The following is a 144,179-nucleotide window of genomic DNA, read 5'->3' on the forward strand; positions in this document are numbered from 1 at the left end:
CCTCTGGCCCAACCTCAACCCAATGTCTGGCCAGCCACCAAAACAGCCAACACACCCTGCCCAGAGGAAGAGGAAAAGCGAGAGGTTTTCACTCTGGACAAAATCTGGCGTTTCTATGGGCTTATTTTGGACCTAAACTTGTCGCATACCTTCCCACCATTGGACAACATCTCCCATTGTTAGGATAGAGACATTGGCATCTCGTCATTACATACAGATATCTGCCACCTGCCAGCCAAGACGAAAAATCGGCGGCCATTTTGGATCAAACAGTTTTACGTTCCACCAGTCAAATGAACTGAGAGTCTGAGCCTTGAAAGATCCGGAATGGCCATGCAAAAAAAAACATTTTCCGTCCTTACGCCCCTTGACAGTTGACAATCTGACCAATCGGTTTCAGCGGTATATTTGACAAGCAGTTCCCAGAGCCAATCACCGAGCGGATTTTGGACCATAGCGGTTGGAAGTAGGCGTGTATGTAAACTAGGGTGTCGCCGAGGTGGCTGTATTCGAAGGCGACAGTCTGTTTCGGCTAATCATTGACAAAACAAATAATGTGATAAGATCGGTAATTTGACCTCCACATTTTTTTTATAATTGTTCTTGATCGAGAGTCACAAAATGTTTGGAATGACGGGGTATGCCGATCATTTAATGAGCTCGGTGGTAGTTTGAAGAAAGAGTAAGTCGGGGGAGCCATTTTGTCTCGGCCGGGTGAGAGAAAGAAAGTGGAAAAAGGGGAATCACACGGGAGAATATATGTTGTTTTTTTATTTTTTAAATTCAGAGAAACGGTTCTGTTTTGGAAATAACATTAGCTACTCGTCGGATACTGTTGCGACACTCTACCCCTCCCTTGCGATATTTAGTTAACTAACAAACTAACTTGGACATCTACATATCAACATTACACGGAGATAATACAGCAGATATACGGGCTGGCTCTAGACCTGAGGTAGATCTCTTCTCGTCTGTCTGGCGAACACATCTTGCTTTCTCAATGGCGAAGAAGACCTACGACCTGCTCTTCAAACTCCTCCTGATCGGAGACTCTGGTGTGGGGAAGACCTGCGTGTTGTTCCGATTCTCAGACGATGCCTTCAACACCACCTTTATCTCCACCATAGGTGAGTTACCGGGACATGGGGGTGTCAACACTCCCGGGGAACAGCTGTTTTCAACCACCGGTAGCTAGTTAGGTAAGTTAGCTAACTTTAGCCACGTAAAGTGTGAAGATGCTAGTTAGCTAGGTAAGTTAGCTAACTTTAGCCACGTAAAGTGTGAAGATGCTAGCTAAGTTAGCTAACTTTAGCCACGTAAAGTGTGAAGATGCTAGCTAAGTTAGCTAACTTTAGCCACGTAAAGTGTGAAGATGCTAGCTAAGTTAGCTAACTTTAGCCACGTAAAGTGTGAAGATGCTAGCTAAGTTAGCTAACTTTAGCCACGTAAAGTGTGAAGATGCTAGCAAGCTAACGTTACATAGCTTGTTAGCTACCTAACTGCTAACAAAAAAGGCACAGGCAAGTTTGCTAAACTCAAGTGATTGCCACCAATAACTACCTAGCTAACTTTAGTGTACTAAATGGTTAGTTTAAACGTTACAATTACACAATGCCAGTCAAGCTAGCCCGTTTGTTCGGGTGTATTATCCCTGAAGTAGTTATTGCTAAAGTTTCACTTAACGCCATTTGTTTGTCTACATACTTGGTATAGCCATGCTAACGACTGCCAACTAACTAGTCTCGTTTTAAAGAAATGAGCTGCCTTTGACTATTGTAAACCTCTTTGTTTTTCCTACCAAGTAGCTAACTGGTGTAACTATGCATCTAGAAATGCTGGCATGCCAGGCCGGCATCAGGGTTGTCACTAATTACCACAGCCACAAAGTCAAAATTGCCTATGTTGTAAAAAAAAAATGTCATGCAAACATCATTTATTTTTGGAATTAATTTAAGGTTGGGGTTTGGCATAAGGTTAACCGTGTGGTTAAGATTATGGTGAGGTTTTAAAATCAGATTTTAAGAGGAGAAATTGCAGAGATGGGCGGGGTTTAGCCGAGGTGATTCGATTAATGTGGCCTGTGAGCCCGGGTTGACGTGTTTTGGAACCGGGTTGCCAATCGGACAGTGAGCCAGGTGCCCGTTAGAAGCCCACACCAATGTCAGCTCAAAACAAAAGTGATGTAATTTAAGCACGTGGAGTAATGAGTAGGATTCTGTGTTTTCACATGCAAAAGTGACTGCCTTCCCAATGAAAACTAGTTTGAAAATTCAAACATATACACTACACGGCCAAAAGTATGTGGACACCCCTGTTGCTGATGAGTGTATAAAATTGAGCACGCAGCCATGCAATCTCCATAGAAAACGGCAGTAGAATGGCCTTACTGAAGAGCTCAGTGACTTATAACGCGGCACCTGAATAGGATGCCATCTTTCCAACAAGTCAGTTCGTAAAATTTCTGCCCTGCTTTAGCTGCCCCCCCCGGTCAATTGTAAGGGCTCTTATTGTGAAGTGGAAACGTCTAGGAGCAACAGCACCGGCTCAGCCGTGAAGTGGTAAACCACACAAGAGCACAGAATGGGACCGCCGAGTGCTGAAGCATATACATCGTAAAAAATCTTCTGTCCTCGGTTGCAACACTCACTACCGACTTCCAAATTGCCTTTGGAAGAAACGTCAGCACAAGAACTGTTTGTCGGGAGCTTAATTAAATGGGTTTCCATGGCCGAACAGCCGCACACAAGCCTAAGATCACCATGCAATCGGCTGGAGTGGTGTAAAGCTCGCCGCCATTGGACTCTAGAGCAGTGGAAACGTGTTCTCTGAAGTGATGAATCACGCTTCACCATTTAGCACTCCGAAGGACGAATCTGGGTTTGGTGGTGCCAGGAGAACTCTGCCTGCCCGACTGCATAGTGCCAACTGTAAAGTTTGGTGGAGGAGGATTAATGGTCAAGGCTGTTTTTCATGGTTTGGTCTAGGCCCCTTAGTTTCAGTGAAGGGACATCTTCACGCAGACTTGCCTTTTTAAATAAAATAACTAAATAAAATATAGCATACAATGACATTCTAGACGATTCTGTACCTCCAACTTTGTGGCAACTGTTTGGGGAAGGTCTTATCGTTATTCAACATGACAATGTCCCTGTGCACAAAGCAAGGTCAATACAGAAATGGTTTGTCGTGATTGGTGTGGAAGAACCCCATGGAACACATTTGGGATAAATTGGAACGCCGACTGTGAGCCAGGCCTAATCTCCCAACATCAGTGCCCGACCTCACTAATGCTCTTGTGGCTGAATGGAAGCAAGTCCCCGCAGCAATGTTCCAATATCTCGTGGAAATCCTTCCCAGAAGAGTGGAGGCTGTTGTAGCACCGAAGGGGCGACCAACTCAGTGTTAATGCCCATGATCTTGGAATTGAGATGTTTGAGCAGGTGTCCACATACTTTTGGTTGTGTGTATGTATATACAGGACCAGTCAAAAGTTTGGACACACCTACTCATTCCAGGGTTTTTCTTTATTTTTACTATTTTCTACATTGTACAGTCGTGGCCAAAATTTGAGAATGACAGAAATATTAATTTCCATAAAGTTTGCTGCTTCAGTGTCTTTAGATATTTTTGTCAGATGTTACTATGGAATACTGAAGTATAATTATAAGCATTTCATAAAGTGTCAAAGGCTTTTATTGACAATTACATGAAGTTGATGCAAAGAGTCAATATTTGCAGTGTTGACCCTTCTATTTCAAGACCTCTGCAATCCGCCCTGGCATGCTGTCAATTAACTTCTGGGCCACATCCTGACTGATGGCAGCCCATTCTTGCATAATCAATGCTTGGAGTTTGTCAGAATGTGTGTTTTTTTTTTTGTCCACCCACCTCTTGAGGATTGACCACAAGTTCTCAATGGGATTAAGATCTGGGGAGTTTCCTGGCCATGGCACCAAAATATTGATGTTTTGATCCCCGAGCCACTTAGTCATCACTTTTGCCTTATGGCAAGGTGCTCCATCATGCTGGAAAAGGCATTGTTCGTCACCAAACTCTTCCTGGATGGTTGGGAGAAGTTGCTCTCGGAGGATGTGTTGGTACCATTCTTTATTCATGGCTGTGTTCTTAGGCAAAATTGTGAGTGAGCCCACTCCCTTGGCTGAGAAGCAACCCCACACATGAATGGTCTCAGGATGCTTTACTGTTGGCATGACACAGGACTGATGGTAGCACTCACCTTGTCTTCTCCGGACAAGCTTTTTTCCCGGATGCCCCAAACAATCGGAAAGGGGCTTCATCAGAGAAAATGACTTTACCCCAGTCCTCAGCAGTCCAATCCCTGTACCTTTTGCAGAATATCAGTCTGTCCCTGATACTTTTCCTGGAGAGAAGTGGCTTCTTTGCTGCCCTTCTTGACACCAGGCCATCCTCCAAAAGTCTTCACCTCACTGTGCGTGCAGATGCACTCACACCTGCCTGCTGCCATTCCTGAGCAAGCTCTGTACTGGTGGTGCCCTGATCCCTCAGCTGAATCAACTTTAGGAGACGGTCCTGGCGCTTGCCCAACTTTCTTGGGCGCCCTGAAGCCTTCTTCACAACAATTGAACCGCTCTCCTTGAAGTTCTTGATGATCCGATAAATGGTTGATTTAGGTGCAATCTTACTGGCAGCAATATCCTTGCCTGTGAAGCCCTTTTTGTGCAAAGCAATGATGACGGCACGTGTTTCCTTGCAGGTAACCATGGTTGACAGAGGAAGAACAATGATTCCAAGCACCACCCTCCTTTTGAAACTTCCAGTCTGTTATTCGAACTCAATCAGCATGACAGAGTGATCTCCAGCCTTGTCCTCGTCAACACTCACACCTGTGTTAACGAGAGAATCACTGACATGTCAGCTGGTCCTTTTGTGGCGGGGCTTAAATGCAGCGGAAATGTTTTTTTGGGGATTCAGTTCATTTGCATGGCAAAGAGGGACTTTGCAATTAATTGCAATTCATCTGATCACTCTTCATAACATTCTGGAGTATATGCAAATTGCCATCATACAAACTGAGGCAGCAGACTTTGTGAAAATTAATATTTGAGTCATTCTCAAAACCTTTGGCCACGACTGTAGAATAATAGTGAAGACATCAACTATGAAATAACACATATGGAATCATGTAGTAACCAAGAAAGTGTTAAACAAATCTATATTATATATATATATATATATATAAGGTTGCACATTTTGGGGAATATTAAGAGGTGGAAAATTTCCGTGGGAATATTTGGGAATTAACGGAGATAAACTCAGCAAAAAAACTAACGTCCCTTTTTCAGGACCCTGTCTTTAAAAGATAATTTGTAAAAATCCAAATAACTTTGCAGATCTTCATTGTAAAGGGTTTAAACACTGTTTTCCTTGTTCAATGAACCATAAACAATTAATGAACATGCACCTGAGGATCCGCTTCGGGAAAGTCGTATTCCTGGTCGTAGTGTTGGTGGGTTGACGTTGCTCTTATATCCAATAGTTCCTCCCGGCTGTACGTAATAAGACTTAAGATGTCCTGGGGTAACAGTGTAAGAAATAATACACAAATACTGCAATAGGAAGCCGATTCTAGATTTAATTTTGGATTGGAGATGCTTAATGTGTGTCTGGAAGGAGAGTTTACAGTCTAACCAGACACCCAGGTATTTGTAGTTGTCCACATATTCTAAGTCAGAACCGTCCAGAGTAGTGATGCTGGAAAGGCGGGCAGGTGCAGGCAGCGATCGGTTGAAGAGCATGCACTTAGTTTTACTTGCATTTAAGAGCAGTTGGAGGCCACGGAAGGAGAGTTGTATGGCATTGAAGCTTGTCTGGAGGTTAGTTAACACAGTGTCCAAAGAAGGGCCAGAAGTATACAGAATGGTGTCGTCTGCGTAGAGGTGGATCAGAGAATCACCAGCAGCGAGAGCGACATCATTGATGTATACAGAGAAAAGAGTCGGCCCGAGAATTGAACCCTGTGGTACCCCCATAGAGACTGCCAGAGGTCCGGACAACAGGCCCTCCGATTTGACACACTGAACTCTATCAGAGAAGTAGTTGGTGAACCAGGCGAGGCAGTCATTTGAGAAACCAAGGCTGTTGAGTCTGCCGATAAGAATGCGATGATTGACAGAGTCGAAAGCCTTGCCCAGGTCGATGAAGACTGAACAAATTCTTATTTACAATGACAGCCTACCCCAGCCAAACTCGGACGACACTGGGCCAATTGTGCACCGCCCTATGGGACGGCCAGATGTGATACAGGCTGGATTCGAACCAGGGACTGTAGTGACGCCTCTTGCACTGGGATGCAGTGCCTTAGACCACTGCACCACTCGGGAGCATGGAAGGCTAAATGCTTTTCATGCTTGCTTCGAGGCAAGCAACACTTAACCATGCATGAGAGCACCAGCGCTTCCGGATGACTGTGTGATCACACTCTCTGTAGCCGATGTGAGCAAAACCTTTTTTAAACGGGTCATTCACAAGGCCGAGGGACCAGACGGATTACTAGGGCATGTACTCAGAGCATGTGCTGACCAACTGTCAAGTGTCTACACAGATATTTTCAACCTCTCCCTGACCGAGTCTGTAATGCCTACATGTTTCAAGCAGACCAACATAGTCCCTGTGCCCAAGAATGTGAAGGTAACCTGCCTAAATGACTACCTCCCTGTAGCACTCAGGTTGATAACCATAAAGTGCTTTGAAAGGCTGGCAATGGCTCTCACAAACACCATCATCCCGGAAACCTTTATACCCTCTCCAATTCGCATACCGCCCCCACAACAGATCTAAATGTGATTTATAGCATATTTTATTTTCATCAGGATATTTTCGACTTGCAGGCTGCAATGTTTTTATTCGTTTGCTTTATTGTAGGCTGTTTTTACAGAGTTGGCAATAGAAGTTTTATATATTTGTTTAATTCTCATTTAGAATATTTTATTAACCACATAACAATGATTTTTGAGATACGAAGACGTTATTATAAATGAAATGAAACTGTTCGACGAAAACATCCATATGAAAACCCTAACTGGCATGCAGATCAGTAGAAATGGTTAGACTGACAGAATCAGTTTGCAGACCCCTGGTTGTAGCTTATCACTGGCAACTTCAGGAGGTAGGAGGCTGGTCGGTAGCTTATCACTGGCAACTTCAGGAGGTAGGAGGCTGGTCGTAGCTTATTACTGGCACTCTTCAGGATGTAGGAGGCTGGTCATAGCTTATCACTGGCAACTTCAGGAGGTAGGAGGCTGGTTGTAGCTTATCACTGGCAACTTCAGGAGGTAGGAGGCTGGTTGTAGCTTATTACTGGCACTCTTCAGGAGGTAGGAGGCTGGTCGTAGCTTATTACTGGCACTCTTCAGGAGGTAGGAGGCTGGTCGTAGCTTATTACTGGCACTCTTCAGGAGGTAGGAGGCTGGTCATAGCTTATCACTGGCAACTTCAGGAGGTAGGAGGCTGGTCGTAGCTTATTACTGGCACTCTTCAGGAGGTAGGAGGCTGGTCGGTAGCTTATCACTGGCAACTTCAGGAGGTAGGAGGCTGGTCATAGCTTATTACTGGCACTCTTCAGGAGGTAGGAGGCTGGTCATAGCTTATCACTGGCACTCTTCAGGAGGTAGGAGGCTGGTCGTAGCTTATTACTGGCACTCTTCAGGAGGTAGGAGGCTGGTCATAGCTTATTACTGGCAACTTCAGGAGGTAGGAGGCAGGTCGTAGCTTATTACTGGCACTCTTCAGGAGGTAGGAGGCTGGTCATAGCTTATTACTGGCACTCTTCAGGAGGTAGGAGGCTGGTCGTAGCTTATTACTGGCACTCTTCAGGAGGTAGGAGGCTGGTCGTAGCTTATTACTGGCACTCTTCAGGAGGTAGGAGGCTGGTCGTAGCTTATTACTGGCAACTTCAGGAGGTAGGAGGCTGGTCGTAGCTTATCACTGGCAACTTCAGGAGGTAGGAGGCTGGTCGTAGCTTATTACTGGCACTCTTCAGGAGGTAGGAGGCTGGTCGTAGCTTATTACTGGCACTCTTCAGGAGGTAGGAGGCTGGTCGTAGCTTATTACTGGCACTCTTCAGGAGGTAGGAGGCTGGTCGTAGCTTATTACTGGCAACTTCAGAAGGTAGGAGGCTGGTCGTAGCTTATTACTGGCACTCTTCAGGAGGTAGGAGGCTGGTCGGTAGCAGGTCTCTGGCTCCCTCCCTTGAGTCATTTGGGTCTGAATTATTTTGTCAAACAATCTCGGTGCATATAATTGATTTGAATTAAAACACATAGGTCTATATATGAAAAATACACTTAAACATTTTGCGCTTGCTCAAAAGACTACTTTCCATCTGCCAATGTTTTGTGTTTTGAGTTGGACAGCCCTACTGTTGAAATTCCTGCTTTTAAAGGATGCCTGTATTAAAGACTACATTTCCTGGTTTCTAAAATTGTAAAACATTTTCACCTGATGTACAAAACTGAAAGTAAAAAAAAAAAAACCAAAATGAAACTTCTGGGGAAGCATAGAAAAATTGCACATAGAATGGATAATGCTTATCAGACTTGTTTGCGTTGAGTGACAGATCTATTATTTCCATTTTTCTTTCTGAGATGAGTTGGGTCTATAACGTGCGTTGTGTTTCGTTTCTGTGTGTTTTCCAGGAATAGACTTCAAGATCAAAACTGTTGAACTCCAAGGAAAGAAGATCAAACTACAGATATGGTGAGTGGAGGAGGTTTAACAGGGATCGGCGCGGGTCAACGCCATCGCCACCTGCTACACTGAGTAAAAAATTAAGGACATCTGCTCTTTCCATGACACAGACTGACCAGGTGAATCCAGGTGAAAGATATGATCCCTTATTGATGTCACTTGTTAAAATCCACTTCAATCAGTGTCGATGAAGGGGAGGAGACGGGTTAAAGAAGGCTTTTTAAACCTTGAGACATGGATTGTGTATTTGTGTCATTCAGAGGGTGAATGGGCAAGGTGAGATTTAGGTGCCTTTGAATGGGGTATGGTAGTAGGTGCCAGGCGCACAGGATTGTGCGCCTGGAACTGCAACGCTGCTGGGTTTTTCGTGCTCAAGAATGGTCCACCACCCAAAGGACATCCAACCAACTTGACACAACTGTGGGATGCATTGGGGTCAACATGGGTCAGCATCCCTGTTTAAACGCTTTCAACACCTTGATAAGTCCATGCCCTGATGAATTGAGGTTGTTCTGAGGGCAAAATCAAAAATTTTAATATCACATTTACATAAGTATTCAGACCTTTTACTCAGTACTTTAACCTTTGGTAGCGATTACAGCTTCGAGTCTTTTTATATATGACGCTGCAAGCTTGGCACACCTGTATTTGGGGAGTTTCTCCCATTCTTCTCTGCAGATCCTCTCAACCTCTGTCAGGTTGGATGGGGAGCGTCGCTGCACAGCTATTTTCAGGTCTCTCCAGAGATCGGGTTCAAGTCCGGGCTCTGGCTGGGCCACTCAAGGACATTCAGAGACTTACCGAAGCCGCTCCTGCGTTGTCGTGGCTGTGTGCTTGGGGTCGTTGTCCTGTTGGAAGGTGAAGATTCCCCCCCAGTCTGAGGTCCCGAGTGCTCTGGAGCAGGTTTTCATCAAGGATCTCTCTGTACTTCGCTCCGTTCATCTTTGTCTCGATCCTGACTAGTCTCCCAGTCCCTGCTGCTGAAAAACATCCCCACAGCATGATTCTGCCACCACCATGCTTCACCGTAGGGATGGTGCCAGGTTTCCTCCAGACGTGACGCTTGTCATTCAGTGTTTAACAGGGGGACAGCTGGTCAGGAGAGGTTTATATATAATGTGTTTAACAGGGGGACAGCTGGACAGGAGAGGTTTATATATAATGTGTTTAACAGGGGGACAGCTGGCCAGGAGAGGTTTATATATAATGTGTTTAACAGGGGGACAGCTGGCCAGGAGAGGTTTATATATAATGTGTTTAACAGGGACACAGCTGGACAGGAGAGGTTTATATATAATGTGTTTAACAGGGACAGCTGGTCAGGAGAGGTTTATATATAATGTGTTTAACAGGGACACAGCTGGTCAGGAGAGGTTCATATATAATGTGTTTAACAGGGACACAGCTGGCCAGGAGAGGTTATATATAATGTGTTTAACAGGGGGACAGCTGGTCAGGGGAGGTTTATATATAATGTGTTTAACAGGGGGACAGCTGGACAGGAGAGGTTATATATAATGTGTTTAACAGGGACAGCTGGTCAGGAGAGGTTTATATATAATGTGTTTAACAGGGGGACAGCTGGTCAGGAGAGGTTTATATATAATGTGTTTAACAGGGGGACAGCTGGTCAGGAGAGGTTTATATATAATGTGTTTAACAGGGGGACAGCTGGTCAGGAGAGGTTTATATATAATGTGTTTAACAGGGACACAGCTGGTCAGGAGAGGTTTATATATAATGTGTTTAACAGGGACACAGCTGGTCAGGAGAGGTTTATATATAATGTGTTTAACAGGGACACAGCTGGCCAGGAGAGGTTTATATATAATGTGTTTAACAGGGACACAGCTGGACAGGGGAGGTTTATATATAATGTGTTTAACAGGGACACAGCTGGTCAGGAGAGGTTTATATATAATGTGTTTAACAGGGACACAGCTGGTCAGGAGAGGTTTATATATAATGTGTTTAACAGGGACACAGCTGGACAGGGGAGGTTTATATATAATGTGTTTAACAGGGACACAGCTGGCCAGGAGAGGTTTCATACCATCACCACTTCCTACTATCGAGGCGCCATGGGCATCATGCTGGTCTATGACATCACCAACGCCAAGAGCTTCGAGAACATCAGCAAGTGGCTCCGCAACATCGACGAGGTACACACACACACTTACACACACTTACACACATTACACACATTACACACACACACACACACACACATTACACACATTACACACACACACACACACACATTACACACACACATTACACACACATTACACACACACACACACACATTACACACACACACATTACACACACACATTACACACACACACACACACATTACACACACACACATTACACACACACACACACACACACATTATACACACACACACACACATTATACACACACACACACACATTATACACACACACACACACACACATTATACACACACACACACACATTATACACACACACACACACACACACACACACACACACACATTATACACACACATTATACACACACACATTATACACACACACACACACACATACATTATACACACACATTATACACACACACACATTATACACACACATATAGATCGATAGATATACATTTGAAGTCGGAAGTTTACATACACCTCAGCCAAATACATTTAAATTCAGTTTTTCACAATTCCTGACATTTAATCCTAGTAAAAATTCCCTGTTTTAGGTCAGTTAGGATCACCACTTTATTTTAAGAATGTGAAATGTCAGAATAATAGTAGAGAGAATGATTTATTTCAGCTTTTATTTCTTTCATCACATTCCCAGTGGGTCAGAAGTTTACATACACTCAATTAGTGTTTGGTAGCATTGCCTTTAAATTGTTTAACTTGGGACAAACGTTTCGGGTAGCCTTCCACAAGCTTCCCACAATAAGTTGGGTGAATTTTGGCCCATTCCTCCTGACAGAGCTGGTGTAACTGAGTCAGGTTTGTAGGCCTCCTTGCTCGCACACACTTTTCCAGTTCTGCCCACAAATCTTCTATAGGATTGAGGTCAGGGCTTTATGATGGCCACTCCAATACCTTGACTTTGTTGTCCTTAAGCCATTTTGCCACAACTTTGGAAGTATGCTTGGGGTCATTGTCCATTTGGAAGACCCATTTGCGACCACGCTTTAACTTCCTGACTGATGTCTTGAGATGTTGCTTCAATATATCCACATAATGTTCCTCCCTCACGATGCCATCTATTTTGTGAAGTGCACCAGTCCCTCCTGCAGCAAAGCACCCCCACAACATGATGCTGCCACCCCCGTGCTTCACGGTTGGGATGGTGTTCTTCAGCTTCCAAGCCTCCCCCTTTTTCCTCCAATCATAACGATGGTCATTATGACCAAACAGTTCTATTTTTATTTAATCAGACCAGAGGACATTTCTCCAAAAAGTACAATCTTTGTCCCGATGTGCAGTTGCAAACCGTAGTCTGTCTTTGTGGCAGTTTTGGAGCAGTGGCTTCTTCCTTGCTGAGCGGCCTTTCAGGTTATGTTGACATAGGACTCATTTTACTGTGGATGTAGATACTTTTGTACCCGTTTCCTCCAGCATCTTCACAAGGTCCTTTGCTGTTGTTCTGGGATTGATTTGCACTTTTCGCACCAAAGTATGTTCATCTCTAGGAGACAGAACGCCTCTCCTTCTTGAGCGGTATGACGGCTGCGTAGTCCCATGGTGTTTATACTTGCGTACTATTGTTTGTACAGATGAACATGGTACCTTCAGGCGTTTGGAAATTGCTCCCAAGGATGAACCAGTCTTGTGGAGGTCTACAATTATTTTTCTGAGGTCTTGGCTGATTTCTTTTGATTTTCACATGATGTCAAGCAAAGAGGCACTGAGTTTGAAGGTAGGCCTTGAAATACATCCACAGGTACACCTCCAATTGACTCAAATGATGTCAATTAGCCTATCAGAAGCTTCTAAAGCCATGACATCATTTTCTGGAATTTTCCAAGCTGTTTAAAGGCGGAGTCAATTTAGTGTATGTTAACTTCTGACCCACTGGAATTCTGATACAGTGAATTATAAATGAAATAATCTGTCTGTAAACAATTGTTGGAAAAATGTCTTGTCATGGACCAAGTAGATGTCCTGACCGACTTACCAAAAGTAAAGTTTGTTAACAAGAAATGTGTGGAATGTTTGAAATACAAGTTTTAGTTTCTCCAACCTAAGTGGACGTAAACCTCTGACTTAAAGTGTGTGTATATATATGTGTGTGTGTGTGTGTGTGTGTGTGTGTGTGTGTGTGTGTGTGTGTGTGTGTGTGTGTGTGTGTGTGTGTGTGTGTGTGTGTGTGTGTGTGTGTGTGTGTGTGTGTGTGTGTGTGTGTGTGTGTGTGTGTGTGTGTGTGTGTGTGTGTGAACAGGGATGTTGTCTTGAGATGAACAGGGATGTTGTCTTGATAAGTGTGTGAATTGGACCATTTTCCTGTCCTGCTAAGCATTGAAAATGTAACGAGTACTTTTAGGTGTCAGGGGAAATGTATGGAGTAAAAAGTACAGTATTTTCTTTAGGAATGTAGTAAAGTAAAAGTAAGTTGTCAAAAATAAAAATAGTAAAGTACAGATAGTAAAAATACTTTCAGGTACTACTTAAGTACTTTACACCACTGCTCAATGAAGAGAATTTCCACACTGCCACGATATGGGCAAATAATCTAGGATTTCTTTTTAACCAAATGTTGCAATTGCGTTTTCACTTCCGAATTAAAACCAAACTGTTGGAATCATGGAAATAGAATGACTATTCTATAGTACGAATATATTAGTGGGCACTTTGAATACAGTGTTTGAGATGATAACGGATTAAAATGCCAGCGAGGAGTAATTAGTTCCTACCATGTCACAAAGTGTTTAAGTCTTTCCTAGGGGACTCTGTAAACGTTGACTACATTGCATGTTTTCTCTTAGCTACTTCATGTAGCTAACATATTCTTGCATTGCATATTCCCCTTTGATTTAGTAGATACTGTTGCACAAACAACATGCTTATTTAGGTCTACACCATCACTGGTATTATCAGGCTGAATTAGCTAGCTACGTTTGCTCTTATTCAGTGCATTTATTAGCATTAGCGGCTAACAATTAGCATCTCACCATATTTAGGGCGACTTGCTAAGAAAAGACAAACTAGCTGTTTGCTGATGTAAGAAACACAAACTAATAGTGTCATTTATATTAAGAAGCTAAGTGAAAATAGCACTGTTATCAACATGGTTGCATGTCATTAAATAGTACCCACAAAACACCAGTCTTAACGTCAACAGTCAAGAGGTGACTCTGGGATGCTGGTCTTCTAGGCAGAGTTGCAAAGAAAAAGCCATATCTCAGACTGGCCAATAAAAAGAAAAGATTTAAGATGGGCAGGAGAACACAGACACTGGACAGAGGAACTCTGCCTAGAAGGGCAGCATCCCGGAGTCGCCTCTTCACTGTTGACGTTGAGACTGGTGCTTTGCGGGTTCTATTTAATGAAGCTGTCAGTAGAGGACTTGTGAGGCGTCTGTTTCTCAAACTACCCGCTCTAATGTACTTGTCCTCTTGCTCAGTTGTGCACCGTGGCCTCCCATTCCTCTTTCTATTCTGGTTAGAGCCAGTTTGCGCTGTTCTGTGAAGGGAGTAGTACACAGCGTTGTACGAGATCTTCAGTTTCTTGGCAACTTCTCGCATGGAATAGCTTTCATTTCTCAGAACAAGAATAGACTGATGAGTTTCAGGTGAAAGTTCTTTTGTTTCTGGCCATTTTGAGCCTCTAATCAAACCGACAAATGCTGATGCTCCAGATACTCAACTAGTCTAAAGGCGGCCAGTTTTATTGCTTCTTTAATCAGAACAACAGTTTTCAGCTGTGCTAACATACTTGCAAAAGGGTTTTCTAATGATCAATTAGCCTTTTAAAATGATAAACTTGGATTAGCTAACACAACGTGCCATTGGAACACAGGAGTGATGGTTGCTGATAATGGGCCTCTGTAGATATTCCATGTAAAATCTGCTGTTTCCAGCTACAATAGTAATTTACAGTTTTAGTACAGACTGACGCGTTGTGGTCAGTGTGCGATGTGATGTGTTGGGGTAAGTTTGTCTGTAATATGTGTTTCAGCACGCCAACGAGGACGTGGAGCGAATGCTGCTAGGCAACAAGTGTGACATGGAGGACAAGAGGGTGGTACCGAAAGCCAAGGGAGAGCAGGTGAGACAAACGATCGTTTCCACAGCCTCCATGTTGTATTCCCAGTAGACACGCCTGGCCTTCAGCCTGCCAGCCTGCCTGGCCTTCAGCGTCTGATGCATGTCAACCTGCAATGTGCAGCAAACGTAAGCTCCAACGCTTTATATATGTATATGATAAATGGTGCTGTAACTATTATCTAGGATTCATTGCATGAAGAAATATTCATGGAAATATATATACACTGCTCAAAAAAATAAAGGGAACACTTAAACAACACAATGTAACTCCAAGTCAATCACACTTCTGTGAAATCAAACTGTCCACTTAGGAAGCAACACTGATTGACAATAAATTTCACATGCTGTTGTGCAAATGGAATAGACAACAGGTGGAAATTATAGGCAATTAGCAAGACACCCTCAATAAAGGAGTGGTTCTGCAGGTGGAGACCACAGACCACTTCTCAGTTCTTATGCTTCCTGGCTGATGTTTTGGTCACTTTTGAATGCTGGCGGTGCTTTCACTCTAGTGGTAGCATGAGACGGAGTCTACAACCCACACAAGTGGCTCAGGTAGTGCAGCTCATCCAGGATGGCACATCAATGCGAGCTGTGGCAAGAAGGTTTGCTGTGTCTGTCAGCGTAGTGTCCAGAGCATGGAGGCGCTACCAGGAGACAGGCCAGTACATCAGGAGACGTGGAGGAGGCCGTAGGAGGGCAACAACCCAGCAGCAGGACCGCTACCTCCGCCTTTGTGCAAGGAGGAGCAGGAGAAGCACTGCCAGAGCCCTGCAAAATGACCTCCAGCAGGCTACAAATGTGCATGTGTCTGCTCAAACGGTCAGAAACAGACTCCATGAAGGTGGTATGAGGGCCCGATGTCCACAGGTGGGGGTTGTGCTTACAGCCCAACACCGTGCAGGATGTTTGGCATTTGCCAGAGAACACCAAGATTGGCAAATTCGGCACTGGCGCCCTGTGCTCTTCACAGATGAAAGCAGGTTCACACTGAGTACGTGACAGACGTGACAGAGTCTGGAGACGCCGTGGAGAACGTTCTGCCTGCAACATCCTCCAGCATGACCGGTTTGGCAGTGGGTCAGTCATGGTGTGGGGTGGCATTTCTTTGGGGGGCCGCACAGCCCTCCATGTGCCCGCCAGAGGTAGCCTGACTGCCAATTGGTACCGAGATGAGATCCTCAGACCCCTTGTGAGACCATATGCTGGTGCGGTTGGCCCTGGGTTCCTCCTAATGCAAGACAATGCTAGACCTCATGTGGCTGGAGTGTGTCAGCAGTTCCTGCAAGAGGAAGGCATTGATGCTATGGACTGGCCCGCCCGTTCCCCAGACCTGAATCCAATTGAGCACATCTGGGACATCATGTCTCGCTCCATCCACCAACGCCACGTTGCACCACAGACTGTCCAGGAGTTGGCGGATGCTTTAGTCCAGGTCTGGGAGGAGATCCCTCAGGAGACCATCCGCCACCTCATCAGGAGCATGCTCAGGCGTTGTAGGGAGGTCATACAGGCACGTGGAGGCCACACACACTACTGAGCCTCATTTTGACTTGTTTTAAGGACATTACATCAAAGTTGGATCAGCCTGTAGTGTGGTTTTCCACTTTAATTTTGAGTGTGACTCCAAATCCAGACCTCTATGGGTTGGTAAATTGAATTTCCATTGATTATTTTTGTGTGATTTTGTTGTCAGCACATTCAACTATGTAAAGAAAAAAGTATTTAATAAGATTATTTCTTTCATTCAGATCTAGGATGTGTTGTTTAAGTGTTCCCTTTATTTTTTTGAGCAGTATATTTAAACAAAATAACCACAATAGTCATTTGTTTAGATAGTCAATTATATGTTTTGTATAATTCTATCTAAACAAATGTATTTATATAGCCCTTCTTACATCAGCTGATGTCACAAAGTGCTGTACAGAAACCCAGCCTAAAACCCCTAAACAGCAAGCAATGCAGGTGTAGAAGCACGGTGGCTAGGAAAAACTCCCTAGAAAGGCCACAACCTAGGAAGAAACCTAGAGAGGAACCAGGCTATGAGGGGTGGCCAGTCCTCTTCTGGCTGTACTGGGTAGAGAGGAACCAGGCTATGAGGGGTGGCCAGTCCTCTTCTGGCTGTGCCGGGTGGAGATTATAACAGCACATGGCCAAGATGTTCATAAATGACCAGCAGGGTCAAATAATAATCACAATGGTTGTCGAGGGTGCAACAGGTCAGCACCTCAGGAGTAAATATCACTTGGCTTTTCATAGCCGATCATTCAGAGTATCTCTACCACTCGTGCTGTCTCCAGAGAGTTGAAAACAGCAGGTCTGGGACAAGTTAGCACGTCCGGTGAACAGGTCAGGGTTTCCTAGCCGCAGGCAGAACAGTTGAAACTGGAGCAGCAGCACGACCAGGTGGACTGGGGACAGCAAGGAGTCATCAGGCCAGGTAGTCCTGAGGCATGGTCCTAGGGCTCAGGTCCTCCGAGAGAGAGGGAGAGAGAGAATTAGAGAGAGCCGTCTTAAATTCACACAGGACACCAGATAAGACAGGAGAAATACTCCAGATATAACAGACTGACCCTAGCCCCCCGACACATAAACTACTGCAGCATAAATACTGGAGGCTGAGACAGGGGTCAGGAGACACTGTGGCCCCATCCGATGATACCCCCGGACAGGGCCAAACAGACAGGATATAACCCCATCCACTTTGCAAAAACACAGCCCCCCACACCACTAGAGGGATATCTTCAACCACCAACTTACTATCCTGAGACAAAGCCGAGTATAGCCCATAAAGATCTCCGCCACGGCACAAACCCAGGGGGGCAACCCAGACAGGAAGACCACGTCAGTGACTCAACCCACTCAAGTGACTCACCCCTTCTAGGGACGGCATGGAAGATCACCAGTAAGCCAGTGACTCAGCCCCTGTAAAAGGGTTAGAGGCAAAGAATCCCAGTGGAGAGAGGGGAACCGGCCAGGCAGAGACAGCAAGGGCGGTTCGTTGCTCCAGAGCCTTTCCGTTCACATTCACAGTCCTGGGCCAGACTACACTTAATCATAGGACCTACTGAAGAGATAAGTCTTCAGTGAAGACTTAAAGGTTGAGACTGAGTCTGCATCTCTCACATGGGTAGGCAGACTATTCCATAAAAATGGAGCTCTATAGGAGAAAGCCCTGCCTCCAGCTGTTTGCTTAGAAATTCTAGGGACAGTAAGGAGGCCTGCGTCTTGTGAACGTAGCGTACATGTAGGTATGTCCGTCCAAACTGGAAAGATAGGTAGGAGCAAGCCCATGTAATGCTTTGTAGGTTAGCAGTAAAACCTTGAAATCAGCCCTTGCCTAAACGGGAAGCCAGTGTAGGGAGGCTAGCACTGGAGTAATATGATCACATTTTTTGGTTCTAGTCAAGATTCTAGCAGCCGTATTTAGCACTAACTGACGTTTTAGCGCTTTATCCGGGTAGCCGGAAAGTAGAGCATTGCAGTAGTCTAACCTAGAAGTGACAAAAGCATGTATGCATTTTTCTGCATTATTTTTGGACAGAAAGTTTCAGATTTTTGCAATGTTACGTAGATGGGGAAAAAAGCTGTCCTTGAAACAGTCTTGATATGTCCGTCAAAAGAGAGATCAGGGTCCAGAGTAACGCCGAGGTCCTTCACAGTTTTATTTGAGACGACTGTACAACCATCAAGATTAAAAGTCAGGTCCAACAGCAAATCTCTTTGTTTCTTTGGACCTAGAACAAGCATCTCTGTTTTGTCCGAGTTTAAAAGTAGAACATTTGCAGCCATCCACTTCCTTATGTCTGAAACACAGGCTTCTAGCGAGGGCAATTTTGGGGCTTCACCATGTTTCATCGAAATTTACATTTTAGTCATTTAGCAGACGCTCTTATCCAGAGCGACTTACAGTAGTGAATCCATACATTTCATTTCATGCATTTTTTTTTTTGTTTCCTGGCCCCCCGTGGGAATCGAACCCACAACCCTGGCGTTGCACACACCATGCTGGCGTTGCAAACACCATGCTCTACCAACTGAGCCACAGGGAAGGCCTACTACCTTCACACTATGTACAGCTGTGTGTCGTCGGCATAGCAGTGAAAGTTAACATTATGTTTCCGAATGACATCACAAAGAGGTAAAATATATAGTGAAAACAATAGTGGTCCTAAAACTGAGCCCTGAGGAACACCAAAATTTACAGTTGATTTGTCAGAGGACAAACCATTCACAGAGACAAACTGATATCTTTCCGACAGATAAGATCTAAACCAGGCCAGAACTTGTCCATGTAGACCAATTTGGGTTTCCAATCTCTCCAAAAGAATGTGGTGATCGATGGTATCAAAAGCGGCACTAAGATCTAGGAGCACGAGGACAGATGCAGAGCCTCGGTCTGACGTCATTAAAAGGTCATTTACCACCTTCACAAGTGCAGTCTCAGTGCTGTGATGGGGTCTAAAACCAGACTGAAGCGTTTCGTATACATTGTTTGTCTTCAGGAAGGCAGTGAGTTGCTGCACAACAGCTTTTTCTAAAAATGTTGTTAGGAATGGAAGATTTGATATAGGCCAGTAGTTTAAATATTTTCTGGGTCAAGGTTTGGCTTTTTCAAGAGAGGCTTTATTACTGCCACTTTTAGTGAGCTTGGTACACATCCGGTGGATAGAGAGCCGTTTTATTATGTTCAACATAGGAGGGCCAAGCACAGGAAGCAGCTCTTTCAGTAGTTTAGTTGAAATAGGGTCCAGTATGCAGCTTGAAGGTTTAGAGGCCATGATTATTTTCATCAGTGTGTCAAGAGATATAGTATTAAAAATACTTTAGTGTCTCCCTTGATCCTAGGTCCTGGCCGTGTTGTGCAGACTCAGGACAACGGAGCTTTGGAGAAATACGCAGATTTAAAGAGGAGTCCGTAATTTGCTTTCTAGTGATCATTATCTTTTCGTCAAAGAAGTTTAGGAATTTATCTCTGCTGAAGTTAAAGCCATCCTCTCTTGGGGAATGCTGCTGCTGCTTTTTAGTCAGCTTTGCGACAGTATCAAAAATACATTTTGGATCGTTCTTATTTTCCTCAATTCATTTGAAAAAATAGGATGATCGAGCAGCAGTGAGGGCTCTTCGATTCTGCACGGTACTGTCTTTCCAAGCTAATCGGAGGACTTCCAGTTTGGCGTAGCACTATTTCTGTTCCAATTTTCTGGAAGCTTGCTTCAGGGCTCGGGTATTTTCTGTATACCAGGGAGCTAGTTTCTTATGACTAATGTTTATAGGGTTGCGAAGGCATCTAGGGTGTTACGCAAGGTTAAATTGAGTTCCTCGGTTAGGTGGTTAACTGATTTTGGTACTCTGACGTCCTTGGGATAGTAGAGGGAGTCTGGAAGGGCATCTAGGAATCTTTGGGTTGTCAGAGAATTTATAGCACGACTTTTAATGCTCCTTGGTTGGGGTCTGAGCAGATTATTTGTTGCGATTGCGAACGTAATAAAATCGTGGTCCGATAATCCAGCATAATGAGGAAAAACATTAAGATCCACAACATTTATTCCACGGGACAAAACTAGGTCCAGAGTATGACTGTGGCAGTGAGTAGGTCCAGAGACATGTTGGACAAAACCCACTGAGTCGATGATTGCTCCAAAAGCCTTTTGGAGTGGGTCTGTGGACTTTTCCATGTGAATGTTAAAGTCACCAAAAATTAGAATATTATCTGCTATGACTACAAGATCCGATAGGAATTCAGGGAACTACTTTCGTTTGACAAAGTAGAAATGAAAAATATTATATTATAACCGTCCAGTTTGGTGAAATGTTTTGCTGAAATCCTAAACAAAAGCACCATTGCATGAACAACTGTAAAGAATGAATTGCATATAGAAATAGCATATTTTACGTCTATTATGTTACAAATGTTTGCTTAGTAGCCAATGCAATGCTGCTGCGGGAGTGGCAATGTGCTGAATGCAGGGATATTCTTGGGAAAAGTGACATTTGGAAATAGAGCTGCACCTATTGAATTATGAGTTTTTTCACGAAGGTAAGTGTCATAGAAAAGGCAGAATATGCTCTTTCAGATTCTATATAGAAATCACAATGGTTTATCTGCATGTGACTTTGAAGGAGGATTCGATAAAGCGATGCTCCTTTCTCTGCATCTGTCAATTATTCAGATGCACCCATCTCTTCGTGTACAATTTGACAACTGACAATATTGTCACTCATCAGATTATTGTCCATTTTTAATCTTGTCTATAGGCTAACTAACTATAGGCTAACTCTTTATGTGTGAAATTGGTTTCGGTGCAGTTTTGATTGGCTGGGTGTGTAGTTTTGATTGGCTGGGTGTGTAGTTTTGATTGGCTGGGTGTGTAGTTTTGATTATTACATTATATCAACCTCATCACCCTGTTGTTCTATATTATATCAACCTCATCACCCTGTTGTTCTATATTATATCAACCTCATCACCCTGTTGTTCTACATTATATCAACCTCATCACCCTGTTGTTCTACATTATATCAACCTCATCACCCTGTTGTTCTACATTATATCAACCTCATCACCCTGTTGTTCTACATTATATCAACCTCATCACCCTGTTGTTCTACATTATATCAACCTCATCACCCTGTTGCTCTACATTATATCAACCTCATCACCCTGTTGCTCTACATTATATCAACCTCATCACCCTGTTGCTCTACATTATATCAACCTCATCACCCTGTTGCTCTACATTATATCAACCTCATCACCCTGTTGCTCTACATTATATCAACCTCATCACCCTGTTGCTCTACATTATATCAACCTCATCACCCTGTTGTTCTACATTATATCAACCTCATCACCCTGTTGTTCTACATTATATCAACCTCATCACCCTGCTGTTCTACATTATATCAACCTCATCACCCTGCTGTTCTACATTATATCAACCTCATCACCCTGCTGTTCTACATTATATCAACCTCATCACCCTGCTGTTCTACATTATATCAACCTCATCACCCTGTTGTTCTACATTATATCAACCTCATCACCCTGTTGTTCTACATTATATCAACCTCATCACCCTGTTGCTCTACATTGTTCTACAACCTCATCATTCAGTTAGGCCTCGTTTTAAATGCGATTGTGAAGCAAACTTGCACATTTATCGGCCATTCCGTCCATTTGTCATTCATTCAGTGGGCTGGCATCGTTTGCTTCGCTGGATCGGCTAAGAAATATGTTTTGCATTATTCTATTATTCTGAAGGTCTACTGCAACATGCAGCACATGTTTGTTTCCAGTTATAGTAAATAAAACAGTCCTGTCGTCCTCTCTCTCTCTCTCTCTCTCAGATTGCCAGGGAACATGGTATTAGGTTTTTTGAGACGAGTGCCAAGGCCAACGTCAGCATTGAGAAGGCTTTCCTCACGCTAGCAGAAGACATCCTCAGAAAGGTTGGTGGTGTGTGTATCTGCAGCACGTGTGTGTGTGTGTGTGTGTGTGTGTGTGTGTGTGTGTGTGTGTGTGTGTACACCTTCCAGTCAAAAGTTTGGACACACCTACTCATTCCCGGGTTTTTCTTTATTTCTACTATTTTCTACATTGTAGAATAATAGTGAAGACATCAAAACGATGAAATAACACATATGGAATCATGTAGTAACCAAAAAAAGTATTAAAACAAATCAAAATATATTTTAGATTCTTCAAAGTAGCCACCCTTTGCTTTGATGACAGCTTTGCACACTCTTGGCATTCTCTCAACCAGCTTCATGAGGTAGTCACCTGGAATAGGTGCTCCTTGTTAAAAGTTAATTTGTGGATTTGCAGCCCAAATAAATGCTTCACAAAGTTCAAGTTCAAAGAGACTGCATGAATCAGGCCTTCATGGTCAAATTGCTCCATTGAAACCACTACTAAAGGACACCAATAAGAAGAGACGACTTGCTTGGGCCAAGAAACACGAGCATTGGACATTAGACCGGTGGAAATCTGTCCTTTGGTCTGATGAGTCCAAATTTGTTATTTTTCGTTCCAACCGCCGTGTTTGTGAGACGCAGCATAGGTAAAAGGATGATCTCCGCATGTGTGGTTCCCACCGTGAAGCATGGAGGAGGAGGTGTGATGGTGCTTTGCTGGTGACCCTGTCAGTGATATATTTAGAATTCAAGGCACAGTTAACCAGCATGGCGACCACAGCATTCTGCAGCGATACGCCATCACACCTGGTTTGGGCTTAGTGGGACTGTCATTTGTTTTTCAACAGGACAATGACCCAACACACCTCCAGAATGTGTAAGGGGCTATTTGACCAAGAAGAAGAGTGATGGATCAGATGACCTACCCTTCACAATCACCCAACATCGACTCAATTTGGATGGTTTGGGATGAGTTGGACCACAGAGTGAAGGAAAAGCAGCCAACAAGTGCTCAGCACATGTGGGAACTCCTTCAAGACTGTTGGAAAAGCATTCCTCATGAAGCTGGTTGAGAGAATGCCAAGAGTGTGCGACGTTGTCAAGGCAAAGGGTGGCTACTTTCAACAATCTCAAATATTTTTGGGGGGGATTTGTTTAACACTTTTTGTTTGGTTACTACATGATTCCATAAGTGTTATTTCATAGTTTTGATGTCTTCACTATTATTCAACAATGTAAGAAAATAGTCCAAATGAATCAGTAGGTGTGTCCAAACCTTTGACTGGTAATGTATATGTGATGATGGTGGTGTAAGTAATGTTTTGTATGTATAATGTGTGTGTAACGTGGGTGTGTGTATAATGTGTGTGTAACGTGTGTGTGTGTATAATGTGTGTATAATGTGTGTGTAACGTGTGTGTGTGTGTGTGTGTGTGGTGTTGCAGACGCCCGTCAAAGAGCCCAACAGTGAGAATGTGGACATCAGCGGTGGGAGTGGAGTCACAGGATGGAAGAGCAAGTGCTGCAGTTAGAACGGCCCTCTTGTCCCTCCCTCTCACACACTGACCTCTATATCTCTAATAGCAAACTCTCTAACACTCATCCCCTCTCTGTTGTCATAACACCTGCCTCTCTCTCTCTCTCTCTCTCTCTCTCTCTCTCTCTCTCTCTCTCTCTCTCTCCTCCCCTGCTCTCTCTCTCTCTCTCTCTCTCTCTCTCTCTCTCTCTCTCTCTCTCTCTCTCTCTCTCTCCTCCCCTGCTCTCTCTCTCTCTCTCTCTCTCTCTCTCTCTCCTCCTCCCCTCTCTCTCTCTCTCTCTCTCTCTCTCTCTCTCTCTCTCTCTCTCTCTCTCTCTCTTCCCCCCCCCCCCCTTCACTTGTCTGGTCCCCCCCCCACACATTCTCTATGTTCTTAGCTTTCTAAAGATCAGTTTGTTTCTGATAAAAAGATAAATCATGTTTCCTGTTTATTTGCAAAATGAGAGTGAAAGTCAGTCAACTTTTTAATCTTTCCATTGGCTGAGGCCGCCTGGTCCCCTCACCATTGGTGGGGGGGGAATAAAATAAAAAAGATTTAAAAAAAATGTAGGATTAACATTTTGTACACTAGTGGGTTATATTGTCAAGGTGCCGTATTTGGTCATTTTGACATTTGTAAACAAGGCGATGGGGTTTATTTAGTCTTGTGCCTTATATGGAAGACGGCTGGAACCTCACCCACCCAATTAAATTAAACGTTTGGTATTCTGGCTCCTCCCACGACGAGGCGAAGCAGAAAGGTTTGAATTTCCCCACCAACCAGATCTTGTTAGGATGTCTGCTTAACGATTGTTTTACATTTTCATTTATTGTCCTTTTTTTGGGGGGGGGTAAAAATAAAAAAATGTCTGCATGTTTGGGTTGGGAGCATCTGTGACGTTGTGTTTCTGTGACGTTGTGTTTTCATTTAGCAGACGCTCGTACCCAGAGTGACTTACAGGAGCAATGAGGGTTAAGTGCCTTGCTCAATGGCACATTGACTGATTTTTATTTTTTTTCTTCACCTAGTCAATTCGGAGATTTGAACCAGCGACCATTTCGGTTACTGGCCCAACGCTCTTAACCGCTAGGCTACCTGCTGCCCCTGTATGTAAGAGAACGTTCTCAAGGAAATTCAAACAGTTTTGCAGCTCCATTAAAAATACGCTTGTTTAAGTTATATCCCTTGTCTTCTATTCTTTACCAGCAGAGAGAGTCCTTTACCATGCTCCTTAGTGTGTGGTCAGCAGAGAGAGTCCTTTACCATGCTCCTTAGTGTGTGGTCAGCAGAGAGGGTCCTTTACCATGCTCCTTAGTGTGTGGTCAGCAGAGAGAGTCCTTTACCATGCTCCTTAGTGTGTGGTCAGCAGAGAGAGTCCTTTACCATGCTCCTTAGTGTGTGGTCAGCAGAGAGAGTCCTTTACCATGCTCCTTAGTGTGTGGTCAGCAGAGAGAGTCCTTTACCATGCTCCTTAGTGTGTGGTCAGCAGAGAGAGTCCTTTACCATGCTCCTTAGTGTGTGGTCAGCAGAGAGAGTCCTTTACCATGCTCCTTAGTGTGTGGTCAGCAGAGAGAGTCCTTTACCATGCTCCTTAGTGTGTGGTCAGCAGAGAGAGTCCTTTACCATGCTCCTTAGTGTGTGGTCAGCAGAGAGAGTCCTTTACCATGCTCCTTAGTGTGTGGTCAGCAGAGAGAGTCCTTTACCATGCTCCTTAGTGTGTGGTCAGCAGAGAGGGTCCTTTACCATGCTCCTTAGTGTGTGGTCAGCAGAGAGAGTCCTTTACCATGCTCCTTAGTGTGTGGTCAGCAGAGAGAGTCCTTTACCATGCTCCTTAGTGTGTGGTCAGCAGAGAGTGTCCTTTACCATGCTCCTTAGTGTGTGGTCAGCAGAGAGAGTCCTTTACCATGCTCCTTAGTGTGTGGTCAGCAGAGAGGGTCCTTTACCATGCTCCTTAGTGTGTGGTCAGCAGAGAGAGTCCTTTACCATGCTCCTTAGTGTGTGGTCAGCAGAGAGAGTCCTTTACCATGCTCCTTAGTGTGTGGTCAGCAGAGAGAGTCCTTTACCATGCTCCTTAGTGTGTGGTCAGCAGAGAGAGTCCTTTACCATGCTCCTTAGTGTGTGGTCAGCAGAGAGAGTCCTTTACCATGCTCCTTAGTGTGTGGTCAGCAGAGAGAGTCCTTTACCATGCTCCTTAGTGTGTGGTCAGCAGAGAGAGTCCTTTACCATGCTCCTTAGTGTGTGGTCAGCAGAGAGAGTCCTTTACCATGCTCCTTAGTGTGTGGTCAGCAGAGAGAGTCCTTTACCATGCTCCTTAGTGTGTGGTCAGCAGAGAGAGTCCTTTACCATGCTCCTTAGTGTGTGGTCAGCAGAGAGAGTCCTTTACCATGCTCCTTAGTGTGTGGTCAGCAGAGAGAGTCCTTTACCATGCTCCTTAGTGTGTGGTCAGCAGAGAGAGTCCTTTACCATGCTCCTTAGTGTGTGGTCAGCAGAGAGGGTCCTTTACCATGCTCCTTAGTGTGTGGCCAGCAGAGGGAGTCCTTTATGTATTCAGTTCATACAAGGAAATCAGTCAATTGAAATAAATAAATTAGACCCTAATCTATAGATTTCTAATGACTGGGCAGGGGTGCAGCTATGGGTGGACATAGGCCCACTCACTTCGGAGCCAGGCTCAGCCAATCAGAATGAGGTTTCCCCCCCCCACAGGGGGCTTTATAACAGACAACCCCCCCCCCCCCCCTTCCACCAGAGCCGATTATCCTGCAGATGAAGAAACTGGATGTGTAGGTCCTGGGTTGGCGTGGTTACACGTGGTCTGTGCTTCTGAGGCCAAGTTGGACTTACTGCCAAATTCTCTAAAACGACTTGAGGTGGTTTATAGTAGAGAAATTAACATGACTTTCTCTGACAACAGCTCTGGTGGACATTACTGAGATCAGAAATGCCAATTGCACGCTCCCTCAAAACATCTGTGGCAAGTGCCGCTGTGTAATCAGCCACACCTATCAGGTGGATCATCCTGTAAAAAGGAGAAATGCTCACTAATAGTGAGAAATGAGCTTTTCGTACGTATGGAACATTCCTGTGGTTTTTAATTTCAGCTCATGAAACATGGGACCAACACTTTTCATGTTGTCACTTTTCTCCTCCCTGCAACATCTAATGAATGTTCATACCAAGCCATCACTATGTCGTGAGACAAAAATGAAGACGTCTTGGAAATACTGTTTTTAATGTTTTATTCATTAGTAATACTAATCAATGTCTACAACTCATGCACATTCATAGCACACAGTACGGTACAGCGCTTCAAACAACCATCTTCGTTCTTTAGAGGCATTCAGAGACCGGTCATCTCTTGTTGGGATCTCCCGAGCTGTTACACAATCTGCTGGACAATAAAATGTCACTAGTTATCATATATATATATATATTTATATATATATTTATATATACAGCAATAACAACATAAATAAATTACGAATTTGTTCTTAACTCACTTGCCGAGTAAAATAAGGGTTACATTTAAAAACTAAAAAACATACCTTGCTAATTTCATGTGCTTTAATTCTGAATAGCTCAGCTGAAGTAGATATCCCACCGTCGATGAGGGGGTACTGTTTGGCACCAGATAGGACCCAGCTGTATTCTATGTTGAAGTAGATATCCCACCGTCCATGAGGGCGTACTGTTTGGCACCAGATAGGACCCAGCTGTATTCTATGTTGAAGTAGATATCCCACCGTCCATGAGGGCGTACTGTTTGGCACCAGCTGTATTCTATGCTGAAGTAGATATCCCACCGTCCATGAGGGCGTACTGTTTGGCACCAGATAGGACCCAGCTGTATTCTATGTTGAAGTAGATATCCCACCGTCCATGAGGGCGTACTGTTTGGCACCAGATAGGACCCAGCTGTATTCTATGTTGAAGTAGATATCCCACCGTCCATGAGGGCGTACTGTTTGGCACCAGCTGTATTCTATGCTGAAGTAGATATCCCACCGTCCATGAGGGCGTACTGTTTGGCACCAGATAGGACCCAGCTGTATTCTATGTTGAAGTAGATATCCCACCGTCCATGAGGGCGTACTGTTTGGCACCAGATAGGACCCAGCTGTATTCTATGCTGAAGTAGATATCCCACCGTCCATGAGGGCGTACTGTTTGGCACCAGCTGTATTCTATGTTGAAGTAGATATCCCACCGTCCATGAGGGCGTACTGTTTGGCACCAGCTGTATTCTATGCTGAAGTAGATATCCCACCGTCGATGAGGGCGTACTGTTTGGCACTAGCTGTATTCTATGCTGAAGTAGATATCCCACCGTCCATGAGGGCGTACTGTTTGGCACCAGATAGGACCCAGCTGTATTCTATGTTGAAGTAGATATCCCACCGTCGATGAGGGCGTACTGTTTGGCACCAGCTGTATTCTATGTTGAAGTAGATATCCCACCGTCCATGAGGGCGTACTGTTTGGCACCAGATAGGACCCAGCTGTATTCTATGTTGAAGTAGATATCCCACCGTCCATGAGGGCGTACTGTTTGGCACCAGCTGTATTCTATGCTGAAGTAGATATCCCACCGTCCATGAGGGCGTACTGTTTGGCACCAGATAGGACCCAGCTGTATTCTATGTTGAAGTAGATATCCCACCGTCCATGAGGGCGTACTGTTTGGCACCAGATAGGACCCAGCTGTATTCTATGCTGAAGTAGATATCCCACCGTCCATGAGGGCGTACTGTTTGGCACCAGCTGTATTCTATGTTGAAGTAGATATCCCACCGTCCATGAGGGCGTACTGTTTGGCACCAGCTGTATTCTATGCTGAAGTAGATATCCCACCGTCGATGAGGGCGTACTGTTTGGCACTAGCTGTATTCTATGCTGAAGTAGATATCCCACCGTCCATGAGGGCGTACTGTTTGGCACCAGATAGGACCCAGCTGTATTCTATGTTGAAGTAGATATCCCACCGTCGATGAGGGCGTACTGTTTGGCACCAGCTGTATTCTATGTTGAAGTAGATATCCCACCGTCCATGAGGGCGTACTGTTTGGCACCAGATAGGACCCAGCTGTATTCTATGTTGAAGTAGATATCCCACCGTCCATGAGGGCGTACTGTTTGGCACCAGCTGTATTCTATGTTGAAGTAGATATCCCACCGTCCATGAGGGCGTACTGTTTGGCACCAGATAGGACCCAGCTGTATTCTATGTTGAAGTAGATATCCCACCGTCCATGAGGGCGTACTGTTTGGCACCAGCTGTATTCTATGCTGAAGTAGATATCCCACCGTCCATGAGGGCATACTGTTTGGCACCAGCTGTATTCTATGCTGAAGTAGATATCCCACCGTCGATGAGGATGTACTGTTTGGCACCAGATAGGACCCAGCTGTATTCTATGCTGAAGTAGATATCCCACCGTCGATGAGGATGTACTGTTTGGCACCAGATAGGACCCAGCTGTATTCTATGTTGAAGTAGATATCCCACCGTCCATGAGGGCGTACTGTTTGGCACCAGCTGTATTCTATGTTGAGTCTGAAAATACAATGAATCAGTTAAGCACTTTGTCTGTTCTCACGGGAAGAAAGGATCTTGGCAGGTGTTATGTTTTTAACAATGCCTGAGTTACTTTGAGTTGAGTCGCTAACATGTCTTCCATTCTCGTATATCCTGACAAAAGGGAGCAGTAGCACATGTAAAAACAAACAGCTATAATCATCCAGTCAATAACGTCCCTCATCAGACTACCATAAAGGCCTGATTGGTGGAGTGCTGCAGAGATGGTTGTCCTTCTGGAAGGTTCTCCCATCTCCACAGAGGAACTCTAAAGTTCTGTCAGAGTGACCATCGGGTTCTTGGTCACCTCCCTGACCAAGGCCCTTCTCCCCCGATTGCTCAGTTTGGCCGGGCGGCCAGCTCTAGGAAGAGTCTTGGTGGTTCCAAACTTCTTCCATTTAATAATGATGGAGGCCACTGTGTTCTTGAGGACCTTCAATGCTGCAGAAATATTTTGGTACCCTTCCCCAGATCTGTGCCTCGAAACAATCCTGTCTCGGAGCTCTACGGACAATTCCTTCGACCTCATGGCTTGGTTTTTGCTCTGACATGCACTGTCAACTGTGGGACCTTATATAGACAGGTGTGTGCCTTTCCAAATCATGTCTAATCAATTGAATTTACCACAGGTGGACTCCAATCAAGTTGTAGAAATATCTCAAGGATGATCAATGGAAACAGGAAGCACCTGAGCTCAATTTTGAGTCTCATAGCAAAGGGTCTGAATATTTATGTAAATAAGGTATTTCTGTTTTAATTTGTAATACATTTTCAAAAATGTCTAAACCTGTTTTCACTTTGTCATGGGGCATTGTGTGTAGATTGATGAAGGTAAAATAATATTGAATCCATTTTAGAATAAGGCTGTAACGTAACAAAAGGTGGGAAAAATCAAGGGGGGGGGGGGGGGGGGGGGGTCTGAATACTTTCTGAATGCACTGTACATAAAATGTCTCTAGACATGGCATTAGTGTCTTGAGACAGGCTGTCTCTGGAAATCTCTTCAAAATGTGTTTTGAGACATGTCTTGGACATAAGTATCTTGAGACGTCTCAAGACAAAGGTAATGGCTGGGTAATTTACTTTGTGATTGGCTGGAGTGAAATCAACATTACTTCTCTGTAGTGTAGTAGAACTCAGTAGAAACAGGTCTGCAGTAGAAACAGGTCTGCAGTAGAACTCAGTAGAAACAGGTCTGCAGTAGAACTCAGTAGAAACAGGTCTGCAGTAGAACTCAGTAGAAACAGGTCTGCAGTAGAACTCAGTAGAAACAGGTCTGCAGTAGAACTCAGTAGAAACAGGTCTGCAGTAGAAACAGGTCTGCAGTAGAAACAGGTCTGTAGTAGAAACAGGTCTGCAGTAGAAACAGGTCTGCAGTAGAAACAGGTCTGCAGTAGAAACAGGTCTGCAGTAGAAACAGGTCTGCAGTAGAACTCAGTAGAAACAGGTCTGTAGTAGAACTCAGTAGAAACAGGTCTGTAGTAGAAACAGGTCTGCAGTAGAACTCAGTAGAAACAGTAGAACTCAGTAGAAACAGGTCTGCAGTAGAACTCAGTAGAAACAGGTCTGTAGTAGAACTCAGTAGAAACAGGTCTGTAGTAGAACTCAGTAGAAACAGGTCTGCAGTAGAACTCAGTAGAAACAGGTCTGCAGTAGAACTCAGTAGAAACAGGTCTGCAGTAGAACTCAGTAGAAACAGGTCTGCAGTAGAACTCAGTAGAAACAGGTCTGCAGTAGAAACAGGTCTGTAGTAGAAACAGGTCTGCAGTAGAACTCAGTAGAAACAGGTCTATAGTAGAACTCAGTAGAAACAGGTCTGCAGTAGAAACAGGTCTGCAGTAGAACTCAGTAGAAACAGGTCTGTAGTAGAACTCAGTAGAAACAGGTCTGCAGTAGAAACAGGTCTGCAGTAGAAACAGGTCTATAGTAGAACTCAGAAACCAATGATCTATATAAACCCTGGATTGCTATGTATTGGCCATTGAGAGACTTTTTTAGCCACCGGTCGGCCATATTGTCTCTCCCCAGTAGGAGCAGTCCTCCATAGGAATGAATGGAATTCTACAGTTTTTCAATAAAATGTTTCAAGGAGAAAATTACCTGTATTTAAGTATTTTTTTTTGTTGTAATAGGGGACAGGACAATTAGCAATCTTGAAAAATTCAACTTGAAGAAAAATGTAATTTTTGTTTAGCTCACATACTGTATAATTTCTAAGTATTCATTAAGGTGTATAATAGGAACCAGGGTTGATATCACTGGTTTCAGACCGCTTCCTCGCGAGGCAGTCTGTTTCAGCCTGTCACTTCTCCCGGCGGAGCTCATTCAGTAAACAGCCGGCCTGGAGGATCTGCCGGAGTCAGTGATTGGCTGTTCGAGGGGGAGGGAGTGACGCTTAGAGAGAGAGATGGGGGGAGGAGGAGTAGATGTCCACAAGAAGAACAGGAACAGAGCTCCCTAGTTTCCCCCAGCCCACACCTTCCGTACACTTTCTCTCAATTCAACTTTCTGTCTCTCTCTCTCTCTCCAAAAAAATTGTGAGACTGAGCAGAGAGCTGCACCATCCCAGTGTGGGGTGTCATGACGTAGTGTCAGTATGAGATATGATGGAGAAGCTTTGGACCAGCCTGTCGGAGGTGTCTTGGAGCTCTGTGTCGGTACCGTTAGATGCTGTGGTCAGTAAGGTCCGTCTGCCCTGTCTGGTCCGCCTGGCGCCTGGTAAGACCTTCGAGGACACACCTCACTGACTCCTCTATCCTCCCTCTATCCATCCTTCTCTTAGCCTGCTACACCATCTTCTCTATCTTAACACAATATTCCTTCCTTAAACACTAAACTGGCTCTATAAACAGTATTATCCTTGTGGAGAATAATAATAATGATTGAATTCGGAGAGTTTGGAACGGGAACTGGACACTGAAGAAGAATCAGCACTGGATGAAAATAGTTTGTAAACGTTTGGGCAGGTCTACTGGTATGTAGACGACTCGGTCTGTAATAAAGATGACTTGCAGGTCTACTGGTATGTAGACGACTCGGTCTGTAATAAAGATGACTTGCAGGTCTACTGGTATGTAGACGACTCGGTCTGTAATAAAGATGACTTGTTGCAGCAGCTTCAAATTAACCCATCGCGGGTAGCAAGTCAGTTATTTAACAGTTTGGCCAAACCACCACAAAGTGTCTGTTGTGTTGCTAAAGTCCTGCTCTGCTTTTCATATGTAAATTGTGTAATCTGCCTGTGAGTGTTCTGAATACTAACGAGCGGCGCAAGGAAACCGACCACCAGGTTCGAGGCATTTCACACTGGACAGAAACCGTCCCCACCTCGCTATGATGACACCCCCCATGGACCATAGATCTGACTACACCCCCCCATGGACCATAGATCTGACTACACCCCCAACGTACCATAGATCTGACTACACCCCCCATGGACCATAGATCTGACTACACCCCCCACGGACCATAGATCTGACTACACCCCCCCATGGACCATAGATCTGACTACACCCCCCATGGACCATAGATCTGACTACACCCCCCATGGACCATAGATCTGACTACACCCCCCATGGACCATAGATCTGACTACACCCCCCACGGACCATAGATCTGACTACACCCCCCATGGACCATAGATCTGACTACACCCCCCATGGACCATAGATCTGACTACACCCCCCATGGACCATAGATCTGACTACACCCCCCATGGACCATAGATCTGACTACACCCCCCACGGACCATAGATCTGACTACACCCCCCACGGACCATAGATCTGACTACACCCCCCATGGACCATAGATCTGACTACACCCCCCATGGACCATAGATCTGACTACACCCCCCATGGACCATAGATCTGACTACAGCCCCCCCATGGACCATAGATCTGACTACACCCCCCATGGACCATAGATCTGACTACAGCCCCCCCATGGACCATATATCTGACTACAGCCCCTATGGACCATAGATCTGACTACACCCCCCATGGACCATAGATCTGACTACAGCCCCCCCATGGACCATATATCTGACTACAGCCCCCCATGGACCATAGATCTGACTACACCCCCCATGGACCATATATCTGACTACAGCCCCCCATGGACCATAGATCTGACTACACCCCCCATGGACCATAGATCTGACTACAGCCCCCATGGACCATAGATCTGACTACACCCCCCCATGGACCATATATCTGACTACAGCCCCCCCATGGACCATAGATCTGACTACACCCCCCATGGACCATAGATCTGACTACACCCCCCATGGACCATAGATCTGACTACACCCCCCCACGGACCATAGATCTGACTACACCCCCCATGGACCATAGATCTGACTACAGCCCCCCCATGGACCATAGATCTGACTACACCCCCCATGGACCATAGATCTGACTACACCCCCCATGGACCATAGATCTGACTACAGCCCCCCCATGGACCATAGATCTGACTACACCCCCCATGGACCATAGATCTGACTACAGCCCCCCCATGGACCATAGATCTGACTACACCCCCCCATGGACCATATATCTGACTACACCCTCCTAGGTACCATATATCTGACTACAGCCCCCCATGGACCATATATCTGACTACACCCCCTAGGTACCATAGATCTGACTACACCCCCCATGGACCATATATCTGACTACAGCCCTCCATGGACCATATATCTGACTACACCCCCTAGGTACCATAGATCTGACTACACCCCCCATGGACCATAGATCTGACTACAGCCCCCCCATGGACCATAGATCTGACTACAGCCCCCCCATGGACCATATATCTGACTACAGCCCTCCATGGACCATAGATCTGACTACACCCCCCATGGACCATAGATCTGACTACAGCCCCCATGGACCATAGATCTGACTATACCCCCCCATGGACCATATATCTGACTACAGCCCCCCCATGGACCATAGATCTGACTACACCCCCCATGGACCATAGATCTGACTACACCCCCCATGGACCATAGATCTGACTACACCCCCCCACGGACCATAGATCTGACTACACCCCCCATGGACCATAGATCTGACTACAGCCCCCCCATGGACCATAGATCTGACTACACCCCCCATGGACCATAGATCTGACTACACCCCCCATGGACCATAGATCTGACTACACCCCCCATGGACCATAGATCTGACTACAGCCCCCCCATGGACCATAGATCTGACTACAGCCCCCCCATGGACCATAGATCTGACTACAGCCCCCCCATGGACCATAGATCTGACTACAGCCCCCCCATGGACCATAGATCTGACTACACCCTCCTAGGTACCATATATCTGACTACAGCCCCCCATGGACCATATATCTGACTACAGCCCCCCATGGACCATATATCTGACTACACCCCCTAGGTACCATAGATCTGACTACACCCCCCATGGACCATATATCTGACTACACCCCCCATGGACCATAGATCTGACTACACCCCCCCATGGACCATAGATCTGACTACACCCCCCATGGACCATAGATCTGACTACAGCCGCCCCATGGACCATAGATCTGACTACAGCCCCCCCCATGGACCATAGATCTGACTACACCCCCCCATGGACCATATATCTGACTACACCCCCCCAAGGTACCATAGATCTGACTACACCCCCCCATGGACCATAGATCTGACTACACCCCCCATGGACCATAGATCTGACCACACCCCCCATGGACCATAGATCTGACTACACCCCCCATGGACCATAGATCTGACTACACCCCCCCATGGACCATATATCTGACTACACCCTCCTAGGTACCATATATCTGACTACAGCCCCCCATGGACCATAGATCTGACTACACCCCCTAGGTACCATAGATCTGACTACACCCCCCCATGGACCATATATCTGACTACACCCCCCCATGGACCATAGATCTGACTACACCCCCATGGACCATAGATCTGACTACACCCCCCCAAGGTACCATAGATCTGACTACACCCCCCCATGGACCAATATATCTGACTACACCCCCAAGGTACCATATATCTGACTACACCCCCCCATGGACCATAGATCTGACCACACCCCATGGACCATAGATCTGACTACATCCCCCCATGGACCATAGATCTGACTACACCCCCCATGGACCATAGATCTGACTACACCCCCCCATGGACCATAGATCTGACTACACCCCCTAGGTACCATAGATCTGACTACACCCCCAACGTACCATAGATCTGACTACACCCCCCATGGACCATAGATCTGACTACACCCCCAAGGTACCATAGATCTGACTACACCCCCCATGGACCATAGATCTGACTACACCCCCAAGGTACCATAGATCTGACTACACCCCCCATGGACCATAGATCTGACTACACCCCCCCCATGGACCATAGATCTGACTACACCCCCCATGGACCATAGATCTGACTACACCCCCCATGGACCATATATCTGACTACACCCCCCCATGGACCATAGATCTGACTACACCCCCCCATGGACCATAGATCTGACTACACCCCCCTATGGACCATAGATCTGACTACACCCCCTAGGTACCATAGATCTGACTACACCCCCCATGGACCATAGATATGACTACACCCCCATGGACCATAGATCTGACTACACCCTCCTAGGTACCATAGATCTGACTACACCCTCCTAGGTACCATAGATCTGACTACACCCCCCCCATGGACCATAGATCTGACTACACCCCCCATGGACCATAGATCTGACTACACCCCCCCCATGGACCATAGATCTGACTACACCCCCTAGGTACCATAGATCTGACTACACCCCCCATGGACCATAGATCTGACTACACCCCCCATGGACCATAGATCTGACTACACCCTCCTAGGTACCATAGATCTGACTACACCCCCCATGGACCATAGATCTGACTACACCCTCCTAGGTACCATAGATCTGACTACAGCCCCCTAGGTACCATAGATCTGACTACACCCCCACTAGGTTTACATAGATCTGACTACCCCCCTTGGTTTACATAGATCTGACTACACCCCCCACTAGGTTTACATAGATCTGACTACACACCCCTAGGTTTACATAGATCTGACTACACCCCCCACTAGGTTTACATAGATCTGACTACACACCCCTAGGTTTACATAGATCTGACTACACACCCCACTAGGTTTACATAGATCTGACTACACCCCCCTTGGTTTACATAGATCTGACTACCCCCCCACTAGGTTTACATAGATCTGACTACACCCCCACTAGGTTTACATAGATCTGACTACACCCCACTAGGTTTACATAGATCTGACTACACCCCACTAGGTTTACATAGATCTGACTACCCCCCCACTAGGTTTACATAGATCTGACTACCCCCCCACTAGGTTTACATAGATCTGACTACACCCCACTAGGTTTACATAGATCTGACTACACCCCACTAGGTTTACATAGATCTGACTACACCCCACTAGGTTTACATAGATCTGACTACCCCCCCACTAGGTTTACATAGATCTGACTACACCCCCTTAGGTTTACATAGATCTGACTACACCCCACTAGGTTTACATAGATCTGACTACACCCCCTTAGGTTTACATAGATCTGACTACACCCCACTAGGTTTACATAGATCTGACTACACCCCCTAGGTTTACATAGATCTGACTACACCCCACTAGGTTTACATAGATCTGACTACACCCCACTAGGTTTACATATGACCACAGCCACACCTCTCACCTGTACCTTCCCCTGGGCAGCCACACCTCTCCCCTGTACCTTCCCCTGGGCAGCCACACCTCTCACCTGTACCTTCCCCTGGGCAGCCACACCTCTCACCTGTACCTTCCCCTGGGCAGCCACACCTCTCACCTGTACCTTCCCCTGGGCAGCCACACCTCTCACCTGTACCTTCCCCTGGGCAGCCACACCTCTCACCTGGACCTTCCCCTGGGCAGCCACACCTCAAACAAAGAAAACATATAATATAAAGGTTATAAAGAGAAAAACAGGAAGCCAATCTGTTAATTAATCAATCCGTTAACAAACTCTCAATGAATCAATCCGTTAACAAACTCTCAATGAATCAATCCGTTAACAAACTCTCAATGAATCAATCCGTTAACAAACTCTCAATGAATCAATCCGTTAACAAACTCTCAATGAATCAATCCGTTAACAAACTCTCAATGAATCAATCCGTTAACAAGCTCTCAATGAATCAATCCCGTAACAAGCTCTCAATGAATCAATCCGTTAACAAGCTCTCAATGAATCAGTCCGTTAACAAACTCTCAATGAATCAGTCCGTTAACAAACTCTCAATGAATCAATCCCGTAACAAGCTCTCAATGAATCAGTCCCGTAACAAGCTCTCAATGAATCAATCCCGTAACAAGCTCTGAATGAATCAGTCCCGTAACAAGCTCTCAATGAATCAATCCCGTAACAAGCTCTCAATGAATCAGTCCCGTAACAAGCTCTCAATGAATCAATCCCGTAACAAGCTCTGAATGAATCAGTCCCGTAACAAGCTCTCAATGAATCAATCCCGTAACAAGCTCTCAATGAATCAGTCCCGTAACAAGCTCTCAATGAATCAGTCCGTTAACAAGCTCTCAATGAATCAGTCCCGTAACAAGCTTTCAATGAATCAGTCCCGTAACAAGCTCTCAATGAATCAGTCCCGTAACAAGCTCTCAATGAATCAATCCCGTAACAAGCTCTCAATGAATCAGTCCGTTAACAAACTCTCAATCAGTAAACAAGCTCTCAATGAATCAGTCCGTTAACAAACTCTCAATCAGTAAACAAGCTCTCAATGAATCAATCAGTTAACAAGCTCTCAATGAATCAATCAGTTAACAAGCTCTCAATGAATCAGTCCTTTAACAAGCTCTCAATGAATCAGTCCGTTAACAAACTCTCAATCAGTAAACAAGCTCTCAATGAATCAATCAGTAAACAAGCTCTCAATGAATCAATCCGTTAACAAGCTCTCAATGAATCAATCCGTTAACAAGCTCTCAATGAATCAATCCGTTAACAAGTTCTCAATGAATCAATCCGTTAACAAACTCTCAATCAGTAAACAAGCTCTCAATGAATCAATCAGTAAACAAGCTCTCAATGAATCAATCCGTTAACAAGCTCTCAATGAATCAATCCGTTAACAAGCTCTCAATGAATCAATCCGTTAACAAGTTCTCAATGAATCAATCCGTTTACAAGCTCTCAATGAATCAATCCGTTAACAAGCTCTCAATGAATCAATCCGCGAACAAGCTCTCAATGAATCAATCCGTTAACAAGCTCTCAATGAATCAATCCGTTTACAAACTCTCAATGAATCAATCAGTCCCGTAACAAGCTCTCAATGAATCAGTCCGCGAACAAACTCTCAATGAATCAATCAGTCCCGTAACAAGCTCTCAATGAATCAATCAGTCCCGTAACAAGCTCTCAATGAATCAATCAGTCCCGTAACAAGCTCTCAATGAATCAGTCCGCGAACAAACTCTCAATGAATCAATCAGTCCCGTAACAAGCTCTCAATGAATCAATCAGTCCCGTAACAAGCTCTCAATGAATCAATCAGTCCCGTAACAAGCTCTCAATGAATCAATCAGTCCCGTAACAAGCTCTCAATGAATCAATCAGTCCCGTAACAAGCTCTCAATGAATCAATCAGTCCCGTAACAAGCTCTCAATGAATCAATCAGTCCCGTAACAAGCTCTCAATGAATCAATCAGTCCCGTAACAAGCTCTCAATGAATCAATCAGTCCCGTAACAAGCTCTCAATGAATCAATCAGTCCCGTAACAAGCTCTCTCTCAATCAGTAAACAGTATCTGAATTAAGAGCTCGGTAATTAGGGAATGATGTGTGCTGTTTAACGTGTGTACTTGTGCGTCTTCAGGGGAGAGCGTCGAGGGTCTGTGTGAGGACGATATGGTGTTGCTCCACTCGTGTCGTCAGTGGACAACAATCACCGCTCTCTCTCTGGAAGAAGGACACTACGTCATCGGACCCAAGATAGACATTCCTCTGCAGTACCAGGGTGAGACACACACACACACACACACACACACACACACACACACACACACACACACACACACACACACACACACACACACACCTCTGCAGTACCACTCCCTTGTGTCCTCCTCCCAGAGTGCTAAGAGCCTCGGCGTGACCCTGGACAACACCCTATCGTTCTCCACTAACATCAAGGCGGTGACCCGATCCTGTAGGTTCATGCTCTACAACATTCGCAGAGTACGACCCTGCCTCACACAGGAAGCGGCGCAGGTCCTAATCCAGGCACTTGTCATCTCCCGTCTGGATTACTGCAACTCGTTGTTGGCGGGGCTCCCTGCCTGTGCAATTAAACCCCTCCAACTCATCCAGAACGCCGCAGCCCGTCTGTTGTTCAACCTTCCCAAGTTCTCTCACGTCACCCCGCTCCTCCGTTCTCTCCACTGGCTTCCAGTCGAAGCTCGCATCCGCTACAAGACCATGGTGCTTGCCTACGGAGCTGTGAGGGGAACGGCACCTCCGTACCTTCAGGCTCTGATCAGGCCCTACACCCAAAACAAGGGCACTGCGTTCATCCACCTCTGGCCTGCTGGCCCCCCTACCTCTGAGGAAGCACAGTTCCCGCTCAGCCCAGTCAAAACTGTTCGCTGCTCTGGCACCCCAATGGTGGAACAAGCTCCCTCACGACGCCAGGACAGCGGAGTCAATCACCACCTTCCGGAGACACCTGAAACCCCACCTCTTTAAGGAATACCTGGGATAGGATAAAGTAATCCTTCTAACCCCCCCCTTAAAAGATTTAGATGCACTATTGTAAAGTGGTTGTTCCACTGGATATCATAAGGTGAATGCACCATTTTGTAAGTCGCTCTGGATAAGAGCGTCTGCTAAATGACTTAAATGTAAATGTTAATTGTACCAGGGTGAGAACACACACACACACACACACCTCTACAGTACCAGGTGCTGTCTGTCATCTGTGGATCAGTGTTCTGTCTGTAGTTCTTCTCTGATTGGTCCGTGTGTTTCCTGTGTTAGCTCATCTAGTCCTCTGGAGTTGGGGGCGTGTTATGGAATTTATGTAATTATTTAACCTTTATTCAAATCAAATTGTATTTGTCACATGCTGAATACAACAGGTGTAGTAGACCTCACAGTGAAATGCTGAATACAACAGGTGTAGTAGACCTCACAGTGAAATGCTGAATACAACAGGTGTAGTAGACCTTACAGTGAAATGCTGAATACAACAGGTGTAGTAGACCTTACAGTGAAATGCTGAATACAACAGGTGTAGTAGACCTTACAGTGAAATGCTGAATACAACAGGTGTAGTAGACCTCACAGTGAAATGCTGAATACAACAGGTGTAGTAGACCTCACAGTGAAATGCTGAATACAACAGGTGTAGTAGATCTCACAGTGAAATGCTGAATACAACAGGTGTAGTAGACCTCACAGTGAAATGCTGAATACAACAGGTGTAGTAGACCTCACAGTGAAATGCTGAATACAACAGGTGTAGTAGACCTCACAGTGAAATGCTGAATACAACAGGTGTAGTAGATCTCACAGTGAAATGCTGAATACAACAGGTGTAGTAGACCTTACAGTGAAATGCTTACAAGCCCTTAACTAACAATGCAGTTTTAAGAAAATACCTAGAAAAAAATATTTTAAAAAAATAAGTCCGAGATAAGAATAACAAATAATTAAAGAGCAGCCGTAAATAACAACAGCGGGGCTATATACAGGGTATTACGGTACAGAGTCAATGTGGAGGCTATATACAGGGTATTACGGTACAGAGTCAATGTGGAGGCTATATACAGGGGGTACCGGTACAGAGTCAATGTGGAGGCTATATACAGGGGGTACCGGTACAGAGTCAATGTGGAGGCTATATACAGGGGGTACCGGTACAGAGTCAATGTGGAGGCTATATACAGGGGGTACCGGTACAGAGTCAATGTGGAGGCTATATACAGGGGGTACCGGTACAGAGTCAATGTGGAGGCTATATACAGGGGAGTACCGGTACAGAGTCAATGTGGAGGCTATATACAGGGGGTACCGGTACAGAGTCAATGTGGAGGCTATATACAGGGGGTACCGGTACAGAGTCAATGTGGAGGCTATATACAGGGGGTACCGGTACAGAGTCAATGTGGAGGCTATATACAGGGGGTACTGGTACAGAGTCAATGTGGAGGCTATATACAGGGTATTACGGTACAGAGTCAATGTGGAGGCTATATACAGGGGGTACCGGTACAGAGTCAATGTGGAGACTATATACAGGGGGTACCGGTACAGAGTCAATGTGGAGGCTATATACAGGGGGTACCGGTACAGAGTCAATGTGGAGGCTATATACAGGGGGTACCGGTACAGAGTCAATGTGGAGGCTATATACAGGGTATTACGGTACAGAGTCAATGTGGAGGCTATATACAGGGGGTACCGGTACAGAGTCAATGTGGAGGCTATATACAGGGGGTACTGGTACAGAGTCAATGTGGAGGCTATATACAGGGGGTACCGGTACAGAGTCAATGTGGAGACTATATACAGGGGGTACCGGTACAGAGTCAATGTGGAGGCTATATACAGGGGGGTACCGGTACAGAGTCAATGTGGAGACTATATACAGGGTATTACGGTACAGAGTCAATGTGGAGGCTATATACAGGGGTATTACGGTACAGAGTCAATGTGGAGGCTATATACAGGGGGTACCGGTACAGAGTCAATGTGGAGACTATATACAGGGTAGTACCGGTACAGAGTCAATGTGGAGGCTATATACAGGGGGTACCGGTACAGAGTCAATGTGGAGACTATATACAGGGGGTACCGGTACAGAGTCAATGTGGAGGCTATATACAGGGGGTACCGGTACAGAGTCAATGTGGAGGCTATATACAGGGGGTACTGGTACAGAGTCAATGTGGAGGCTATATACAGGGGGTACCGGTACAGAGTCAATGTGGAGGCTATATACAGGGGGTACCGGTACAGAGTCAATGTGGAGGCTATATACAGGGGATACCGGTACAGAGTCAATGTGGAGGCTATATACAGGGGGTACCGGTACAGAGTCAATGTGGAGGCTATATACAGGGGGTACCGGTACAGAGTCAATGTGGAGGCTATATACAGGGGGTACCGGTACAGAGTCAATGTGGAGGCTATATACAGGGGGTACCGGTACAGAGTCAATGTGGAGGCTATATACAGGGGGTACCGGTACAGAGTCAATGTGGAGGCTATATACAGGGGGTACCGGTACAGAGTCAATGTGGAGGCTATATACAGGGGGTACCGGTACAGAGTCAATGTGGAGGCTATATACAGGGGGTACCGGTACAGAGTCAATGTGGAGGCTATATACAGGGGGTACCGGTACAGAGTCAATGTGGAGGCTATATACAGGGGGTACTGGTACAGAGTCAATGTGGAGGCTATATACAGGGTATTACGGTACAGAGTCAATGTGGAGGCTATATACAGGGGGTACCGGTACAGAGTCAATGTGGGGGCTATATACAGGGGGTACAGGTACAGAGTCAATGTGGAGGCTATATACAGGGGGTACCGGTACAGAGTCAATGTGGAGGCTATATACAGGGGGTACCGGTACAGAGTCAATGTGGAGGCTATATACAGGGGAGTACCGGTACAGAGTCAATGTGGAGGCTATATACAGGGGGTACCAGTACAGAGTCAATGTGGAGGCTATATACAGGGGGTACCGGTACAGAGTCAATGTGGAGGCTATATACAGGGGGTACCGGTACAGAGTCAATGTGGAGGCTATATACAGGGGGTACCGGTACAGAGTCAATGTGGAGGCTATATACAGGGGGTACCGGTACAGAGTCAATGTGGAGGCTATATACAGGGGGTACCGGTACAGAGTCAATGTGGAGGCTATATACAGGGGGTACCGGTACAGAGTCAATGTGGAGGCTATATACAGGGGGTACAGGTACAGAGTCAATGTGGAGGCTATATACAGGGTATTACGGTACAGAGTCAATGTGGAGGCTATATACAGGGGGTACCGGTACAGAGTCAATGTGGAGGCTATATACAGGGGGTACCGGTACAGAGTCAATGTGGAGGCTATATACAGGGTATTACGGTACAGAGTCAATGTGGAGGCTATATACAGGGGGTAACGGTACAGAGTCAATGTGGAGGCTATATACAGCGGGTACCGGTACAGAGTCAATGTGGAGGCTATATACAGGGGGTACCGGTACAGAGTCAATGTGGAGGCTATATACAGGGGGTACCGGTACAGAGTCAATGTGGAGGCTATATACAGGGGGTACCGGTACAGAGTCAATGTGGAGGCTATATACAGGGGGTACTGGTACAGAGTCAATGTGGAGGCTATATACAGGGTATTACAGTACAGAGTCAATGTGGAGGCTATATACAGGGGGTACCGGTACAGAGTCAATGTGGAGGCTATATACAGGGGGTACTGGTACAGAGTCAATGTGGAGGCTATATACAGGGTATTACGGTACAGAGTCAATGTGGAGGCTATATACAGGGGGTACCGGTACAGAGTCAATGTGGAGGCTATATACAGGGGGTACCGGTACAGAGTCAATGTGGAGGCTATATACAGGGGGTACTGGTACAGAGTCAATGTGGAGGCTATATACAGGGGGTACCGGTACAGAGTCAATGTGGAGGCTATATACAGGGTATTACGGTACAGAGTCAATGTGGAGGCTATATACAGGGGGTACCGGTACAGAGTCAATGTGGAGGCTATATACAGGGGGTACCGGTACAGAGTCAATGTGGAGGCTATATACAGGGGGTACCGGTACAGAGTCAATGTGGAGGCTATATACAGGGTATTACGGTACAGAGTCAATGTGGAGGCTATATACAGGGGGTACTGGTACAGAGTCAATGTGGAGGCTATATACAGGGTATTACGGTACAGAGTCAATGTGGAGGCTATATACAGGGGGTACCGGTACAGAGTCAATGTGGAGGCTATATACAGGGTATTACGGTACAGAGTCAATGTGGAGGCTATATACAGGGGGTACCGGTACAGAGTCAATGTGGAGGCTATATACAGGGGGTACCGGTACAGAGTCAATGTGGAGGCTATATACAGGGAGTACCGGTACAGAGTCAATGTGGAGGCTATATACAGGGGGTACTGGTACAGAGTCAATGTGGAGGCTATATACAGGGTATTACGGTACAGAGTCAATGTGGAGGCTATATACAGGGGGTACCGGTACAGAGTCAATGTGGAGGCTATATACAGGGGGTACCGGTACAGAGTCAATGTGGAGGCTATATACAGGGGGTACCGGTACAGAGTCAATGTGGAGGCTATATACAGGGGGTACCGGTACAGAGTCAATGTGGAGGCTATATACAGGGGGTACCGGTACAGAGTCAATGTGGAGGCTATATACAGGGTATTACGGTACAGAGTCAATGTGGAGGCTATATACAGGGGGTACCGGTACAGAGTCAATGTGGAGGCTATATACAGGGGGTACCGGTACAGAGTCAATGTGGAGGCTATATACAGGGGGTACCGGTACAGAGTCAATGTGGAGGCTATATACAGGGGGTACCGGTACAGAGTCAATGTGGAGGCTATATACAGGGGGTACCGGTACAGAGTCAATGTGGAGGCTATATACAGGGGGTACCGGTACAGAGTCAATGTGGAGGCTATATACAGGGGGTACTGGTACAGAGTCAATGTGGAGGCTATATACAGGGTATTACAGTACAGAGTCAATGTGGAGGCTATATACAGGGGGTACCGGTACAGAGTCAATGTGGAGGCTATATACAGGGGATTACCGGTACAGAGTCAATGTGGAGGCTATATACAGGGGGTACCGGTACAGAGTCAATGTGGAGGCTATATACAGGGGGTACCGGTACAGAGTCAATGTGGAGGCTATATACAGGGGGTACCGGTACAGAGTCAATGTGGAGGCTATATACAGGGGGTACCGGTACAGAGTCAATGTGGAGGCTATATACAGGGGAGTACCGGTACAGAGTCAATGTGGAGGCTATATACAGGGGGTACCGGTACAGAGTCAATGTGGAGGCTATATACAGGGGGTACCGGTACAGAGTCAATGTGGAGGCTATATACAGGGGGTACCGGTACAGAGTCAATGTGGAGGCTATATACAGGGGGTACCGGTACAGAGTCAATGTGGAGGCTATATACAGGGGGTACTGGTACAGAGTCAATGTGGAGGCTATATACAGGGGGTACCGGTACAGAGTCAATGTGGAGGCTATATACAGGGGGTACTGGTACAGAGTCAATGTGGAGGCTATATACAGGGTATTACAGTACAGAGTCAATGTGGAGGCTATATACAGGGGGTACTGGTACAGAGTCAATGTGGAGGCTATATACAGGGTATTACGGTACAGAGTCAATGTGGAGGCTATATACAGGGGGTACCGGTACAGAGTCAATGTGGAGGCTATATACAGGGGGTACCGGTACAGAGTCAATGTGGAGGCTATATACAGGGGGTACTGGTACAGAGTCAATGTGGAGGCTATATACAGGGGGTACCGGTACAGAGTCAATGTGGAGGCTATATACAGGGTATTACGGTACAGAGTCAATGTGGAGGCTATATACAGGGGGTACCGGTACAGAGTCAATGTGGAGGCTATATACAGGGGGTACCGGTACAGAGTCAATGTGGAGGCTATATACAGGGTATTACGGTACAGAGTCAATGTGGAGGCTATATACAGGGGGTACCGGTACAGAGTCAATGTGGAGGCTATATACAGGGGGTACCGGTACAGAGTCAATGTGGAGGCTATATACAGGGGGTACCGGTACAGAGTCAATGTGGAGGCTATATACAGGGGGTACCGGTACAGAGTCAATGTGGAGGCTATATACAGGGGGTACCGGTACAGAGTCAATGTGGAGGCTATATACAGGGGGTACTGGTACAGAGTCAATGTGGAGGCTATATACAGGGTATTACAGGTACAGAGTCAATGTGGAGGCTATATACAGGGGGTACCGGTACAGAGTCAATGTGGAGGCTATATACAGGGGGTACTGGTACAGAGTCAATGTGGAGGCTATATACAGGGTATTACGGTACAGAGTCAATGTGGAGGCTATATACAGGGGGTACCGGTACTGAGTCAATGTGGAGGCTATATACAGGGGGTACCGGTACAGAGTCAATGTGGAGGCTATATACAGGGGGTACTGGTACAGAGTCAATGTGGAGGCTATATACAGGGGGTACCGGTACAGAGTCAATGTGGAGACTATATACAGGGTATTACGGTACAGAGTCAATGTGGAGGCTATATACAGGGGGTACCGGTACAGAGTCAATGTGGAGGCTATATAAAGGGGGTACCAGTACAGAGTCAATGTGGAGGCTATATACAGGGGGTACCATTACAGAGTCAATGTGGAGACTATATACAGGGTATTACGGTACAGAGTCAATGTGGAGGCTATATACAGGGGGTACTGGTACAGAGTCAATGTGGAGGCTATATACAGGGTATTACGGTACAGAGTCAATGTGGAGGCTATATACAGGGGGTACCGGTACAGAGTCAATGTGGAGGCTATATACAGGGTATTACGGTACAGAGTCACTGTGGAGGCTATATACAGGGGGTACCGGTACAGAGTCAATGTGGAGGCTATATACAGGGGGTACCGGTACAGAGTCAATGTGGAGGCTATATACAGGGGGTACCGGTACAGAGTCAATGTGGAGGCTATATACAGGGGGTACCGGTACAGAGTCAATGTGGAGGCTATATACAGGGGGTACCGGTACAGAGTCAATGTGGAGGCTATATACAGGGGGTACTGGTACAGAGTCAAGGTGGAGGCTATATACAGGGTATTACGGTACAGAGTCAATGTGGAGGCTATATACAGGGGGTACCGGTACAGAGTCAATGTGGAGGCTATATACAGGGTATTACGGTACAGAGTCAATGTGGAGGCTATATACAGGGGGTACCGGTACAGAGTCAATGTGGAGGCTATATACAGGGGGTACCGGTACAGAGTCAATGTGGAGGCTATATACAGGGGGTACCGGTACAGAGTCAATGTGGAGGCTATATACAGGGGGTACCGGTACAGAGTCAATGTAGAGGCTATATACAGGGGGTACTGGTACAGAGTCAATGTGGAGGCTATATACAGGGGGTACCGGTACAGAGTCAATGTGGAGGCTATATACAGGGGGTACTGGTACAGAGTCAATGTGGAGGCTATATACAGGGTATTACAGTACAGAGTCAATGTGGAAGCTATATACAGGGGGTACTGGTACAGAGTCAATGTGGAGGCTATATACAGGGTATTACGGTACAGAGTCAATGTGGAGGCTATATACAGGGGGTACCGGTACTGAGTCAATGTGGAGACTATATACAGGGGGTACCGGTACAGAGTCAATGTGGAGGCTATATACAGGGGGTACTGGTACAGAGTCAATGTGGAGGCTATATACAGGGGGTTCCGGTACAGAGTCAATGTGGAGACTATATACAGGGTATTACGGTACAGAGTCAATGTGGAGGCTATATACAGGGGGTACCGGTACAGAGTCAATGTGGAGGCTATATACAGGGGGTACCGGTACAGAGTCAATGTGGAGGCTATATACAGGGGGTACCGGTACAGAGTCAATGTGGAGGCTATATACAGGGGGTACTGGTACAGAGTCAATGTGGAGGCTATATACAGGGTTTTACGGTACAGAGTCAATGTGGAGGCTATATACAGGGGGTACCGGTACAGAGTCAATGTGGAGGCTATATACAGGGTATTATGGTACAGAGTCAATGTGGAGGCTATATACAGGGGGTACCGGTACAGAGTCAATGTGGAGGCTATATACAGGGGGTACCGGTACAGAGTCAATGTGGAGGCTATAGACAGGTGGTACCAGTACAGAGTCAACGTGGAGGCTATATACAGGGTATTACGGTACAGAGTCAATGTGGAGGCTATATACAGGGGGCACCGGTACAGAGTCAATGTGGAGGCTATATACAGGGGGTACCGGTACAGAGTCAATGTGGAGGCTATATACAGGGGGTACCGGTACAGAGTCAGTGTGGAGGCTATATACAGGGGGTACCGGTACAGAGTCAATGTGGAGACTATATACAGGTGGTACCAGTACAGAGTCAATGTGGAGACTATATACAGGGGGTACTGGTACAGAGTCAATGTGGAGGCTATATACAGGGGGTACCGGTACAGAGTCAATGTGGAGGCTATATACAGGGTATTACGGTACAGAGTCAATGTGGAGGCTATATACAGGGGGTACCAGTACAGAGTCAATGTGGAGGCTATATACAGGGTATTACGGTACAGAGTCAATGTGGAGGCTATATACAGGGTGTACCAGTACAGAGTCAATGTGGAGACTATATACAGGGGGTACCGGTACAGAGTCAATGTGGAGGCTATATACAGGGGGTACCAGTACAGAGTCAATGTGGAGGCTATATACAGAGTATTACAGTACAGAGTCAATGTGGAGGCTATATACAGGGGGTACCGGTACAGAGTCAATGTGGAGGCTATATACAGGGGGCACCGGTACAGAGTCAATGTGGAGGCTATATACAGGGGGTACCGGTACAGAGTCAATGTGGAGACTATATACAGGGGGTACCGGTACAGAGTCAATGTGGAGGCTATATACAGGGGTACCGGTACAGAGTCAATGTGGAGGCTATATACAGGGGGTACCGGTACAGAGTCAATGTGGAGGCTATATACAGGGTATTACAGTACAGAGTCAATGTGGAGGCTATATACAGGGGGTACCGGTACAGAGTCAATGTGGAGGCTATATACAGGGGGTACTGGTACAGAGTCAATGTGGAGGCTATATACAGGGTATTACGGTACAGAGTCAATGTGGAGGCTATATACAGGGGGTACCGGTACTGAGTCAATGTGGAGGCTATATACAGGGGGTACCGGTACAGAGTCAATGTGGAGGCTATATACAGGGGGTACTGGTACAGAGTCAATGTGGAGGCTATATACAGGGGGTACCGGTACAGAGTCAATGTGGAGACTATATACAGGGTATTACGGTACAGAGTCAATGTGGAGGCTATATACAGGGGGTACCGGTACAGAGTCAATGTGGAGGCTATATACAGGGTATTACGGTACAGAGTCAATGTGGAGGCTATATACAGGGGGTACCGGTACAGAGTCAATGTGGAGGCTATATACAGGGGGTACTGGTACAGAGTCAATGTGGAGGCTATATACAGGGTATTACAGTACAGAGTCAATGTGGAAGCTATATACAGGGGGTACTGGTACAGAGTCAATGTGGAGGCTATATACAGGGTATTACGGTACAGAGTCAATGTGGAGGCTATATACAGGGGGTACCGGTACTGAGTCAATGTGGAGACTATATACAGGGGGTACCGGTACAGAGTCAATGTGGAGGCTATATACAGGGGGTACTGGTACAGAGTCAATGTGGAGGCTATATACAGGGGGTTCCGGTACAGAGTCAATGTGGAGACTATATACAGGGTATTACGGTACAGAGTCAATGTGGAGGCTATATACAGGGGGTACCGGTACAGAGTCAATGTGGAGGCTATATACAGGGGGTACCGGTACAGAGTCAATGTGGAGGCTATATACAGGGGGTACCGGTACAGAGTCAATGTGGAGGCTATATACAGGGGGTACTGGTACAGAGTCAATGTGGAGGCTATATACAGGGTTTTACGGTACAGAGTCAATGTGGAGGCTATATACAGGGGGTACCGGTACAGAGTCAATGTGGAGGCTATATACAGGGTATTATGGTACAGAGTCAATGTGGAGGCTATATACAGGGGGTACCGGTACAGAGTCAATGTGGAGGCTATATACAGGGGGTACCGGTACAGAGTCAATGTGGAGGCTATAGACAGGTGGTACCAGTACAGAGTCAACGTGGAGGCTATATACAGGGTATTACGGTACAGAGTCAATGTGGAGGCTATATACAGGGGGCACCGGTACAGAGTCAATGTGGAGGCTATATACAGGGGGTACCGGTACAGAGTCAATGTGGAGGCTATATACAGGGGGTACCGGTACAGAGTCAGTGTGGAGGCTATATACAGGGGGTACCGGTACAGAGTCAATGTGGAGACTATATACAGGTGGTACCAGTACAGAGTCAATGTGGAGACTATATACAGGGGGTACTGGTACAGAGTCAATGTGGAGGCTATATACAGGGGGTACCGGTACAGAGTCAATGTGGAGGCTATATACAGGGTATTACGGTACAGAGTCAATGTGGAGGCTATATACAGGGGGTACCAGTACAGAGTCAATGTGGAGGCTATATACAGGGTATTACGGTACAGAGTCAATGTGGAGGCTATATACAGGGTGTACCAGTACAGAGTCAATGTGGAGACTATATACAGGGGGTACCGGTACAGAGTCAATGTGGAGGCTATATACAGGGGGTACCAGTACAGAGTCAATGTGGAGGCTATATACAGAGTATTACAGTACAGAGTCAATGTGGAGGCTATATACAGGGGGTACCGGTACAGAGTCAATGTGGAGGCTATATACAGGGGGCACCGGTACAGAGTCAATGTGGAGGCTATATACAGGGGGTACCGGTACAGAGTCAATGTGGAGACTATATACAGGGGGTACCGGTACAGAGTCAATGTGGAGGCTATATACAGGGGTACCGGTACAGAGTCAATGTGGAGGCTATATACAGGGGGTACCGGTACAGAGTCAATGTGGAGGCTATATACAGGGTATTACAGTACAGAGTCAATGTGGAGGCTATATACAGGGGGTACCGGTACAGAGTCAATGTGGAGGCTATATACAGGGGGTACTGGTACAGAGTCAATGTGGAGGCTATATACAGGGTATTACGGTACAGAGTCAATGTGGAGGCTATATACAGGGGGTACCGGTACTGAGTCAATGTGGAGGCTATATACAGGGGGTACCGGTACAGAGTCAATGTGGAGGCTATATACAGGGGGTACTGGTACAGAGTCAATGTGGAGGCTATATACAGGGGGTACCGGTACAGAGTCAATGTGGAGACTATATACAGGGTATTACGGTACAGAGTCAATGTGGAGGCTATATACAGGGGGTACCGGTACAGAGTCAATGTGGAGGCTATATACAGGGTATTACGGTACAGAGTCAATGTGGAGGCTATATACAGGGGGTACCGGTACAGAGTCAATGTGGAGGCTATATACAGGGGGTACCGGTACAGAGTCAATGTGGAGGCTATATACAGGGGGTACCGGTACAGAGTCAATGTGGAGGCTATATACAGGGGGTACCGGTACAGAGTCAATGTAGAGGCTATATACAGGGGGTACCGGTACTGAGTCAATGTGGAGGCTATATACAGGGGGTACCGGTACAGAGTCAATGTGGAGGCTATATACAGGGGGTACTGGTACAGAGTCAATGTGGAGGCTATATACAGGGGGTACCGGTACAGAGTCAATGTGGAGACTATATACAGGGTATTACGGTACAGAGTCAATGTGGAGACTATATACAGGGGGTACCGGTACAGAGTCAATGTGGAGGCTATATACAGGGGGTACCGGTACAGAGTCAATGTGGAGGCTATATACAGGGTATTACGGTACAGAGTCAATGTGGAGGCTATATACAGGGGGTACCGGTACAGAGTCAATGTGGAGGCTATATACAGGGGGTACCGGTACAGAGTCAATGTGGAGGCTATATACAGGGGGTACCGGTACAGAGTCAATGTGGAGGCTATATACAGGGGTACCGGTACAGAGTCAATGTGGAGGCTATATACAGGGGGTACCGGTACAGAGTCAATGTGGAGGCTATATACAGGGGGTACTGGTACAGAGTCAATGTGGAGGCTATATACAGGGTATTACAGTACAGAGTCAATGTGGAGGCTATATACAGGGGGTACCGGTACAGAGTCAATGTGGAGGCTATATACAGGGGGTACTGGTACAGAGTCAATGTGGAGGCTATATACAGGGTATTACGGTACAGAGTCAATGTGGAGGCTATATACAGGGGGTACCGGTACTGAGTCAATGTGGAGGCTATATACAGGGGGTACCGGTACAGAGTCAATGTGGAGGCTATATACAGGGGGTACTGGTACAGAGTCAATGTGGAGGCTATATACAGGGGGTACCGGTACAGAGTCAATGTGGAGACTATATACAGGGTATTACGGTACAGAGTCAATGTGGAGGCTATATACAGGGGGTACCGGTACAGAGTCAATGTGGAGGCTATATACAGGGGGTACCAGTACAGAGTCAATGTGGAGGCTATATACAGGGGGTACCATTACAGAGTCAATGTGGAGACTATATACAGGGTATTACGGTACAGAGTCAATGTGGAGGCTATATACAGGGGGTACTGGTACAGAGTCAATGTGGAGGCTATATACAGGGTATTACGGTACAGAGTCAATGTGGAGGCTATATACAGGGGGTACCGGTACAGAGTCAATGTGGAGGCTATATACAGGGTATTACGGTACAGAGTCACTGTGGAGGCTATATACAGGGGGTACCGGTACAGAGTCAATGTGGAGGCTATATACAGGGGGTACCGGTACAGAGTCAATGTGGAGGCTATATACAGGGGGTACCGGTACAGAGTCAATGTGGAGGCTATATACAGGGGGTACCGGTACAGAGTCAATGTGGAGGCTATATACAGGGGGTACCGGTACAGAGTCAATGTGGAGGCTATATACAGGGGGTACTGGTACAGAGTCAAGGTGGAGGCTATATACAGGGTATTACGGTACAGAGTCAATGTGGAGGCTATATACAGGGGGTACCGGTACAGAGTCAATGTGGAGGCTATATACAGGGTATTACGGTACAGAGTCAATGTGGAGGCTATATACAGGGGGTACCGGTACAGAGTCAATGTGGAGGCTATATACAGGGGGTACCGGTACAGAGTCAATGTGGAGGCTATATACAGGGGGTACCGGTACAGAGTCAATGTGGAGGCTATATACAGGGGGTACCGGTACAGAGTCAATGTAGAGGCTATATACAGGGGGTACTGGTACAGAGTCAATGTGGAGGCTATATACAGGGGGTACCGGTACAGAGTCAATGTGGAGGCTATATACAGGGGGTACCGGTACAGAGTCAATGTGGAGGCTATATACAGGGGGTACTGGTACAGAGTCAATGTGGAGGCTATATACAGGGGGTACCGGTACAGAGTCAATGTGGAGACTATATACAGGGTATTACGGTACAGAGTCAATGTGGAGACTATATACAGGGGGTACCGGTACAGAGTCAATGTGGAGGCTATATACAGGGGGTACCGGTACAGAGTCAATGTGGAGGCTATATACAGGGTATTACGGTACAGAGTCAATGTGGAGGCTATATACAGGGGGTACCGGTACAGAGTCAATGTGGAGGCTATATACAGGGGGTACCGGTACAGAGTCAATGTGGAGGCTATATACAGGGGGTACCGGTACAGAGTCAATGTGGAGGCTATATACAGGGGTACCGGTACAGAGTCAATGTGGAGGCTATATACAGGGGGTACCGGTACAGAGTCAATGTGGAGGCTATATACAGGGGGTACTGGTACAGAGTCAATGTGGAGGCTATATACAGGGTATTACAGTACAGAGTCAATGTGGAGGCTATATACAGGGGGTACCGGTACAGAGTCAATGTGGAGGCTATATACAGGGGGTACTGGTACAGAGTCAATGTGGAGGCTATATACAGGGTATTACGGTACAGAGTCAATGTGGAGGCTATATACAGGGGGTACCGGTACTGAGTCAATGTGGAGGCTATATACAGGGGGTACCGGTACAGAGTCAATGTGGAGGCTATATACAGGGGGTACTGGTACAGAGTCAATGTGGAGGCTATATACAGGGGGTACCGGTACAGAGTCAATGTGGAGACTATATACAGGGTATTACGGTACAGAGTCAATGTGGAGGCTATATACAGGGGGTACCGGTACAGAGTCAATGTGGAGGCTATATACAGGGGGTACCGGTACAGAGTCAATGTGGAGGCTATATACAGGGGGTACTGGTACAGAGTCAATGTGGAGGCTATATACAGGGTTTTACGGTACAGAGTCAATGTGGAGGCTATATACAGGGGGTACCGGTACAGAGTCAATGTGGAGGCTATATACAGGGTATTACGGTACAGAGTCAATGTGGAGGCTATATACAGGGGGTACCGGTACAGAGTCAATGTGGAGGCTATATACAGGGGGTACCGGTACAGAGTCAATGTGGAGGCTATAGACAGGTGGTACCAGTACAGAGTCAACGTGGAGGCTATATACAGGGTATTACGGTACAGAGTCAATGTGGAGGCTATATACAGGGGGCACCGGTACAGAGTCAATGTGGAGGCTATATACAGGGGGTACCGGTACAGAGTCAATGTGGAGGCTATATACAGGGGGTACCGGTACAGAGTCAGTGTGGAGGCTATATACAGGGGGTACCGGTTACAGAGTCAATGTGGAGACTATATACAGGTGGTACCAGTACAGAGTCAATGTGGAGACTATATACAGGGGGTACTGGTACAGAGTCAATGTGGAGACTATATACAGGGGGTACCGGTACAGAGTCAATGTGGAGGCTATATACAGGGTATTACGGTACAGAGTCAATGTGGAGGCTATATACAGGGGGTACCAGTACAGAGTCAATGTGGAGGCTATATACAGGGTATTACGGTACAGAGTCAATGTGGAGGCTATATACAGGGGGTACCAGTACAGAGTCAATGTGGAGACTATATACAGGGGGTACCGGTACAGAGTCAATGTGGAGGCTATATACAGGGGGTACCAGTACAGAGTCAATGTGGAGACTATATACAGGGGGTACCGGTACAGAGTCAATGTGGAGGCTATATACAGGGGGTACCGGTACAGAGTCAATGTGGAGGCTATATACAGGGGGCACCGGTACAGAGTCAATGTGGAGGCTATATACAGGGGGTACCGGTACAGAGTCAATGTGGAGACTATATACAGGGGGTACCGGTACAGAGTCAATGTGGAGGCTATATACAGGGGTACCGGTACAGAGTCAATGTGGAGGCTATATACAGGGGGTACCGGTACAGAGTCAATGTGGAGGCTATATACAGGGTATTACAGTACAGAGTCAATGTGGAGGCTATATACAGGGGGTACCGGTACAGAGTCAATGTGGAGGCTATATACAGGGGGTACTGGTACAGAGTCAATGTGGAGGCTATATACAGGGTATTACGGTACAGAGTCAATGTGGAGGCTATATACAGGGGGTACCGGTACTGAGTCAATGTGGAGGCTATATACAGGGGGTACCGGTACAGAGTCAATGTGGAGGCTATATACAGGGGGTACTGGTACAGAGTCAATGTGGAGGCTATATACAGGGGGTACCGGTACAGAGTCAATGTGGAGACTATATACAGGGTATTACGGTACAGAGTCAATGTGGAGGCTATATACAGGGGGTACCGGTACAGAGTCAATGTGGAGGCTATATACAGGGGGTACCAGTACAGAGTCAATGTGGAGGCTATATACAGGGGGTACCATTACAGAGTCAATGTGGAGACTATATACAGGGTATTACGGTACAGAGTTAATGTGGAGGTTATATACAGGTGGTACTGGTACAGAGTCAATGTGGAGGCTATATACAGGGTATTACGGTACAGAGTCAATGTGGAGGCTATATACAGGGGGTACCGGTACAGAGTCAATGTGGAGGCTATATACAGGGTATTACGGTACAGAGTCACTGTGGAGGCTATATACAGGGGGTACCGGTACAGAGTCAATGTGGAGGCTATATACAGGGGGTACCGGTACAGAGTCAATGTGGAGGCTATATACAGGGGGTACCGGTACAGAGTCAATGTGGAGGCTATATACAGGGGGTACCGGTACAGAGTCAATGTGGAGGCTATATACAGGTGGTACCGGTACAGAGTCAATGTGGAGGCTATATACAGGGGGTACTGGTACAGAGTCAAGGTGGAGGCTATATACAGGGTATTACGGTACAGAGTCAATGTGGAGGCTATATACAGGGGGTACCGGTACAGAGTCAATGTGGAGGCTATATACAGGGTATTACGGTACAGAGTCAATGTGGAGGCTATATACAGGGGGTACCGGTACAGAGTCAATGTGGAGGCTATATACAGGGGGTACCGGTACAGAGTCAATGTGGAGGCTATATACAGGGGGTACCGGTACAGAGTCAATGTGGAGGCTATATACAGGGGGTACCGGTACAGAGTCAATGTAGAGGCTATATACAGGGGGTACCGGTACTGAGTCAATGTGGAGGCTATATACAGGGGGTACCGGTACAGAGTCAATGTGGAGGCTATATACAGGGGGTACTGGTACAGAGTCAATGTGGAGGCTATATACAGGGGGTACCGGTACAGAGTCAATGTGGAGACTATATACAGGGTATTACGGTACAGAGTCAATGTGGAGACTATATACAGGGGGTACCGGTACAGAGTCAATGTGGAGGCTATATACAGGGGGTACCGGTACAGAGTCAATGTGGAGGCTATATACAGGGTATTACGGTACAGAGTCAATGTGGAGGCTATATACAGGGGGTACCGGTACAGAGTCAATGTGGAGGCTATATACAGGGGGTACCGGTACAGAGTCAATGTGGAGGCTATATACAGGGGGTACCGGTACAGAGTCAATGTGGAGGCTATATACAGGGGTACCGGTACAGAGTCAATGTGGAGGCTATATACAGGGGGTACCGGTACAGAGTCAATGTGGAGGCTATATACAGGGGGTACTGGTACAGAGTCAATGTGGAGGCTATATACAGGGTATTACAGTACAGAGTCAATGTGGAGGCTATATACAGGGGGTACCGGTACAGAGTCAATGTGGAGGCTATATACAGGGGGTACTGGTACAGAGTCAATGTGGAGGCTATATACAGGGTATTACGGTACAGAGTCAATGTGGAGGCTATATACAGGGGGTACCGGTACTGAGTCAATGTGGAGGCTATATACAGGGGGTACCGGTACAGAGTCAATGTGGAGGCTATATACAGGGGGTACTGGTACAGAGTCAATGTGGAGGCTATATACAGGGGGTACCGGTACAGAGTCAATGTGGAGACTATATACAGGGTATTACGGTACAGAGTCAATGTGGAGGCTATATACAGGGGGTACCGGTACAGAGTCAATGTGGAGGCTATATACAGGGGGTACCAGTACAGAGTCAATGTGGAGGCTATATACAGGGGGTACCATTACAGAGTCAATGTGGAGACTATATACAGGGTATTACGGTACAGAGTCAATGTGGAGGCTATATACAGGGGGTACTGGTACAGAGTCAATGTGGAGGCTATATACAGGGTATTACGGTACAGAGTCAATGTGGAGGCTATATACAGGGGGTACCGGTACAGAGTCAATGTGGAGGCTATATACAGGGTATTACGGTACAGAGTCACTGTGGAGGCTATATACAGGGGGTACCGGTACAGAGTCAATGTGGAGGCTATATACAGGGGGTACCGGTACAGAGTCAATGTGGAGGCTATATACAGGGGGTACCGGTACAGAGTCAATGTGGAGGCTATATACAGGGGGTACCGGTACAGAGTCAATGTGGAGGCTATATACAGGGGGTACCGGTACAGAGTCAATGTGGAGGCTATATACAGGGGGTACTGGTACAGAGTCAAGGTGGAGGCTATATACAGGGTATTACGGTACAGAGTCAATGTGGAGGCTATATACAGGGGGTACCGGTACAGAGTCAATGTGGAGGCTATATACAGGGTATTACGGTACAGAGTCAATGTGGAGGCTATATACAGGGGGTACCGGTACAGAGTCAATGTGGAGGCTATATACAGGGGGTACCGGTACAGAGTCAATGTGGAGGCTATATACAGGGGGTACCGGTACAGAGTCAATGTGGAGGCTATATACAGGGGGTACCGGTACAGAGTCAATGTAGAGGCTATATACAGGGGGTACTGGTACAGAGTCAATGTGGAGGCTATATACAGGGGGTACCGGTACAGAGTCAATGTGGAGGCTATATACAGGGGGTACCGGTACAGAGTCAATGTGGAGGCTATATACAGGGGGTACTGGTACAGAGTCAATGTGGAGGCTATATACAGGGGGTACCGGTACAGAGTCAATGTGGAGACTATATACAGGGTATTACGGTACAGAGTCAATGTGGAGACTATATACAGGGGGTACCGGTACAGAGTCAATGTGGAGGCTATATACAGGGGGTACCGGTACAGAGTCAATGTGGAGGCTATATACAGGGTATTACGGTACAGAGTCAATGTGGAGGCTATATACAGGGGGTACCGGTACAGAGTCAATGTGGAGGCTATATACAGGGGGTACCGGTACAGAGTCAATGTGGAGGCTATATACAGGGGGTACCGGTACAGAGTCAATGTGGAGGCTATATACAGGGGTACCGGTACAGAGTCAATGTGGAGGCTATATACAGGGGGTACCGGTACAGAGTCAATGTGGAGGCTATATACAGGGGGTACTGGTACAGAGTCAATGTGGAGGCTATATACAGGGTATTACAGTACAGAGTCAATGTGGAGGCTATATACAGGGGGTACCGGTACAGAGTCAATGTGGAGGCTATATACAGGGGGTACTGGTACAGAGTCAATGTGGAGGCTATATACAGGGTATTACGGTACAGAGTCAATGTGGAGGCTATATACAGGGGGTACCGGTACTGAGTCAATGTGGAGGCTATATACAGGGGGTACCGGTACAGAGTCAATGTGGAGGCTATATACAGGGGGTACTGGTACAGAGTCAATGTGGAGGCTATATACAGGGGGTACCGGTACAGAGTCAATGTGGAGACTATATACAGGGTATTACGGTACAGAGTCAATGTGGAGGCTATATACAGGGGGTACCGGTACAGAGTCAATGTGGAGGCTATATACAGGGGGTACCGGTACAGAGTCAATGTGGAGGCTATATACAGGGGGTACTGGTACAGAGTCAATGTGGAGGCTATATACAGGGTTTTACGGTACAGAGTCAATGTGGAGGCTATATACAGGGGGTACCGGTACAGAGTCAATGTGGAGGCTATATACAGGGTATTACGGTACAGAGTCAATGTGGAGGCTATATACAGGGGGTACCGGTACAGAGTCAATGTGGAGGCTATATACAGGGGGTACCGGTACAGAGTCAATGTGGAGGCTATATACAGGGGGTACCGGTACAGAGTCAATGTGGAGGCTATATACAGGGTATTACGGTACAGAGTCAATGTGGAGGCTATATACAGGGGGTACCGGTACAGAGTCAATGTGGAGGCTATATACAGGGGGTACCGGTACAGAGTCAATGTGGAGGCTATATACAGGGGGTACCGGTACAGAGTCAATGTGGAGGCTATATACAGGGGTACCGGTACAGAGTCAATGTGGAGGCTATATACAGGGGGTACCGGTACAGAGTCAATGTGGAGGCTATATACAGGGGGTACTGGTACAGAGTCAATGTGGAGGCTATATACAGGGTATTACAGTACAGAGTCAATGTGGAGGCTATATACAGGGGGTACCGGTACAGAGTCAATGTGGAGGCTATATACAGGGGGTACTGGTACAGAGTCAATGTGGAGGCTATATACAGGGTATTACGGTACAGAGTCAATGTGGAGGCTATATACAGGGGGTACCGGTACTGAGTCAATGTGGAGGCTATATACAGGGGGTACCGGTACAGAGTCAATGTGGAGGCTATATACAGGGGGTACTGGTACAGAGTCAATGTGGAGGCTATATACAGGGGGTACCGGTACAGAGTCAATGTGGAGACTATATACAGGGTATTACGGTACAGAGTCAATGTGGAGGCTATATACAGGGGGTACCGGTACAGAGTCAATGTGGAGGCTATATACAGGGGGTACCAGTACAGAGTCAATGTGGAGGCTATATACAGGGGGTACCATTACAGAGTCAATGTGGAGACTATATACAGGGTATTACGGTACAGAGTCAATGTGGAGGCTATATACAGGGGGTACTGGTACAGAGTCAATGTGGAGGCTATATACAGGGTATTACGGTACAGAGTCAATGTGGAGGCTATATACAGGGGGTACCGGTACAGAGTCAATGTGGAGGCTATATACAGGGTATTACGGTACAGAGTCACTGTGGAGGCTATATACAGGGGGTACCGGTACAGAGTCAATGTGGAGGCTATATACAGGGGGTACCGGTACAGAGTCAATGTGGAGGCTATATACAGGGGGTACCGGTACAGAGTCAATGTGGAGGCTATATACAGGGGGTACCGGTACAGAGTCAATGTGGAGGCTATATACAGGGGGTACCGGTACAGAGTCAATGTGGAGGCTATATACAGGGGGTACTGGTACAGAGTCAAGGTGGAGGCTATATACAGGGTATTACGGTACAGAGTCAATGTGGAGGCTATATACAGGGGGTACCGGTACAGAGTCAATGTGGAGGCTATATACAGGGTATTACGGTACAGAGTCAATGTGGAGGCTATATACAGGGGGTACCGGTACAGAGTCAATGTGGAGGCTATATACAGGGGGTACCGGTACAGAGTCAATGTGGAGGCTATATACAGGGGGTACCGGTACAGAGTCAATGTGGAGGCTATATACAGGGGGTACCGGTACAGAGTCAATGTAGAGGCTATATACAGGGGGTACTGGTACAGAGTCAATGTGGAGGCTATATACAGGGGGTACCGGTACAGAGTCAATGTGGAGGCTATATACAGGGGGTACCGGTACAGAGTCAATGTGGAGGCTATATACAGGGGGTACTGGTACAGAGTCAATGTGGAGGCTATATACAGGGGGTACCGGTACAGAGTCAATGTGGAGACTATATACAGGGTATTACGGTACAGAGTCAATGTGGAGACTATATACAGGGGGTACCGGTACAGAGTCAATGTGGAGGCTATATACAGGGGGTACCGGTACAGAGTCAATGTGGAGGCTATATACAGGGTATTACGGTACAGAGTCAATGTGGAGGCTATATACAGGGGGTACCGGTACAGAGTCAATGTGGAGGCTATATACAGGGGGTACCGGTACAGAGTCAATGTGGAGGCTATATACAGGGGGTACCGGTACAGAGTCAATGTGGAGGCTATATACAGGGGTACCGGTACAGAGTCAATGTGGAGGCTATATACAGGGGGTACCGGTACAGAGTCAATGTGGAGGCTATATACAGGGGGTACTGGTACAGAGTCAATGTGGAGGCTATATACAGGGTATTACAGTACAGAGTCAATGTGGAGGCTATATACAGGGGGTACCGGTACAGAGTCAATGTGGAGGCTATATACAGGGGGTACTGGTACAGAGTCAATGTGGAGGCTATATACAGGGTATTACGGTACAGAGTCAATGTGGAGGCTATATACAGGGGGTACCGGTACTGAGTCAATGTGGAGGCTATATACAGGGGGTACCGGTACAGAGTCAATGTGGAGGCTATATACAGGGGGTACTGGTACAGAGTCAATGTGGAGGCTATATACAGGGGGTACCGGTACAGAGTCAATGTGGAGACTATATACAGGGTATTACGGTACAGAGTCAATGTGGAGGCTATATACAGGGGGTACCGGTACAGAGTCAATGTGGAGGCTATATACAGGGGGTACCGGTACAGAGTCAATGTGGAGGCTATATACAGGGGGTACTGGTACAGAGTCAATGTGGAGGCTATATACAGGGTTTTACGGTACAGAGTCAATGTGGAGGCTATATACAGGGGGTACCGGTACAGAGTCAATGTGGAGGCTATATACAGGGTATTACGGTACAGAGTCAATGTGGAGGCTATATACAGGGGGTACCGGTACAGAGTCAATGTGGAGGCTATATACAGGGGGTACCGGTACAGAGTCAATGTGGAGGCTATAGACAGGTGGTACCAGTACAGAGTCAACGTGGAGGCTATATACAGGGTATTACGGTACAGAGTCAATGTGGAGGCTATATACAGGGGGCACCGGTACAGAGTCAATGTGGAGGCTATATACTGGGGGTACCGGTACAGAGTCAATGTGGAGGCTATATACAGGGGGTACCGGTACAGAGTCAGTGTGGAGGCTATATACAGGGGGTACCGGTTACAGAGTCAATGTGGAGACTATATACAGGTGGTACCAGTACAGAGTCAATGTGGAGACTATATACAGGGGGTACTGGTACAGAGTCAATGTGGAGACTATATACAGGGGGTACCGGTACAGAGTCAATGTGGAGGCTATATACAGGGTATTACGGTACAGAGTCAATGTGGAGGCTATATACAGGGGGTACCAGTGCAGAGTCAATGTGGAGGCTATATACAGGGTATTACGGTACAGAGTCAATGTGGAGGCTATATACAGGGGGTACCAGTACAGAGTCAATGTGGAGACTATATACAGGGGGTACCGGTACAGAGTCAATGTGGAGGCTATATACAGGGGGTACCAGTACAGAGTCAATGTGGAGGCTATATACAGAGTATTACGGTACAGAGTCAATGTGGAGGCTATATACAGGGGGTACCGGTACAGAGTCAATGTGGAGGCTATATACAGGGGCACCGGTACAGAGTCAATGTGGAGGCTATATACAGGGGGTACCGGTACAGAGTCAATGTGGAGGCTATATACAGGGGGTACCGGTACAGAGTCAATGTGGAGGCTATATACAGGGGTACCGGTACAGAGTCAATGTGGAGGCTATATACAGGGGGTACCGGTACAGAGTCAATGTGGAGGCTATATACAGGGTATTACAGTACAGAGTCAATGTGGAGGCTATATACAGGGGGTACCGGTACAGAGTCAATGTGGAGGCTATATACAGGGGGTACTGGTACAGAGTCAATGTGGAGGCTATATACAGGGTATTACGGTACAGAGTCAATGTGGAGGCTATATACAGGGGGTACCGGTACTGAGTCAATGTGGAGGCTATATACAGGGGGTACCGGTACAGAGTCAATGTGGAGGCTATATACAGGGGGTACTGGTACAGAGTCAATGTGGAGGCTATATACAGGGGGTACCGGTACAGAGTCAATGTGGAGACTATATACAGGGTATTACGGTACAGAGTCAATGTGGAGGCTATATACAGGGGGTACCGGTACAGAGTCAATGTGGAGGCTATATACAGGGGGTACCAGTACAGAGTCAATGTGGAGGCTATATACAGGGGGTACCATTACAGAGTCAATGTGGAGACTATATACAGGGTATTACGGTACAGAGTCAATGTGGAGGCTATATACAGGGGGTACTGGTACAGAGTCAATGTGGAGGCTATATACAGGGTATTACGGTACAGAGTCAATGTGGAGGCTATATACAGGGGGTACCGGTACAGAGTCAATGTGGAGGCTATATACAGGGTATTACGGTACAGAGTCACTGTGGAGGCTATATACAGGGGGTACCGGTACAGAGTCAATGTGGAGGCTATATACAGGGGGTACCGGTACAGAGTCAATGTGGAGGCTATATACAGGGGGTACCGGTACAGAGTCAATGTGGAGGCTATATACAGGGGGTACCGGTACAGAGTCAATGTGGAGGCTATATACAGGTGGTACCGGTACAGAGTCAATGTGGAGGCTATATACAGGGGGTACTGGTACAGAGTCAAGGTGGAGGCTATATACAGGGTATTACGGTACAGAGTCAATGTGGAGGCTATATACAGGGGGTACCGGTACAGAGTCAATGTGGAGGCTATATACAGGGTATTACGGTACAGAGTCAATGTGGAGGCTATATACAGGGGGTACCGGTACAGAGTCAATGTGGAGGCTATATACAGGGGGTACCGGTACAGAGTCAATGTGGAGGCTATATACAGGGGGTACCGGTACAGAGTCAATGTGGAGGCTATATACAGGGGGTACCGGTACAGAGTCAATGTAGAGGCTATATACAGGGGGTACTGGTACAGAGTCAATGTGGAGGCTATATACAGGGGGTACCGGTACAGAGTCAATGTGGAGGCTATATACAGGGGGTACTGGTACAGAGTCAATGTGGAGGCTATATACAGGGTATTACAGTACAGAGTCAATGTGGAAGCTATATACAGGGGGTACTGGTACAGAGTCAATGTGGAGGCTATATACAGGGTATTACGGTACAGAGTCAATGTGGAGGCTATATACAGGGGGTACCGGTACAGAGTCAATGTGGAGGCTATATACAGGGTATTACGGTACAGAGTCAATGTGGAGGCTATATACAGGGGGTACCGGTACAGAGTCAATGTGGAGGCTATATACAGGGGGTACCAGTACAGAGTCAATGTGGAGGCTATATACAGAGTATTACGGTACAGAGTCAATGTGGAGGCTATATACAGGGGGTACCGGTACAGAGTCAATGTGGAGGCTATATACAGGGGGCACCGGTACAGAGTCAATGTGGAGGCTATATACAGGGGGTACCGGTACAGAGTCAATGTGGAGGCTATATACAGGGGGTACCGGTACAGAGTCAATGTGGAGGCTATATACAGGGGTACCGGTACAGAGTCAATGTGGAGGCTATATACAGGGGGTACCGGTACAGAGTCAATGTGGAGGCTATATACAGGGTATTACAGTACAGAGTCAATGTGGAGGCTATATACAGGGGGTACCGGTACAGAGTCAATGTGGAGGCTATATACAGGGGGTACTGGTACAGAGTCAATGTGGAGGCTATATACAGGGTATTACGGTACAGAGTCAATGTGGAGGCTATATACAGGGGGTACCGGTACTGAGTCAATGTGGAGGCTATATACAGGGGGTACCGGTACAGAGTCAATGTGGAGGCTATATACAGGGGGTACTGGTACAGAGTCAATGTGGAGGCTATATACAGGGGGTACCGGTACAGAGTCAATGTGGAGACTATATACAGGGTATTACGGTACAGAGTCAATGTGGAGGCTATATACAGGGGGTACCGGTACAGAGTCAATGTGGAGGCTATATACAGGGGGTACCAGTACAGAGTCAATGTGGAGGCTATATACAGGGGGTACCATTACAGAGTCAATGTGGAGACTATATACAGGGTATTACGGTACAGAGTCAATGTGGAGGCTATATACAGGGGGTACTGGTACAGAGTCAATGTGGAGGCTATATACAGGGTATTACGGTACAGAGTCAATGTGGAGGCTATATACAGGGGGTACCGGTACAGAGTCAATGTGGAGGCTATATACAGGGTATTACGGTACAGAGTCACTGTGGAGGCTATATACAGGGGGTACCGGTACAGAGTCAATGTGGAGGCTATATACAGGGGGTACCGGTACAGAGTCAATGTGGAGGCTATATACAGGGGGTACCGGTACAGAGTCAATGTGGAGGCTATATACAGGGGGTACCGGTACAGAGTCAATGTGGAGGCTATATACAGGTGGTACCGGTACAGAGTCAATGTGGAGGCTATATACAGGGGGTACTGGTACAGAGTCAAGGTGGAGGCTATATACAGGGTATTACGGTACAGAGTCAATGTGGAGGCTATATACAGGGGGTACCGGTACAGAGTCAATGTGGAGGCTATATACAGGGTATTACGGTACAGAGTCAATGTGGAGGCTATATACAGGGGGTACCGGTACAGAGTCAATGTGGAGGCTATATACAGGGGGTACCGGTACAGAGTCAATGTGGAGGCTATATACAGGGGGTACCGGTACAGAGTCAATGTGGAGGCTATATACAGGGGGTACCGGTACAGAGTCAATGTAGAGGCTATATACAGGGGGTACTGGTACAGAGTCAATGTGGAGGCTATATACAGGGGGTACCGGTACAGAGTCAATGTGGAGGCTATATACAGGGGGTACTGGTACAGAGTCAATGTGGAGGCTATATACAGGGTATTACAGTACAGAGTCAATGTGGAAGCTATATACAGGGGGTACTGGTACAGAGTCAATGTGGAGGCTATATACAGGGTATTACGGTACAGAGTCAATGTGGAGGCTATATACAGGGGGTACCGGTACAGAGTCAATGTGGAGGCTATATACAGGGGGTACCGGTACAGAGTCAATGTGGAGGCTATATACAGGGGGTACCGGTACAGAGTCAATGTGGAGGCTATATACAGGGGGTACCGGTACAGAGTCAATGTGGAGGCTATAGACAGGTGGTACCAGTACAGAGTCAACGTGGAGGCTATATACAGGGTATTACGGTACAGAGTCAATGTGGAGGCTATATACAGGGGGCACCGGTACAGAGTCAATGTGGAGGCTATATACAGGGGGTACCGGTACAGAGTCAATGTGGAGGCTATATACAGGGGGTACCGGTACAGAGTCAGTGTGGAGGCTATATACAGGGGGTACCGGTACAGAGTCAATGTGGAGACTATATACAGGTGGTACCAGTACAGAGTCAATGTGGAGACTATATACAGGGGGTACTGGTACAGAGTCAATGTGGAGACTATATACAGGGGGTACCGGTACAGAGTCAATGTGGAGGCTATATACAGGGTATTACGGTACAGAGTCAATGTGGAGGCTATATACAGGGGGTACCAGTACAGAGTCAATGTGGAGGCTATATACAGGGTATTACGGTACAGAGTCAATGTGGAGGCTATATACAGGGGGTACCAGTACAGAGTCAATGTGGAGACTATATACAGGGGGTACCAGTACAGAGTCAATGTGGAGGCTATATACAGGGTATTACGGTACAGAGTCAATGTGGAGGCTATATACAGGGGGTACCGGTACAGAGTCAATGTGGAGGCTATATACAGGGGGCACCGGTACAGAGTCAATGTGGAGGCTATATACAGGGGGTACCGGTACAGAGTCAATGTGGAGGCTATATACAGGGGGTACCGGTACAGAGTCAATGTGGAGGCTATATACAGGGGGTACCGGTACAGAGTCAATGTGGAGGCTATATACAGGGGGTACCGGTACAGAGTCAATGTGGAGGCTATATACAGGGGGTACTGGTACAGAGTCAATGTGGAGGCTATATACAGGGGGTACCGGTACAGAGTCAATGTGGAGGCTATATACAGGGTATTACGGTACAGAGTCAATGTGGAGGCTATATACAGGGGGTACCGGTACTGAGTCAATGTGGAGGCTATATACAGGGGGTACCGGTACAGAGTCAATGTGGAGGCTATATACAGGGGGTACTGGTACAGAGTCAATGTGGAGGCTATATACAGGGGGTACCGGTACAGAGTCAATGTGGAGACTATATACAGGGTATTACGGTACAGAGTCAATGTGGAGGCTATATACAGGGGGTACCGGTACAGAGTCAATGTGGAGGCTATATACAGGGGGTACCGGTACAGAGTCAATGTGGAGGCTATATACAGGGGGTACCGGTACAGAGTCAATGTGGAGGCTATATACAGGGGGTACTGGTACAGAGTCAATGTGGAGGCTATATACAGGGGGTACCGGTACAGAGTCAATGTGGAGGCTATATACAGGGTATTACGGTACAGAGTCAATGTGGAGGCTATATACAGGGGGTACCGGTACAGAGTCAATGTGGAGGCTATATACAGGGGGTACCGGTACAGAGTCAATGTGGAGGCTATAGACAGGTGGTACCAGTACAGAGTCAACGTGGAGGCTATATACAGGGTATTACGGTACAGAGTCAATGTGGAGGCTATATACAGGGGGCACCGGTACAGAGTCAATGTGGAGGCTATATACAGGGGGTACCGGTACAGAGTCAATGTGGAGGCTATATACAGGGGGTACCGGTACAGAGTCAGTGTGGAGGCTATATACAGGGGGTACCGGTACAGAGTCAATGTGGAGACTATATACAGGTGGTACTGGTACAGAGTCAATGTGGAGGCTATATACAGGGTATTACAGTACAGAGTCAATGTGGAAGCTATATACAGGGGGTACTGGTACAGAGTCAATGTGGAGGCTATATACAGGGTATTACGGTACAGAGTCAATGTGGAGGCTATATACAGGGGGTACCGGTACTGAGTCAATGTGGAGGCTATATACAGGGGGTACCGGTACAGAGTCAATGTGGAGGCTATATACAGGGGGTACTGGTACAGAGTCAATGTGGAGGCTATATACAGGGGGTTCCGGTACAGAGTCAATGTGGAGACTATATACAGGGTATTACGGTACAGAGTCAATGTGGAGGCTATATACAGGGGGTACCGGTACAGAGTCAATGTGGAGGCTATATACAGGGGGTACCGGTACAGAGTCAATGTGGAGGCTATATACAGGGGGTACCGGTACAGAGTCAATGTGGAGGCTATATACAGGGGGTACTGGTACAGAGTCAATGTGGAGGCTATATACAGGGTTTTACGGTACAGAGTCAATGTGGAGGCTATATACAGGGGGTACCGGTACAGAGTCAATGTGGAGGCTATATACAGGGTATTACGGTACAGAGTCAATGTGGAGGCTATATACAGGGGGTACCGGTACAGAGTCAATGTGGAGGCTATATACAGGGGGTACCGGTACAGAGTCAATGTGGAGGCTATAGACAGGTGGTACCAGTACAGAGTCAACGTGGAGGCTATATACAGGGTATTACGGTACAGAGTCAATGTGGAGGCTATATACAGGGGGCACCGGTACAGAGTCAATGTGGAGGCTATATACAGGGGGTACCGGTACAGAGTCAATGTGGAGGCTATATACAGGGGGTACCGGTACAGAGTCAGTGTGGAGGCTATATACAGGGGGTACCGGTACAGAGTCAATGTGGAGACTATATACAGGTGGTACCAGTACAGAGTCAATGTGGAGACTATATACAGGGGGTACTGGTACAGAGTCAATGTGGAGACTATATACAGGGGGTACCGGTACAGAGTCAATGTGGAGGCTATATACAGGGTATTACGGTACAGAGTCAATGTGGAGGCTATATACAGGGGGTACCAGTACAGAGTCAATGTGGAGGCTATATACAGGGTATTACGGTACAGAGTCAATGTGGAGGCTATATACAGGGGGTACCAGTACAGAGTCAATGTGGAGACTATATACAGGGGGTACCGGTACAGAGTCAATGTGGAGGCTATATACAGGGGGTACCAGTACAGAGTCAATGTGGAGGCTATATACAGAGTATTACGGTACAGAGTCAATGTGGAGGCTATATACAGGGGGTACCGGTACAGAGTCAATGTGGAGGCTATATACAGGGGGCACCGGTACAGAGTCAATGTGGAGGCTATATACAGGGGGTACCGGTACAGAGTCAATGTGGAGGCTATATACAGGGGGTACCGGTACAGAGTCAATGTGGAGGCTATATACAGGGGTACCGGTACAGAGTCAATGTGGAGGCTATATACAGGGGGTACCGGTACAGAGTCAATGTGGAGGCTATATACAGGGTATTACAGTACAGAGTCAATGTGGAGGCTATATACAGGGGGTACCGGTACAGAGTCAATGTGGAGGCTATATACAGGGGGTACTGGTACAGAGTCAATGTGGAGGCTATATACAGGGTATTACGGTACAGAGTCAATGTGGAGGCTATATACAGGGGGTACCGGTACTGAGTCAATGTGGAGGCTATATACAGGGGGTACCGGTACAGAGTCAATGTGGAGGCTATATACAGGGGGTACTGGTACAGAGTCAATGTGGAGGCTATATACAGGGGGTACCGGTACAGAGTCAATGTGGAGACTATATACAGGGTATTACGGTACAGAGTCAATGTGGAGGCTATATACAGGGGGTACCGGTACAGAGTCAATGTGGAGGCTATATACAGGGGGTACCAGTACAGAGTCAATGTGGAGGCTATATACAGGGGGTACCATTACAGAGTCAATGTGGAGACTATATACAGGGTATTACGGTACAGAGTCAATGTGGAGGCTATATACAGGGGGTACTGGTACAGAGTCAATGTGGAGGCTATATACAGGGTATTACGGTACAGAGTCAATGTGGAGGCTATATACAGGGGGTACCGGTACAGAGTCAATGTGGAGGCTATATACAGGGTATTACGGTACAGAGTCACTGTGGAGGCTATATACAGGGGGTACCGGTACAGAGTCAATGTGGAGGCTATATACAGGGGGTACCGGTACAGAGTCAATGTGGAGGCTATATACAGGGGGTACCGGTACAGAGTCAATGTGGAGGCTATATACAGGGGGTACCGGTACAGAGTCAATGTGGAGGCTATATACAGGTGGTACCGGTACAGAGTCAATGTGGAGGCTATATACAGGGGGTACTGGTACAGAGTCAAGGTGGAGGCTATATACAGGGTATTACGGTACAGAGTCAATGTGGAGGCTATATACAGGGGGTACCGGTACAGAGTCAATGTGGAGGCTATATACAGGGTATTACGGTACAGAGTCAATGTGGAGGCTATATACAGGGGGTACCGGTACAGAGTCAATGTGGAGGCTATATACAGGGGGTACCGGTACAGAGTCAATGTGGAGGCTATATACAGGGGGTACCGGTACAGAGTCAATGTGGAGGCTATATACAGGGGGTACCGGTACAGAGTCAATGTAGAGGCTATATACAGGGGGTACTGGTACAGAGTCAATGTGGAGGCTATATACAGGGGGTACCGGTACAGAGTCAATGTGGAGGCTATATACAGGGGGTACTGGTACAGAGTCAATGTGGAGGCTATATACAGGGTATTACAGTACAGAGTCAATGTGGAAGCTATATACAGGGGGTACTGGTACAGAGTCAATGTGGAGGCTATATACAGGGTATTACGGTACAGAGTCAATGTGGAGGCTATATACAGGGGGTACCGGTACAGAGTCAATGTGGAGGCTATATACAGGGTATTACGGTACAGAGTCAATGTGGAGGCTATATACAGGGGGTACCGGTACAGAGTCAATGTGGAGGCTATATACAGGGGGTACCAGTACAGAGTCAATGTGGAGGCTATATACAGAGTATTACGGTACAGAGTCAATGTGGAGGCTATATACAGGGGGTACCGGTACAGAGTCAATGTGGAGGCTATATACAGGGGGCACCGGTACAGAGTCAATGTGGAGGCTATATACAGGGGGTACCGGTACAGAGTCAATGTGGAGGCTATATACAGGGGGTACCGGTACAGAGTCAATGTGGAGGCTATATACAGGGGTACCGGTACAGAGTCAATGTGGAGGCTATATACAGGGGGTACCGGTACAGAGTCAATGTGGAGGCTATATACAGGGTATTACAGTACAGAGTCAATGTGGAGGCTATATACAGGGGGTACCGGTACAGAGTCAATGTGGAGGCTATATACAGGGGGTACTGGTACAGAGTCAATGTGGAGGCTATATACAGGGTATTACGGTACAGAGTCAATGTGGAGGCTATATACAGGGGGTACCGGTACTGAGTCAATGTGGAGGCTATATACAGGGGGTACCGGTACAGAGTCAATGTGGAGGCTATATACAGGGGGTACTGGTACAGAGTCAATGTGGAGGCTATATACAGGGGGTACCGGTACAGAGTCAATGTGGAGGCTATATACAGGGTATTACGGTACAGAGTCAATGTGGAGGCTATATACAGGGGGTACCGGTACAGAGTCAATGTGGAGGCTATATACAGGGGGTACCGGTACAGAGTCAATGTGGAGGCTATATACAGGGGGTACCGGTACAGAGTCAATGTGGAGGCTATATACAGGGTATTACGGTACAGAGTCAATGTGGAGGCTATATACAGGGGGTACTGGTACAGAGTCAATGTGGAGGCTATATACAGGGTGTTACGGTACAGAGTCAATGTGGAGGCTATATACAGGGGGTACCGGTACAGAGTCAATGTGGAGGCTATATACAGGGTGTTACCGGTACAGAGTCACTGTGGAGGCTATATACAGGGGGTACCGGTACAGAGTCAATGTGGAGGCTATATACAGGGGGTACCGGTACAGAGTCAATGTGGAGGCTATATACAGGGGGTACCGGTACAGAGTCAATGTGGAGGCTATATACAGGGGGTACCGGTACAGAGTCAATGTGGAGGCTATATACAGGTGGTACCGGTACAGAGTCAATGTGGAGGCTATATACAGGGGGTACTGGTACAGAGTCAAGGTGGAGGCTATATACAGGGTATTACGGTACAGAGTCAATGTGGAGGCTATATACAGGGGGTACCGGTACAGAGTCAATGTGGAGGCTATATACAGGGTATTACGGTACAGAGTCAATGTGGAGGCTATATACAGGGGGTACCGGTACAGAGTCAATGTGGAGGCTATATACAGGGGGTACCGGTACAGAGTCAATGTGGAGGCTATATACAGGGGGTACCGGTACAGAGTCAATGTGGAGGCTATATACAGGGGGTACCGGTACAGAGTCAATGTGGAGGCTATATACAGGGGGTACCGGTACAGAGTCAATGTAGAGGCTATATACAGGGGGTACTGGTACAGAGTCAATGTGGAGGCTATATACAGGGGGTACCGGTACAGAGTCAATGTGGAGGCTATATACAGGGGGTACTGGTACAGAGTCAATGTGGAGGCTATATACAGGGTATTACCAGTACAGAGTCAATGTGGAAGCTATATACAGGGGGTACTGGTACAGAGTCAATGTGGAGGCTATATACAGGGTATTACGGTACAGAGTCAATGTGGAGGCTATATACAGGGGGTACCGGTACAGAGTCAATGTGGAGGCTATATACAGGGTATTACCGGTACAGAGTCAATGTGGATGCTATATACAGGGGGTACCGGTACAGAGTCAATGTGGAGGCTATATACAGGGGGTACCGGTACAGAGTCAATGTGGAGGCTATAGACAGGTGGTACCAGTACAGAGTCAACGTGGAGGCTATATACAGGGTATTACCGGTACAGAGTCAATGTGGAGGCTATATACAGGGGGCACCGGTACAGAGTCAATGTGGAGGCTATATACAGGGGGTACCGGTACAGAGTCAATGTGGAGGCTATATACAGGGGGTACCGGTACAGAGTCAGTGTGGAGGCTATATACAGGGGGTACCGGTACAGAGTCAATGTGGAGACTATATACAGGGTGGTACCAGTACAGAGTCAATGTGGAGGCTATATACAGGGGGTACTGGTACAGAGTCAATGTGGAGGCTATATACAGGGGGTACCGGTACAGAGTCAATGTGGAGGCTATATACAGGGTATTACGGTACAGAGTCAATGTGGAGGCTATATACAGGGGGTACCGGTACAGAGTCAATGTGGAGGCTATATACAGGGGAGTACCGGTACAGAGTCAATGTGGAGGCTATATACAGGGGGTACCGGTACAGAGTCAATGTGGAGGCTATATACAGGGGGTACCGGTACAGAGTCAATGTGGAGGCTATATACAGGGTATTACCGGTACAGAGTCAATGTGGAGGCTATATACAGGGGGTACCGGTACAGAGTCAATGTGGAGGCTATATACAGGGGGTACCGGTACAGAGTCAATGTGGAGGCTATATACAGGGGGTACCGGTACAGAGTCAATGTGGAGGCTATATACAGGGGGTACCGGTACAGAGTCAATGTGGAGGCTATATACAGGGGGTACCGGTACAGAGTCAATGTGGAGGCTATATACAGGGGAGTACCGGTACAGAGTCAATGTGGAGGCTATATACAGGGGGTACCGGTACAGAGTCAATGTGGAGGCTATATACAGGGGGTACCGGTACAGAGTCAATGTGGAGGCTATATACAGGGTATTACGGTACAGAGTCAATGTGGAGGCTATATACAGGGGGTACCGGTACTGAGTCAATGTGGAGGCTATATACAGGGGGTACTGGTACAGAGTCAATGTGGAGGCTATATACAGGGGGTACTGGTACAGAGTCAATGTGGAGGCTATATACAGGGGGTACCGGTACAGTGTCAATGTGGAGACTATATACAGGGTATTACGGTACAGAGTCAATGTGGAGGCTATATACAGGGGGTACCGGTACAGAGTCAATGTGGAGGCTATATACAGGGGGTACCGGTACAGAGTCAATGTGGAGGCTATATACAGGGGGTACTGGTACAGAGTCAATGTGGAGGCTATATACAGGGTATTATGGTACAGAGTCAATGTGGAGGCTATATACAGGGGGTACCGGTACAGAGTCAATGTGGAGGCTATATACAGGGTATTACGGTACAGAGTCAATGTGGAGGCTATATACAGGGGGTACCGGTACAGAGTCAATGTGGAGGCTATATACAGGGGGTACCGGTACAGAGTCAATGTGGAGGCTATATACAGGGGGTACCGGTACAGAGTCAATGTGGAGGCTATATACAGGGGGTACCAGTACAGAGTCAATGTGGAGGCTATATACAGGGGGTACCGGTACAGAGTCAATGTGGAGGCTATATACAGGGGGTACTGGTACAGAGTCAATGTGGAGGCTATATACAGGGTATTACAGTACAGAGTCAATGTGGAGGCTATATACAGGGGGTACCGGTACAGAGTCAATGTGGAGGCTATATACAGGGGGTACCGGTACAGAGTCAATGTGGAGGCTATATACAGGGGGTACCGGTACAGAGTCAATGTGGAGGCTATATACAGGGGGTACCGGTACAGAGTCAATGTGGAGGCTATATACAGGGGGTACCGGTACAGAGTCAATGTGGAGGCTATATACAGGGGGTACTGGTACAGAGTCAATGTGGAGGCTATATACAGGGTATTACGGTACAGAGTCAATGTGGAGGCTATATACAGGGGGTACCGGTACAGAGTCAATGTGGAGGCTATATACAGGGGGTACTGGTACAGAGTCAATGTGGAGGCTATATACAGGGTATTACGGTACAGAGTCAATGTGGAGGCTATATACAGGGGGTACCGGTACTGAGTCAATGTGGAGGCTATATACAGGGGGTACTGGTACAGAGTCAATGTGGAGGCTATATACAGGGGGTACTGGTACAGAGTCAATGTGGAGGCTATATACAGGGGGTACCGGTACAGTGTCAATGTGGAGACTATATACAGGGTATTACGGTACAGTTTCAATGTGGAGGCTATATACAGGGGGTACCGGTACAGAGTCAATGTGGAGGCTATATACAGGGGGTACCGGTACAGAGTCAATGTGGAGGCTATATACAGGGGGTACTGGTACAAAGTCAATGTGGAGGCTATATACAGGGTATTATGGTACAGAGTCAATGTGGAGGCTATATACAGGGGGTACCGGTACAGATTCAATGTGGAGGCTATATACAGGGTATTACGGTACAGAGTCAATGTGGAGGCTATATACAGGGGGTACCGGTACAGAGTCAATGTGGAGGCTATATACAGGGGGTACCAGTACAGAGTCAATGTGGAGGCTATATACAGGGGGTACCAGTACAGAGTCAATGTGGAGGCTATATACAGGGGGTACCGGTACAGAGTCAATGTGGAGGCTATGTGGAGGCTATATACAGGGGGGTACCGGTACAGAGTCAATGTGGAGGCTATATACAGGGGGTACCGGTACAGAGTCAATGTGGAGGCTATATACAGGGGGTACCGGTACAGAGTCAATGTGGAGGCTATATACAGGGGGTACCGGTACAGAGTCAATGTGGAGGCTATATACAGGGGGTACCGGTACATAGTCAATGTGGAGGCTATATACAGGGGGTACCGGTACAGAGTCAATGTGGAGGCTATATACAGGGGGTACCGGTACAGAGTCAATGTGGAGGCTATATACAGGGGGTACCGGTACAGAGTCAATGTGGAGGCTATATACAGGGGGTACCAGTACAGAGTCAATGTGGAGGCTATATACAGGGTATTACAGTACAGAGTCAATGTGGAGGCTATATACAGGGGGTACCAGTACAGAGTCAATGTGGAGGCTATATACAGGGGGTACCGGTACAGAGTCAATGTGGAGGCTATATACAGGGGGTACCGGTACAGAGTCAATGTGGAGGCTATATACAGGGGGTACCGGTACAGAGTCAATGTGGAGGCTATATACAGGGGGTACCGGTACAGAGTCAATGTGGAGGCTATATATAGGGGGTACCGGTACAGAGTCAATGTGGAGGCTATATACAGGGGGTACCGGTACAGAGTCAATGTGGAGGCTATATACAGGGGGTACCGGTACAGAGTCAATGTGGAGGCTATATACAGGGGGTACCGGTACAGAGTCAATGTGGAGGCTATATACAGGGGGTACTGGTACAGAGTCAATGTGGAGGCTATATACAGGGTATTACGGTACAGAGTCAATGTGGAGGCTATATACAGGGGGTACTGGTACAGAGTCAATGTGGAGGCTATATACAGGGTATTACAGTACAGAGTCAATGTGGAGGCTATATACAGGGGGTACCGGTACAGAGTCAATGTGGAGGCTATATACAGGGGGTACTGGTACAGAGTCAATGTGGAGGCTATATACAGGGTATTACGGTACAGAGTCAATGTGGAGGCTATATACAGGGGGTACCGGTACAGAGTCAATGTGGAGGCTATATACAGGGGGTACCGGTACAGAGTCAATGTGGAGGCTATATACAGGGGGTACCGGTACAGAGTCAATGTGGAGGCTATATACAGGGGGTACCGGTACAGAGTCAATGTGGAGGCTATATACAGGGGGTACTGGTACAGAGTCAATGTGGAGGCTATATACAGGGTATTACGGTACAGAGTCAATGTGGAGACTATATACAGGGGGTACCGGTACATAGTCAATGTGGAGGCTATATACAGGGTATTACGGTACAGAGTCAATGTGGAGGCTATATACAGGGGGTACCGGTACAGAGTCAATGTGGAGGCTATATACAGGGGGTACCGGTACAGAGTCAATGTGGAGGCTATATACAGGGGGTACCGGTACAGAGTCAATGTGGAGGCTATATACAGGGGGTACTGGTACAGAGTCAATGTGGAGGCTATATACAGGGGGTACCGGTACAGAGTCAATGTGGAGACTATATACAGGGTATTACGGTACAGAGTCAATGTGGAGGCTATATACAGGGGGTACCGGTACAGAGTCAATGTGGAGGCTATATACAGGGGGTACCGGTACAGAGTCAATGTGGAGGCTATATACAGGGGGTACTGGTACAGAGTCAATGTGGAGGCTATATACAGGGTATTACGGTACAGAGTCAATGTGGAGGCTATATACAGGGGGTACCGGTACAGATTCAATGTGGAGGCTATATACAGGGTATTACGGTACAGAGTCAATGTGGAGGCTATATACAGGGGGTACCGGTACAGAGTCAATGTGGAGGCTATATACAGGGGGTACCGGTACAGAGTCAATGTGGAGGCTATAGACGGGGTACCAGTACAGAGTCAACGTGGAGGCTATATACAGGGTATTACGGTACAGAGTCAATGTGGAGGCTATATACAGGGGGCACCGGTACAGAGTCAATGTGGAGGCTATATACAGGGGGTACCGGTACAGAGTCAATGTGGAGGCTATATACAGGGGCTACCGGTACAGAGTCAGTGTGGAGGCTATATACAGGGGGTACCGGTACAGAGTCAATGTGGAGACTATATACAGGTGGTACCAGTACAGAGTCAATGTGGAGACTATATACAGGGGGTACTGGTACAGAGTCAATGTGGAGACTATATACAGGGGGTACCGGTACAGAGTCAATGTGGAGGCTATATACAGGGTATTACGGTACAGAGTCAATGTTGAGGCTATATACAGGGGGTACCGGTACAGAGTCAATGTGGAGGTTATATACAGGGGGTACCAGTACAGAGTCATTGTGGAGGCTATATACAGGGTATTACGGTACAGAGTCAATGTGGAGGCTATATACAGGGGGTACCGGTACAGAGTCAATTTGGAGACTATATACAAGGGGTACCGGTACAGAGTCAATGTGGAGGCTATATACAGGGGGTACCGGTACAGAGTCAGTGTGCGTGAGCACCGGTTAGTTGAGGTAATATGTACATGTAGAGTTATTGAAGTGACTATGGATAGATAATAACAGAGTAGCAGTATTTAACTAGGCAAGTCAGTTAAGAACAAATTCTTATTTACAATGACGGCCCACCAAAAGGCAAAGGGCCTCCTTTGGGGACAGGGGCTGAGGATACAAATAAATGTTATTAAAATATAGGACAAAACACACATCATGACAAGAGAGACAACACAACACTACATAAATAGAGACCTAATACAACAACATAGCAAGGCAGCAACACAACATGGCAACAGCACAAAACAGGGTACAAACATTATTGGGAACAGACAACAGCACAAAGGCCAAGAAGGTAGAGACAACAATACATCACGCGAAGCAGCCACAACTGTCAGTAAGAGTGTCCATGATTGAGTCTTTGAATGAAGAGATTGAGATAAAACTGTCCAGTTTGTGTGTTTGTTGCAGCTCGTTCCAGTCACTAGCTGCAGCGAACTGAAAAGAGGAGCGACCCAGGGATGTTTGTGCTTTGGGGACCTTTAAAACCTGTTGGGGCTAGGGGGCAGTATTTTCACGGCCGGATGAAAAACGTACCCAATTTAAACAGGTTACTACTCTGGCCCAGAAAATAGAATATGCATATTATTAGTAGATTTGGATAGAAAACACTCTGAAGTTTCTAAAACTGTTTGAATGGTGTCTGTAAGTATAACAGAACTCAAATGGCAGGCAAAAAAAACGGAGAAAAATTGAATCAGGAAGTGGGAGAAATTAGAAATGTAGTTTTTCCTTTTGAATCCCTTGAAAAACTACAGTGACATAGGATATATGATGCACCTCCTAACTCTTCCATTGGCTGTCAACAATCTTTAGGAACTGGTTTTATCCGTCACCTGTTACCGGGCAGAAAATTATGGCTCAGTCAATCACTGGCCAGTCTGAGGACAGGTGTCTTATGACGCGCGTGCACGTGACTTTGTTGTTTTTTTATTTTTCTTCTGGGATGAATAACTATTGCCCGGTTGTAAAATTATCGCAATTTTACATTAAAAAATACCATAAAGGATTGATTGTAAACATTGTTTGACGTGTTTCTACAAACGGTAATGGAACTTTGAACATTTCGTCTATGGATTTGCGTCCACGCCACATGGCATTGTAAAGTGTTCTGGATGGGTCAACAAAACGGACGTATTTGGACATAAATGATGGACTTGGCAGAACAAATTAACATTTCTTGTGGAAGTGGGTGCCCATCCGAGTGCATTCCACCGAAGATCAGCAAAGGTAAGTAAATATTTTGAACATATTTTTAGAGATTTGTCGACGTCGTGGTTGTAGGCTAACTGTATAGCTTAGCATTGAAGGCTAAGTTCTGTACTCAGAATTTTGAACAATGTGCTTTTTCCATAAAGTTATTTTGAAATCTGACAAAGTGATTGCATAAAGGAGTAGATTATCTCTAATTCTTTAAATAATTGTTATAAATTTTGTCAACGTTTATGAGTTCTTCTGTAAATTAAATGTGCCTATTCACCGGATGTTATGGGGAGAAAACATTTTCTGAACGTCACGCGCCAATGTAAAAATTGGGTTTTTGGATATAAATATAAACTTGATCGAACAAAAAATGCATGTATTGTCTAACATGATGTCCTAGGAGTGTCATCTGATGAAGATTGTCAAAGGTTAGTGCTTAATTTTAGCTGTATATCTGGTTTTGTGATGGCTATCCGTGCTTGGAAAATTGCTTTTTTTGTTTGTTGCTAAGGTGCTATGCTAAAATAATCTAATGTTTTGCTTTCACCGTAAAGCCTTTTTGAAATCGAACAATGTGATTGGATTAACCTGTTATGGCTAGGGGGCAGTATTTTCACGGCTGGATAAAAAACGTACCCGATTTAATCTGATTATTACTCCTGCCCAGAAACTAGAATATGCATATAATTATTAGCTTTGGATAGAAAACACTCCAAAGTTTCTAAAACTGTTTGAATGGTGTCTGTGAGTATAACAGAACTCATTTGGCAGGCCAAAACCTGAGAAGATTCTGTACAGGAAGTACCCTGTCTGACCATTTCTTGGCCTTCTTTGTCATCTCTATCCATTACAAAGGATCTCTGCTGTTACGTGACACTTCCTACGGCTCCAATGGGCTCTCAGAGCCCGGGAAAAAGCTGAATGACGTATTTCAAAGCCCTGGCTGAAACACATTATCGCGTTTGTCAAGTGGCCGATCAGGGGACAGTGGGCTTAGGCGCATGTACTGGCCACCCCCGTCTTTCAGTTTTTCCCTCTATTTACCGAAACGCAGATTCCCGGTCGGAATATTATCGCTTTTTTACGAGAAAAATTGCATAAAAATTGATTTTAAACAGCGGTTGACATGCTTCGAAGTACGGTAATGAAATATTTAGAAATCTTTTGTCACGAAATGCGCCATGCGCAAGACCCTTATTTACCATTCGGATAGTGTCTGGAACGCACGAACAAAACGCCGCTATTTGGATATAACGATGGATTATTTTGAGTAATTTAGTAAATTCACCGGAGGTTTGCGGGGGGTATGCTAGTTCTGAACGTCACATGCTAATGTAAAAAAGCTGGTTTTTGATATAAATATGAACTTGATTGAACAAAACATGCATGCATTGTATAACATAATGTCCTAGGGTTGTCATCTGATGAAGAACATCAAAGGTTAGTGCTGCATTTAGCTGTGGTTTTGTTTTTTGTGACATTATATGCTAGCTTGAAAAATGGGTAGTCTGATTATTTCTGGCTGGGTACTCTGCTGACATAATCTAATGTTTTGCTTTCGCTGTAAAGCCTTTTTGAAATCGGACAGTGTGGTTAGATTAACGAGAGTCTTGTCTTTAAAATGCTGTAAAATAGTCATATGTTTGAAAAATGGAAGTTTTCGGATTTTAGAGGAATTTGTATTTCGCGCCACGCCCATCATTGGATATTGGAGCAGGTGTTCCGCTAGCGGAACGTCTAGATGTAAGAGGTTAACGAGTATCTTTAAAATGTCGTATAATGCTGTTTTGTTTTGAATTTCGCGCCGTGCTATCTCACTGGTTGTTGTCCAACCAATCCCGCGAACGGGATTTTATCTCTCCTCAAGATGAACAGAATGTGACTGGCAGAACGGGTGTTGTATGTGGAGGATGAGGACTGCATCAGAACGAGTGTTGTATGTGGAGGATGAGGACTGCATCAGAACGGGTGTTGTATGTGGAGGATGAGGACTGCATCAGAACGAGTGTTGTATGTGGAGGATGAGGACTGCATCAGAACGGGTGTTGTATGTGGAGGATGAGGACTGCATCAGAACGAGTGTTGTATGTGGAGGATGAGGACTGCATCAGAACGAGTGTTGTATGTGGAGGATGAGGGCTGCAGTAGATATCTCAGATAGGGGGGAGTGAGGCCTAAGAGGGTTTTATAAATAAGCATCAACCAGTTTGACTTGCGACGGGTATACAGAGATGACCAGTTTGTAGAGGAGTATAGAGTGCAGTGATGTGTCCTATAAGGAGCATTGGTGGCAAATCTGATGACCGAATGGTAAAGAACATCTAGCCGCTCGAGAGCACCCTTACCTGCTGATCTATAAATTATGTCTCTGCAATCTAGCATGGGTAGGATGGTCATCTGAATCAGGGTTAATTTGGCAGCTGGGGTGAAAGAGGAGCGATTACGATAGAGGAAACCAAGTCTAGGTTTAACTTTAGCCTGCAGCTTTGATATGTGCAGACAGAACTACTTAAGTGTTTTTGGGGGGTATCTGTACTTTACTTTGCTATTGAAATGTTTGACTACTTTTACTTTTACTTCACTACATTCCTAAAGAAAATATTGTAGTTTTTACATTTTCCCTGACAACCAAAAGTACTCTTTATATTTTGAATGCTTTACAGGACAGGAAAATGGTGAAATTCATGCATTTATCAAGAGAACTCGTGGTCATCCCTACTGCCTATGTTATGGCAGACTCACTAAAAACAAATGCATCTTTGGTAAATAATGTCTGAGTGTTGGAGTGTGGCCCTGGCTATCCGTACATTTTAAAAACAAGAAAATAGTGCTGTCTGCTTTGCTTTTGATATGTGCTGAGAAGGTGAGGAGGAGGGTTTATTCTCCAGGTCTTTAACCGTTTTCCAGAACTTCTTGGGGTTCGACCCACAGAGAGAAAAATGCTCCTTAAAGTAACTAACTTTGTCCTTCTGGATAGCCTGAGTGCACTTATTACTCATTTGCCTGAACGAGAGCCAGTCAGCCTGAGTATGAGTGTGCCAAGGCTTTCGCCAAATGCAATTCTTGAGGTGGAGTAACTCTGCCAGATCACGGTCGAACCAGGGGCTGAACCCGTTTTAAATTCTCATTTTCTTTATGGGGCGTGTTTGTTAACAATACCACTGAAAATTTAAAAAAATAAGGTCCAACCGTCTTCGACAGAGGGTATCAAGCTGATTCTATACCAATTTACAAAGGCATGGAGCTGATTCTATACCAATTTACAAAGGCATGGAGCTGATTCTATACCAATTTACAAAGGCATGGAGCTGATTCTATACCAATTTCCAAAGGCATGGAGCTGATTCTATACCAATTTCCAAAGGCATGGAGCTGATTCTATACCAATTTACAAAGGCATGGAGCTGATTCTATACCAATTTACAAAGGCATGGAGCTGATTCTATACCAATTTCCAAAGGCATGGAGGTCATGAAGGAAGGCTTGCTTCAAGTTTTTTAGCAGGCGTCTATGACAAATCAGGACAGGTCATTTCACTGAGCAGCCATTAGGAACACAGGCTGTAAAACAGTGATCACTAAGGTCATTACAGAAAACACCAGACTGATACCTATCAGGATTATTTGTGAGGATAACATCGAGGAGAGTAGCCTTTTCTGGGTGTTTGGAGTCATACCTTGTGGGATTGGTGATAATCTGAGAAGGATTTAGGGAGTCCCATTGCTTTAGGACTTGGTCAGGTGGTAAAAGCATGTCCCAGTTTAGGTCAGCTAGCATGACAAATTCAGACTTAGTGTAAGGGGCCAGGAGAGAGTTTAGGGAAGTTAGGGTACAGGCTGGTGCTGATCCAGGACGATAACACCCAGCAACAGTCAACAAAGAGCTATTTGAAAGTTTAATGCTCAAAACCAGCAAATCAAATTGTTTGGGGACAGACTTGGTGGAGACAACCGAGCACTGAAGGTGATCCTTGGTAAAGATTGCCGCTCCACCACCTTTGGAAGATCTGTCTTGCTGAAAAAGGTTATAACCAGAAAGGTTAAGATCAGTATTCAAAACTCTCTTTCTTAACCACGTCTCAGTAATGACCAACACATCTGGATTGGAGCTGTGAACCCACACTTTCAATTGATCCATTTTAGGTAATAAGCTTCTAGTGTTAACGAGCAGAAAAACTCAGGCTTTTACGAGAGCAGAAACCAGGGGAAGGGAAGCGGTAAGGGCTGATACTTTCAGACCTTTGGAGAAATGTGTCTGTTGTTGTGGATCAGAGGGGGGGAAGAGGAGAACGAGGGAGGAGGACAGGAGGGGGAGGAAGGCTGGAGGTGAGAAGGAGGAGGTAAGAGGAAGAGCAATGGAGGAGAAGAGGAGGAGGAGGAGGAGAAGAGGGGGGGAAGAGGAGAACGAGGGAGAAGGACAGGAGGGGGAGGAAGACAGGAGCTGGAGGTGAGAAGGAGGAGGTAAGAGGAAGAGAAATGGAGGAGAAGAGGAGGAGGAGGAGAAGAGGGGGAGAAGAGGGGGAGACAGATAGAAAGGGGTGTGTGTGTGTGTGTGTGTGTGTGTGTGTGTGTGTGTGTGTGTGTGTGTGTGTGTGTGTGTGTGTGTGTGTGTGTGTGTGTTCTAGTGTGTGTTTGTCTGTCTCCATAGTGATGTATCTCTGTTCAGCGTGAGAATGGAGCTTGTTTAACGGTTACCATAACAACCCATCTAGCTTCTGATTGGCTGAGAGAGGAGGCCAGAGTGAACTAAAGGGGGGGGGGGGGGGGGGGGGGATACGCCACTGGCAACAGTAGGTTTAGAAAGACAGGACACCTTCCTTCCTCTCTGACTAGAAACCATCTCTCCCCCACGTTTAGAACCCATCTCTCCCCCACGTTTAGAAACCATCTCTCCCCCACGTTTAGAAACCATCTCTCCCCCACGTTTAGAAACCATCTCTCCCCCACGTTTAGAAACCATCTCTCCCCCACGTTTAGAAACCATCTCTCCCCCACGTTTAGAAACCATCTCTCCCCCACGTTTAGAAACCATCTCTCCCCGACGTTTAGAAACCATCTCTCCCCCACGTTTAGAAACCATCTCTCCCCCACGTTTAGAAACCATCTCTCCCCCCCACGTTTAGAAACCATCTCTCCCCCACGTTTAGAAACCATCTCTCCCCCACGTTTAGAAACCATCTCTCCCCCACGTTTAGAAACCATCTCTCCCCCACGTTTAGAAACCATCTCTCCCCCACGTTTAGAAACCATCTCTCCCCCACGTTTAGAAACCATCTCTCCCCCACGTTTAGAAACCATCTCTCCCCCACGTTTAGAAACCATCTCTCCCCCACGTTTAGAAACCATCTCTCCCCCACGTTTAGAAACCATCTCTCCCCCACGTTTAGAAACCATCTCTCCCCCATGTTTAGAAACCACGTCTCCCCCACGTTTAGAAACCATCTCTCCCCCACGTTTAGAAACCATCTCTCCCCCACGTTTAGAACCCATCTCTCCCCCACGTTTAGAAACCATCTCTCCCCCATGTTTAGAAACCATCTCTCCCCCACGTTTAGAAACCATCTCTCCCCCACGTTTAGAAACCATCTCTCCCCCACGTTTAGAACCACGCCCCCCACGTGCCCGTCTCCCCCACGTTTAGAAACCATCTCTCCCCCACGTTTAGAAACCATCTCTCCCCCACGTTTAGAAACCACGTCTCCCCCACGTTTAGAAACCATCTCTCCCCCACGTTTAGAAACCATCTCTCCCCCACGTTTAGAAACCATCTCTCCCCCCCACGTTTAGAAACCATCTCTCCCCCACGTTTAGAAACCATCTCTCCCCCACGTTTAGAAACCATCTCTCCCCCACGTTTAGAAACCATCTCTCCCCCACGTTTAGAAACCATCTCTCCCCCACGTTTAGAAACCATCTCTCCCCCACGTTTAGAAACCATCTCTCCCCCACGTTTTTGTATTTATGGGTCCCCATTAGTTCCTGCCATGGCAGCAGCTACTCTTCCTGGGGTTTATTATGGATCCCCATTAGTTCCTGCCAAGGCAGCAGCTACTCTTCCTGCGGTTTATTATGGATCCCCATTAGTTCCTGCCAAGGCAGCAGCTACTCGTCCTGCGGTTTATTATGGATCCCCATTAGTTCCTGCTAAGGCAGCAGCTACTCTTCCTGGGGTTTATTATGGATCCCCATTAGTTCCTGCCAAGGCAGCAGCTACTCTTCCTGGGGTTTATTATGGATCCCCATTAGTTCCTGCCAAGGCAGCAGCTACTCTTCCTGGGGTTTATTATGGATCCCCATTAGTTCCTGCCAAGGCAGCAGCTACTCTTCCTGGGGTTTATTATGTATCCCCATTAGTTCCTGCCAAGGCAGCGGCTACTCTTCCTGGGGTTTATTATGGATCCCCATTAGTTCCTGCCAAGGCAGCGGCTACTCTTCCTGGGGTTTATTATGGATCCCCATTAGTTCCTGCCAAGGCAGCAGCTACTCTTCCTGGGGTTTATTATGGATCCCCATTAGTTCCAGCAAGGCAGCAGCTACTCTTCCTGGGGTTTATTATGGATCCCCATTAGTTCCTGCCAAGGCAGCAGCTACTCTTCCTGTGGTTTATTATGGATCCCCATTAGTTCCTGTCAAGGCAGCAGCTACTCTTCCTGGGGTTTATTATGGATCCCCATTCGTTCCTGCCAAGGCAGCAGCTACTCTTCCTGGGGTTTATTATGGATCCCCATTAGTTCCTGCCAAGGCAGCAGCTACTCTTCCTGCGGTTTATTATGGATCCCCATTAGTTCCTGCCAAGGCAGCAGCTACTCTTCCTGGGGTTTATTATGGATCCCCATTAGTTCCTGCCAAGGCAGCGGCTACTCTTCCTGGGGTTTATTATGGATCCCCATTAGTTCCTGACAAGGCAGCAGCTACTCTTCCTGCGGTTTATTATGGATCCCCATTCGTTCCTGCCAAGGCAGCAGCTACTCTTCCTGGGGTTTATTATGGATCCCCATTAGTTCCTGCCAAGGCAGCGGCTACTCTTCCTGGGGTTTATTATGGATCCCCATTAGTTCCTGCCAAGGCAGCAGCTACTCTTCCTGGGGTTTATTATGAATCCCCATTCGTTCCTGCCAAGGCAGCAGCTACTCTTCCTGGGGTTTATTATGGATCCCCATTAGTTCCAGCAAGGCAGCAGCTACTCTTCCTGGGGTTTATTATGGACCTCCATTAGTTCCTGCCAAGGCAGCAGCTACTCTTCCTGTGGTTTATTATGGATCCCCATTAGTTCCTGCCAAGGCAGCAGCTACTCTTCCTGGGGTTTATTATGGATCCCCATTAGTTCCTGTCAAGGCAGCAGCTACTCTTCCTGGGGTTTATTATGGATCCCCATTAGTTCCAAGGCAGCAGCTACTCTTCCTGGGGGTTTATTATGGATCCCCATTAGTTCCCTGCCAAGGCAGCAGCTACTCTTCCTGGGGTACAATGCGTTTGGGTTAGGGTTACTTACATTACATATAAAACAAAATATACAAATGTACATCATATAAAATTATTACACCACTACATATATGCAATATAAATGTATAATACCACCAAACAACAATATTACAATGTACGTGTGTGTAGTGTGCGTATGTGTGTGTCTGTACCTGTTAGTGTGTCTCTTCACAGTCCCCGCTGTTCCATAAAATGTATTTTTATCTGTTTTTAAATCTGATTCTCCTGCTGCATCAGTTACCTGATGTGGAATAGAGTTCCATGTAGTCATGGCTCTATGTAGTACTGTGCTCCTCCCATAGTCTGTTCTGGACTTGGGGACTGTGAAGAGACCTCTGGTGGCATGTCTTGTGGGGTATGGATGGGTGTATGAGCTGTGTGCCAGTAGTTTAAACAGACGGCTCGGTGCATTCAACATGTCAACACTTCTCATAAATACAAGTAGTGATGAAGTCAATCTCTCCTCCACTTTGAGCCAGGAGAGATTGACATGCATATTATTAATATTAGCTCTCTGTGTACATCCAAGGGCCAGCCGTGCTGCCCTGTTCTGAGACAATTGTAATTTTCCTGAGTCCTTTTTTGTGGCGACTGAACAGTAGTCAAGGTGTGACAAAACAAGGGCCTGTAGGACCTGCCTTGTTGATACTGCTGTTAAGAAGGTAGAAACTAGGGCCTGTAGGACCTGCCTTGTTGATAGTGTTGTTAAGAAGGTAGAAACTAGGGCCTGTAGGACCTGCCTTGTTGATAGTGTTGTTAAGAAGGTAGAAACTAGGGCCTGTAGGACCTGCCTTGTTGATAGTGTTGTTAAGAAGGTAGAAACTAGGGCCTGCAGGACCTGCCTTGTTGATAGTGCTGTTAAGAAGGTAGAAACTAGGGCCTGTAGGACCTGCCTTGTTGATAGTGTTGTTAAGAAGGTAGAAACTAGGGCCTGTAGGACCTGCCTTGTTGATAGTGTTGTTAAGAAGGTAGAAACTAGGGCCTGTAGGACCTGCCTTGTTGATAGTGTTGTTAAGAAGGTAGAAACTAGGGCCTGTAGGACCTGCCTTGTTGATAGTGTTGTTAAGAAGGTAGAAACTAGGGCCTGTAGGACCTGCCTTGTTGATAGTGTTGTTAAGAAGGTAGAAACTAGGGCCTGTAGGACCTGCCTTGTTGATAGTGTCGTTAAGAAGGCAGAGCAGAGCTTTATTATAGACAGACTTCTCCCCATCTTAGCTACTGTTATATCAATATGTTTTGACCAGGACAGTTCACAATCTAGTGTTACTCCAAGCAGTTTAGTCACCTCAACTTGCTCAATTTCCACATTGTTCATTACAAGATTTAGTTGAGGTTTAGTGAATGATTTGTCCCAAATACAATGCTTTTAGCTTTTGAAATATTTAGGACTAACTAAATGAAGCGTTTCTCTCCCTGTCTGTGTGTAGGTAGGTTCCGTCTGATAGATGAAGACAGAGACGTCAGGGACCCCATCCAGTATTTCTCCTCGGTGGAGGAAGTGGCCGGAATGTTCCCTGACCGCGTCTTCGCCATGGAAACGATCAGCTTCACTGTCAAGGTCAGGGGTTAGCTCTACGCTGTCTGTTTCAGCTGTACATCACAAACCATGCTCTGTGTGTGTGTGTGTGTGTGTGTGTGTGTGTGTGTGTGTGTGTGTGTGTGTGTGTGTGTGTGTGTGTGTGTGTGTGTGTGTGTGTGTGTGTGTGTGTGTGTGTGTGTGTGTGTGTGTGTGTGTGTGTGTGTGTGTGTGTGTGTGTGTGTGTGTGTGTGGGTTCAGCCAGCTCTACGCTGTCTGTTTCAGCTGTACATCACAAACCATGCTCTGTGTGTGTGTGTGTGTGTGTCTCTATGTGTGTGTGTGTCTCTGTGTGTGTGTGTGTCTGTGTGTGTCTGTGTGTGTGTGTGTGTAGGTTCTGTCAGGGGAGTTCAGTGAGGACAGTGAGTCATACAGTGTGGTGCTGCAGCCTGGTGATGAGCTGTCACTCACGGGAAAGGCAGAGTTTCTCACAGCCACGCCCACCACGGAGAAGACTGGACTGAGCGCGCTCCTGAGACGCCTGGGGAAGACTCCCCGCAGTAAGACACACACCACACCACACCACACCATACACACCACACCCTGAGCTCTCTCTCTGTTCCACACCACACCATACACACCACACCACACCACACCATACACACCACACCATACACACCACACCATACACACCACACCACACCACACCATACACACCACACCATACACACCACACCATACACACCACACCACACCACACCATACACACCACACCATACACACCACACCATACACACCACACCATACACACCACACCACACCATACCATACACACCACACCATACACACCACACCATACACACCACACCATACACACCACACCATATACACCACATCACACCATACACACCACACCATACCATACACACCACACCACACCACACCATACACACCACACCATACACACCACACCACACCATCCACACCACACCACACCACACCATACACACCACACCATCCACACACCACACCACACCATACACACAACACCACACCACACTATACACACCACACTACACACCACACCACACCATACACACCACACCACACCACACCACACCATACACACCACACCACTCTATACACACCACACCACACCATACTACACCATACACACCACACCACACCACACTATACACACCACACCACACCACACTATACACACCACACCACACTATACACACCACACCACACCATACACACCATACACACCACACCATACTACACCACACCACACCACACCATACACACCACACCATACACACCACACCATACTACACCACACCACACCATACACACCACACCACACCACACAATACACACCACACCACACCATACACACCACACCACACCACACCATACACACAACACCACACCATACACACCACACCACACCATACACACCACACCATACACACCACACCACACCACACCATACACACCACACCACACCATACACACCACACCATACACACCACACCACACCATACACACCATACCATACACACCACACCACACTATAGACACCACACCATACACACAACACCACACCATATACACCACACCATACACACCACACCATACACACCACACTATACACACCACACCACACTATACACACCACACCACACTATACACACCACACCACACCATACACACCACACCATACACACCACACTATACACACACCACACCACACTATAGACACCACACCACACCATCCACACCACACCACACCATACTACACCATACACACCACACCACACTATACACACCACACCATACACACCACACCACACTATACACACCACACCACACCATACACACCACACCACACTATACACACCACACCACACCATACCATACACACCACACCACACTATACACACCACACCACACCACACTATACACACCACACCACACTATACACACCACACCACACCATACACACCACACCACACCACACTATACACACCACACCATCCACACCACACCACACCCTGAGCTCTCTCTCACTTTGTTTCAGGTAAAACTCCATGTCTGGTGTGTATGAACCATCGGACCAATCAGAGCATCTCTCTGCCCTTCGCCTGCCGAGGACGGTTCTGCACGCGCTCCCCTCTGGAGCAGGGCATGCTGGGAGCTGACCACACGGTGCGCAGCATCATCGAAAGGGTCCGACTTCCTGTTAATGTTACCGTGCCGACCAGACCACCACGGAACCCTTACGACCGCCACGTGGTGAGACATCAAATCAAATGTTATTCCTCACATGCTTTGTAAACAACAGATGGAGACTAACAGTGAAAAGCGTGTTTACGGGGCCCGTCCCAACAATGCAGAGAGAAAGACCGTAGAGGAAAGGAATAACGCAGTACATAGTACAAAAAGAGTCAATGCAGATGGTCCTGTTTAACTATTTAACTAACTATTCATCAGTCGTATGGCTTGGGGTAAGAAGTTGTTCAGGGTCCTCTTGGACCTAGACTTGGAGCTCTGGTACCGCTTGCTGTGCGGTAGCAGAGAGAACAGTCTATGACTTAGGTGGCTGGAGTCTTTGACAATTTTTAGGGCCTTCCTCTGACACCGCCTGGTGTGGAGGTCCTGGATGGCAGGAACCTCAACACCAGTGATGTACTGGGCCGTACCCACTACCCTCTGTAGCGCCTTGCGGTCGGAGGCCGAGCAGTTACCATACCAAGCGGTGACGCAACCAGCCAAGATTCTCAAAAATTGTCTTCTTCAACTCCTAACTTATTGCACAATTTGACTGCAGGTATTTACTTAAAAATTAGCTACAAATATTGAAATGTAAAAAAAAAAAACGTAAAAGAAATTGTTTCAACGGTATTGACCTTATTGAAAACCCTCCTGTGGCTTTTTCAGTCCCGTTGATTGAATGTTGTCGTGCTCGGCCCTCCTTTTCCTGTAGTCCACAATCAGCTCCTATGTCTTGATCACGTTGAGGGAGAGGTTGTTGTCCTTGGCAACACACGGCCAGGTCTCTGACCTCCTCCCTATAGGCTGTCTCGTTGTTATCGGTGATCAGGCCTCTACCACTGTTGTGTCGTCAGCAAACTTAATGATGGTGTTGGAGTCGTGAGTGGCCATGCAGTAGTGGGTGAACATGGAGTACAGGAGGGGACTGAGCACGCACCCCTGAGGGACCCCCGTGTTGAGGGTCAGCGTGGTGGATGTGGTGTTGCCTACCCTTACCACCTGGGGGCGGCCCGTCAGGAAGTCCAGGATCCAGTTGCAGAGGGAGGTGTTCAGTCCCAGGATCCTTAGCTTAGTGATGAGCTTTGAGGGCACTATGGTGTTGAACGCTGAGCTGTAATCAATGAACAGCATTCTCACATAGGTGTTCCTTTTGTCCAGGTGGGAAAGGGCAGTGTGGAGTGGCAATAGAGATTGCATCATCTGTGGATCTGTTGGGACGGTATGCAGTTTGGAGTGGGTCTAGGGTTTCTGGGATAATGGTGTTGATGTGAGCCATGACCAGCCTTTCAAAGCACTTCATGGCTACAGATGTGAGTGCTACAGGTCGGTTGTCATTTAGGCAGGTTACCTTAGTGTTCTTAGGCACAGGGACTATGGTGGTCTGTTTGAAACATGTAGGTATTACAGACTCAGACAGGGAGAGGTTGAAAATGTCAGTGAAGACACTTGCCATCTGGTCAGTGCACGCTCTGAGTACGAGTCCCTGTAATCTGTCTGGTCCTGTTGTGAATGTTATGGATAGCCGATACTGTAGGTGACTAACTGTGTGATTCTGTCCGACTCCAGGTGAGAGAAGGGCATCGCTACAAGCTGCTGAACATTGTCAGTAAAACGGTGGTGTTGTGTCTCGTCCTACGGCCAATACAACTGGTTCCCTCCCACTTCCTGTTGCTGCGCTGCATGCCGCGCTTCTCTGTGGCAACGCCCTCGGCAACTACGGACAGCCTGTTGCTACGGCAACATGCCAGCTTCGACCCTGATGGGTACAGCCGAGCCGTGCGCGAGACGCGCCCAGAACTCAGCGAGGAGAGAGTGTGCGTGAGCGAGGACGGTGTGTGTGTGTCAGCGCAGGACTCTCAGCTGCTGTCTGTGTGTGTGTTCGCTGGGGGCGGAGTTACAGACAACGTCAGCCAATCGCAACGCTGCAGAGACTCTCTAGGGGAGGGGACAGAGTACCTCTCTCCCAATTGGACAGAGGCTGAGCTGCAGACCAGTGAAGAGATCCCCTACGAGGAATTGTGGACCAATCAGACTGCAGAGGGCCTGGGGAAGGCAGAGCCAAACCGCATCTCCGTCCATTCCTCTTCCTCTTTGGATGGATTGCTGGGGACCGCCCGCCTCGCCATGGTGACAAGAGTATCAACCCCGCCCCCTGTACCTCCAAAATCAGACGCAGTGAGTCTCTCCCATAGAGATACCTAGAGAGCACCTCTCCTATCTATACTATACTGATACCTGGCGAGCACCTCTCCGTCTATACCAGAGAGAGGAGAGATGCTCTCTCTAGTATATCTATACCATAGAGATTCCCTCGCCTATCTACATCATAGAGATACCTAGAGAGCACCTCTCCTATCTATATCATAGAGATACCTAGAGAGCCCCTCTCCTATCTATACCATAGAGATACCTAGAGAGCACCTCTCCTATCTATACCATGATACCCTCGCCTATCTATATCATAGAGATACCTGGAGAGCACCTCTCCTATCTATATCATAGAGATACCTAGAGAGCACCTCTCCTATCTATACATGATACCCTCACCTATCTATATCATAGAGATACCTAGAGAGCACCTCTCCTATCTATACCGTAATACCCTCGCCTATCTATATCATAGAGAGATACCTAGAGAGCCCCTCTCCTATCTATACCATAGAGATACCTAGAGAGCACCTCTCCTATCTATACCATGATACCCTCGCCTATCTATATCATAGAGATACCTGGAGAGCACCTCGCCTATCTATATCATAGAGATACCTAGAGAGCACCTCTCCTATCTATATCATAGAGAGATACCTAGAGAGCACCTCTCCTATCTATACCATAATACCCTCGCCTATCTATATCATAGAGATACCTAGAGAGCACCTCTCCTATCTATACCGTAATACCCTCGCCTATCTATATCATAGAGAGATACCTAGAGAGCCCCTCTCCTATCTATACCATAGAGATACCTAGAGAGCACCTCTCCTATCTATACCATGATACCCTCGCCTATCTATATCATAGAGATACCTGGAGAGCACCTCGCCTATCTATATCATAGAGATACCTAGAGAGCACCTCTCCTATCTATACCATAGAGATAGGACCATTCTTCTCTTCTCCTCTGCTACTCTTCCCCGGGTCCTTAGTGTACAAGAGAAAGTAGTGCACTATGTTTTCTGTCAACATACCTGGTGAAATAATGGTTAAAAACAACTCTAAAGGGGGGGCCCTATAAAATCGGTCATTTTTTTCCAAAATAATGTTTTCTCTGTTTTATTTTCCTGGTTTTACATTTTTGTTTTTATTTTTCACTCACAAAATTCAAAGTGTTCATAGAGAAACAACGATGGTCTGAGTCTTTTTCAATGCTTAAATCACATTAAATACCTTATTTTTTTATGTTTGGAAGAAAACTAACAAATGTCGATTTAACAACAAATATATATATGTTTTGTGTAATTCCCCTTTAATTGTGCATCTAGCGAGTGAGGAATGTGCTGTCTAACGTGACGGTCTAGTGATGGTTCTGCACGGCTGCTGCTCATTTCATGGCAACGTTTGCAAATAATAGATACAAATGATGTACTTCTGCCAGGTGAGGATCCTTTGCAGTTAACATTTCAAGATGCACTATTATGCAGCAACAACAAATCTTAAAAACGGGATAGAAATAGCTCACATAGAACAGATCTACCACTTCTTAGACTTGCTTTAAATGATAATTACAGATCTATATAACATACATTTCTATGTGAATTTGGTTGGGTTGCCCAAAAAAGGGACATATTGCAGCTTTAATTTGGGAAGGTTTTGGGGGAAAAGTATTTCTGTCAACCCACAAGACGGTTATCACATCAACTTGCTTCACACGGAGTGATAGACAAACACACGCACCACACAGAAAGACAGGGGCAATATTACTGGAAATGAATTGGTAGATATTGTGTTCGTTTTTGGCTTTTTAAACCAAGGGCTCCGCAGTGGGATAATGTCAATGTTGCCTTGATTAGATAGTAGCTCGCCTATCTACACCATAGAGATACCTAGATAGTAGCTCTCCTATCTATACCATAGAGATACCTAGAGAGCACCTCTCCTATCTATACCATAGAGATACCTAGAGAGCACCTCGCCTATCTACATCATAGATAGTAGCTCGCCTATCTACATCATAGATAGTAGCTCGCCTATCTATACCATAGAGATACCTAGAGAGCACCTCGCCTATCTACATCATAGATAGTAGCTCTCCTATCTACACCATAGATAGTAGCTCGCCTATCTACATCATAGATAGTAGCTCTCCTACCTACATCATAGATAGCAGCTCGCCTATCTACATCATAGATAGCAGCTCTCCTATCTACATCATAGAGAGTACCTCGCCTATCTACATCATAGAGATACCTAGAGAGCAGCTCGCCTATCTACATCATAGATAGTACCTCTCCTATCTACACCATAGATAGTAGCTCGCCTATCTACACCATAGAGATACCTAGAGATTCCCTCGCCTATCTATACCATAGAGATACCTAGAGAGTAGCTCGCCTATCTACACTCATAGATAGTAGCTCGCCTATCTACATCATAGATAGTAGCTCGCCTATCTACATCATAGAGAGTAGCTCGCCTATCTACATCATAGATAGTAGCTCGCCTATCTACATCATAGATAGTAGCTCTCCTATCTACATCATAGATAGTAGCTCGCCTATCTACACCATAGAGATACCTAGAGAGCACCTCGCCTATCTACATCATAGATAGTAGCTCGCCTATCTACATCATAGATAGTAGCTCGCCTATCTACATCATAGATAGTAGCTCGCCTATCTACATCATAGATAGTACCTCGCCTATCTACATCATAGAGATACCTAGAGAGCACCTCGCCTATCTACATCATAGATAGTAGCTCGCCTATCTACATCATAGATAGTAGCTCGCCTATCTACATCATAGATAGTAGCTCGCCTATCTACATCATAGAGATACCTAGAGAGCACCTCTCCTATCTACATCATAGATAGTAGCTCGCCTATCTACATCATAGATAGTAGCTCGCCTATCTACATCATAGAGATACCTAGAGAGTCACCTCGCCTATCTACATCATAGATAGTAGCTCGCCTATCTACATCATAGATAGTAGCTCGCCTATCTACATCATAGAGATACCTAGAGAGTACCTCGCCTATCTACATCATAGATAGTAGCTCGCCTATCTACATCATAGATAGTAGCTCGCCTATCTACACCATAGAGATACCTAGAGAGCACCTCTCCTATCTATACCATAGAGATACCTAGAGAGCACCTCGCCTATCTACATCATAGAGATACCTAGAGAGCACCTCGCCTATCTACATCATAGAGATACCTAGAGAGCACCTCGCCTATCTACATCATAGAGATACCTAGAGAGCACCTCTCCTATCTACATCATAGAGATACCTAGAGAGCACCTCGCCTATCTACATCATAGAGATACCTAGAGAGCACCTCTCCTATCTATACCATAGAGATACCTAGAGAGCACCTCTCCTATCTATACCATAGAGATACCTAGAGAGCACCTCGCCTATCTACATCATAGAGATACCTAGAGAGCACCTCGCCTATCTACATCATAGAGATACCTAGAGAGCACCTCGCCTATCTACATCATAGAGATACCTAGAGAGCACCTCTCCTATCTATACCATAGAGATACCTAGAGAGTACCTCTCCTATCTATACCATAGAGATACCTAGAGAGCACCTCTCCTATCTATACCATAGAGATACCTAGAGAGCACCTCTCCTATCTATACCATAGAGATACCTAGAGAGCACCTCTCCTATCTATACCATAGAGATACCTAGAGAGCACCTCTCCTATCTATACCATAGAGATACCTAGAGAGCACCTCTCCTATCTATACCATAGAGATACCTAGAGAGCACCACTCCTATCTATACCATAGAGATACCTAGAGAGCACCTCTCCTATCTGTGACAGCATGGGCAGCACCAATGAGGGATGTCTCCGTTTGTAAGTAGTCCACTGGGTGGGACATCCTATAGGTTAAGGAAGAACAGAATTCCATCCAGGTCATTAGGAGAATGAAGGAGATTCGGGTCATTAGGAGGGATCAGCCAATGAATGAAGGAGATTCGGGTCATTAGGAGGGATCAGCCAATGAATGAAGGAGATTCAGGTCATTAGGAGGGATCAGCCAATGAATGAAGGCGATTCAGGTCATTAGGAGGGATCAGCCAATGAATGAAGGCGATTCAGGTCATTAGGAGGGATCAGCCAATGAATGAAGGCGATTCGGGTCATTAGGAGGGATCAGCCAATGAATGAAGGAGATTCAGGTCATTAGGAGGGATCAGCCAATGAATGAAGGCGATTCAGGTCATTAGGAGGGATCAGCCAATGAATGAAGGCGATTCAGGTCATTAGGAGGGATCAGCCAATGAATGAAGGAGATTCAGGTCATTAGGAGGGATCAGCCAATGAATGAAGGAGATTCGGGTCATTAGGAGGGATCAGCCAATGAATGAAGGAGATTCAGGTCATTAGGAGGGATCAGCCAATGAATGAAGGAGATTCGGGTCATTAGGAGGGATCAGCCAATGAATGAAGGAGATTCAGGTCATTAGGAGGGATCAGCCAATGAATGAAGGCGATTCAGGTCATTAGGAGGGATCAGCCAATGAATGAAGGCGATTCAGGTCATTAATTGTTTTGCTCGACTCCTCGCGTCCTCTCCTCCTTTTGATTAAGGTCAAAGGTAATCGAGGAGCGGAAACTATTGTGATTGTATGAAATGACTCCTACATTAGCACATCATCAATCAAATTATGTTTACTATTTGTTTATTCAATAGTTTTACCCTATTTACTTGTTATCGAATTGGTAGTTACGACCTTGCCTCAGTGCGGAAACTCCCCAGCGGACTCGGTAGAGGTGAAGATCGGGACGTGTCCTCCGAGGCATGCTCCACCAAGCCGTGCTTCTTCTTAACCCGGAAGTCAACCATAACCTACATTACTCATCTCATGTGTATATACTGTACTCTATCTACTGCAGCTTGATGTAATGTATCACTAGCCACCTTATAAACAATGCCGCTTTATATAATGTTCTCATACCCTACATTGCTCATCTCATATGTATATACTGTACTCTATACCATCTACTGCATCTTGCCGATGCCGTTCGGCCATCACTCATTTATATATTTTTATGTACATATTCGTATTCATACCTTTACACTTGTGTGTATGAGGTAGTTGTTGTGGAATTGGTAGATTACTTGTTAGATATTACTGCACGGTCGGAACTAGAAGCACAAGCATTTCACTACACTCGCATTAACACCTGCTAACCATGTGACCAATAACATCTGCTAACCCTTGTGTATGGACCAATAACATCTGCTAACCATGTGTTATGGACCAATAACACCTGCTAACCATGTGACCAACAACATCTGCTAACCATGTGACCAATAACACCTGCTAACCATGTGACCAATAACATCTGCTAACCATGTGTATGGACCAATAACATCTGCTAACCATGTGACCAATAACACCTGCTAACCATGTGTATGGACCAATAACACCTGCTAACCATGTGACCAATAACACCTGCTAACCATGTGTATGGACCAATAACATCTGCTAACCATGTGACCAATAACACCTGCTAACCATGTGACCAATAACATCTGCTAACCATGTGACCAATAACACCTGCTAACCATGTGACCAATAACACCTGCTAACCATGTGACCAATAACACGTGCTAACCATGTGTATGGACCAATAACACCTGCTAACCATGTAACCAATAACATCTGCTAACCATGTGACCAATAACACCTGCTAACCATGTGACCAATAACATCTGCTAACCATGTGACCAATAACACCTGCTAACCATGTGTATGGACCAATAACATCTGCTAACCATGTGACCAATAACACCTGCTAACCATGTGACAAATAAATTTGATTTGATTTGAACCAACGTATCAGAGGAAACATCGTTCGTCTGCCAAACCCTCCACGGGTGGTGCACCCGGTCTTCCAAACCCTCCACGGGTGGTGCACCCGGTCCTGCCAAACCCTCCACGGGTGGTGCTCCCGGTCCTGCCAAACCCTCCACGGGTGGTGCTCCCGGTCCTGCCAAACCCTCCACGGGTGGTGCTCCCGGTCCTGCCAAACCCTCCACGGGTGGTGCACCCGGTCCTGCCAAACCCTCCACGGGTGGTGCTCCCGGTCCTGCCAAACCCTCCACGGGTGGTGCACCCGGTCCTGCCAAACCCTCCACGGGTGGTGCACCCGGTCCTGCCAGCTGTGACACCGCCAGGGAGGCCCAAATGATGTTTACAAATGATGGAATCACATTTATATGTGTTGTGTAATTTTTTTTTTTTTTTTTAATAGTTGTGCCAGACATTTTATGGATAAAAAGATGACTTGCGTATCGTTTTTAAACGTACTTTTCTCCTCAGAGAAAACAACAGGAGGGTGTAGCAGGAAGCACAGGATTATCCTCGGCCGGAGCCTCGGTAGGAGGAGAGAACTATTAAAGCTGCAATATGTCACTTTTTGGGCGATCTGACCAAATTCACATAGAAAGCAAGTCTAAGAAAAGGCGTATCTGTTCTGTGTGTGCTATTTCTATGCTTCCCGTGCTTAGGTTTAGTTTATACCTGTTCAGACATCACCCTCCAGGGGGCAGTAAATCACCAACCTTGTATTTATACCTGTTCAGACATCACCCTCCAGGGGGCAGTAAATCACCAACCTTGTATTTATACCTGTTCAGACTTCACCCTCCAGGGGGCAGTAAATCACCAACCTTGTCTTTATACCTGTTCAGACAACACCCTCCAGGGGGCAGTAAATCACCAACCTTGTCATTATACCTTTTCAGACAACACCTTAATACTTGTTCAGACAACACAGTTTGTTTACCGACTGTCAGAAGTAGAAGATTAAACTTCAAAATGGTGGAAACCCTTAATGGCCCTGTTCATGCTAAACCAGGCTTTGTGTCAGAAATGCCCTCAATCCATCTTCATGCTAAATCAGGCTTTGTCAGTAAAGCCCTCTATCCATCTTCATGCTAAAGCAGGCTTTGTGTCAGAAATGCCCTCAATCCATCTTCATGCTAAAGCAGGCTTTGTATCAAAATGTCTCTCTCTCTCTCCTCTCTCCTCTCTCTCCTCTCTCCCTCCCCCCCATTTGGTTGTTAAACTCAGGATGAGACTGAATTATTGATACACACTTCCTGGAATTGGTCACACACACCCTGTGTGTTTCAAATTTTATTTTTAACATGCGCCGAATACAACAAGTGTAGACCTTACTGTGAAATGCTTACTTACAAGCCCTTAACCAACAATGCAGTTTGTGTGCTGAAGAGTGTGTATCAGGAGTGAAAGGTCGAGAGTGAAATTTACCAGTATGCCAACACACACACCCACACAGACACACCCACCCACACACATACACACACACACACACACTCCTGTATTATTGCACATTCCTCTGGAAATTCTATAGACTCTATAGAAACCACTCTGTGTGTGATTGTGTAATTGTGTGTGTGTGTGTGTGTGTGTGTGTGTGTGTGTGTGTGTGTGTGTGTGTGTGTGTGTGTGTGTGTGTGTGTGTGTGTGTGTGTGTGTGTGTGTGTGTGTGTGTAGGTGAGAGAAGAGTGCAGGTTCCTGATCGCTCCTCCAGTTCCTCCTCGATGCTGTAAAGGAGACTCCTCCCCTTCCTGTCCAAGCCCCACCCCCAGTCCACCGGTCCCGCCCCGCTTCCCACAGACACATCTCTCCTATTACTCCTCTGGACCACCCAACAGGTACACACACACACACACACACACACACACACACACACACACACACAGACAGACACAGACAGACACAGACAGACAGACAGACAGACAGACAGACAGACAGACAGACAGACAGACAGACACACACACACACACACACACACACACACACAGACAGACAGACAGACAGACAGACAGACAGACAGACAGACAGACAGACAGACACACCCACACAGACAGACACACACACACACACACACACACACACAGACAGACAGACAGACAGACAGACAGACAGACAGACAGACAGACAGACAGACAGACAGACACCCACACACACACACATCTCTCCTATTACTCCTCTGGACCACCCAACAGACACACACACACACACACACAGACAGACACACAGAAACACACACACACACACACACACACACACACAGACAGACAGACAGACAGACAGACAGACAGACAGACAGACAGACAGACAGACAGACAGACACACAGACAGACAGACAGACAGACAGACAGACAGACAGACAGAGACTAACCATATCCCTTTCTCTCATCCTTCCCTCTCTCTCTTTCCATCTTTCTCTAGTTGTTCTGTCTCTCCTCCAGACTCGTCTATCTACTGTTATCCATGTTCCTGGACTGACCCCTCCCACATCAGCCCTGAGCCAATCCCTGCTCTCCCTGCTGACAGCTTGGCCAATCCCCAGCCAGCGCAGGCCACCTGGGTGGAGCCGTGGAGCTATAATTCCTCTTCCTTCTCCCGGCTGAGGCTTCCGCCCCCTCAGAGTCGATTCGCTCCCTTCGGAGCACTGAACCCCTTTAACCGCCCTAGTCCCTCCCCCTGCCCCTCCCCAGAGCCTGTACCAGCCAATCAGACAGCAGAGCTCTCTAGAGGCGCCGAGGGAGGCGGGACATGCGAGGGGTCGACTCCGCCTAGTGACCCTGCCTGGCGCCCGCCCACTGACCTGTCTGCCCTCTCATTGGAGGAGGTGTCTGCCAGTCTGAGGTTCATTGGCCTATCAGAGGCAGCGGTGGGCGTGTTCCAGAGAGAGCGCGTTGACGGGAGCCTCCTGGTTCAGCTCGACGAGGAGACCCTGTCACATGACTTCCATCTCAGCCGTTTGCATGTCACCAAGATCACACAGTTCATACAGGGCTGGAGGCCCAAGATTTAACGGATCACACAGTTCATACAGGGCTGGAGGCCCAAGATTTAACGGATCACACAGTTCATACAGGGCTGGAGGCCCAAGATTTAACGGATCACACAGTTCATACAGGGCTGGAGGCCCAAGATTTAACGGATCACACAGTTCATACAGGGCTGGAGGCCCAAGATTTAACGGATCACACAGTTCATACAGGGCTGGAGGCCCAAGATTTAACGGATCACACAGTTCATACAGGGCTGGAGGCCCAAGATTTAACGGATCACACAGTTCATACAGGGCTGGAGGCCCAAGATTTAACAGATCACACAGTTCATACAGGGCTGGAGGCCCAAGATTTAACAGATCACACAGTTCATACAGGGCTGGAGGCCCAAGATTTAACAGATCACACAGTTCATACAGGGCTGGAGGCCCAAGATTTAACAGATCACACAGTTCATACAGGGCTGGAGGCCCAAGATTTAACGGATCACACAGTTCATACAGGGCTGGAGGCCCAAGATTTAACACCGTCACAAGGTGTTTATCACACCAGAGGAGGCAGCTGATTGGAGGACGGCTCATAATAATGGCTTGGAACGGAAACCATGTGTTTGATGTACTTGCTAGCATTCCACTGCAGCCATTACCACGAGCCCATCCTCCCCAATTAAGAAGCCACCAACCTCCTGTGCGATCTACGTAAAGGACAAAGGCAAGGTTTGCCATTTTAATGAAGTACTGTACTTTCTGTCTTGTTCGCTGTAGTCACCCTCGGTGGGCTGCTCCCTCATTGGGCTGCTCCCTCATTGGGCAGCTCCCTCATTGGGCAGCTCCCTCATTGGGCAGCTCCCTCGGTGGGCTGCTCCCTCATTGGGCAGCTCCCTCATTGGGCAGCTCCCTCATTGGGCAGCTCCCTCATTGGGCAGCTCCCTCGGTGGGCTGCTCCCTCGGTGGGCAGCTCCCTCATTGGGCAGCTCCCTCATTGGGAAGCTCCCTCATTGGGCAGCTCCCTCATTGGGCAGCCTGTGACATGACTTCCACTTTAGGACGTTAACAAGGCGACACTCCATCTTAACTCCTCCTCCACATTGACTGGATTGGTTGAACAGCACAGAAGAGAGAACCTCCCGACAGTAAAATGTTTTTCTCGTCAGGACCAGAAACAAGGAAAAACCGCTCAGGCGTTTATTTCCCGCCTGCAGCGTTTGGTTACCGTAGAGACATCCTACATGTCCCTTCTTATTGGTTGAATCAGATGCTGTGTACCTTCCGATTGGATGAACCCCGGCTGCTGTGTGCCTTCTTATTGATTGGAGGAGAGATAGGGACTCTATACTGCCACTTGGAGGGTGATTTGAGAAGTGTGCTAGTCAGAGCATTTTAAATCTCTATATTCAAGGTTAACATGTGTCCCTCTGCTGGCCAGTCAACCTATTACAGAATGCCTTTGGTTTGTGGAGAACAAGTTTAAGGCCTAGATTCAATCAGATCGTTGGAGTCATCAAATCGGTGAGAAGCAGCTCTTGCGATCCTCAACCCTTCCTTAACGTTTTTGAGTGAATTAAGAAGGGAATGGCGACGTCATTTGTAGCGACATAAGAAGCGAAATGTGGTTTTCCATCAAAATAACAATTCCTGTGTTCTAACGCGAAGGTAATAAAGGAACTTATGTTTTAATAGATGAGTCAGACAGGAGAGTTTGAGTGATGAATTTGGACAGAGGATATCAAAATCTCTCCGCCGAGAAATACTTGGATGAACTGGGGGGAAGAAAAAAAATATATATTTTCTGTCAATTGAGCCTTATTCTCTGCCAACTGTTATACAAACTGTTATACATGGATAATAGCTAGGCCTGTCTGCATGATTGACTTGTCATTTCATTAGGCCTAGACTACTATATACAATCTGCGTTTCTGATTTGTAATTCAACTTTGCCATGGTTTGCTTAGCTACAGTAGGCTAGGCAATATGTAAAATGAACAATTTACTACAGTATCTTGCTTAGTTCAAATTGACAGACTCATTTATTAAACCTGAAATAGCGAGGAGATTTCGGTTAAAATGGTTGTGTTGCCCAATAGCCTGGATTTGACAGCTCTAATGCGATCTGATTGAATCCAGCCCTAAAGGTCTTTGATAGGCTGATGAGGAATTTGTTCCAGGAAATAATCTGTCATCTGGTGAGGTTAGCATAGGGCTAACGTGTGCCAGGTTATCTGATGAGACCAGCTACAATGTAGCATTCTGTCACATGACACTACATCAACCATTTTTAATTGGCTGATGTTTAAACTTAACCTTGAACTTAAACTTTTGTTTTGGAACCTTCAGATAGAAATAGCCTTTGTAGACCAAATATGCCTTTGACATGTAGAATAAGGATTTAACATCAGCTCTGTTCATGGCATTTCTATCTGCAACTGAACGTGGTCCTGCAGTAACTGCAAACTGTAGAGTTAACTAAGTTCTGGCTGCTACAGGGGGTTGCTATGGTGATTTGCTATGGTAAGGGCTGGTGTTAGTCTCTTTACTAGTGATGATGGTGTTTAACCAGGGATTGTAGTGATGATGATGATGATGATGATGATGATGGTGGTGTTTAACCAGGGATTGTAGTGATGATGATGATGATGATGATGATGGTGATGATGATGGTGGTGTTTAACCAGGGATTGTAGTGATGATGATGATGATGATGATGGTGATGATAGTGATGATGATGATGATGATGATGGTGTTAAAGGTGCTCTAAGAAAATAATAATTTAAGATGGCTTCAACATTAAATAGCTGAGTACATGTTGCATAGAACACCTTTAACATAATGTCTAATGAGGTCTGAGCACCTTTAACATAATGTCTAATGAGGTCTGAACACCTTTAACATAATGTCTAATGAGGTCTGAGCACCTTGAAACATAATGTCTAATGAGGTCTGAGCACCTTGAAACATAATGTCTAATGAGGTCTGAACACCTTGAAACATAATGTCTAATGAGGTCTGAACACCTTGAAACATAATGTCTAATGAGGTCTGAGCACCTTGAAACATAATGTCTAATGAGGTCTGAACACCTTTAACATAATGTCTAATGAGGTCTGAACACCTTTAACATAATGTCTAATGAGGTCTGAGCACCTTGAAACATAATGTCTAATGAGGTCTGAGCACCTTGAAACATAATGTCTAATGAGGTCTGAGCACCTTGAAACATAATGTCTAATGAGGTCTGAACACCTTTAACATAATGTCTAATGAGGTCTGAGCACCTTGAAACATAATGTCTAATGAGGTCTGAACACCTTTAACATAATGTCTAATGAGGTCTGAACACCTTGAAACATAATGTCTAATGAGGTCTGAGCACCTTGAAACATAATGTCTAATGAGGTCTGAGCACCTTGAAACATAATGTCTAATGAGGTCTGAGCACCTTGAAACATAATGTCTAATGAGGTCTGAGCACCTTGAAACATAATGTCTAATGAGGTCTGAGCACCTTGAAACATAATGTCTAATGAGGTCTGAGCACCTTGAAACATAATGTCTAATGAGGTCTGAACACCTTTAACATAATGTCTAATGAGGTCTGAGCACCTTGAAACATAATGTCTAATGAGGTCTGAACACCTTGAAACATAATGTCTAATGAGGTCTGAGCACCTTGAAACATAATGTCTAATGAGGTCTGAGCACCTTGAAACATAATGTCTAATGAGGTCTGAACACCTTGAAACATAATGTCTAATGAGGTCTGAACACCTTGAAACATAATGTCTAATGAGGTCTGAGCACCTTGAAACATAATGTCTAATGAGGTCTGAGCACCTTGAAACATAATGTCTAATGAGGTCTGAGCACCTTGAAACATAATGTCTAATGAGGTCTGAGCACCTTGAAACATAATGTCTAATGAGGTCTGAGCACCTTGAAACATAATGTCTAATGAGGTCTGAGCACCTTGAAACATAATGTCTAATGAGGTCTGAACACCTTTAACATAATGTCTAATGAGGTCTGAGCACCTTGAAACATAATGTCTAATGAGGTCTGAACACCTTGAAACATAATGTCTAATGAGGTCTGAGCACCTTGAAACATAATGTCTAATGAGGTCTGAGCACCTTGAAACATAATGTCTAATGAGGTCTGAACACCTTGAAACATAATGTCTAATGAGGTCTGAACACCTTGAAACATAATGTCTAATGAGGTCTGAACACCTTGAAACATAATGTCTAATGAGGTCTGAGCACCTTGAAACATAATGTCTAATGAGGTCTGAACACCTTGAAACATAATGTCTAATGAGGTCTGAACACCTTGAAACATAATGTCTAATGAGGTCTGAACACCTTGAAACATAATGTCTAATGAGGTCTGAGCACCTTGAAACATAATGTCTAATGAGGTCTGAGCACCTTTAACATAATGTCTAATGAGGTCTGAACACCTTGAAACATAATGTCTAATGAGGTCTGAGCACCTTGAAACATAATGTCTAATGAGGTCTGAACACCTTGAAACATAATGTCTAATGAGGTCTGAACACCTTGAAACATAATGTCTAATGAGGTCTGAGCACCTTGAAACATAATGTCTAATGAGGTCTGAACACCTTGAAACATAATGTCTAATGAGGTCTGAGCACCTTGAAACATAATGTCTAATGAGGTCTGAGCACCTTGAAACATAATGTCTAATGAGGTCTGAGCACCTTGAAACATAATGTCTAATGAGGTCTGAACACCTTGAAACATAATGTCTAATGAGGTCTGAGCACCTTGAAACATAATGTCTAATGAGGTCTGAGCACCTTGAAACATAATGTCTAATGAGGTCTGAGCACCTTGAAACATAATGTCTAATGAGGTCTGAGCACCTTGAAACATAATGTCTAATGAGGTCTGAACACCTTGAAACATAATGTCTAATGAGGTCTGAGCACCTTGAAACATAATGTCTAATGAGGTCTGAACACCTTGAAAGATAATGTCTAATGAGGTCTGAACACCTTGAAACATAATGTCTAATGAGGTCTGAGCACCTTGAAACATAATGTCTAATGAGGTCTGAACACCTTGAAACATAATGTCTAATGAGGTCTGAACACCTTGAAACATAATGTCTAATGAGGTCTGAACACCTTGAAACATAATGTCTAATGAGGTCTGAACACCTTGAAACATAATGTCTAATGAGGTCTGAGCACCTTGAAACATAATGTCTAATGAGGTCTGAACACCTTGAAACATAATGTCTAATGAGGTCTGAACACCTTGAAACATAATGTCTAATGAGGTCTGAGCACCTTGAAACATAATGTCTAATGAGGTCTGAACACCTTGAAACATAATGTCTAATGAGGTCTGAGCACCTTGAAACATAATGTCTAATGAGGTCTGAGCACCTTGAAACATAATGTCTAATGAGGTCTGAACACCTTGAAACATAATGTCTAATGAGGTCTGAACACCTTGAAACATAATGTCTAATGAGGTCTGAGCACCTTGAAACATAATGTCTAATGAGGTCTGAACACCTTGAAACATAATGTCTAATGAGGTCTGAGCACCTTGAAACATAATGTCTAATGAGGTCTGAACACCTTGAAACATAATGTCTAATGAGGTCTGAGCACCTTGAAACATAATGTCTAATGAGATCTGAGCACCTTGAAACATAATGTCTAATGAGGTCTGAACACCTTGAAACATAATGTCTAATGAGATCTGAGCACCTTGAAACATAATGTCTAATGAGATCTGAGCACCTTGAAACATAATGTCTAATGAGGTCTGAGCACCTTGAAACATAATGTCTAATGAGGTCTGAGCACCTTGAAACATAATGTCTAATGAGGTCTGAGCACCTTGAAACATAATGTCTAATGAGGTCTGAGCACCTTGAAACATAATGTCTAATGAGGTCTGAGCACCTTGAAACATAATGTCTAATGAGGTCTGAACACCTTGAAACATAATGTCTAATGAGGTCTGAGCACCTTGAAACATAATGTCTAATGAGGTCTGAACACCTTGAAACATAATGTCTAATGAGGTCTGAGCACCTTGAAACATAATGTCTAATGAGGTCTGAACACCTTGAAACATAATGTCTAATGAGGTCTGAACACCTTGAAACATAATGTCTAATGAGGTCTGAACACCTTGAAACATAATGTCTAATGAGGTCTGAGCACCTTGAAACATAATGTCTAATGAGGTCTGAACACCTTGAAACATAATGTCTAATGAGGTCTGAACACCTTGAAACATAATGTCTAATGAGGTCTGAACACCTTGAAACATAATGTCTAATGAGGTCTGAACACCTTGAAACATAATGTCTAATGAGGTCTGAACACCTTGAAACATAATGTCTAATGAGGTCTTCAGGATGTCTATGATCAATAGAAAATTAAATAACCTCTCAACTGAGCACTTGATTTGTCTGACACACACACACACACACACACACACACACACACAGACACACACACACACACACACACACACACACACACACACACACACACACACACACACACACACACACAGAGGAGGTTGTGGAGTTCTCTGGTCTACAGCGTTAATAAACCCCAACCTCCCTGGAGTTCTCTGGTCTACAGCGTTAATAAACCCCAACCTCCCTGGAGTTCTCTGGTCTACAGCGTTAATAAACCCCAACCTCCCTGGAGTTCTCTGGTCTACAGCGTTAATAAACCCCAACCTCCCTGGAGTTCTCTGGTCTACAGCGTTAATAAACCCCAACCTCCCTGGAGTTCTCTGGTCTACAGCGTTAAACCTCCCTGGAGTTCTCTGGTCTACAGCGTTAATAAACCCCAACCTCCCTGGAGTTCTCTGGTCTACAGCGTTAATAAACCCCAACCTCCCTGGAGTTCTCTGGTCTACAGCGTTAATAAACCCCAACCTCCCTGGAGTTCTCTGGTCTACAGCGTTAATGAACCCCAACCTCCCTGGAGTTCTCTGGTCTACAGCGTTAATAAACCCCAACCTCCCTGGAGTTCTCTGGTCTACAGCGTTAATAAACCCCAACCTCCCTGGAGTTCTCTGGTCTACAGCGTTAATAAACCCCAACCTCCCTGGAGTTCTCTGGTCTACAGCGTTAATGAACCCCAACCTCCCTGGAGTTCTCTGGTCTACAGCGTTAATAAACCCCAACCTCCCTGGAGTTCTCTGGTCTACAGCGTTAATAAACCCCAACCTCCCTGGAGTTCTCTGGTCTACAGCGTTAATAAACCCCAACCTCCCTGGAGTTCTCTGGTCTACAGCGTTAATAAACCCCAACCTCCCTGGAGTTCTCTGGTCTACAGCGTTAATAAACCCCAACCTCCCTGGAGTTCTCTGGTCTACAGCGTTAATAAACCCCAACCTCCCTGGAGTTCTCTGGTCTACAGCGTTAATAAACCCCAACCTCCCTGGAGTTCTCTGGTCTACAGCGTTAATAAACCCCAACCTCCCTGGAGTTCTCTGGTCTACAGCGTTAATAAACCCCAACCTCCCTGGAGTTCTCTGGTCTACAGCGTTAATAAACCCCAACCTCCCTGGAGTTCTCTGGTCTACAGCGTTAATAAACCCCAACCTCCCTGGAGTTCTCTGGTCTACAGCGTTAAACCTCCCTGGAGTTCTCTGGTCTACAGCGTTAATAAACCCCAACCTCCCTGGAGTTCTCTGGTCTACAGCGTTAATAAACCCCAACCTCCCTGGAGTTCTCTGGTCTACAGCGTTAATAAACCCCAACCTCCCTGGAGTTCTCTGGTCTACAGCGTTAATGAACCCCAACCTCCCTGGAGTTCTCTGGTCTACAGCGTTAATAAACCCCAACCTCCCTGGAGTTCTCTGGTCTACAGCGTTAATAAACCCCAACCTCCCTGGAGTTCTCTGGTCTACAGCGTTAATAAACCCCAACCTCCCTGGAGTTCTCTGGTCTACAGCGTTAATGAACCCCAACCTCCCTGGAGTTCTCTGGTCTACAGCGTTAATAAACCCCAACCTCCCTGGAGTTCTCTGGTCTACAGCGTTAATAAACCCCAACCTCCCTGGAGTTCTCTGGTCTACAGCGTTAATAAACCCCAACCTCCCTGGAGTTCTCTGGTCTACAGCGTTAATAAACCCCAACCTCCCTGGAGTTCTCTGGTCTACAGCGTTAATAAACCCCAACCTCCCTGGAGTTCTCTGGTCTACAGCGTTAATAAACCCCAACCTCCCTGGAGTTCTCTGGTCTACAGCGTTAATAAACCCCAACCTCCCTGGAGTTCTCTGGTCTACAGCGTTAATAAACCCCAACCTCCCTGGAGTTCTCTGGTCTACAGCGTTAATAAACCCCAACCTCCCTGGAGTTCTCTGGTCTACAGCGTTAATGAACCCCAACCTCCCTGGAGTTCTCTGGTCTACAGCGTTAATAAACCCCAACCTCCCTGGAGTTCTCTGGTCTACAGCGTTAATAAACCCCAACCTCCCTGGAGTTCTCTGGTCTACAGCGTTAATAAACCTCAACCTCCCTGGAGTTCTCTGGTCTACAGCGTTAATAAACCCCAACCTCCCTGGAGTTCTCTGGTCTACAGCGTTAATAAACCCCAACCTCCCTGGAGTTCTCTGGTCTACAGCGTTAATAAACCCCAACCTCCCTGGAGTTCTCTGGTCTACAGCGTTAATAAACCCCAACCTCCCTGGAGTTCTCTGGTCTACAGCGTTAATAAACCCCAACCTCCCTGGAGTTCTCTGGTCTACAGCGTTAATAAACCCCAACCTCCCTGGAGTTCTCTGGTCTACAGCGTTAATAAACCCCAACCTCCCTGGAGTTCTCTGGTCTACAGCGTTAATGAACCCCAACCTCCCTGGAGTTCTCTGGTCTACAGCGTTAATAAACCCCAACCTCCCTGGAGTTCTCTGGTCTACAGCGTTAATGAACCCCAACCTCCCTGGAGTTCTCTGGTCTACAGCGTTAATAAACCCCAACCTCCCTGGAGTTCTCTGGTCTACAGCGTTAATAAACCCCAACCTCCCTGGAGTTCTCTGGTCTACAGCGTTAATAAACCCCAACCTCCCTGGAGTTCTCTGGTCTACAGCGTTAATGAACCCCAACCTCCCTGGAGTTCTCTGGTCTACAGCGTTAATAAACCCCAACCTCCCTGGAGTTCTCTGGTCTACAGCGTTAATAAACCCCAACCTCCCTGGAGTTCTCTGGTCTACAGCGTTAATAAACCCCAACCTCCCTGGAGTTCTCTGGTCTACAGCGTTAATAAACCCCAACCTCCCTGGAGTTCTCTGGTCTACAGCGTTAATAAACCCCAACCTCCCTGGAGTTCTCTGGTCTACAGCGTTAATAAACCCCAACCTCCCTGGAGTTCTCTGGTCTACAGCGTTAATAAACCCCAACCTCCCTGGAGTTCTCTGGTCTACAGCGTTAATGAACCCCAACCTCCCTGGAGTTCTCTGGTCTACAGCGTTAATAAACCCCAACCTCCCTGGAGTTCTCTGGTCTACAGCGTTAATAAACCCCAACCTCCCTGGAGTTCTCTGGTCTACAGCGTTAATAAACCCAACCTCCCTGGAGTTCTCTGGTCTACAGCGTTAATAAACCCCAACCTCCCTGGAGTTCTCTGGTCTACAGCGTTAATAAACCCCAACCTCCCTGGAGTTCTCTGGTCTACAGCGTTAATAAACCCCAACCTCCCTGGAGTTCTCTGGTCTACAGCGTTAATAAACTCCACCCTCCCTGGAGTTCTCTGGTCTACAGCGTTAATAAACCCCAACCTCCCTGGAGTTCTCTGGTCTACAGCGTTAATAAACCCCAACCTCCCTGGAGTTCTCTGGTCTACAGCGTTAATAAACCCCAACCTCCCTGGAGTTCTCTGGTCTACAGCGTTAATAAACCCCAACCTCCCTGGAGTTCTCTGGTCTACAGCGTTAATAAACCCCAACCTCCCTGGAGTTCTCTGGTCTACAGCGTTAATAAACCCCAACCTCCCTGGAGTTCTCTGGTCTACAGCGTTAATAAACCCCAACCTCCCTGGAGTTCTCTGGTCTACAGCGTTAAACCTCCCTGGAGTTCTCTGGTCTACAGCGTTAATAAACCCCAACCTCCCTGGAGTTCTCTGGTCTACAGCGTTAATAAACCCAACCTCCCTGGAGTTCTCTGGTCTACAGCGTTAATAAACCCAACCTCCCTGGAGTTCTCTGGTCTACAGCGTTAATAAACCCCAACCTCCCTGGAGTTCTCTGGTCTACAGCGTTAATAAACCCCAACCTCCCTGGAGTTCTCTGGTCTACAGCGTTAATAAACCCCAACCTCCCTGGAGTTCTCTGGTCTACAGCGTTAATAAACCCCAACCTCCCTGGAGTTCTCTGGTCTACAGCGTTAATAAACCCCAACCTCCCTGGAGTTCTCTGGTCTACAGCGTTAATAAACCCCAACCTCCCTGGAGTTCTCTGGTCTACAGCGTTAATAAACCCCAACCTCCCTGGAGTTCTCTGGTCTACAGCGTTAATAAACCCAACCTCCCTGGAGTTCTCTGGTCTACAGCGTTAATAAACCCAACCTCCCTGGAGTTCTCTGGTCTACAGCGTTAAACCTCCCTGGAGTTCTCTGGTCTACAGCGTTAATAAACCCCAACCTCCCTGGAGTTCTCTGGTCTACAGCGTTAATAAACCCCAACCTCCCTGGAGTTCTCTGGTCTACAGCGTTAATAAACCCCAACCTCCCTGGAGTTCTCTGGTCTACAGCGTTAATAAACCCCAACCTCCCTGGAGTTCTCTGGTCTACAGCGTTAATAAACCCCAACCTCCCTGGAGTTCTCTGGTCTACAGCGTTAATAAACCCAACCTCCCTGGAGTTCTCTGGTCTACAGCGTTAATAAACCCCAACCTCCCTGGAGTTCTCTGGTCTACAGCGTTAATAAACCCCAACCTCCCTGGAGTTCTCTGGTCTACAGCGTTAATGAACCCCAACCTCCCTGGAGTTCTCTGGTCTACAGCGTTAATGAACCCCAACCTCCCTGGAGTTCTCTGGTCTACAGCGTTAATAAACCCCAACCTCCCTGGAGTTCTCTGGTCTACAGCGTTAATAAACCCAACCTCCCTGGAGTTCTCTGGTCTACAGCGTTAAACCTCCCTGGAGTTCTCTGGTCTACAGCGTTAATAAACCCCAACCTCCCTGGAGTTCTCTGGTCTACAGCGTTAATAAACCCCAACCTCCCTGGAGTTCTCTGGTCTACAGCGTTAAACCTCCCTGGAGTTCTCTGGTCTACAGCGTTAATAAACCCCAACCTCCCTGGAGTTCTCTGGTCTACAGCGTTAATAAACCCCAACCTCCCTGGAGTTCTCTGGTCTACAGCGTTAATAAACCCCAACCTCCCTGGAGTTCTCTGGTCTACAGCGTTAATAAACCCAACCTCCCTGGAGTTCTCTGGTCTACAGCGTTAATAAACCCCAACCTCCCTGGAGTTCTCTGGTCTACAGCGTTAATAAACCCCAACCTCCCTGGAGTTCTCTGGTCTACAGCGTTAATAAACCCCAACCTCCCTGGAGTTCTCTGGTCTACAGCGTTAATAAACCCAACCTCCCTGGAGTTCTCTGGTCTACAGCGTTAATAAACCCCAACCTCCCTGGAGTTCTCTGGTCTACAGCGTTAATAAACCCCAACCTCCCTGGAGTTCTCTGGTCTACAGCGTTAATAAACCCAACCTCCCTGGAGTTCTCTGGTCTACAGCGTTAAACCTCCCTGGAGTTCTCTGGTCTACAGCGTTAATAAACCCCAACCTCCCTGGAGTTCTCTGGTCTACAGCGTTAATAAACCCCAACCTCCCTGGAGTTCTCTGGTCTACAGCGTTAAACCTCCCTGGAGTTCTCTGGTCTACAGCGTTAATAAACCCCAACCTCCCTGGAGTTCTCTGGTCTACAGCGTTAATAAACCCCAACCTCCCTGGAGTTCTCTGGTCTACAGCGTTAATAAACCCAACCTCCCTGGAGTTCTCTGGTCTACAGCGTTAAACCTCCCTGGAGTTCTCTGGTCTACAGCGTTAATAAACCCCAACCTCCCTGGAGTTCTCTGGTCTACAGCGTTAATAAACCCCAACCTCCCTGGAGTTCTCTGGTCTACAGCGTTAAACCTCCCTGGAGTTCTCTGGTCTACAGCGTTAATAAACCCCAACCTCCCTGGAGTTCTCTGGTCTACAGCGTTAATAAACCCCAACCTCCCTGGAGTTCTCTGGTCTACAGCGTTAATAAACCCCAACCTCCCTGGAGTTCTCTGGTCTACAGCGTTAATAAACCCAACCTCCCTGGAGTTCTCTGGTCTACAGCGTTAATAAACCCCAACCTCCCTGGAGTTCTCTGGTCTACAGCGTTAATAAACCCCAACCTCCCTGGAGTTCTCTGGTCTACAGCGTTAATAAACCCCAACCTCCCTGGAGTTCTCTGGTCTACAGCGTTAATAAACCCAACCTCCCTGGAGTTCTCTGGTCTACAGCGTTAATAAACCCCAACCTCCCTGGAGTTCTCTGGTCTACAGCGTTAATAAACCCCAACCTCCCTGGAGTTCTCTGGTCTACAGCGTTAATAAACCCAACCTCCCTGGAGTTCTCTGGTCTACAGCGTTAATAAACTCCACCCTCCCTGGAGTTCTCTGGTCTACAGCGTTAATAAACCCAACCTCCCTGGAGTTCTCTGGTCTACAGCGTTAATAAACCCAACCTCCCTGGAGTTCTCTGGTCTACAGCGTTAATAAACCCCAACCTCCCTGGAGTTCTCTGGTCTACAGCGTTAATAAACCCCAACCTCCCTGGAGTTCTCTGGTCTACAGCGTTAATAAACCCCAACCTCCCTGGAGTTCTCTGGTCTACAGCGTTAATAAACCCCAACCTCCCTGGAGTTCTCTGGTCTACAGCGTTAATGAACCCCAACCTCCCTGGAGTTCTCTGGTCTACAGCGTTAATAAACCCAACCTCCCTGGAGTTCTCTGGTCTACAGCGTTAATAAACCCCAACCTCCCTGGAGTTCTCTGGTCTACAGCGTTAATGAACCCCAACCTCCCTGGAGTTCTCTGGTCTACAGCGTTAATAAACCCCAACCTCCCTGGAGTTCTCTGATCTACAGCGTTAATAAACCCAACCTCCCTGGAGTTCTCTGGTCTACAGCGTTAATAAACCCCAACCTCCCTGGAGTTCTCTGGTCTACAGCGTTAATAAACCCCAACCTCCCTGGAGTTCTCTGGTCTACAGCGTTAATAAACCCCAACCTCCCTGGAGTTCTCTGGTCTACAGCGTTAATAAACCCCAACCTCCCTGGAGTTCTCTGGTCTACAGCGTTAATAAACCCCAACCTCCCTGGAGTTCTCTGGTCTACAGCGTTAATAAACCCCAACCTCCCTGGAGTTCTCTGGTCTACAGCGTTAATAAACCCCAACCTCCCTGGAGTTCTCTGGTCTACAGCGTTAATAAACCCCAACCTCCCTGGAGTTCTCTGGTCTACAGCGTTAATAAACCCCAACCTCCCTGGAGTTCTCTGGTCTACAGCGTTAATAAACCCAACCTCCCTGGAGTTCTCTGGTCTACAGCGTTAATAAACCCCAACCTCCCTGGAGTTCTCTGGTCTACAGCGTTAATAAACCCCAACCTCCCTGGAGTTCTCTGGTCTACAGCGTTAATAAACCCCAACCTCCCTGGAGTTCTCTGGTCTACAGCGTTAATAAACCCCAACCTCCCTGGAGTTCTCTGGTCTACAGCGTTAATAAACCCCAACCTCCCTGGAGTTCTCTGGTCTACAGCGTTAATAAACCCCAACCTCCCTGGAGTTCTCTGGTCTACAGCGTTAATAAACCCCAACCTCCCTGGAGTTCTCTGGTCTACAGCGTTAATAAACCCCAACCTCCCTGGAGTTCTCTGGTCTACAGCGTTAATAAACCCCAACCTCCCTGGAGTTCTCTGGTCTACAGCGTTAATAAACCCCAACCTCCCTGGAGTTCTCTGGTCTACAGCGTTAATAAACCCAACCTCCCTGGAGTTCTCTGGTCTACAGCGTTAATAAACCCCAACCTCCCTGGAGTTCTCTGGTCTACAGCGTTAATAAACCCCAACCTCCCTGGAGTTCTCTGGTCTACAGCGTTAATAAACCCCAACCTCCCTGGAGTTCTCTGGTCTACAGCGTTAATAAACCCCAACCTCCCTGGAGTTCTCTGGTCTACAGCGTTAATAAACCCCAACCTCCCTGGAGTTCTCTGGTCTACAGCGTTAATAAACCCAACCTCCCTGGTGTTCTCTGATTAGATATACAGTGGGGCAAAAAAGTATTTAGTCAGCCACCAATTGTGCAAGTTCTCTCACATAAAAAGATGAGTGAGGCCTGTAATTTTCATCATAGGTACACGTCAACTATGACAGACAACATTAGGGAAAAGAATCCAGAAAATCACATTGTAGGATTTTTAATGAATTTATTTGCAAATTATGGTGGAAAATAAGTATTTGGTCACCTACAAAACAAGCAAGATTTCTGGCTCTCACAGACCTGTAACTTCTTCTTTAAGAGGCTCCTCTGTCCTCCACTCGTTACCTGTATTAATGACACCTGTTTGAACTTGTTATCAGTATAAAAGACACCTGTCCACAACCTCAAACAGTCACACTCCAAACTCCACTATGGCCAAGACCAAAGAGCTGTCAAAGGACACCAGAAACAAAATTGTAGACCTGCACCAGGCTGGGAAGACTGAATCTGCAATAGGTAAGCAGCTTGGTTTGAAGAAATCAACTGTGGGAGCAATTATTAGGAAATGGAAGACATACAAGACCACTGATAATCTCCCTCGATCTGGGGCTCCACGCAAGATCTCACCCCGTGGGGTCAAAATGATCACAAGAACGGTGAGCAAAAATCCCAGAACCACACGGGGGGACCTAGTGAATGACCTGCAGAGAGCTGGGACCAAAGTAACAAAGCCTACCATCAGTAACACACTACGCCGCCAGGGACTCAAATCCTGCAGTGCCAGACGTGTCCCCCTGCATAAGCCAGTCTGAAGTTTGTCCAGGCCCGTCTGAAGTTTGCTAGAGAGCATTTGGATGATCCAGAAGAGGATTGGGAGAATGTCATATGGTCAGATGAAACCAAAATAGAACTTTTTGGTAAAAACTCAACTCGTCGTGTTTGGAGGACAAAGAATGCTGAGTTGCATCCAAAGAACACCATACCTGCTGTGAAGCATGGGGGTGGAAACATCATGCTTTGGGGCTGTTTTTCTGCAAAGGGACCAGGACGACTGATCCGTGTAAAGGAAAGAATGAATGGGGCCATGTATCGTGAGATTTTGAGTGAAAACCTCCTTCCATCAGCAAGGGCATTGAAGATGAAACGTGGCTGGGTCTTTCAGCATGACAATGATCCCAAACACACTGCCCGGGAACGAAGGAGTGGCTTCGTAAGAAGCATTTCAAGGTCCTGGAGTGGCCTAGCCAGTCTCCAGATCTCAACCCCATAGAAAATCTTTGGAGGGAGTTGAAAGTCCGTGTTGCCCAGCGACAGCCCCAAAACATCACTGCTCTAGAGGAGATCTGCATGGAGGAATGGGCCAAAATACCAGCAACAGTGTGTGAACCTTGTGAAGACTTACAGAAAACGTTTGACCTGTGTCATTGCCAACAAAGGGTATATAACAAAGTATTGAGAAACTTTTGTTATTGACCAAATACTTATTTTCCACCATAATTTGCAAATAAATTCATAAAAAATCCTACAATGTGATTTTCTGGATTTTTTTTCTCATTTTGTCTGTCATAGTTGAAGTGTACCTATGATGAAAATTACAGGCCTCTCTCATCTTTTTAAGTGGGAGAACTTGCACAATTGGTGGCTGACTAAATACTTTTTTGCCCCACTGTACTAACAGACTGCAGTTGCATGGGGACGCTGACTAAACCATCCAATGAGAGCCAAGCAGTGTTGAGGCTCGTCCAATAAGGTTGGAGGTGAGCTGGAGCGGGCGGGGTTACCTGTGGAACTTCCTAGTTGGGTCCCTCGCATGGTCCAATAGCAGCTGGCAGGGCGTGAACTGATTACCATAAACATCTTCATAAAGACTCATCATTGCTACGAGATGCTCCTCACCAATGGAATCAACGAACTGGAAAGTACCTGGCCTCACACAAACACACAGCAACCTGTCTCATTGGATGTCATGTGTTTGTAGTCAGCTGGTGTCCAGTATTTTGTGTGTGTGTGTGTGTGTGTGTGTGTGTGTGTGTGTGTGTATCCATAGTGTGTGTATAATGTGTGCGTGTGTCGTACCTCCCAGACAGGGAGGGAAGCCCAGTCCGAACACAGTTTCAATGTTTCCCTCCTCTGGATTACCTATAATTCCCTCCTGCAGACACAGCACTGCCTCGTTGATGAAAAAAACTTTCAAAATCTGACATTCATATGGCATCGGGAAAATATTTTCATCTGAATTGTGCCCATTGGGTAGTTAAAAAAAAATTGTATTTCACCTTTATTTATCCAGGTAGGCTAGTTGAGAACAAGTCCTTTATTTATCCAGGTAGTCTAGTTGAGAACAAGTCCTTTATTTAACCAGGTAGGCTAGTTGAGAACAAGTCCTTTATTTATCCAGGTAGTCTAGTTGAGAACAAGTCCTTTATTTAACCAGGTAGGCTAGTTGAGAACAAGTCCTTTATTTATCCAGGTAGGCTAGTTCAGAACAAGTCCTTTATTTAACCAGGTAGGCCAGTTGAGAACAAGTCCTTTATTTAACCAGGTAAGCAAGTTGAGAACAAGTTCTCATTTGCAACTGCGACCTGGTCAAGATAAAGCAAAGCAGTGCGACACAAACAACAACACAGAGTTACACATGGAATAAACAAACATACAGTCAATAACACAATATAAAAAAATCTATATACAGTGTGTGCAAATGTGATAAGATTAGGGAGGTAATTACGATATAGCAATTAAACACTGGAATGGTAGGATGTACAGAAGATGATGTGCAAGTAGAGATACTGGGGTGCAAAGGAGATGAATAAATACATAACAATATGGGGATGAGATAGTTGGGTGGGCTGTTTACAGATGGGCTATGTGCAGGTGCAGGGATCTGTGAGCTGCTCTAACAGCTGATGCTTAAAGCTAGTGAGGGAGATATGAGTCTCCAGCTTCAGTGATTTTTGCAGTTCGTTCCAGTCATTGGCAGCAGAGAACCGGAAGGAAAGGTGGCCGAAGGAGGAGTTGGCTTTGGGGGTGACCAGTGAAATATACCTGCTGGAGCGCGTGCTATGGGTGGGTGCTGCTATGGTGACCAGTGAGCTGAGATAAGGCGGGGCTTTACCTAGCAAAGACTTATAGATGACCTGGAGCCAGTGGGTTTGGCGACGAATATTAAGCGAGGGCCAGCCAACGAGAGCATACAGGTCGCAGTGGTGGGTAGTATATGGGGCTTTGGTGACAAAACGGATGGCACTGTGATAGACTGCATCCAATTTGCTGAGTAGAGTGTTGTAGTTGTGAGATTGTATTGGCTTGTTCTAGCATTTATTTGCATATTTCCGTTAGGGAAGTGCTGGTGTGCAATAACAATTTGCCAGTGGTGTAAAGTACTTAAGTAAAAATACTTGAAAGTACTACTTAAGTAGTTTTTTGGGGTATCTGTACTTTACTATTTATATTTTTGACAACTTTTACTCTTACTTCACTACATTTCTAGAGAAAATGATGTACTTTTTACTCCATACATTTCCCCTGACCCCCAAAAGTACTTGTTACATTTTGAATGCTGAGCAGGACAGGAAAATGGTCAAATTCACACACTTATCAAGAGAACATCCCTGGTCATCCCTACTGCCTCTGATCTGGAGGACTCACTAAACAGAGAACATCCCTGGTCATCCCTACTGCCTCTGATCTGGAGGACTCACTAAACAGAGAACATCCCTGGTCATCCCTACTGCCTCTGATCTGGAGGACTCACTAAACAGAGAACATCCCTGGTCATCCCTACTGCCTCTGATCTGTCGGACTCACTAAACAGAGAACATCCCTGGTCATCTCTACTGCCTCTGATCTGGAGGACTCACTAAACAGAGAACATCCCTGGTCATCCCTACTGCCTCTGATCTGGATGACTCACTAAACAGAGAACATCCCTGGTCATCCCTACTGCCTCTGATCTGGAGGACTCACTAAACACAGAACATCCCTGGTCATCCCTACTGCCTCTGATCTGGAGGACTCACTAAACAGAGAACATCCCTGGTCATCCCTACTGCCTCTGATCTAGAGGACTCACTAAACAGAGAACATCCCTGGTCATATACTGCCTCTGACCTGGAGGACTCACTAAACAGAGAACATCCCTGGTCATCCCTACTGCCTCTGATCTGGATGACTCACTAAACAGAGAACATCCCTGGTCATTCCTACTGCCTCTGATCTGGAGGACTCACTAAACACAGAACATCCCTGGTCATCCCTACTGCCTCTGATCTGGAGGACTCACTAAACAGAGAACATCCCTGGTCATCCCTACTGCCTCTGATCTGGCGGACTCACTAAACAGAGAACATCCCTGGTCATCCCTACTGCCTCTGATCTGGCGGACTCACTAAACAGAGAACATCCCTGGTCATCCCTACTGCCTCTGATCTGGCGGACTCACTAAACAGAGAACATCCCTGGTCATCCCTACTGCCTCTGATCTGGCGGACTCACTAAACAGAGAACATCCCTGGTCATATACTGCCTCTGACCTGGAGGACTCACTAAACAGAGAACATCCCTGGTCATCCCTACTGCCTCTGATCTGGAGGACTCACTAAACAGAGAACATCCCTGGTCATCCCTACTGCCTCTGATCTGGAGGACTCACTAAACAGAGAACATCCCTGGTCATCCCTACTGCCTCTGATCTGGAGGACTCACTAAACAGAGAACATCCCTGGTCATCCCTACTGCCTCTGATCTGGAGGACTCACTAAACAGAGAACATCCCTGGTCATCCCTACTGCCTCTGATCTGGAGGACTCACTAAACAGAGAACATCCCTGGTCATCCCTACTGCCTCTGATCTGGCGGACTCACTAAACAGAGAACATCCCTGGTCATCCCTACTGCCTCTGATCTGGAGGACTCACTAAACAGAGAACATCCCTGGTCATCCCTACGGCCTCTGATCTGGAGGACTCACTAAACAGAGAACATCCCTGGTCAACCCTATTGCCTCTGATCTGGAGGACTCACTAAACAGAGAACATCCCTGGTCATCCCTACTGCCTCTGATCTGTCGGACTCACTAAACAGAGAACATCCCTGGTCATCTCTACTGCCTCTGATCTGGAGGACTCACTAAACAGAGAACATCCCTGGTCATCCCTACTGTCTCTGATCTGGAGGACTCACTAAACAGAGAACATCCCTGGTCATCCCTACTGCCTCTGATCTGGATGACTCACTAAACAGAGAACATCCCTGGTCATCCCTACTGCCTCTGATCTGGCGGACTCCCTAAACAGAGAACATCCCTGGTCATCCCTACTGCCTCTGATCTGGAGGACTCACTAAACAGAGAACATCCCTGGTCATCCCTACTGCCTCTGATCTGGAGGACTCACTAAACAGAGAACATCCCTGGTCATCCCTACTGCCTCTGATCTGGAGGACTCACTAAACAGAGAACATCCCTGGTCATCCCTACTGCCTCTGATCTGGAGGACTCACTAAACAGAGAACATCCCTGGTCATCCCTACTGCCTCTGATCTGGCGGACTCACTAAACACGTTTCATTCGTAAATGATATCCAAGTGTTGGAGCGTGCCCCTAGCTATCTGTAAATTAAAAAAAATTAAGAAATGGTGCGGTCTGGTTTGCTTTATACAGTTGAAGTCGGAAGTTTACATACATTAAGGTTGGAGTCATTGAAACTCGTTTTTCAACCACTCCACACATTTCTTGTTAACAAACTATAGTTTTGGCAAGTCGGTTAGGACATCTACTTGTGCATGACACAAGTCATTTTTCCAACAATTGTTTACAGACAGATTATTTCACTGTATCACAATTCCAGTGGGTCAGAAGTTACATACACTAAGTTGACTGTGCCTTTAAACAGCTTGGAAATTTCCAGAAAATGTCATGGCTTTAGAAGCTTCTGGTAGGCTAATTGACATCATTTGAGTCAATTGGAGGTGTACCTGAGGATGTATTTCAAGGCCTACCTTCAAACTCAGTGCCTCTTTGCTTGTCATCATGGGAAAATCAAAAGAAATCAGCTAAGACCTCAGAAAAAAATGTGTAGACCTCCACAAGTCTGGTTCATCCTTGCGAGCAATTTCCAAACGCCTGAAGGTACCACATTCATCTGTACAAACAATAGTACGCAAGTGTAAACACCATGGGACCACGCAGCCGTCATACCGCTCAGGAAGGAGACACGTTTTGTCTCCTAGAGATGAACGTACTTTGGTGTGAAAAGTGCAAATCAATCCCAGAACAACAGCAAAGGACCTTGTGAAGGTGCTGGAGGAAACAGGTACAAAAGTATCTATTCCAACAGTAAAATGAGTCCTATATCGACATAACCTGAAAGGCCGCTCAGCAAGGAAGAAGCCACTGCTCCAAAACCGCCATAAAAAGCCAGACTACGGTTTGCAACTGCGCATGGGGACAAAGATCGTACTTTTTGGAGAAATGTTCTCTGGTCTGATTAAACAAAAATAGAACTGTTTGGCCATAATGACCATCGTTATGTTTGGAGGAAAATCGGGGAGGCTTGCAAGTCGAAGAACACCATCCCAACCGTGAAGCACGGGGGTGGCAGCATCATGTTGTGGGAGTACTTTGCTGCAGGAGGGACTGTTGCACTTCACAAAAATGGATGGCTTCATGAGGGAGGAAAATTATGTGGATATATTGAAGCAACATCTCAAGACATCAGTCAGGAAGTTAAAGCTTGGGCGAAAATGGGTCTTTCAAATGGACAATGACCCCAAGCATACTTCCAAAGTTGTGGAAAAATGGCTTAAGGACAACAAAGTCAAGGTATTGGAGTGGCCATCACAAAGCCCTGACCTCAATCCTATAGAAAATGTGTGGGCAGAACTGGAAAAGTGTGTGTGAGCAAGGAGGCCTACAAACCTGACTCAGTTACACCAGCTCTGTCAGGAGTAATGGGCCAAAATTCACCCAACTTATTGTGGGAAGCTTGTAGAAAGCTACCTGAAATGTTTGACCCAAGTTAAACAATTTAAAGGCAATGCTACCAAATACTAATTGAGTGTATGTAAACTTCTGACCCACTGGGAATGTAATGAAACAAATAAAAGCTGAAATAAATAATTCTCTCTACTATTATTCTGACATGTCACATTCTTAAAGTAAAGTGGTGATCCTAACTGACCTAAGACAGGGAATTTTTACTAGGATTAAATGTCAGGAATTGTGAAAAACTGAGTTTAAATGTATTTGGCTAAGGTGTATGTACACTTCCGACTTCAACTGTATAAGGACTTTGAAATGATTTATACTTTTACTTTTGATACTTACGTATATTTAAAGCCAAATACTCTGACTTTTACTTAAGTAGGATTTTACTGGGTGATTTTCATGTTAACTTGACTCATTTTCTATTAAAGTATCTTTATTTTTTTACTGAAGTATGACGATTGGTATTTTTTCTACCACTGCAATTCGCCCTTGCACTCCTGCTAAACAACTATATTTCTAAAAACGTTTTGCAACGGATGAAGTCTCCAAAACGCAATCCACTGTGTTACAGCTTCTGAAACCCAGTCTGTCAGAAGGACCCGTTTACAACTCAGAGAAGAGACGAAAGAGCGCCGTTAAGAAATATATTCATATATTTTCGTTGAATTAATCAAAAGTAAAAAAAAAAAATGTAAATCAATCGTTAGATTTGATAATTTTATCTACAATGAAGGTAAAAATAGGTTTCATACCTCATGAGTTTCTACGTTTTAAATTAGGCTTTTCTTAGGACAGCCAAAACCCTTTCAGGGTCCTGAGAAGACGAGCGGTTTTGTGGTGAGCTTCCGGTTCAGGAACAGACGCCAGAGCGACATAGCGACAGGAGAGCTGTGCCGGGACACAGAGTTAAGTTACAGGTAAACAGCGTTAGTTGCACTAACCAACTTTAAAGCAACACTGGGATACATTTAACTACAACTAATATCAATGTTTACCCAGCCACATGCTGCCAGAAACTGGCAAGACTCGTTTAACTGTCTAGCTACGGAATGTATACTAGCTAGCTAATTAGCCTGCCAGCTAGCTAATTATTCTGCCAGCTAGCTAATTAGCCGTAATCTGTATGTTGTGTGTTTTTTAATGTGATGTTGGGTGGCTGTGAATGAATGCAGTCCCGCTAGCGTTGGTGTGTACAGGGTTAGAGAGAGTCTCTCTGCCCTTGTCATTCTCTGGACGGGGATCTGGGTGAAGGGTCACCGCTGGGTTGGGGGTGGGGCTGGTTGTAAAGTCTAGTAGGTTAAATCCTATACCTCAGTGGTTATCTCTCTGTCATCATAATCTCCATATGTATAACACACAGTAAATCATCATCACATTATAGAAGCTACAGTTAGGAAGTAGCTTTAACCGCAACCTGCGCCATTCTCTGTAGAGGGGCTACTGCGTCACATTCAGGGTATTTTCAACTCCTCGTGTTTTATGGCAGCTGTAGGGCGAAAATACAGGATTACTGCACTTCCTACTCTGTTGATATGGAGCACATTTTTTTGTGTTGACAGATAAAATGGCGTCCATGTTGATGAACTCTCTACGGTGCTGTCCTCCAGTCAACCCTGCTTGGGTTGTACAGTATGGTGAGACACACACACACACACACACACCAACAGGGTTTCAGACAAGTGGCCGGCAGCATTTGAATTGATCAGACTTTTGAGACATTTACCGGACCTATATGCATTAATGCAATTCATGTGAAAACATAATTCTAAACAGCACACCTGCCGCAAGCATGTCCATATGTGACAGATTCAAGCTAGGGTGGGTTGTTAAATATGCGCTATGTAGAAATCGTGCCTCCATTTCCTGGTTGCTAAAATTTTAAAGCTTTGCCTACTTTCAGTTTGTGACAAAACAATCAAGTATATATTGTAGGGAATCATTGTACCATTTAAACGGCTGTGAAATATATTTTACATAACCAAAAATATTGTGTTTGAAGCTGGAGTACAAAACCGAATGTAAAAGATGCCAAAACTAAATGTGAAGGAAAAATCCACCCAAAACCACAAATTCCTATAATTTACAGTGCTACATAACACTAATATGTAATGCAGACAACATACACTACATGACCAAAAGTATGTGGACACCGGCTCATGGGTATTAATATGGACTTGGTCCCCCATTTTACTGCTATAACAGCCTCCGCTCTTCTGGGAAGGCTTTCCACTAGATGTTGGAACATTGCTGCAGGGGGACTTGCTTCCATTCAGCCACAAGAGCATTAGTGAGGTTGGGCACTGATGTTGGGCGATTAGGCCTGGCTCAGAATCGGCGTTCCAATTTATCCCAAAGGTGTTCAATGGGGTTGAGGTCAGGGCTCTGTGCAGGCCAGTCAAGTTCTTCTACAACCATCTCGACAAACCATTTCTGTATTGACCTCGCTTTGTGCACGATGGCATTGTCATGCTGAAACAGGATAAGGCTTTTCCCAAACTGTTGCCACAAAGATTGAAGCACAGAATCATCTAGAATGCCATTGTATGCTGTATCATTAAGATTTCCCTTCACTGGAACGAAGGGGCCCGAACCATGAAAAACAGCCCAGACTGTTATTCCTCCTCCACCAAACTTTACAGTTGGCTCTATGCATTCGGGCAGGTAGCGTTCTCCTGGCATCCGCCAAAACTGTCCGTCGTACTGCCAGATGGTGAAGCGTGATTCATCACTCCAGAGAACGCATTTCCACTGCTCCATAGTCCAATGGCGGTGAGCTTTACACCACTCCAACCGACGCTTGCCATTGCGCCTGGTGATCTGAGCCTTGTGTGTGGCTGCTCTGCCATGGAAACACATTTCACAAAGCTCCCGACGGACAGTTTTTCTGCTGACGTTGCTTCCAGAGGCAGTTTGAAACTCGGTAGTGAGTGTTGCAACCGAGGACAGATGGTTTTTACGCGCTACGTGCTTCAGCGCTCGGTGGTCCTGTTCTGTGAGCTTGTGTGTCCTGTTGCTTCGCTGCTGAGCCGTTGTTGCTCGTAGACGTTTCCACTTCTTCATAATTACAGCCCTTACAGTTGACCGGGAGCAGCTCTAGCGGGGCAGTAATTTGATGACAATCTGACTTGTTGGGAAGGTGGCATCCTATGATGGTGCCACGTTGAAAGTCACTGAGCTCTTCAGTATGGGGCCGTTCTACTGCCAATGTCTGTTTATGGAGGTTCTATGGCTGTGTGCTCGATTTTATACACCACAGGTGTGGCTGAAATAGCTGAATCCACTAATTTGAGGGGGTGACCACATACGGGGGGGGGGGGGGGGGGGGGGGGTTGTTGTGTGTGTATGTATGTATAGTAGTATGTAGTAATATATATATATATTGTAGCTACTCGAACCAACGTGTTAGTAAACCTGCTGTAATCGAGCAGTTACACCGTCGGGCCCCGGTGGCAATAAATTAATAAAACCAAAAGCTTTCCGTGACTTGAAAGAGTTCCGGTGTTGGATAGCCTTAGCCTTAGCCAGCTAGCTAACATAGCATCCCTCTCTGATAGCCTTAGCCAGCTAGCTAACATAGCATCCCTCTCTGATAGCCTTAGCCTTAGCCAGCTAGCTAACATAGCATCCCTCTCTGATAGCCTTAGCCTTAGCCAGCTAGCTAACATAGCATCCCTCTCTGATAGCCTTAGCCTTAGCCAGCTAGCTAACATAGCATCCCTCTCTGATAGCCTTAGCCAGCTAGCTAACATAGCATCCCTCTCTGATAGCCTTAGCCAGCTAGCTAACATAGCATCCCTCTCTGATAGCCTTAGCCAGCTAGCTAACATAGCATCCCTCTCTGATAGCCTTAGCCAGCTAGCTAACATAGCATCCCTCTCTGATAGCCTTAGCCAGCTAGCTAACATAGCATCCCTCTCTGATAGCCTTAGCCAGCTAGCTAACATAGCATCCCTCTCTGATAGCCTTAGCCAGCTAGCTAACATAGCATCCCTCTCTGATAGCCTTAGCCAGCTAGCTAACATAGCATCCCTCTCTGATAGCCTTAGCCAGCTAGCTAACATAGCATCCGTCTCTGATAGCCTTAGCCAGCTAGCTAACATAGCATCCGTCTCTGATAGCCTTAGCCAGCTAGCTAACATAGCATCCGTCTCTGTTTGAACCAGCTAGCTAACATAGCATCCGTCTCTGTTTGAACCAGCTAGCTAACATAGCATCCTTCTCTGATTGAACCAGCTAGGTAACATAGCATCCGTCTCTGTTTGAACCAGCTAGGTAACATAGCATCCGTCTCTGTTTGAACCAGCTAGCTAACATAGCATCCGTCTCTGTTTGAACCAGCTAGCTAACATAGCATCCTTCTCTGATAGCCTTAGCCAGCTAGCTAACATAGCATCCGTCTCTGTTTGAACCAGCTAGCTAACATAGCATCCGTCTCTGTTTGAACCAGCTAGCTAACATAGCATCCTTCTCTGATAGCCTTAGCCAGCTAGCTAACATAGCTAGCTGGTTCAAACAGAGACGGATGCTATGTTAGCTAGCTGGTTCAAACAGAGACGGATGCTATGTTAGCTAGCTGGCTAAGGCTATCAGAGAAGGATGCTATGTTAGCTAGCTGGTTCAAACAGAGACGGATGCTAACATAGCATCCTTCTCTGATAGCCTTAGCCAGCTAGCTAACATAGCATCCGTCTCTGTTTGAACCAGCTAGCTAACATAGCATCCTTCTCTGTTTGAACCAGGTGTTTGAGTAGGCTAAACTAGCTAGCTGCATACAACAACATATAGCTAGCTGTCTCATGCTTCTTCATTTTAAGAAATTAATTTAACTATTGTCTTTCTCTGAGTCAACTGCTCACCTCATTTTATGCACTGCAGTGCTAGCTAGCTGTAGCTTATGCTTTCAGTACTAGAATAATTATCTGATCCTTTGATTGGGTGGACAACATGTCAGTTCATGCTGCAAGAGCTCTTGATAGGTTGGGAGACGTCCTCTGCAAGTTGTCATAATTACTGTGTAAGTCAATGGAAGGGGGTGAGAAACACGAGCCTCCAAGGTTTTCTATTGAGGTCAATATACCCAGAGGAGGACGGGAAAAAGCTGTCCTCCGGCTATACCAATGTGCTACTAGTGTTGTTCAGGCTACTGTAAACCTTCATTGCAAAACTGTTTTAATCAATTATTTGGTGACGTGAATATAATGACTATAGTTTTACCTAAAAAGGATAACTTTTCACGTTTCACTATTTTTGTTTTTATTAAATTCCCTGAGGATGGTCTTCCCTTCGTCCTCTGAGGAGCCTTCACTGGTTTTGTTATAAATCTTTTCTTTTTTTAACTGTTCCACCGCACATGCTTTTTGTTTCAGTGTTAACAAAATGTATTTTACACTTCATTCTTTTTTTACACTTAGCCTGCAGTAACAAACTAATGGAACATGTTTTATTATGCTCATTCAAATATTTACACTTCATTTTAGAGCACTTGTGTCAAACTCATTTCACGGATGGCCGAGTGCCTGCGGGATTTCACTCCTCCGTTTTACTTCATCAATCAAGGTTACTAATTAGTAAGGAACTCCCCCTCACCTGGTTGTCTAGGTCTCAGTGAGGAACGCCCCTCACCTGGTTGTCTAGGTCTCAGTGAGGAACTCCCCTCACCTGGTTGTCTAGGGCTCAGTGAGGAACTCCCCTCACCTGGTTGTCTAGGGCTCAGTAAGGAACTCTCCTCACCTGGTTGTCTAGGTCTCCCCTCACCTGGTTGTCTAGGTCTCAGTAAGGAACTCTCCTCACCTGGTTGTCTAGGTCTCAGTAAGGAACGCCCCTCACCTGGTTGTCTAGGTCTCAGTAAGGAACTCCCCTCACCTGGTTGTCTAGGTCTCAGTAAGGAACGCCCCTCACCTGGTTGTCTAGGGCTCAGTAAGGAACTCTCCTCACCTGGTTGTCTAGGGCTCAGTAAGGAACTCTCCTCACCTGGTTGTCTAGGGCTCAGTAAGGAACTCCCCTCACCTGGTTGTCTAGGTCTCCCCTCACCTGGTTGTCTAGGTCTCAGTAAGGAACGCCCCTCACCTGGTTGTCTAGGTCTCAGTAAGGAACTCCCCTCACCTGGTTGTCTAGGTTACTAATTAGTAAGGAACTCCCCTCACCTGGTTGTCTAGGTCTTAATTGAATGGGAAAAACCAGCAGACACTAAACCCTCCATGGAATGAGTTTGAGACCCCTGCGTTAGACCTTAGTCCAACGAGGCCAGGCTTTTCTAGTTGGATTTATTTATTTAGACTGGTGGCTATCGGTACACCTTGAAGTCTGACTATTTAAATATGCAAATTATAATTTTTGACTCATGGCGCTTTGAGGATGAGATGCTCAGTGTTTGTCTTTTATGATATTTATCTCCTGCTAGTGTGAAATATACATATTTAGGAGTCGGGGACAGGTGGGTTCAAGGTTTTTATTGAAAACCGTCAGATTGACTGTCTTGGTGGTTCTAGTGTTAAGAACATGTTTCAGTCCATCACCGTCCAGAATGTGGTATTATTCCACTCGTAGCCTGCTAGACTCTGTAGCGTTTGCTGTGATAAATGAGATGCATGACGACTAAGGAAAATACACATACTGCAATTTTCATATGACAAAATTACGCAAATTAACCTGTAGAACAGTAAGTATGACAAGGCAGTTGTATTTACATCGACTGGTATTTCAATTTTTCCGGGACAATTTGACCGACTCCAAAAACATTTTTTTCTTCCTTTTTGTTTATTGGCCAAAAGCCGGCTATTACCGGTTAATGGAAACCCTTAAACACACACACACACACACACACACACACACACACACACACACGACTGTGTTGTCTAGGTGACTGTTAGATTGCTGTACAACATTCAGATAGCGTGATCTCACATTACTAGTCTGTCTTTGTACCAAAATCTGTTTTACCTAAATAAATAAATCTTGGTCCACCGAGTCATCTGTTCTCTTGACCAATCGGTTGGTCAACATTTTCAACCCAGTGTTTTTCCATATAGATACTAGATGAAGCTACTAAACTTGTCTGATGCTTTAAGCACTGTGATAACTTAAGACCCACTACTAAAAAGAGAGCCAGACATTTAGCCTAACCAGAAGAGTTCCTGCTGCAGATTCTGCCGTTAATCTCCTGAAGTTGTCGGTAAAAGGCTACACCAGCGGTCAGCAACCCTTTTCCGTTTGGAGCGCCGAGGCAACCCTTTTCCGTTTGGAGCGCCGAGGCAACCCTTTTCCGTTTGGAGCGCCGAGGCAACCCTTTCCGTTTGGAGCGCCGAGGCAACCCTTTCCGTTTGGAGCGCCGAGGCAACCCTTTCCGTTTGGAGCGCCGAGGCAACCCTTTCCGTTTGGAGCGCCGAGGCAACCCTTTCCGTTTGGAGCGCCGAGGCAACCCTTTTCCGTTTGGAGCGCCGAGGCAACCCTTTCCGTTTGGAGCGCCGAGGCAACCCTTTTCCGTTTGGAGCGCCGAGGCAACCCTTTTCCGTTTGGAGCGCCGAGGCAACCCTTTTCCGTTTGGAGCGCCGAGGCAACCCTTTTCCGTTTGGAGCGCCGAGGCAACCCTTTTCCGTTTGGAGCGCCGAGGCAACCCTTTTCCGTTTGGAGCGCCGAGGCAACCCTTTTCCGTTTGGAGCGCCGAGGCAACCCTTTTCCGTTTGGAGCGCCGAGGCAACCCTTTTCCGTTTGGAGCGCCGAGGCAACCCTTTTCCGTTTGGAGCGCCGAGGCAACCCTTTTCCGTTTGGAGCGCCGAGGCAACCCTTTTCCGTTTGGAGCGCCGAGGCAACCCTTTTCCGTTTGGAGCGCCGAGGCAACCCTTTCCGTTTGGAGCGCCGAGGCAACCTTTTCCGTTTGGAGCGCCGAGGCAACCCTTTTCCGTTTGGAGCGCCGAGGCAACCCTTTCCGTTTGGAGCGCCGAGGCAACCCTTTCCGTTTGGAGCGCCGAGGCAACCCTTTCCGTTTGGCGCGCCGTCGGCCAGACCCTTTGCCGTTTGGCGCGCCGACGGCCAGACCCTTTGCCGTTTGGAGCGCCGAGCCAGACCCTTTGCCGTTTGGAGCGCCTGCGGCCAGACCCTTTGCCGTTTGGCGCGCCTGCGGCCAGACCCTTTGCCGTTTGGAGCGCCGAGCCAGACCTTTGCCGTGTCGAAGCCTTCGTATCAGAAAGTCAATGGCGTGTCGGCTTAATCAAGATTCTATGTAGCATTATAATCTATGCGTGGCGGCCTTCGTCCAGAGCTTTGCGTGGCGGCCTTCGTCCAGAGCTTTGCGTGTCGGCCTTCGTCCAGAGCTTTGCGTGGCGGCCTTCGTCCAGAGCTTTGCGTGGCGGCCTTATGTAGACCTAGCCCCACCCACGTCCGTTCCATGCGTGGAAAGGGGTTGGAGTCGAGGGAAAAACTAATGCTACCAAATATAATATTTATTTAATAAATATTTGAATAAAGTGTGTAAAGAAGACGTATTAAACACGTCTGTAAAACCACAACGACGACGTCGACCTACCGAACAAGTTTTCATTAATCTCATCGGTACATCGTACGAAAAACATCAGAGTAATCTTAAATAGGGGCATAATTCATGTTCAAATTCACAACATAACAAACAGGCATTTAACCCTAACCCTAACCCTTTAGGAAATAACGTCTGGAGGATGAGTTTCTCAATCAGAAATAGTATCGGATCCCAAGGTGGGCGTTTTAATAGGCCTACGTTTTCGCTCAAGCCAGTTAGACTAGGACTACTTCTATGCCTAATCAGCTGCGTGTCCTTAAGATTGACAGGAGCGTCTCCAAACGAGACAATGAATAAATTGACAACTGGTAAATGAACCGAAACCTGTTTCTCAGGTGTAGCCTAGGTTGTGTCCACTCCTACGATGGTAAGACTGGAATGATATATTGAAATGCATTAACAGAAATGGCTGTAACCCAAAGAAACATTGTAGTTAAGTGATGGTAATTAACGGTAAATGTAGGTTACTACTACCCTGTGGCCTTCAATGGATTAGTTCTCTCAGACAGGCGTGAATCGTGTGCCATAATTTAAATATGCAATTTTTTTACCCCCCCAAAAAATAGGCTAAATGGCTTCAGCCCTTGTCACTCACTCTGACTGTTTCTCTACAGCGACCCGCTCCCTCAGTGCATCAGTCCAGCTCCATGCCCAGGGTAAGAGTCTACACACACACACACACTTTGAGATCGCTGCCCTGAGCTCGTGATGTCACACACCGCCTACTATATTTTCTTTGTCTCTCTGTGTGTGTGTGTCCAGTCCAGACTAAGAGTAAGAAGACATTGGCTAAACCCGGAGTGAAGAACGTAGTTCTGGTGGAAGGAGTCAGGACACCTTTCCTCCTCTCAGGAACCACGTAAGGCTGGGAGCGTAGGGTTTGGGGGGCTGGGAGCGTAGGGTTTGGGGGGCTGGGAGCGTAGGGTTTGGGGGGGCTGGGAGCGGCGTAGGGTTTGGGGGGGCTGGGAGCGGCGTAGGGTTTGGGGGGGCTGGGAGCGTAGGGTTTGGGGGGGCTGGGAGCGTAGGGTTTGGGGGGGCTGGGAGCGTAGGGTTTGGGGGGCTGGGAGCGGCGTAGGGTTTGGGGGGGCTGGGAGCGGCGTAGGGTTTGGGGGGGCTGGGAGCGGCGTAGGTTTGGGGGGCTGGGAGCGGCGTAGGGTTTGGGGGGCTGGGAGCGGCGGTAGGGTTTGGGGGGGCTGGGAGCGGCGGTAGGGTTTGGGGGGGCTGGGAGCGGCGGTAGGGTTTGGGGGGGCTGGGAGCGGCGTAGGGTTTGGGGGGGCTGGGAGCGGCGTAGGGTTTGGGGGGGCTGGGAGCGGCGGTAGGTTTGGGGGGGCTGGGAGCGGCGGTAGGGTTTGGGGGGGCTGGGAGCGGCGTAGGGTTTGGGGGGGCTGGGAGCGGCGGTAGGGTTTGGGGGGGCTGGGAGCGGCGTAGGGTTTGGGGGGGCTGGGAGCGGCGTAGGGTTTGGGGGGGCTGGGAGCGGCGGTAGGGTTTGGGGGGCGGAAGGGGTTGAGAAATGAGTCTGTGTGTTCAAAATGTGTGTGTTTCCAGATATGCTGATCTGATGCCCCATGACCTTGCCAGAGCAGCGCTACAGTAAGTCATCTCTGTTTTTATACACACCATCTCACCAACGCCTCTTCCCCCATGTGACCTGCTTGTTCTGTGTATGTACTGACATGTGTAATTGATAGATGCTTAACATAAAAAAAATGGATGTAATGGTTTTTTTTCCTTCCTGTTAGTCGTTAGACCCCGGTAAGACTAGCTGCCGCTAATGGGGATCCTAATAAATCTCACTGGGGTGTCTGTGTAGGGGTCTGCTGCATAAAACCAGTCTCCCTAAGGATGCAGTAGATTACATCATCTATGGAACCGTCATCCAGGAGGTGAAGACCAGCAACGTGGCTAGAGAGGTACACACACACACACACACACACACCACACACCACACACACACCACACACACCACACACACACACCACACACCACACACCACACACACCACCCACACACCACACACACACACACACACACCACCACACCACACACACACACACACCACACCACACACCCCACACACCACACCACACACCCCACACACACACACACACACACCACACACCACACACCACACACACCACACACACACACCCCACCCCCCCCTTCCCTGTCACATGTATTCAGAGTGATTGTGTGTGTTTTCCAGGCTTCCTTGGGAGCGGGCTTCTCTGATAAGATCCCATCTCACACCGTTACCATGGCCTGCATCTCCTCCAACGTCGCTATGACAACAGGTACCGGTCTGTAATGAGGGCCACAGGTACCGGTCTGTCGGTAATGAGGGCCACAGGTACCGGTCTGTCGGTAATGAGGGCCACAGGTACCGGTCTGTCTGTAATGAGGGCCACAGGTACCGGTCTGTCTGTAATGAGGGCCACAGGTACCGGTCTGTCTGTAATGAGGGCCACAGGTACCGGTCTGTCTGTAATGAGGGCCACAGGTACCGGTCGGTCTGTAATGAGGGCCACAGGTACCGGTCGGTCTGTAATGAGGGCCACAGGTACCGGTCGGTCTGTAATGAGGGCCACAGGTACCGGTCGGTCTGTAATGAGGGCCACAGGTACCGGTCGGTCGGTAATGAGGGCCACAGGTACCGGTCGGTCGGTAATGAGGGCCACAGGTACCGGTCGGTCGGTAATGAGAGCCACAGGTACCGGCCGGTCTGTAATGAGGGCCACAGGGACCGGCCGGTCTGTAATGAGGGCCACAGGGACCGGCCGGTTGGTAATGAGGGCCACAGGGACTGGCCGGTCGGTAATGAGGGCCACAGGTACCGGCCGGTCTGTAATGAGGGCCACAGGTACCGGCCGGTCTGTAATGAGGGCCACAGGTACCGGTCGGTCTGTAATGAGGGCCACAGGGACCGGCCGGTCGGTAATATAGTAGCTGTGTGTGTGTGTGTGTGTGGGGCTGATCACATCGGGCCAGTGTGATGCTATAGTAACTGTGTGTGTGTGTGTGTGTGTGGGGCTGATCACATCGGGCCAGTGTGATGCTATAGTAACTGTGTGTGTGTGTAGGTGTGGGGCTGATCACATCGGGCCAGTGTGATACCATAGTGGCTGGAGGGGTGGAGTTTATGTCGGACGTTCCTATTCGTCACAGCAGGAAGATGAGGAAGACCATGTTGGCTCTGAACAGAGCGAAGACCCTCGGCCAGCGCCTCAGCCTTATCGGCTCTATCAGGATGGCTCATCTCACACCTGAGGTGTGTCTTATGTATATCACGTGTTTACAACTTCAGGAAATTCATTTGTGTGTTTTTCCAGAGCCTTCTGAAAGTATTCAGACCCTTTGACTTTCTCCACATTTTGTTACGTTAAAGCCTTAATCTAAAATGGATGAAATAAATAAAAAATCCTCAGCGATCTACACTCGATGCCCCATCATGACGTCGCAATGCCCCATCATAACAAGGCGTGAACAGGTTGACGTTTCTGTAAATGTATTAAAAATTAAAACAGATCCTTATTTACGTAAGTATTCAGACTGTTTGCTATGAGACTTGAGCTTCAGTGCATCCTGTTTCCATTCATCATCCTTGAGATATTTCTACAACTTGATTGGAGTCCAACTGTGGTAAATTCAACTGATTTGGAAAGGCACACACCTGTCTTTATAAGGTCCCACAGTTGACAGTGCATGTCAGCGCAAAAACCAAGCTATGAGGTCGAAGGAATTGTCCGTAGAGCTCCGAGACAGGATTGTGTCGAGGCACAGATCTGGGGAAGGGTACCAAACATGTCTGCAGCATTGAAGGTCCCCAAGAACACAGTGGCCTCCGTCGCTCTTTAATGGAAGAAGTTTGGGATCATCAAGGCTCAGGGAGGTGACCAAGAACCCGATGGTCACTCTGACAGAGCTCCAGAGTTCCTCTGTGGAGATGGGAGAACCTTCCAGAAGGACAACCATCTTTGCAGCACTCCACCAATCAGGCCTTTCTGGTAGCGTGGCCAGACGGAAGCCAATCCTCAGTAAAAGGCACATGACAGCCCGCTTGGATCACGAGGACCAAGATTCTATGGTCTGATGAAACTAAGATTGAACTCTTCGTCCTGAATGCCAAGCGTCACATCTGGAGGAAACCTGGCACCATCCCTACGGTGAAGCATGGTGGTGGCAGCATCATGCTGTGGGGATGTTTTTAAGCGGCAGGGACTGGGAGACTAGTCAGGATCGAGGGAAAGATGAACGGAGCAAAGTACAGAGATCCTTGATGAAAACCTGCTCCAGAGCACTCAGGACCTCAGACTGGGGTGAAGGTTCACCTTCCAACAGGACAACGACCCTAAGCACACAGCCAAGACAATGCAGGATTGACTTGAACCCGATCGAACATCTCTGGAGAGACCTGAAAATAGCTGTACAGCAACGCTCCCCATCCAACCTGACAGAGCTTGAGAGGATCTGCAGAGAAGAATGGGAGAAACTCCACAAATACAGGTGTGCTAAGCTTGTAGCGTCATACCCAAGAAGACTCGATTCTGTAATCGCTGCCTCAACAAATTACTGGGTGAAGGGTCTGAATACTTACGTAAATGTGATTTCAGTTTTGTAGTTTTTATAAATTATATTTTTTTAAGGCTGTATCTTAACAAAGTGGAAAAAGTCAAGGGGTTTGAATACTTCCCTTAGGCCCTGTATAGTGCATTTATATTATGTGTGTGTGTGTTTAGCTGCCTGCGGTAGCAGAGTTTTCCACGGCAGAGACGATGGGTCACAGTGCAGACCGTCTGGCGGCGGCATTCGGAGTGACTCGGCTGGAACAGGATGAGTTCGCGCTACGATCACACACGCTCGCCAAACGGGCCCAGGATGCAGGGTTCCTCAGTGACGTCATCAGCTTCAAGGTGCCAGGTAACCATGTTGAAGCATGGTGGTTTTAGGGTGTTGGAGAGACTAGTGACCAGCGGGTTAGTTAGTTGAGTTTTAGACTAGTGACCAGATGGTTAGTTAGTTGAGTTTTAGACTAGTGACCAGATGGTTAGTTAGTTGAGTTTTAGACTAGTGACCAGATGGTTAGTTAGTTGAGTTTTAGACTAGTGACCAGCGGGTTAGTTAGTCCATCATGCCAGTGGTTACCAAACTGGGGCATGTTAAAATGCACATGGTGGGAGGGGGTGTTTCCCAATGATGGACCGGGGGGTCCCAATGGCCAATGGGGGACCGGGGGGGGGTCCCAATGGGGGACCGGGGGGGGTCCCAATGGGGGACCGGGGGGGGTCCCAATGGGGGACCGGGGGGGGTCCCAATGGGGGACCGGGGGACCGAAGTGAAAACGTTTGGCAAATTCTGCATTAAACAGAGCATTCTATGATGATCACAAATGTTGACGTGTGTGTGTGTGTGTGTGTGTGTGTGTGTGTGTGTGTGTAGGTCGTGACATGGTTGCCAAGGACAACGGGATCCGTCCATCCTCCATGGAACAGCTGGCCAAACTGAAACCTGCTTTTATCAAACCTCATGGCACTGTTACTGCTGCTAACTCGTCCTTTCTGGTACACACACACACACACACACACACACACACACACACACACACACACACACACACACACACACAGACACAGACACACACACACATATATATATATATATACACACACAGAGAAGTCTGGTACTCAACACCTCAAATGACTGAGTTTCCATTGTGTTCCTCAGACCGACGGTGCATCAGCTGTCCTCATCATGTCAGAAGAGAAAGCCCTGGCCATGGGATACAAGCCCAAAGCCTACCTCAGGTACTGATATACTGTATTAGTACTCTTATACTACACTACACTATACTACACTATACTATACTATACTATACTACACTACACTATACTACACTATACTACACTATACTATACTACACTACACTATACTACACTATACTACACTATACTACACTATACTATACTAGACTATACTAGACTATACTAGACTAGACTATACTACACTACACTACACTATACTAGACTATACTACACTATACTATACTATACTATACTAGACTATACTACACTATACTACACTATACTACACTATACTACACTATACTACACTATACTACACTATACCACACTACACTATACCATACTATACTATACCATACTACACTACACTATACTACACTATACTACACTATACCACACTACACTATACCATACTATACTATACTACACTACACTATACTATACTATACTATACTATACTATACTAGACTATACTACACTAGACTACACTAGACTATACTACACTACACTAGACTACACTATACTACACTACACTATACTAGACTATACTAGACTATACTACACTACACTACACTACACTACACTATACTATACTACACTATACTATACTACACTATACTATACTACACTATACTATACTACACTATACTACACTATACTAGACTATACTACACTACACTATACTACACTACACTATACTACACTACACTATACTACACTATACTACACTACACTATACTACACTATACTACACTATACTAGACTATACTACACTATACTACACTACACTATACTATACTACACTACACTATACTATACTACACTATACTATACTACACTATACTACACTACACTATACTGGACTATACTAGACTATACTACACTACACTATACTACACTACACTATACCACACTACACTATACTACACTATACTACACTATACTACACTATACTACACTATACTACACTATACTACACTACACTATACTAGACTATACTAGACTATACTACACTACACTATACTATACTACACTACACTATACTACACTATACTACACTATACTACACTATACTATACTACACTATACTACACTACGCTATACTACACTATACTACACTATACTACACTATACTACACTATACTAGACTATACTACACTATACTAGACTATACTACACTACACTATACTGCACTATACTGCACTATACTATACTACACTATACTAGACTATACTAGGCTACACTATACTACACTATACTATACTACACTATACTACACTATACTACACTATACTATACTACACTATACTACACTACACTATACTACACTATACTACACTATACTACACTATACTAGACTATACTATAATACACTATACTAGACTATACTATACCACACTATACTAGACTATACTAGACTATACTACACTATACTACACTATACTACACTATACTACACTATACTATACTAGACTATACTAGACTACACTATACTACGCTATACTACACTAGACTATACTATACTACACTGCACTATACTACACTATACTACACTATACTAGACTATACTAGACTATACTACACTGCACTATACTACACTATACTACACTATACTAGACTATACTATACTATATAAAAGTATCTGCAGTGTCGTCGTGTGTCGTTTATCTGCTGTGTGTGTGTGGTGTTTATCTGCTGTGTGTGTGGTGTTTATCTGCTGTGTGTGTGGTGTTTATCTGCTGTGTGTGTGGTGTTTATCTGCTGTGTGTGTGTGGTGTTTATCTGCTGTGTGTGTGGTGTTTATCTGCTGTGTGTGTGGTGTTTATCTGCTGTGTGTGTGTGGTGTTTATCTGCTGTGTGTGTGTGGTGTTTATCTGCTGTGTGTGTGTGGTGTTTATCTGCTGTGTGTGTGGTGTTTATCTGCTGTGTGTGTGTGGTGTGTTATCTGCTGTGTGTGTGTGTGGTGTTTATCTGCTGTGTGTGTGTGTGTGGTGTTTATCTGCTGTGTGTGTGGTGTGTTTATCTGCTGTGTGTGTGTGGTGGTGTTTATCTGCTGTGTGTGTGTGGTGTGTTTATCTGCTGTGTGTGTGTGGTGTGTTTATCTGCTGTGTGTGTGTGGTGTGTTTATCTGCTGTGTGTGTGTGGTGTGTTTATCTGCTGTGTGTGTGTGGTGTGTTTATCTGCTGTGTGTGTGTGTGTGTGTTTATCTGCTGTGTGTGTGTGGTGTGTTTATCTGCTGTGTGTGTGTGGTGTGTTTATCTGCTCTGTGTGTGTGTGGTGTTTATCTGCTCTGTGTGTGTGTGGTGTTTATCTGCTCTGTGTGTGTTCTACAGAGACTTTGTGTTCGTGTCTCAGGACCCCAAAGACCAGCTGCTGCTTGGGTGAGTAGACCTTTAACCTTTAACCCGGCTACAGTAGACCTTTAACCCGGCTACAGTAGACCTTTAACCCGGCTACAGTAGACCTTTAACCCGGCTACAGTAGACCTTTAACCCGGCTACAGTAGACCTTTAACCCGGCTACAGTAGACCTTTAACCCGGCTACAGTAGACCTTTAACCCGGCTACAGTAGACCTTTAACCCGGCTACAGTAGACCTTTAACCCGGCTACAGTAGACCTTTAACCCGGCTACAGTAGACCTTTAACCCGGCTACAGTAGACCTTTAACGCTCGTGCTGTACAGTAGACCTTTAACCCGGCTACAGTAGTACCTTTAACCCGGCTACAGTAGGTGTTTATCTGCTGTGTGTGTTCTACAGAGACTTTGTGTTCGTGTCTCAGGACCCCAAAGACCAGCTGCTGCTTGGGTGAGTAGACCTTTAACCCGGCTACAGTAGACCTTTAACCCGGCCCTACAGTAGACCTTTAACCCGGCCCTACAGTAGACCTTTAACCCGGCCCTACAGTAGACCTTTAACCCGGCCCTACAGTAGACCTTTAACCCGGCCCTACAGTAGACCTTTAACCCGGCCCTACAGTAGACCTTTAACCCGGCCCTACAGTAGACCTTTAACCCGGCCCTACAGTAGACCTTTAACCCGGCCCTACAGTAGACCTTTAACCCGGCCCTACAGTAGACCTTTAACCCGGCCCTACAGTAGACCTTTAACCCGGCTACAGTAGACCTTTAACCCGGCTACAGTAGACCTTTAACCCGGCCCTACAGTAGACCTTTAACCCGGCTACAGTAGACCTTTAACCCGGCTACAGTAGACCTTTAACCCGGCTACAGTAGACCTTTAACCCGGCTACAGTAGACCTTTAACCCGGCTACAGTAGACCTTTAACCCGGCTACAGTAGACCTTTAACCCGGCTACAGTAGACCTTTAACCCGGCTACAGTAGACCTTTAACCCGGCCCTACAGTAGACCTTTAACCCGGCCCTACAGTAGACCTTTAACCCGGCCCTACAGTAGACCTTTAACCCGGCCCTACAGTAGACCTTTAACCCGGCCCTACAGTAGACCTTAACCCGGCTACAGTAGACCTTTAACCCGGCCCTACAGTAGACCTTTAACCTTTAACCCGGCCCTACAGTAGACCTTTAACCCGGCTACAGTAGACCTTTAACCCGGCTACAGTAGAACTTTAACCCGGCTACAGTAGACCTTTAACCCGGCCCTACAGTAGACCTTTAACCTTTAACCCGGCCCTACAGTAGACCTTTAACCCGGCCCTACAGTAGACCTTTAACCCGGCCCCGGCCCTACAGTAGACCTTTAACCCGGCCCTACAGTAGACCTTTAACCCGGCCCTACAGTAGACCTTTAACCCGGCCCTACAGTAGACCTTTAACCCGGCCCTACAGTAGACCTTTACCCGGCCCTACAGTAGACCTTTAACCCGGCCCTACAGTAGACCTTTAACCCGGCCCTACAGTAGACCTTTAACCCGGCCCTACAGTAGACCTTTAACCCGGCCCTACAGTAGACCTTTAACCCGGCCCTACAGTAGACCTTTAACCCGGCCCTACAGTAGACCTTTAACCCGGCCCTACAGTAGACCTTTAACCCGGCTGTAGCAGCTCTATGGTCTATATAACCTTAGAAGAGGTTAATGACGAGGTCATGAGTTTGTTTCTCCTCTTCAGGCCCACATATGGAACCCCGAAAGTTCTGGCACGTGCCGGGTTGACTATGGATGACATCGACGTCTTCGAGTTCCACGAGGCCTTTGCCGTGAGTTGCTCAGTCACGTGTGTGTGTGTGTGTGTGTGTGTGTGTGTGTGTGTGTGTGTGTTCGTTCTACATGTTGGATCTCCTTTGTGGAGCTCAGTATAAGTTCTACATCCTTCTGGTTCCTCAGTGTCCACATCACTAAGGACTTGACATGGTCCCCGCACACCGACTCAGTCATGAAGATGGCAGCGCCTCTTCTCCCTTCGGGAGGTTAAAGATTTAGCATGGACCCTCAGATCCTCCAGCTGCATCACCCCTTGGTATGGCAAATGCACCGGTCCTGAATGGCAGGAACCTCAACCCCAGTGATGTACTGGGCCGTTCGCACTACCCTCTGTAGCGCCTTACGGTCAGATGCTGAGAGTTGCCGGCTGGTCTGAAATGTCCTCTGGTCTGATTAAACAAAAGTAGAACTGTTTGGCCATAATGACCATCGTTATGTTTGGAGGAAACGGGGAGGTTTGCAAGCCGAAGAACACCATCCAACCGTGAAGCACGGGGGTGGCAGCATCATGTTGTGGGGGTGCTTTGCTGCAGGAGGGACTGGTGCACTTCACAAAATAGATGGCATCATGAGGGAGGAAAATTATGTGGATATATTGAAGCAACATCTCAAGACATCAGTCAGGAAGTTAAAGCTTGGTCACAAATGGGTCTTCCAAATGGACAATGACCCCAAGCATACTTCCAAAGTTGTGGAAAAATGGCTTAAGGACAACAAAGTCAAGGTTTTGGAGTGGCCATCACAAAGCCCTGACCTCAATCCTATAGAAAATGTCTGGGCAGAACTGAAAAAGTGTGTGCGAGCAAGGAGGCCTACAAACCTGACTCAGTTACACCAGCTCTGTCAGGAGGAATGGGCCAAAAATTCACCCAACTTATTGTGGGAAGCTTGTGGAAGGCTACCCAAAACGTTTGATCCAAGTTAAACAATTTAAAGGCAATGCTACCAAATACTAATTGAGTGTATGTAAACTTCTGACCCACTGGGAATGTGATGAAATAAATAAAAGCTGAAATAAATCATTCTCTCTACTATTATTCTGACATTTCACATTCTTAAAGTAAAGTGGTGATCCTAACTGACCTAAGATGGAATTTTTACACGCATTAATGAAACGGAGTTTAAATGTATTTGTCTACTTCCCACTTCAACTGTAGCTCCATTCTTGTGTATTTTTATTGTTGAACTCTGCACCTAAAAGTTCTGTTAAGTCTGCATGAGTTGAATTCGGTGTGTGTGTGTGATAAATGAAATTAGATTAGATTTAAATGTATTAGTTTTGACTGATTGTGCGATATTGAGGAAGATTAAACTGTTCTGTTCTATACAGGACTCGGTGTTTCCTCTCTATCTATAGTAACACTGCTCGTGTGTGTGTGTGTGTGTGTGTGTGTTAACAGGGCCAGATCATGGCTAACCTGAAAGCGTTGGATTCAGACTGGTTTGCACAGACCTACATGGGACGGAAGGCTAAGGTAAAATATGAACTATCTAAACTCAGCAAAACAAGACCATCCTCATAATCACGTACTACATATATCTGCAGCACGGCATTGCTTTCTCTCTCCGCTGTGTTTTCATCTTGCTAGCTGTCGCTCAAATGGCAGGCGGCTGGAACTCTTAATTGCTAAGGTGTTTGCTCACATGGTGAAAATGCAGGAAAAATTGTGCTGCACAGCTTCAAGAGAAGTTGGCCACGAAATATCTAGTTTGAAACCAATTGAGGTAAGAGTAATTTTGCTCATAGATTATGAATGACACATCCAGCCCAAAGCGGGAGGGTTAAAAAAATGCATAGTTGCCGAACTTCCAGAGTCTTTAAGAGAAGAGATCAAAACTGGAACAAAGCACTCCACCCTTTTCTCTGCATGTTAGGGGCCGAATGTCCCCTCCACCTCCAAAATTCAAAAGATGAGAACACCTGTGAAATGGGGGGACCTGTTCGTTATGTCACGACTAACCCTGTGAAATGGGGATCCTGTTCGTTATGTCACGACTAACCCTGTGAAATGGGGGACCTGTTCGTTATGTCACGACTAACCCTGTGAAATGGGGGACCTGTTCGTTATGTCACGACTAACCCTGTGAAATGGGGATCCTGTTCGTTATGTCACGACTAACCCTGTGAAATGGGGATCCTGTTCGTTATGTCACGACTAACCC

At 46.5% G+C, this 144,179-nt stretch overlaps 3 protein-coding genes across 4 annotated transcripts in view; all 3 read left to right on the forward strand.

Annotated features, from left to right (window-relative positions):
• The first annotated feature begins 515 nt into the window (after nucleotides 1-515).
• On the forward strand, nucleotides 516-25,101 carry rab10 (RAB10, member RAS oncogene family). The gene is given in 6 exon segments (NM_001140321.1): nucleotides 516-1,127; nucleotides 8,676-8,736; nucleotides 10,751-10,889; nucleotides 14,905-14,994; nucleotides 22,344-22,445; nucleotides 23,855-25,101. Coding segments are annotated over 6 exon segments (606 nt in total). The 5' UTR covers nucleotides 516-1,000; the 3' UTR covers nucleotides 23,942-25,101.
• Nucleotides 25,102-31,753: 6,652 nt separating this feature from the next.
• Nucleotides 31,754-105,295, forward strand: garem2 (GRB2 associated regulator of MAPK1 subtype 2). The gene is made up of 8 exons (XM_082977165.1): nucleotides 31,754-32,219; nucleotides 39,455-39,595; nucleotides 88,903-89,033; nucleotides 89,386-89,551; nucleotides 91,078-91,292; nucleotides 92,838-93,446; nucleotides 100,986-101,146; nucleotides 101,727-105,295. Exons 1-8 carry the CDS (start codon nucleotides 32,105-32,107, stop codon nucleotides 102,313-102,315), a joined length of 2,127 nt encoding a protein of 708 aa, XP_082833291.1. The 5' UTR covers nucleotides 31,754-32,104; the 3' UTR covers nucleotides 102,316-105,295.
• An 18,866-nt stretch (nucleotides 105,296-124,161) lies between these two features.
• Nucleotides 124,162-144,179, forward strand: part of hadhb (hydroxyacyl-CoA dehydrogenase trifunctional multienzyme complex subunit beta) — a 22,419-nt gene continuing 2,401 nt past the window's right edge. The window contains exons 1-14 of one of the 2 annotated variants that reach the window (XM_045721251.2): nucleotides 124,162-124,424; nucleotides 125,067-125,141; nucleotides 132,652-132,693; nucleotides 132,800-132,896; nucleotides 133,583-133,627; nucleotides 133,848-133,947; nucleotides 134,241-134,328; nucleotides 135,115-135,302; nucleotides 136,771-136,951; nucleotides 137,471-137,592; nucleotides 137,756-137,835; nucleotides 140,166-140,213; nucleotides 141,925-142,012; nucleotides 143,417-143,491. In XM_045721251.2, the coding sequence (XP_045577207.1) occupies nucleotides 125,072-125,141; nucleotides 132,652-132,693; nucleotides 132,800-132,896; nucleotides 133,583-133,627; nucleotides 133,848-133,947; nucleotides 134,241-134,328; nucleotides 135,115-135,302; nucleotides 136,771-136,951; nucleotides 137,471-137,592; nucleotides 137,756-137,835; nucleotides 140,166-140,213; nucleotides 141,925-142,012; nucleotides 143,417-143,491 (1,224 nt within the window). In that variant the 5' untranslated portion in view covers nucleotides 124,162-124,424; nucleotides 125,067-125,071. Of the gene's footprint in view, nucleotides 124,425-125,066; nucleotides 125,142-132,651; nucleotides 132,694-132,799; nucleotides 132,897-133,582; nucleotides 133,628-133,847; nucleotides 133,948-134,240; nucleotides 134,329-135,114; nucleotides 135,303-136,770; nucleotides 136,952-137,470; nucleotides 137,593-137,755; nucleotides 137,836-140,165; nucleotides 140,214-140,592; nucleotides 140,641-141,924; nucleotides 142,013-143,416; nucleotides 143,492-144,179 lie in introns of both variants that reach the window. The other variant, XM_082977166.1, reaches the window with a different exon arrangement.

The sequence above is a fragment of the Salmo salar genome, chromosome 06 (genome assembly GCF_965601325.2).
Source record: "Salmo salar chromosome 06, fSalSal1, whole genome shotgun sequence".
Classification (NCBI taxonomy): domain Eukaryota; kingdom Metazoa; phylum Chordata; class Actinopteri; order Salmoniformes; family Salmonidae; genus Salmo; species Salmo salar.

Excerpts from the sequence above, each read along its gene's own strand:
- garem2 (XM_082977165.1), top strand. The coding sequence starts at position 32,105 with ATGATGGAGAAGCTTTGGACCAGCCTGTCGGAGGTGTCTTGGAGCTCT. Across the intron at positions 32,220-39,454 it reads TCTGGTCCGCCTGGCGCCTG|GGGAGAGCGTCGAGGGTCTG; the intron begins GTAAGACCTTCG and ends GTGCGTCTTCAG. Across the intron at positions 91,293-92,837 it reads ACCCTTACGACCGCCACGTG|GTGAGAGAAGGGCATCGCTA; the intron begins GTGAGACATCAA and ends GTCCGACTCCAG.